The 130,396-nt window shown below is 51.5% G+C and overlaps 2 protein-coding genes across 4 annotated transcripts in view; one reads left to right on the top strand and one right to left on the bottom strand.

The window, feature by feature from the left end:
* Window positions 1–18,829: 18,829 nt before the first annotated feature.
* On the bottom strand, window positions 18,830–82,079 carry GABRA3 (gamma-aminobutyric acid type A receptor alpha3 subunit). 2 transcript variants are annotated; one of them, XM_027904910.1, is made up of 10 exons: window positions 81,958–82,079; window positions 72,168–72,278; window positions 68,295–68,416; window positions 44,472–44,539; window positions 40,636–40,856; window positions 33,470–33,552; window positions 30,169–30,312; window positions 28,710–28,862; window positions 25,774–25,985; window positions 18,830–19,406 (listed from the first exon to the last, which is right to left on the bottom strand). In XM_027904910.1, the coding sequence occupies exons 2-10, from the start codon at window positions 72,254–72,256 to the stop codon at window positions 19,077–19,079; spliced, it is 1,422 nt and encodes a 473-aa protein (XP_027760711.1). In that variant the 5' UTR covers window positions 72,257–72,278; window positions 81,958–82,079; the 3' UTR covers window positions 18,830–19,076. The 2 variants fall into 2 exon arrangements, with proteins under 2 accessions (XP_027760711.1, XP_027760712.1); XM_027904911.1 differs by lacking the exon at window positions 81,958–82,079 and adding an exon at window positions 81,501–81,598.
* Window positions 82,080–116,434: 34,355 nt separating this feature from the next.
* LOC114068636 (gamma-aminobutyric acid receptor subunit beta-4) overlaps window positions 116,435–130,396 on the top strand; it is a 68,926-nt gene continuing 54,964 nt past the window's right edge. The window contains exons 1-2 of one of the 2 annotated variants that reach the window (XM_027904919.1): window positions 116,435–117,449; window positions 121,127–121,215. In XM_027904919.1, coding sequence (XP_027760720.1) covers window positions 117,370–117,449; window positions 121,127–121,215 — 169 coding nt within the window. In that variant the 5' untranslated portion in view covers window positions 116,435–117,369. The remainder of the gene's footprint in view (window positions 117,450–121,126; window positions 121,216–130,396) is intronic. The other variant, XM_027904921.1, reaches the window with a different exon arrangement.

Below are 130,396 nucleotides of genomic sequence, written 5' to 3'. Positions count from 1 at the left end.
TTATTTTTTTTCAGCTGTTTCACTGCGTCAGAAACTTATTAAAAGAAAGAAGTCAACAAGACTTAGTCTAGGAGAGCCTGTGCAACTTTTCTCGTGGAGAGATTTTAGCTAGCTGCATTTAAATTATATTAAAAAAGAAAAATCACCAGGCAGGACAGTTCAGACTCCTCACAACCACCTTCCAAGGGTCTGTGAGGCTCTGAGGCAGTTGCCAGAGCCAGAGGAGGCCCTGAGTCAAACTGGATTTGTGTTTGCAGGGGGGGGAAAAAAAGCTGTTAATGCTCCTTGTGACTCCTGACCAGCAGGGAAAAGCCTTTCTGTGAGCGGCAATGATTAATTACTAATGATAATTAACCTACAACAACAGTGGCACTCAGAAACTAGAGCGAAGGCACACGTCCCATCATGTGCAGCTCTGAATGAAAACAGAGCCTCTGCCCCAAAGGGATTTCTTTTTAAAAATGCCTAGAAATGATGACTGACAGAACTGGAGCTTTTCCTCATCCGAGCGCTCCCCAGGGCGCTGCTCACAGCCCGTGTGTAGGTAGCACTCTCCCTTCCCATGCTGCTCATGGAGGGGCTCTGCTGCTTCCCTGGGCAGCTCCAAGGGCATTCCTGGGGTCTCCAGTGCCCCAAAGCCCCCTGTGCCCCAGGAACAGGCGATTCATCAGGGCCCTGCTGCCTCACCATCACCAATCTGGTGTCCATCGCTCACTGGCCTCATCACCACGCAGGAGCAACACTAACACTGCCCATCATGCTGCCACTGGGATCCACAGAAGAGTAGGGATATGGGGCTGGAGGTTGAAATCCCCCCCTCCTTTGGGCCATTAAAGCGATGCTAAGGGCCCCCTGAAGCTAGAGGGGAAAAAAAAAAAAAAAAAAAAAAAGCATCTGCCACATTCTTCATTTCATCTCGCAAGCTGTGAGATCCCACCCCTCTCACTGCCTATCCCCGCTGACAGCCCTGCTTCCTACAGAGCAAATGGGCTCGAAACTCTGTGATCAAAGTCATTTGCATTGACTCCCATGGCCTGGTTTCTCTCTGCCTGGATTCTTCTCCCCGTCCTTGTAGCCCCCCTGCCCCTCTGAAGCGGGAGCACCACTTTCTCTCCTCTTTGGGGTCTCGCTTCCCAGAGGTTCCCTGGTTCCTTCCCAGAGGAAGAGAAAAAGAAATGCTGGTGCTGGATGTCAGTGTTCACCTGCAGGTTTAGCAGCACACACACACTGAGCTGGATGGTTGGAGCCAGTCTGGTGGCAGAGGGGGATGTTTCCCTGCACACCCTTTCCAGGCTAGTTTTCCCCTCTTTGCTCCCCCATAGGTCGTGGTGGCAGCTCACCCCTCCTCAGGCTGTTTCCTACCAGACAGGCTCAATCAGCAGCCCCCTTGAAACATCTCAGGCAAAGAGCTCAACCCCCAGTGGGCTTTGCCACGGGGTCAGTTGCTCAAGTGGGTGGAAGCTGGTGGTCCCAGCCCAGTGGTTCCCAGAAGGGCTCCCTCTGCTCTCTGTCCTGCTCAGAAAAGGACTGGAGCAGCATCTCTCACTCCAGGAAAAAAGAAGGTCTCCATGGCAGCTAGGAACAGTGCTAGCACGACAGTAAGGCTGTGCAAGAAACTTGATCTTCTCCCCCCCCCCCCCCAACAGAAAAGGCTTCTATTTTTGACAAAAAGGCCTTTTTGAGGTACGAAACCTCATATGAAACTTCCCCCACATCAGTTGCTTTGCATAAACTGTTTTGCTGTGGTTGTGTTACTCGTTGCACACATCTTACACCAGCATGAACTGGTTCATCTCCGGGGAGTGGAAAGGGGAGGGTGGCTGCGGGGCCAGGACATGCCGGGTGTCACACCCTCGCCAGGTCACCTCGCCCGGGCGACAAGCAACGCCTCAGCCTGGTGTGGCTCCTCCAAGCAGGGGAGAAAAGGATCTCACAGTGCAGGAGGAGATTGCTAACAGGCCAGGAACCACACACAGGTGCACTCTGAGCCACAGCCTCTTCAAGGGTGAATGGCACTGACGTGTCCCAAAGAGCCCGTGGTGACAGTGGCCAGTGACACCCTCGTGAGATTCACAGGGTAAGGAGTCCCTTCATTGCATGGGGATCACGGACTTGTTTTTTTTTTTACCTCTGAGCCTGAGATGTCAGGGCTGATAGCAGATAGTTTGTCTCATGGTGAATGTACAGTGATAGGTCAGGGGAACAAGCGAAAATGCCACCTTTGAGGGGAATTAGATCATTAAAATGTCACAGTAGTATCTCAGGAAGCCAACTGGAGATTCCAGCTGCAGTTTCTCGCTCCCTCTGCTAGAAAAAATAAATAACACCTGCCAAGCGAGACCAGGCCTTTGTTTTCCAGAGATTACTATTTTTCATATCACCATTGTTTCACACTACTCTGCCAGCAAGAGAGTAATGATCTCATTTTCCATTGACACTAAGTCTGATTTTGGAGAAGTAAAAGCTTTCCTCCAAGCCTGGGCTACAGAATAAATGGAGTTCTCTGAGAACAGTAGCACAGAAGAGAAACCTTTAGACCACCCAGCTTTACCATCACATCTAACAAACCTTAAATTAGTGGCAGCAACTTGACTCTGCAGGTCTCTGTTCTCCCATCCCCACTGCTAATGCCTGCCATCCAGGTGCCCTAGGGTTTTCCAGGCTCTCATCCCATCATGAAAAGGAGCATTTTCCATTGAGAAATATCGTGGTCCAGGGCTGCTTGCAGCTCTGAACTGTCTTGATTGGAGCCTGCGGGGGATTTCTCGGTGCTCAGCTCCCCAGCCGAGTAATGGCAGAAATAATCCTTATCTTCAGCATGTGCCCTCAGCACTGAGGAGCACTGAGCTGCTCTCCCCAGCCACTGCCCTCCTTAGAAATTTCCTTCCAGAGTACAAATGGCAGATCTGCACAGTAGCAGCACATTTTAGAAGCAGTCACAGCTGGTAAAACCAAGTTCTCGCTGTGCCCCTTGTCCCATCTCGCTGTAGCTGCTCAGAGCAGATGCCAAGGGAAGGGGCAGGTATGTGGACATTTCCTCCCTTTCCAGGACCCTCCATGATTCAGCAAGTCATCCCGAATGAGTTATCCTTGTCCTGATGTCTTTTTGCTTTCCCAGGCTCTCTCTCCCGCCTCTCCCTTGGCAGGGCTGGGAATTGCTTCCCACACAAGCTCAGGGTGGAGAAGGGGAGCCAAAAAAGCCTTTGCTGTCAGGTTCCCTTATCTAGGCAGCCAGTCACAGGACAGCTGATGGCAGCAGCCAGCACCACTCCTGGCTTGCATGCATTCCTCTCCTGCTTCATCTCCAGAGGACCAGCTCCACCGGCAGCCAAAGCTTCCCAGAACTCGGAGCACTCCAGCCCTTGAAGCAGTGACCCCTCAGCTCTGCCCCTGCGCTGTGCCTAATTGTTCTAATAGTTCTTCAAGCACTTAATTCATCTTCTGCCATAAGTCAGGTCCCTGTTCCACGCTGTGGCACAGAGAGGGAATAAAGCAGAGCAAGGACAGTGAAAAAAGCAGGCACCGAGGTGACACATGGAAAACGAAAGCTGCGTGGGTTTTTGTTTGTCAACACCAATCTGGTGCAGGCGAGATAATAACCACAAATGCAGGGGGCTGGGGTGCACAGGACGGGGAGGGAGCAGCTATTGTGGCTGCCTGAATGGTTTGACTGCTGGCAAAGCAAAGCCTTTTGTCCACTGATTTTTGTTTTGGTTTTTTTTGTTTTTGTTTTTTTTTCCTTGCACATTTACTTTGCTGGTTACCTTTTGTGTTTCCCCCTCTCTCCCCCCAACATTCACATTTCTACATTTGGTGGATACTTCCAGAACTGCAGGCAAGGCCAGGAAAGTGCAATTCAAAGCAAGGGCTTTGCAGATCTGAACCCTCACTGCTAAAGGGGACGTGAACTCTGCATTGGGGTCTGGCTGGGTTAGCTGAATTCTCCCTGGCAAATTTTTAGCTCTTTGCCTGATACTTTTGATGAGCCATTTCCAGGCTGTCGGGCACAAATTAACCATCGGGTTCATCTGTCTGCAAAGTGATCTCTGTGCCACAGGGTGAGCCAGCAAAACCCCAGATAGACCTTTCCTGTCTTGGATTGAGATGATGGGATGATTTTTTTTTTTAATCAGAAGAATCACAGATGGCAAATAAATGAGAAGCTTCAAAAAAACCAAATTAGTATTTATTTATGCTAGAATTCACTGTCCCTTTGGTTTTCAGCATATTTGTGCATCAGGAGGGTTATTATTGTTTCGAATTTCCCTGACCAACTCTAGCCCTAAGCATAGGAAACAAGCTAGGAAGATTTGGAGTCATGCCACACAAGCAGGTTTGGGGCGTGGAGACACCTGAGAGCTGGAATATTTTCACAACTGAACCTTCGATTCTCTAATTGTCCCAGTGTTCACATGGAGGGAAGAGAGAGGGATTGTTTAACTTTGCAACTCCAAAATGGCCTCGGTGTCCACAAAGGTTTTAGAGAGTGCTTGCAACACGGCAGGAGCCAGAGATTAAGCTCTAAATCCATGTTTTGTCCCTGAAAAGCTGTGCTGATCACTAATAAAGTGAACTCCATGCTTTCAAGAAATATTTATCTACCTCCTCAGAACCCCCCTGCACGGGAGTTGGGCGTGACTGGTAGGAAGCAGCTGTGGACAGGACCATGGAAGTCCTTCAGCCTGAGCTTGGAGTGCCCCCACTGAGCCAAGCAAGGGCAAAGAGAGGGGTGGAGGAGCTCAGGGTGGCTGATGGGGACAGAGGTGCCTCATCAGAACCACGACAGCAGCAGCAGCAGTCCAGGCCAGCAGAGCAGGGAAGCTGGACAGTACCTCCAGGCACCACCACTGCCCCCACACACAGCTCTCATCTGTCCCCCACTTACATAAATCTCATTCACCTCAAATGCTGCCCTGTGAAATATCCTTTCAGCAGGCTCCTACAAAATACAGGAACTTTTCAAACTGGACTCTGATTTTCCATTGCTCATTCCAGGGGGTGAAAAGCAACAGACTCTGCAGCCTGTGAGACTCTACTTGGAGGAAACATCCCCAAAAGCACTCCCCAAACCCCCCTGAGTCAGGCACTGAGCAGCAGGCACACAGCTGAATATCCCTGGACTGGCAGGGCATCAACCCTGCCTCGCTGGGCACTGGCTGCACACACACCAGGCTGCAGCTCCCCAGCACCCAGGTTTTGCCCAGGAGCTGCTGTACTCAGAGGCACAGGCAGAAGGAGACGTGCTGTACCTTTATCTGCTGTGGTCAGCACAGCTTGCCTCAGCCACATCACTGGCTACGCAGAGCCCTTGGCTCCCTCAGGCCTCCTGACTGAGATAATTAAGATGGAACAGCACATGGTCTAGTGGAAGATGTCCCTGCCCCTGGCAGGGTGGTGGGAACTACATGGTCTTTCAGTTCCCTTTCAGCCCAAACCCTTCTGGGGTTCTGTAATATGGTGCATAAAATTATGAGGCAGAGGATGGGCAAGGATCAAGGGTTCACCTTCTCTTCTAATACAAGAGTGCAAGAAGACATCGAGTGGAAGGGGAAAACCACAGCCCCCAAACCTAAATTAAGAATGCTTTTATACTACAATTAAACCAGGAAGCTTTTTTTCTGCAGGATGTTGTGGACACAGATGATGGGAGTTCAAGGAGCAGCTGGACCAAATCACAGAACAACAACCCATCAAGAGTTATTATAATCAAATATTTTCAGCTGGAAGGGACCTACCACGATCACTTAGTCCAACTGCCTGACCTCTTCAGGGCTGACCAAAAGCACAGAGAGATTATTAAGGGCATTGCCCAAACAAATCTCAACACTGACAGGCTTTGGGCATCAACCAGCTCTCCAATAACTCTGTTCCAGTGTCTGACCAGTCTCTCTGAGAAGAAATGCTTCCTAACACCCAGTCTGAACGTCCCCTGGAACAGCCTCGAACCACTTCAACACATCCCATCCCTGGGTACCAGGGAGAAGAGCTCAGCACCTCCCTGCCAGCTCCCCCTCCTCAGCAAGCTGGAGAGGGCAGTGAGGCCACCCCTCAGCATCCAGAACAGAAAGATAACACAACACAATTAAACACAAGGATGTGGCTTTTACAGGCGAGTCCCTGAACCACAGATTGCTGGAGGCTGGGAGAGCACCCTGGTGAAGCTCTGCAGGATGCAGGAGAGGGAAAGAGAGCCTGAGATTACAGGGAAACATCTGCTGTTTGACTGCTATCAGAAATCAGACACTCTTTAGATAAGGCTTTGGGCTCTCCCAGTATAGCAGCTCTTCTGTCCCCCCAGCAAATACTTGCACTAACACTGGGTTCCTTTTAGGAACACCTGCCTTTCCTCCTTCACACATCAGGGCAGGGTGTTCTCAGCAAATAACTTCTGTCTTTAAATAAATAACATTTCTAGGCAGCTAAAGCAGCGCAAAAATTCAGTTCAAATTCCCTGAATTCTGCCACCGAAAGAAGCAACAAATGCTCTGAAGGGCTGAACAAATCACATGGAGAAGGGTTGGAGTCCCTTATCACTATTTCCAAAACGTTTCTATTTCAGGCACTTCATACACACACAGCAGGAATGGGCTCTGTGTGAGCCCAAGGAGCACAGACCTAGTTTGCTGCTCTCCCAAGGGATTGCGTCCCCCCAGAGCTCCCTCCTCCCCACCACATTCCATCCCACTCTGGGAACCTCTCTTACCTTGCCAGTGCGAGTCACAGGGACTGCTTTGGGCTGGGGCAGGATCCCAAACCAGCACGAAACCGTTCCAGCTTTGCACCAGCAGCAATCCCTTCCAGATCCTGGAGCCACGTCCTAAATAATCTCCATGTGGTGCCCCTGCTTCCTGCAGCAGCTGTGGGGCTCAACACGCTGATAGCTGGGCTGGGGAGTTCTGCAGACCCACCTGGGCCTCACAGAACCACAGAATGGTTTGGGTTGGAAGGGGACCCTAAAGATCATCTCGTTCCAACCCTCCTGCCATGGCCAGGGACACCTTCCACCACACCAGGTTGCTCCAAGACCAGTCCAAACTGGACTTGAACACCCTCGAAGAAAATGGCATTTTCTGTGCGAGATTTTAATTGCCAAGGGATTGTTTTAGCTTTGGAGGGAAGTTCCCCCAAATGGCCACCCAATTGCAAGCAAAGGAAAAGACTTCAAGGGCATAGAAGTTAGGCTGAAGAGGGTTTAGGATGAAGGCTGCAACCCAGATCCTGCTAACAGCAATGCACGTGGTTCTGCTTTCACACTGTGATCTGGCCAAACAGCTTCACCCACAGACCTTGGAAAACCCCTTGGAGAATGTTTAGGGGGGCTACAGAGATCCAACACCAGAGATGCCAAATGCTGACCATGGCACTTTGTGGTGTGCCTTCAGGTTCAGGCTGATTTTCCCTTGGAAAGGAAACCAGCACTGTACAGCTCTTGCTGGTTTTACACAGTGTCTCCCACCTGGGAATGTTTCCCCAGAAGCCCAGGGTTTCCCAGCTGGAAATGTCCCTCTCCAACCCTGGCTCAGACTGACTCGTATCCAGAGGGGTTCACATCACCCGGCTTTGGTTTCCAGAGAAGCCACAACCAACTCACAATCACATCTCTGAATAAGCATGTTGATATATCCAGCCTCTGAATGAATATCTGGGCTTCCAGAGTATTTTTGACTAATATAGTACACACTGACCCAAATTTTGGGAACAGAGAGGCTCATTGTTTCAGCCTGGGTAGAACACAGCTCGCTGGTGGGCGATACATTTGAAACTAATTAAAAATTGCTCCCAGCAGAACTGCTTCTGTCCTCCTCCCCCAGCACAGAGGTCTCCTGGACCAGCCCTGAGAGCCATTGGACTATCTCTCTTCACAGAGGAAAGGATGTGTTCTCTCCAGGGCTGAGTTTGGGGGAACAAAGCGGCATTAGCACATTCTGATTGTGTTTAACTCCCCTTATTTTGTAGACTGCTTCATGAAACCTGAATTTTTATTTTTTTTTTTCCCTAAAAGTATTTTCCACAACTAAATTTCACTCCGTTTCCTTCAGGCAATAAATGAATTTTGTTTACAAAGTACTTCAACAAGGCTTGAAAATTCATTTATGGAAAATGGGCCTCAGACGTCCCCAGCGTTTGAAACCACGCTGAAATACGGCAATTTCAAGCACTTACCTGTCTCCTTCCTGCAAGCCTCCAAATCAAAAGTTGCCATGACAACGAAGCCCACTCTCAGTCCAGCAGAATGAATCTCATGTGACGTCATTATTAGCCAGGACCCAACAAAATTACGCAAATGAGCTCCCCAGACAGCAGGGCTGCAGAAAGCCCAAACAAACAAGCAGTGTAAAAACTGCTCTCTAAACTCAGCCAAGGAAGGGAAATGTCACCCAGTGCCCCAGCAATAATTCTTTGATTAACATCCCAAAAGGGGCTGACCTGTGCTCTGTGCCCCTCCAGGGCTAAAGGAGGAGACCAGCTCTGCCCTGGCACAGCTGGGCTGGTTTTCCACCCTGGGAAGAGGCACAGTTTCCTGCACACACCAGCAGGCAGGCACTGGTGTTCCCAGTGGGAATGCTGACTTCCCAAGAAGCTGGTTTGTGTTGTGCTGTCTACATAAAAAATCCAAGTGGGAGAGGAGTTGTTGCCGTGGGTGAAACGCAGTTTCTCGCCACACTGAGCTCCCCATGGCCAGCTCTGAGCAACCTGGTCTGGTGGGAGGTGTCCCTACCAGTGGCAGGGGGTTGGAACAAAATGATCTTTAAGGTCCCTTCCAACCCAAACCATGTGATAACCGTGGTCAGGGGAACCCAACCCTCTCCTCCCAGTGAGGATGGGAGTGAGGTTCTCCAATCCCGGCTGATTGAGTGCTCACACTTAAAAAACAACTTTATTCTGGCAGCAGCTGTTCTCCAGAGGAGGGAGGGGGAGTCACTCAGCAATGAGTTGTTATAGATGGTTATTCAAGCATAATAAATCCTCCTTATCAGTCCTGTCTCACCACCCCTCATGATTTATGCTGGGTGTAATAAGGCAGTGTGAAGGCAAAGGCCAGTTTTACAGTCAAACTGGGGATTACAGCCTGGTGCAGATATTGAAAAATTCAAAGAGAAATGGGAAGAGGAGCCTGAGCAGCTTCTCTTGGATGCTGGGAGAGGGGCTGCTGAGTTATGGTCCCTTCCAGGACAGGCCTGGGCTGATGGATAGCTGAGCTGGGGTCAGATCAGAGACTTACTGCTCCCAGGCTCCTCGGACAAGTAAAACCTGCACATGCTGAGAAAATTGTGCATTGACTTTAGAGGAGCTTTCTGTCTATATTATATTGATTTCTTTTTTTTTTTTCTTTTTTTTTAAAATCCTTATCGCTGCCTGCCTTTCTTTCTTTTCTGAATAAGCTCAGCCATGCTATTTTGTCTCCTATTCTTCACAAAAACCCACGTACCTTTCCCCTTATAAACAACTTGCCACTCTGCTGGGAGCTGGGAGCCTTTGCCTTCTGATTGCCTCATTAACAGAGTTATCCCAGACCGGTTCTTCTCAGCCCTAAGACTCCACTTTATGGCACCACATCCGAAGGAGAGTTTATAGACCTGAAAGCTTGGCTTCTTTTCCCCAGCTGTGCTATCTGTGTAATAAACACACACTGCTTTTTCCTGCCAGCCTGTCCTCACTTACATCCTTAGACTATCATGGCTGCAGCTTCTCCTCTGCCAAAGCCGCTGCTGCAAATGCCTCCACTGCTATTTATGGGGGATCCCAAAGTGCTTTTACAAAGTACCTAATGCTCAGGGAGCTCCTGCAACTCCCCCCTTCTGAAGAAAGTCACCTGGTGCTGGTTTTCAGAGGTACTTTCTCTCTGCCTGCCCAACGCGTGGTCGGCACCCACCCCCCCTGCTCCAGGCACATCACCTGGTCCCTCCACAGCCCACTGCTTGCTGCTGCCTCAGGGGTGGAGGAGAAGAGGACATCCTCATCCCCGTGAAGGACACTGAGGGTTCCCAGAAGGAGCTGAGCACATCCCTGCTGGGAAGCAGCCCCTCTTGCTGCTCCGGCTGCTGTTCACACATCACCCATCTGATGAGAGTGGAAAGGGAAGGTGGTGGGGGCTTTTCCCACCTCTGATGGCAGTGAGTGTGTGCTGGTGAGGGGAAAGCACTGGGATCTCCCACAAAGCCACCACAGCCTGCCAGGAAGGGGAAGGGTCAGGGAGAACGAATCCCGGGAAGCCACAAACCTGCCAGGCGAGGGGGTTCTCCGTGCAGTGGGGCAACCACAAAGTCTCAAACCATGTTCCTTCTGACAAGCTGCTGATGGATGAGTTCATTCAGGAGGAATTTCAGAAGAAAGCACTGTTTGCTTACAAGGCAGCCAGCACAGCCTGGCAAAAGCCCTGCAAATGGCAGTGGTGCAGTGTTAGACTTGCTTGTCTTAGAGAGTGAAGGAAGCAGAGAAAAGAGTTCCTCCTGCAGGAGGAACCCTTCCTTGGTGCTGATTTTTTTGGTCATACTACCCCAAAACTGTGAGGGCCAGCTCAGGGCTGGCTTTGGGGCTTTCACCCCACCTCATGGTGGGGTTGTTTGCAGAGGAGGTTTCTGAAACAGCGACCCTTTGAAGGCAGAAGATGAACACTGTGCCCCAGGGGGCCCTTTCCTTCACGGGGCTGTGCCATCCCCACTGGCACAGGGAAGACATTATCTGCTCCCCAAGCCCTGGCACCTCAGGAGCCACATGGACAGTGCCGCCCTCCCCTCACCCCGAGTCCTGCTGTGTTATGAGCACCTCATAATAAACCCCAGCTATTGCATTCCTAAGACACCTGTCAGCCTGAGCACTAAGTGCTGGGGTAATAAATACTTGTTCAGTTCTGCCTCTTCTCTGCCAATTCTCCCGGCTCTGCCTGTTTTCATTACTATTTCTTTTCTGTGGACACTGCAATTACACTCTGTTCCTCTTCAGGGCCCCTTGTTCTAGGTTCAAATAGAGAAGTGATAATGCAAGGAAGCATTTCACATCGCTGTTTATTTTTGTCCTCTGAGTCAGGAAGATCTTTTCAGGCTGGGACCAACTCTGTGCAGTTTTGATTGAGCAAGGACTCAGGCGGGGTGTGGGGAGGAGTGGGGGGGAGTGGCGGGAGGGCTGGCGGGGAAAAGCGGTGACAACTTCAGGTTCCAGCTTTTAGGGTTTGAAACAGCGGTGGGCTCCTTCCTTCCCTGCCTGCTCCTGCCGAGGTCACAAGCTCTGCTCCTTCCCCAGGAAGGCATAAGTATGCAGCCTGTGCTGCTAAGACCCATGGTAACTCTCCATCTGCCACAGCAGCTGCGAGCCCCGGCGCTCCCGAGCCTCTTCTGTCATCCGAACCTCGGAGGAAGAGGGAGGATTCAGCTGAATGCAGCAAATTCAAACGCCTAACTTTTTTTTTTTCTTTTGGTCCAAGGTTGCAATATGTTTGGAGATATTGTCCCGCCAGCAAGTCCCTGGCGCAGCATACAGATGGTGCTCAGGGAATCCGGGGAAAAGGGGAGGGCTTTTCGTTCCTTCTTCAGGCGTGGAAAACAACTGATGCTGTCATTGGAGTTATTTTCTTCTCCTGCTATTTCCCAGTGGTAACTGGGGGGGAGGGGGGGAAGTCTCATTGAATATGTGGGATTTGGGTAAATCATCAGTATTTTTAAACTAAAAAGTAGCCAAAAATGCAGAAAAAGGCCCCGGGGGAGCAGCAAACGTTTCAAGCTTAACGCAGTAGGAAGAACTTCTGCGTTTCTCGCAGGTGATTTTTCTCCTGCTTTTGCATTTGAAGAGATTTACTTCACTTCAGGTCTTTCTACCCAGTGTCTAAATATAACTTCTCACGCCTCCAGGGAGATGCAGTGGAGTGTCCAAAGGAAGCCCCAACACCTTGAACTTCTTACCCAGCAGACCACCCACTGGACACACGTCACACTGAGGGACGTGTCGTGGATATGTCTGTGTGCCATTAAATCTCCAATTTATTGCCTACAGGGTAGCCCCAGTCAAAACTCCCTGCAGGAAAGGTCAACCCCAGTCATGCCTGCAAGATCTTTTGGTGGCCCAAAGTGACAGGGGGTGTCATTGTGGCACAGCAAGGGGGGGGGTTTGAAGGCCCACAGCCTTCCTTGGCACAAATTCCATTTACATATGGTTTAAGACATTTGGGCTGAGAGCCTGGTCCATGTCCTTCCCCACACCATCATTGGAGAAACATGGGGGGGGAAAAAATGACACAGAGGGTTGTTTTTTTTCTTTTAAAATATGAATTTTTATTTGTTTTGATTGGAGTTCGAGAGAGTGGGTAGAGTGGAAAAGCGGAGTGATTTAATTCAGTGAAGAGGTCTAGTCCCGCATTGTGTGTTAGATCAGGAGGTTAGTAGGTGTCAGAAGAGTCCTCCTCCTCCACTCAGCTTGCTGATCTTTGTCATGTAGTTCTTGTTTCTGATGTTTTTCTAATCTCTCTTCAGAACTTCACTGTGATTTTTTGAGGCATTTTTCTGTTGCTTTAACTTAGTGAAAAAGCTAAAAGCTGAAAAAAATGGCAGGACTCAAAATCCTGCCAATTAGAATGGGCAATTTTTATTTTATTTTTTTTTTCTTTCCAGCAAAGGTTGAAAAATACGATTCAAAAATACAAACAGGCATTGAACATTGCACCAAAAAGCATCTGAAACACAAATCTCAGAAAGAAAGAGAGAGAAATAGAGAGAAGAAAGGTCACAGTTTCCATGAGAAATCCCTTAAGAAAGTGGCTACCAGCTAGTCAATAATGAAAATTAAGTCAACAAAAAATTTTAAAAATGCCTTTTTTTTTTTTTTTTTTCCCCCTAGTTGTTAATTATTTACAGATGTAATAACAGGATTGTCATGCATTAAACTGCTGCCAGCTAGATCCTTTCTCGTAGTGGAGCAAAGAGAGTCTCACAAGATGGAAAACAAAGCAGAGGATGTTCTGGGGCACAGGCTGGACTGGGGGCGGTGGAAATGGGCGTGTTCTCTGTGAGTTGCTGGGGTGAGCTCCTTCCCAGGATGGGCTGCCCTAGCATGGTGCTAATGCCACTTCCCACACCCTGGGCACCAGGGCTGCAGCTACAGGAGTGGCTGGTGGCCTCACCTTCAGAGAGGACATTTGCCTGCAGCTACTACCCCCAAGTCAGTCGACAGTGAAAAAATCTAGCTGATGAAGGGATGCTTGTGGCCACCTGACTAGGTTTGGTGGGCTGAGAAACTCCCTCGTGGCAATGGGGAGGAGCCCTCCCACCCTAAATGCAACCTGGCAAAGGCAGTGTGGCAGCGACAAAGGTTTCCCAACTCTGCCCCTACTTTTTTGTGGTTGCCAAAATCAAGCGATCCGATGCACGATTGCTGTTCCATTTGCTGGGTGCCCTACAAAAAGACAGGAGGTATAGACAGACTTTTCAGGGGAAACAGAGCGCTGCTAGCAGTGTAACACGAGCCAATGGTCTCATCAAGCTGACAGGTCCTTCAAGCAACACTGAAGAGAAGAGCCAAGAGCCTTCAAAGACTGTGGGAGCATCCTGGCTCACGCAGCAAACCTGGGACCAGGCTTCCCTCTCTAGGCAGATGGGATTGCTGAAGTTTTGTGCAGAAGAGATCTGCGCTGGGACAGTGGGAATAGGACAGAGCAGCTAGAACATCATGTTTTGTCCTAAAGCTTCATGAGCGAAAACCAGCGTAAATGCTGGTTGGTGGGGAAGGATGATGGGTCCAATGCTGGGACTAATCCAAGCCCAAGGCTCTCTGCTGGATAAAGCAGCCCAGACTCCAGGGTGGGAGGCAGGCATGGACCCAGAGCGAGAAGAAGCTGTGGGTGGTTCCATCCTCCATTCTCCTGGCTGGGACACCACAAGGCACAGGCTGACCACGACAGCAGGGAGGGCAGAGAGGAGCCACCACTGCAACTGCAGCATCACTGTCCAATGTTTCCTCTAAGCCAGGGGTGGGTGACATGAAGGGAGCAGACAGTGGGTACCCCTGCCAGGGGCTGCTTGCTCACCATGGTCACACCTCTCAGGGACTGCCCAGCACCTGCCCGCGGCCCTGCTTGTGCTGAGATTAGGTACAGACACAGCAGAAGCAAAGGCCTGGGCTTCTGCTGACCCCTCCCACCATCAGCACACGGCCAGGCATCAGCCCATCCCACCTGGACGAGCAGCAAGCAGTGGCCAAGTGCCAGCACTTGCCTGTGCTCTGCAGAAGAGACGAAGTGCAGCCTCTACCTTTGGTGTTCCTCTGGCCAGGGACAGCTGGGGTGGATCCCATCAGGTTTTGTGCCCCCTCCTGAAGCAGGCTGAGGGTGGAGACCTCACACGTGTTCTCAGTGCTTGGCTGCACATTCCCTGATGGTGTTATGGGGTGAGCACTAACTGCTTGTAGCTGTTGAAAAGCCACCTTGGGAACATCCTGGTGTCCAGGGCAGGACAAGGCCTGTGTTGGAGCAGCTGTGACCTCAGGGACTAAGTTTTCCATGCAGGTGCTGGGCAGCACTGCCAGCAGTGCCCTTGGTCCAGGCAGCAGGCCTGTACTGAGCCCCCAGAGCAGGGAGAGGCTCTTCTCCCTTGCTCCCTTTGTTCTGCCTCCTGATGCACCTCATTCTGGAAGATTAATCAAAGGGAATGAGAAGGGAAGTAAAAAAATTGAAAGTGGCCATTTTATCTTTCAAAGACAAGGAGGTCTGATGTTTATATATAAAGAGTTTGGGAGCATAAATATACACACGCTCATATATATGTAAAAACCTTTGGCTGATGGAACAATAACAAGGTCAAACAGTGAATATTTATACCTGGAAGCCATCAATCTCATCTGTGCTGTGGCTTCTTGCCAGAAAGACCTTCAGAAGTAGTTTAGCTTGATGTGGAGAGAGGATTGGTTAATTGTTTGGGGTTTTTTTCTCCCTACTTTGATATTAAAAGAGCATTTACGTTTCCATGAAGGAGCTCTTCGCCCTGGTTAAGCCCCCCCCACCCCCAGCAGCACTCATGGAAATGTTGTTTCTCTCCAGTCTGCAAGATCCACACAGATATCTGATGGGGTGGGTTAAAGCCTTGAGTGCCACTGTCCTGCTGGGTGACATTCCAGAAGCTTCTGAGACGTTCTAGGGGGGTAACTTCATCAGCCCCGTAGAAGAATGGGTGGCACTGAGGGACCACCTTTTCCCCAGCCCTCTCAGGTCACCCTGCAGGAATGCTCTCCATGCTAACGCTGACACGGAGCTGGCAGCAACTCCTGCCCACTGAGGGGATCCCAGATGAAGTGCCCCCCACCTCCCTGGGGCTCTGAGTTCCTCACAGCCACACTGCTGTGCCCATGTGCAGCATCAGAGGAGGGAAGAGCTGCCAGTGCCAAAATGTCCCTCTGACATTTCCAGCAGGAATTCAACTGCAGGCTTGCACTGCCCCGTGTGTTTCCCAGGGGGTGCAGGTTGCAAAACAGGAGCCCAGACTGAACAGATCATTTTTATGACCCTCAAAGACTTCTAATTCCTGCCTGGGAGACTCTCATCGAGTCAGGGAAGCTTTGGGTCTTGCCAGAAGAAAAGAAATGCTGGAGTATTGAGGTTCACAGCAAAATGATGTGCCCACTCTGTGCGCAGCTGTGGTCATATACACATCTTTCTCTACAGGATCAACTATAAAAATGGAGCCCTTAGATGCTATCACAGCAAGCAGTAAACCCCAGTAAGTGATGCTAGATTAGCTCTGGCCTGGCAAGAACTGAGAAGAAGCCCCCATCAACAGCCTCGTGTTAACTGGGAAGGAAACGTCCCAATTTGAGTTGCTGACAGTTTTATAAAAAAAGAACATTATCTCCTCTGTGATGTCTGCTGGCAGGAGATGTTAAACCACTTATTTATAACTATCTTCCCGAAATGCTTTCCTGCTCGGAAGCCAAGCTAGAAATCCTGTTTGGTTTGTTGTCTTTAACCAAAGGATGCCGGTATTTCTGCTTCCAGCTGGCAGAGAGACTCGGAGCCCACGCCAGGCTTCGGCTGGGAACAGGCTTGGCTTTCAAGGCGTGCTCACACAGACACAGGAAGGCGGCCTTTTATCAGGCAGAGAGCACAGCTTTGGGAGTCAGGAAGAGCAAGGATGAGCCAGCAGACGGGTGTCAGGGGTAAGCCAAAGGGGTGAGCAGTGTCCTGGGGAGGGACACGAGTCTCGGCATCGCAGGGAAGGAAGAGACAGGCGGGAGAATCACCCTGACGGTACAGTGAGACCGATCAGATCACCCACAGCAAGGCAGGAGGCTCAGGTGCTGCCCCAGTTCTGTGTCCAGCACTGCCAGAAGACCCAGCCCTGACACCCTGAGCATCACCCCGTGGCACTGAGCCCACGTGGCCCTGGGCAGGCGGCAAAGGCAGCGCTGGGGGTGCTTGGGCTGCCGAGAAGCCGATGGTAAGACCTGACAATTTATGGAGAGCTCTACAAAGCAGGCACCAACAGACAGCGAGGCAACACGTGCTAGGATGTGTCTCTCGGGGTGGAAGGGATTTTTGGGATTGCCCAGGTCAGCAGAGAAGGTCACCTGTGCCCCAGGGCCAGCTGCAGTCAGTTAAGCCACCGGATCCCATATTTGATGTAATTCCATTAGTAAACACGACATACTTTTGGTGACCATGTTATTGTGTTTGCTTTGCTTTTTTGCAGCGTGAGGTTCCTGTTCTGTCCACTTAGGCCTGAGCGTGACAGCCCCACGGGTGTTTTACGAGGTACACCTCAGCTAGCCCACTTGAGAAAACATCCCCAAAACAACCAGCACAGCCCTTCCCTCTGGGGAGCAGAAGGGTGGCAGCAGTGGCAGAGGGGACTCTGCTGGTGGGGAGGGAGCACGAGGCACCCAGGGGTGAGGGGGGTGAGGCCACGGCCAGGCTGTGGCAGGGGGGTGGCTGCAGCCCCTGCCAGGAGGAACTGGGTGCCCCCAGTGCCAAAAAAGCCAGGATGTCCCTCCCTGCCTGGCACAAGGGCTGGGGACAGCGCACCCTCCCTCTGCTCCTCTCTGATGCTCTGTGCAAGCGGGGAGCCCTTGGGGGATGAAAGGCACTGTGGAAATGTCATGGCTTGGGGTGTGGATGCCGTGAGGGAGGATAGGGAGAGCTGGTTTCCTTAGCATTACCCTGGTGGGGGGGGGTGCTGATGCCCCTTGCCTGGTGCTGCTGGACGGCGTGGGGGTGCTTGTGGACCCACCGCACCGGGGGCTGGGCTAAAAGTCTCTGAGCTCCTCTCCAAATCACAGCTGTGGGCAGGGGGAGTGACTGCATTGCTGTTGAGCCAGTGGGATTGGTAAAGGACAGGCAGGACGTGCACCAATGCCACTCACACTGCAGGACAAAGCGCCCTGGCCTTCCTCGCTCCATCCTGCCGTCTCCATGGATATTCCAGGTGGGGCAAATCCTGTGCCTTGTGCTCAGCCCCGCTCCTGCACAGACAGGAGGGAAACTGAGGCCAGCACAGCGGCTCAAAGCAGCGCTGCAGGCATCACCCAGGGGGTGCTGGGGCTTTGGCCTGGCTGCATGTGCCCGACAGAGAGAGAAAAAGCCTCTCTCCAAGGCACTGGAGGGCTTTCCCTGCAGGAGTGTGCAGGTGTTGGAGCTGGGTCTTAGTGGCTTTGTGGGATGGCACCTGGCTCAGGTGGCTCTGAGGGACAGCAGCACCACCCTGCTCTTTCCAAGAGCCCCTTCTGCTGTTCTCCCAGGGTGCTGAGGCTCCTCAGGTGCACCAGCTCACAGGGGCAGGGAGACTCTTGGGGATCACCTGTCTCACCCCCACAGGTGGCAGGATGGCCCGTGGCAGGTCCCACAGGGCCCCTGCACCTGAGCAGGTGTGACCCAGCATCGCTGCCGTGCTGGTGCACTGGGGCAGGGCTGCACCACGAGCTGCCCTGCCCGAGGCTGTGCTCCCCCCCATCAGAGTGCCTTACCTGAGAGGCAGGGGCTTCTCTGCCTAAATCCACGTGTGAGCAGCGAGATACTTCTGAGGACTGCTGAACAGCCAAAGGAAGATGAATGGGAAGCTGGAAGAAGGAGCTGGGACAGAGAGGATGTGCCAAGAAGGACAAGTGGATGGGGCCAAGAGAAAGCGAGAAACCAGAAGGTGAACTCTGTGGTTTCCAGTCCTGATGCTGAACTCATGCAGCCTCACACCTACTATGGCCTCAGAGGCTTTGTAAAGCTCCTGTCTTGACTCACCCTGAGAAAAATTATTTCTCTGGTAGGAACCACACCACCTGCTAACCTGAATTACCCCAAGAGTGCAGGATGGCAGACAGATAAGACCTTTCTCACCACTTCTTGTCTGGAGAGACACGTGGAGGAAACCAGCAGCTGGGTCTGGTGATGACAGAGACAAAGAAGTCCTGTCCACCACCACCAAGATGCTGCCACCCTCTTCCACCCTTGCAATGGCTCCAGGGACCACAGCAGTCCTTAGGTTTGCCCTCAGCAGGCACTGGGCGACAAGCTGGTCCATGCCATGCCTCTCCCTCATGTCCCAGGGCTCCCCTGGTCCCACAGGTGCCCAGGTGTGTCAGCTGGCACAAAATGCCAGGCACTGAAAGGAGCCCAGCCCAGTGACTGACACATCCTGGAGCCCAGGCCACCAGGAGCATCCCCATGCTAGGGCAGTCCATGGCAGAAGAGGAGGGGTCTGGGGAGGCCCAGAGCAGCAGCCCCTGGGGACAGCAGTGAAGTGTGGAATGGCAGTGGCATGAAGACTGTGGGGACCACGGGAGGTGGCAGAGATGGAAGAACAGGGTGACTTGGTTCACGTGGGGGACAGCAGACTTACGATGTTAGAGGCACAACTTGTTATGATCCCTTTGTTTTCTGTTTTTTTTTTAAACTCTTATCACCAGAGGCAAAGTAAACCAACCTAAAGCATATAGGGATTAAATTAAAATCACAGTTTCGTTTACATTATAAAAGAGTGATGTAATAGGAATAATAATAATAACAATACGAAATGAACAATAATAATCAAAACAAAACAAGAAAAGAAGAAAGCCCTGGAGAATTCCTGCTTGGATGATGCTCACCGATGGGAGGTTTGTGTGACTGGTTTTTATTGTTTGGGGATCATTCCCTTGATAGCTGACTCCCGGTTTACGTAGGTGGCCCAGTAGACTAAGTTGAAAATGGCAAAGAGGACGGGAAAGACGATGCGGGACATCTTGTCTACCTTGCTGACGCTGTTGTACGTCTTCTTGCTCTCCGGGAGCTTCTCCTCCAGGCGGGGCATCTTGGGGGGCACGCTGGTGGCAGTAGCGGTGGCAGCAGCACTCTTGGAGATGGTGGGCAGGCCGGGGTCCTTGGCGATGTTGAGGGCGTAGGTGGTGCCAACGATGTTGTAGGTGTTGTTGGTTTTCTTGGCCAGCGCCACCGGCTCTTTTTTCTGGGGGAGGCGGAAAGGGGGGGGGAAAAAAAAAAAAAAAAAGGAAAAAACACAACATAATAAAGTGACCGAGAATTGCACGGAGAACACTCTGCCCTCTCAGTTTACCTGCTTGTCCAGGTGAGGAGATGGGAAAAGGTGTGAGGAGCAGGAGACCAGGAAGGCATTGTGGAAGGGAAGGAAGATGTGGTGAGAAGGTGGCCAGAACCCACAGCTTGGCTTGAGGGCTGCTGGAGCACAAGAATGTGCTGGCCCAAGGTGGACCAGCTATTCCATGTGAGCCTGGCATGCAGCACGTAGCACAGGGAGGTTGTGACCTGGCACCAAGGTCCTGCTGGAAGCCAAAGAACTGCAGCCACACAGCTGGGCTCGTGTCTCAGCAGCCCCTGGGATCAGAGCAGTGGTGGAACAAGGTGTGTGCCGCTGCACCTGAGCAGCAGCTGGCCCAGGCAGGTGCCTCCAAGCCTGGCTGAGAGCTGCAAGGGCAGTGTAAAGGAATGTGGGCTCAAACTGAGCAGAATCCTTGTTTTCCGTCTCAGCTTTCTTGGTTCAGCCATGGAACGTGCTCTTTAGAAAAGAATGACACCCTGCGTGGTCATCCTGGGGGAAGAACTGGATTTTCTGCTTGGCTGACCTGGCTTCCTGGGTCAGGTGAGAGGAGGAGACAGCACAGGCGATTACAGGTTGATTTTTTTTTTTTGCCCAGTGGCTTTAAGAATATGCATGACAGCACTGCAATATTTTTGCACCATTTCATACGCTGCCTCAGTGCCCTGAGTTCCTCACAGGAACACCTTGGAATTTAACACCAGGATGCTCAAAATGCTTCTGGAACTCTTTAGAGCACCTGGGTACGGCTTAGCCAGGTAAGATAGAGAACAGATGGAAGACATTTGCACAAGCCCTGGGTTTCAGGAATGCTCGACACAGCACTGTAGGGCAGAGGGAAGCCCTTCATCTTGCCTTCATACCTAAGGGTTGCTGCAAATCACAGAAGGATGATGAAAAGTGCTAGAGACAGTTTAGATGTAAATGAAGATGAATGGACAGGAGGACAGACCCAGGGAGTCATGATAGGTGTTGTCCCCACTCTGGGGTCCCTGTTGCTGTCAGGGACCTGAGACAGCTGCACTGCAGACCAAAATGGGTAAAGCAATTCAGATCTACAAGGAGAAGGCCACTGAATGAAATCTATTCATATTCAGGCATCAGGCACCCCACTCATCCCAGCATCATGCACTCCATGGGTGTCCACTGCAACTGCACCAAGAGCCAGCACTGGACACAGCGACGACTCTTGGGGGGACTCTGATGTCTAAACTCAGAACAAGGTGTGCCTTTGGATCTCATTTTCTATTCCAAAGCAATGAAAACTCAAGGTAGGGCTCATCCAGGCATTTTCCAGGGCTGCTTGGCAAGGTGTCTCATGTACCTGTGAGGGAAGCACGTCAGGAGAAGGGCAGTGTGTGCAGCCAGCAGGACCTGCCCATCTCCCCACCAGAGCCTGGGAACTGGTGGCAGCAGCATCTCTGGGAGCTGGAAAGGCCATATTCACCGAGCCTGCTCTACAGAGATACTCCCAGGACTTTAGTTTTCAGTGCTGCACTTCCATTTCAAGTGTGACTACAATCACCGTGGGTATTTCTGGTTACCTTCGGAAATGAATTTTCCACAGTGGTTTTCAGAGAGACACTAAAAGCAGATTCCTGTGCAATCTTTAAACCCCTCTCCAATAACACCACAGCCAGGCCTGCAGCCTTGTAGTAATGCCAGCAATTACAGAAATTAAATTGCTGCTAGGAGAAGGTCTAAATATCTTCAGGATCCAGATCAGACTGAACCACTGATCAGACCATATTCATGGTCCTTTATGGGGGAGGTTGTTGTGATCTCCAACAATTAAGGAGTGACTGATTCTCAGTCATTAGAGGCACGTTGACATGTACCCCCTGCACAGTGGGTGAACTTTTCCTGCTAAAGAGCTGACAAGAAGCAAATGAAGGGCTAAAGATGCTTCACCTTCTAAAACATTTAAATACGCTTAAGTATGATCACTTATTAACACAGCTAGAGGAGGTAATAAAATAATTAATAATCAGTAATGAAGTGAAAAACAGATTGTTGTTTGCAGAATGTAATTGCAAGCGCACTGTGATTATCTTCGTATTAATCAGCCATGTTATTCATTAGGGGAATAAGATGAATCCCAGTGACATGACATTTTCAACCTGGCCAGCTTTTCTGCCCTAGAGTGGATCCATCGTGCCTGGCTAAAGGGATCTGAAAACAGCTGGGTGAAACAGTGAAAGTCAGGCAAATCTGAATGCTGTGGGTGGTGACACTGTGCTATTGCTACTATTAGTGTGATCCAGAGCCCCTAAACATCCATTTGGGCTTTTCTGGACCTCAGATCAGGCAGTTCAGGTGGTGCAGGGGCTCGGGAACCTCCAGGCAGGGCCTGTGGAGAGTCTTCTGCCCTGGTGAGAGCTGGAAGAAGCAGCCTGAACACACACACTGCACCCAGGCACACGTGTGCTCTGGATGTGTTCTGCTCTCCTGACATGTCAGAAGAAATGGTTCAGGCTGATTGCTGGGCTGTGCTTTATAAATAAAGTGTTCCAGGCGAGATTTTGACAATCAAACAAAGCAAAACGTGCTTGTTGCTGTCAGCTGCAGAGTAGCCTCCAGCCTCCACCCTGCACCTTTTATCTGTGAGGAGTCTCTGAAACACAAGGAAGAGGTGGATAAACAGAAGGGAAACTCTACATTTGCTTTGAAAACTTGTCCCATTTGAAACATCTATTTTGCAAAGCAACTCCTGTATTTATGGCCCAGTTTAGGCACAGGGAGATTGAACTGCTGCACAGAGATGTCCCTGTGCTGCTCTCCTTAGGGAAGAGCTGTGAAAGGGGTCTAGAGATGAATCTGTTCCCTGGAGATTGCAGTCTGACAAGTTCTTCAATAACACACGTGCTGGAAAAAATTAGTATTTTTGCTAAATGTTCTTGTCTTCAAGCCTCTGTATTAAGGAACTAATGACTGAAGCCCTAAATTATGGGAACTACTGTCTACAGAAAAGTCACTTTAGTGACCTCAGAGCAGCTCTATTCTCTGACACACTTGTCTCCCACAATTCACAGCCCAACAAGAGCAGTTGCTGTTCCAGCAAACATGTCATTCCTTCCTCGCTCCAGCCAAAGTTCTGCCCTGCACAGACTTGCTCCTATCATGGAATAGCAGCCAAGTGTTTTACACCAAGAGCCCTGGACCCTGAGCAGAGTGAAAGGCTCTGAGCAACACAACCTTGCATGAACCAGCAGGCCAATGCCAAGTTACTGTCACAGCTGCTGGTGCAACTTTTGGCATCACTCATCCCTCCTGTATCTTCATTTAGATTATATGGGACTCAGCCCAAGGATCTTGTGCTCCCTGGATCACCAGAGAAAGACTCAGAGCTTGCATGGAGTTAATAATCAGCCCAACATGCCACGCAGTGTCGAGAGAAAGAGGATGAAATGCTGTTGAAGATTGATTCATGGACTGTAGTGAAGGTGCTGAGAACATAAATCACTTGCAGTGCTATCACACGACAAATTAGGTTGGAAAAGACCTCTGAGATCATCGTGGGAATCATGGAGGTGATTGCAAGTGCAGCAGAACAAAGGACACACAGGCTGCAGAGCGTGGCCAGCAAGGGAAAGTCCCAGCAAAAGCATATTTACCACAGTGAGGCAATAAAAAAAAGAGATGGGTCTGAAAGACTTCAAACTGGTTGAAAATGATGGCTTGTCAGGGTTGGTTCCAGTGGATCCAGATACCTTTCTCCAAATTTATCTGCACCTCTAGGTTGGTTGCAGCCAGTTTACCATACAAAAGAAAATAGATCCTTCATCTACAACTAGCAATTACTGGTTGGGTAAGTGAAAAATTAGTCAAATCTTATCAGAGTGCATGCTAAAGAGAGGTTATGGTGACATCTACAGTGATATTTGCCTGCTTTTCATTAGAGGAGAACTGCAGAGAACATGCAGAGTCCCAGCTAAAACCAGAGCCCAGCTGTGGCTACAGCCAGAACATCATCATGATTTTATGATGCAGAGACCACTGATTCACCAAGATCAGCCCACCATGTCAGATTACACCTGCAAAAAACCCGTGGTGTTCCCACCTAGACCAGTGGTTGGGCTGAAGGGGAGGAAGAAAAAGAATGGACCCAGCCCTGGGAGAATGAGCAGCCTGGGAGTGTCTGTCAGCAACCAGCAGCTTTTGCATGACAGTGATTTCTCTCAGATGGGATGGGAAGCACTACTGCTGCCTACATTGTTGGTTTGTTTGTGTTTTTTTTTTCGTGTTCATGCAAGGGAACAACCAAACCTGGAGTGAGGATCCTTGCCATCACATCAATAAAGAGCACAGCTTTTGGCTGGGGAGAAGGATCTCCAGAGACCAGCCTGGGCTTGTCACTGGTAGTTTCACCCCTGATGCAAACACTTTAAAATGCCAATAGTTGTTCTTCTCCCTCCTCTTTCTTTTGTGGCTTCAACCACCTGGCTTGTCAATTGTTTCAAGAAGAGCTAATTAAAGGCTGAATCTGAGCCAACGAGGCACCTCCACTGCGCAGCAAATTCACTGCTTGGAAATACTCATTGGAATAAAGATGAAAAACAAATAGGTTGACACATCATATTCCTAAGCTCCCTGGAAGCCCATCACTCTTCGGGGAGCTCTGTGAGCTGCAGAGACAGGGAGTGGGTTTGCCTTCTACAGCAGAGATTAGAGTTAGCTTGGAAAAGCATCCACAAATCTGGAGTCCTTACTGATTATCCAGGCTGATGCCGATTGCAGCGAGCTCACAAAGAGCATCCCCTCGGAAGCATTCCTGGTCCTGCTTTGTTTTCTTGTTTGATTACCGTGTGCACAAACACTCTGCATTCTCTTACCCTATTGTTTCAGCACTGTTAGTCTTGCAGTGCTGGGTCAATGAGTAAATTGATAAACACGCTTCTTTTAAGACAAACTGAACTTTTGAGCCTTTGCTGCTTTTTCCGCTGTGCCCGGTTCACATAATTGCCCAAGGCTCTTTGAATCCTGATTTTGTGCTGATTTGCCCCTCCCTGAAAGGGATACAGTTGCTTTCAGGACCTGTTCTGACTCTTCACTCATGCCAGTGACTCGGGAAAGGCTTCTCTCTTCTCTAGAGCCCAGGTTAGCATTATTGTTCATGATGGAAGTGGAAGACCATCACCTGGCCTCCCCTGGAGGCCTTCTGCCATGAGTCTGCTGCTCAGACCACAGCTGCAAAAGCAAACAGATAGAGAGTCCAAGAAAGACAAGAGAGAGGCATTCAACACCCAGGGATGGCTCTCTAGATGGCTCTCCATTCACCTTCTTTGACCTCCATGCCAGAGAGATGACTGACTGCTGTCTTCCTAAAAGTTACTGCAATTCTGTCAGGTATTTACAGACAGCCCCACAACAATTTCAAACAACACATCAAAATGCGAAGGAGAAAAATATAAAAGGCTCCAGAACCAAGAACAAGGACAAAGCTGATTTCCAAATTGATTCAATAAATATAAACAAGGAGCAGCATGCTACAGTAAGCGATTTCTCTGCACAGCCAAGATTAAATCAGTTCAGAGGGAGGGGGGGGCACGAGCAGGGGTAGCAGTGGCTGTCAGGAAGGAAGCTGCCAGAGAGGCTGATCCCGAGCGAGGAGGGAAAACGTGGGTGATGCCAGGCACTAATTTGCTGCCAGTTGCTGTTTGTGATTGCTTGCTTCCCACCCACCCTCTCTGCCCAAGCTCAGGAGGCAGCAGCTGCTGGCAGCTGTGGGCAACAGCACAAGCATCAGACCTGCCCACTGCTGCACCAGCCAGGGGGACACCGACAGGGGACACAGCGGATCGGGACCGTCCCCACCGGTGAGCCTGGTGTCCTGTGGCACACCTGGGGTCGTGTGGCATGCTAGCAACGAGGAACGGGCTTGGAGAGTTGGGCTGGGTTTGGTTTTGGGCTGGAGGGAGAAGCAAAGAGGGACAAGACCACCAGCAGAGCACGCCCAGAGCACGCACACATCCACGTTCCCACCGGCAAACGGCTGCGCAAGGGGACAGAGGGAAGAGCGAGCAGCCATGCCTGGGGGGTTCTGTCCAGCTAAGCACAGCTAAGCCCCCTGAGCCCCTCCCTCACCCAACCCTCAAGAAGCGCTGCAGTCAAGCCCTGGGCTGGGAAGGGCAGTGAGTAACATCCAGCCCCCCGAGTGCTGCGGGGCTGCACGTTACCCACTCCTGTCCCCGGCACAGCTCCCTCCTGCAGCGCTCCTTCACCGCCCCCTCCGCACCCCCGGCCTTGGCCACAGGCTGACCTTCATCTCTTGGGCCTCCAGCACCTTCTTGCCGTCCCAGGCCCAGCTGCGCTTGGTGAAGTAGTTGACGGTGGCGAATTCGATCAGCGCAGAAAACACAAAGGCATAACAGACGGCTATGAACCAGTCCATGGCCGTCGCGTACGCCACTTTGGGTAACGAGTTTCTTGCGCTGATGCTTAGTGTGGTCATGGTGAGCACGGTGGTGACACCTGTGGGAGCACAGCAGGAGACAGGGGACGGGGTGAGACCACATGCTCGTCCCACTTGCGCTCGGCTCCCGTGCTGATTTGACGCATCCCGTCAAACGAGGAGCCGCCTTCCAGGCTGTGTGACCCGCATTCCCCCTGGAATTAAGGGAGTCTTACCCACAACTAATCTGTGGTGTGATTCATAGAGTTAACAAACCAGTCCAGGCTGGCAGGAAGTCACTTTAGTAGAATTATACAGTCACAGAATGGTTTGGCTCGGAGGGACCTTAAAGATCACCCAGTTTCAACCCACCTGCCACGGGCAGGGACACCCTCCACTAGACCAGGGTGCTCAAAGCTCCCTCCAGCCTGGCCTTGAACACTTCCAGGGGTGGGGCAGCCACAGCTTCTCTGGGCAACAGTCAGTCCAAACCCTGCTCAAATCAGAGCCAACTTCAGGTTTCTCGAGGCTGTCTCTGTTTCGGTTTTTGGCACGATCAATGGCAAACATTTCAACAGGATGAGATGAACCTTTCCCAAGCTCCATTGTCTGGATCTCTGCTCACCACAGAAGAGTCTTAGCTCACAGGTAGGCACCTGCACTCAATTCCTTGCCTGCTGGTAGGGTAAGCTGCACGATCCTAGAGCCAGCTCCCCCATGCAGAATGCGCCATGGAGAAGCCTTTGGCTGCTTTTGCAATAAAACGAAAACAACAAACCATTGTTGTTATTGCTGGATGGTTGGGAACCTCACAGAGGATCAGAAACTGGCCACTCATCCAGTATGGCTCTGTCAGTGTTTTGGAAATGGTGTCTTGGGACCTGCATGGATGGACACCTGGGATCCTGGGTCCCACCAGCACAGCCAGCACCTGTCAGTGGCCCAAGCTGCCAGAATAAATGTCCCAATGGGTGACACTTATTAAAAGATGATCGGTTGCAAAATGCCTTTTAAAGCTTTTTTCATTAAGGCAAGCAACCATTGCTATCCATTTTCCCCAATAATGTGTTTTTCAATTAAAAATGCATTAAAAATGTTATAAAAATATTGACTAATTTTCAGTTCCTTTGAGCCATACTCCTGGTAATTTAAGAGTTTCAATTCAATACTGTTGACGATACTTTCTGAGGGGAAAAAAAAAAAAAGAAGAGGAATAAACAATTGCAGTTCTCATTATTTTCTTAATAGGAAAGCAAGGCAATTTGGGAGCAAAGGTAGGTTTTAATTTTTCAGTCAGCTCTTTGCTGCTCAATCTGAGCTGCTGCCTGAGGAAACCCACTGCACTGCAATTCTCAGGATAAGACAGGGGGGAATCAAGCCCCCCGTGTCATGAGTGCCCAGGTACTCCAGATGCTGATGGAAGAGCCCTCCTGGGACATGGGCAGACACAGGGGCCAGGTCTGGGGTTCAGCTGCGAACGATTCACAGAGGGATGGGTGAGGAAAGTCCATCAGTGATTGAAAGACCAGCCCTATATGCCTGAGCTGGTCCTATTTTCCACATGATTTCTGTCTGAGCTCCCCCTTTTCCACCCTGTTGGATGGAAACAGCAAACAGCATTTGCTGAGGGGTCAGGCCCCCTCTTCTTCACCATCATCACTGTTCAGTGAAGCTCTTGCAGTCTGGATCTTGCAAACCAGTTTGGCCATATCAGCCTAGGTTTGCCCTCCACCCTGGGGATCTCTGTGGGATCTGCCTTACTGGGCAAGGGAAGGTAACTCAGTGCTGATGGGGAGAAGTTGGAGTCACCTGTAAATATTAAAGCTTGTTCGTGACTTACATTTCACAATCCCCAGTGAACACAAAAAAACATTAATATTCCCTTCTAGTTCATTTAGGAGGGTGCAGAACCACCTGTGATCCCCCCTGCATCTCATTCCAGTCCACAGCAGGGGAACAAGGTCCAGTGGAGAGGCTCCAGACAGGAGGACATCAGCCTCGTTGGGTCTGTGGGAGTATTTCCATCACGACTTTTGCTACAGAGAAAACGCTTCACGATCTTTGAAATTATTTCTGTCTTGCTTAAAAAAAAAAACAAGCAGGTGGTACCATATGACCCCTCTCTGCTTGGGGACTTTTGTGCAATATAGTCTCTGCTAAGTGGAGTCTGCTGGGCAGTGTTACTTCCAAGAAACACAATCCTGCAGCACCACACCTGCTCTGGGCAGATCCCGAACTAAAGGTCTCAACAGGAAAGCACAAAGCAGCTCTGTTATTAAATGTTTGTAAAAGCTATTAATATACGTGCAGTGCCAGCCTGACACTTTGCCTTGGAGGGAGGATCTGAAGCCAGCTGAAGGAAATAATAACACTATATTCACCATGCAGTTATGCTGCCTCAGCCCAGGAACTTGCTCTGTGGAGCTTTGACCACATTAGCAATTTCAAAGGCAGAGCTTTAAATGCCTCCCCATGTACCCATGATCTCCTCAACTCAAAATCCAATACAGGTAAGCAGACACAGCCAAATGCATGTAATTAGATGATCAATACCTTGATTACTGTTAATATTTATGCCTTGGCTTCTAGCAGAAACAAGGACAGGAGTGTTTCTGCAGTGACTCGGGGAAAGCAGGGGCACTGGGAAGACACTGAAAGCTATCCTGGGGAATCAGCAGCAGCAGCAACAACGATGCCAGACAAGGCCTGGGGAAGACCAGCTCTGATTTAACTCTGTTTCCCTTCATTTGTGGTGCCTTTCTCCCCCCAACCTTGAGAGGATGCCCCTGTGCTCCCAGACTCACCGAAAACCGTCCGGGCAGGGACTGATTCCCTGTTAAGCCAGAAGGACACCTGGGACAGGATGACGGTCATAATGCAGGGCAGGTAGGTCTGGATCACAAAGTACCCAATCTTCCTCTTGAGGTGGAAGTGTGTGGTCATGACGACGTACTCCCCTGCAGAGACAGCCAGGCAGAGATGCTGAGCCCCCCGTGCCTTCCAGGATGGGCCCAGCTGCCCACCCCTCCAGCTCTGAGCCACCAGAGGTCTGCCCTGAACCAGCTTCCAAGCTCTTCAATGGAATCCTGTGCTTGCCCCTTCAGAACACTCCTCTGGGGACTTCTTTAATTCCCTGCAGAACGGCTGTGGGATAAAGGCAAATCAGTGCCCTCTCCTGACCCAGCTCCCACCCCTCTCCTGGGTCAGCCCAGGGAGCCACGCTGTGGGTAAGATCCCTCAAGCCTGGAGAGATCCTGACAGCGCTTCAGTAGGATTTAAGGACAAAGGATTTTGTTTTCTTCTCCAATCCTGAAAATGTTCCACCTTGCCACGCTTAAAGCATCTCAAAAATCAGGACAAATTCTGCTGTTAAAGGTCTGCCCTGTGAACCAAAGCAGCAGCTGTCCCTGTTTTCCCCTCAGTGTCCTATTCCTCCCCTCAGAGCTTTGGATATTTTGTTGGATTACTGTGCCTTTATGTTGTGTGCGCGGCTCTGCTAAATCATTACACACAGGAGCCTTTAGCAGCTTTCTTACCACTTCAGGTTATTCATCTGTACATTTTACTACAACTTAAGTAGAGAGATGGGCCAGATATTATGACATTTAGTTCCCTGGGCTCCCCACATTTCCCCAAGGGAGGTGAAATGAGTTGTTACAGACAGACACTATTAAAATCAAGTGCACCAGAGAGGAAATATCCTCAAATGAGAGAACTACTGGTGCATACAGAAGAAAAAAATAAAAGAAAAAAAAGAAATATGAGAGACACACATGAGATAACAGAAGCCATCAGTACCTGCATTCAGAGGGGAAGGGAGGAGCAGCAGATGGGAGAGAAAGATGATTAATATCGGTCATTAATCAGAGGAAACATTTGTTTGGGGTAATCTTCTATTAGCTATGATAATATTTGTGAAAATCACACTGAACATTATGTTGCTTTCGCCTCCCCTGCCTGCAGTGCTCTCCTGAGGGACTGCAAAGGGATCCAAGACAAATGAACCCACAGTAGCACGAACCAGCTGGACAATGCAGGGCAAATTTTCCACACAACAGATCCTATTTAGATGCTTCAGATCAGTTTTCCCGAAGACTACGGATGATGAGACTCCTTCAGTGGCAAACCCCTTAAAACTGAACTCTTTACTGCCTCTTGGTGACTGCTGTGGATGTCACCAGCCAGTTTCTCCACCAGCATGTGGCTTGGGAAGTGCTGTGGATCCTGATCTCAGGATGTGCTCAGCCCATGCACCACAAGTACCTGTGCTGGACCGAACCATCTCCGTGCCCACGACGTGGCCCAGCAGGTCGTACTGGTTCAGGCGGGACCCACCCTTGGCCACCTCCACTGATTTATCCTTCCCCAGCGTCCAGGTGTAGATCACCTCCGTCTTCGTGTAGGCATCTGCAAGAGTGGGGGAGAGGAAGAATGAGGTTTGTGCTTCTGCCTGACCTAAAATATACCAAAAATTAGCCCGTGGCCAAATTAATCTTCGCTGTGCACTTCTCGGAGCCACACGGCTGAGCGCAGCCAAGCACGGCCAGGGACCAAGGCAGATCAACAACTGTTAAATCAAATGAGCAGGAGGGAGCTGGGCTTTTCAGGAGGGAGCTGCAGAGGGGGCAGAGCACTGTCGTTGAGAGGCACGCTGTCCCCTTGACGTGCTGACTCTGCAAGGGCTGGCTCCAAGCAGGGCCAAGGCAGGGAGGCATCCAGAGCAGCAGACTGGGGCAGCAGGACAGCCACAGCCCTGCCACGCCAGGGACAGGGACAGGGAATGCCATGCTGGCAAGGAAGGCTAAATGCAAAGGGGGTTAAATTTTAGGCACAGGAGAAAAAGTTAAAAATCTCTACCCTCGCCCAGAAGCAAGTCTCTCTGTCAGCTTTGGAGGTGGTGTGCTCTCCCACCAAAATGCTTTTTCCCTGCCTGACCCTGTGTTTGTGACCAAACCCCTGCTCTGTCCCCATAGCCAGTCTCTCTCTCAGCAGTGCCCAGATGTTTTTGGCTTTGCCAGTCCCATGGATACCCAGAAACTGAGTCTGCCCAGACTCTGTTAGGGGCTCCTTCTCCCCATCATGCCCAAACTTCCTGTGCAGGAAGTTCCTGCCACTCTGCACCAGTTTTTAAAGCAAGAATATAGTTCACTAAACCAAGCTTTTAACTAATTTTTACCAACAGCTCCTCTTATTAATACATTAAGGATTTCTTGGACTGCAGACAGGTTGAGCAATGGGTCAGGTCTGCTCCAGAAATGCTCCTGCTTTGTGGAAGATTGTGTCCCGAGACAACCAGATTTCTCTGATCTCTTTAAAACAACCGCTGCTAGCCCTGCACTGCAGGGTTTGGCAAACCTGTCAGATATTAACCAGGAGCCTTGCAAAGTGGGGTGAGCGGTTCTGATGATCAGCCAATGATCCTCAGCATGCCAGTGTGCTGCCCAGGCACTTCTGATGCAGGCTGGCACCTCTCACTCCACGTGCAACATTCTGCTTTTCCAACCCTTCCTTCCAGCTCTCAACGTGCTTCTGGACAGCTCCATCCTCCTCCAGAGCTTTGCACGGCTCTGCCACTGCTCTTTCACCTGACAGGCAACACCTCCTGCTCTGGCAGTCACAGTTCACTTACTGCCACTCCCAGCCTGCAAAGGGAACCCACCCCCAGTTTCATTGCCACCGTTCCTAACAATTCAGGAATGTCTGTAAAAATTCCTGAAGTTCTGTCTAGAAAATTCAGTTGTCTGCACATCTGGTTGTGTGGGACAGAAGGGTATCTGGTGTCACGCCATGTAGGCATGGCATGGATGCTTGGAACACCTTTAATGCCACGTTTCAGTTTTGGTTCTGCCAATGCCTTGTTGGCAATGCTGTCCAATCCGATCCAAAACCAAGGACAGCTCTTGGACATTTAGTGGAGCTGGTAACTTCAGCAACATCTTCTGCTACCCTGGGCTCACACAGCTGCTGTACAAACGTCCTGGGATGGCTTAGGAACAGTTCTCTGTGGTGTACATTCATCTTCTAGGGAGCTCACAAATCTAACCCACTTCAGGCTTCTTGAAAACAAAGCTTCCAGCTGTTGGTGGCTTTTTAGTGAAAACACTGCTTTAATCCTCCTCCAACACAGGAGAGGTGAGCTCAGATGCCGTGCAGATGGTGCTTTAGAAAGGAGCCACACTAATGTTAACCAGGGGCAGCTTTCTGAGCTGCTTGTCTCCAAACTCTCATCATTCACAGGCCAAATCAGTTAAAAAAAAAAAAAAAAACAACAAACCCAAAGGCTGTTCCAGCAGAAATATACACATTAATCTCTTTTCCCCCACCAAGAAACATTATAAGCAATTAGACGTGGAGTAATCTGCCTCCCTGCAAGTCTTGTAATAATCCCAGAGTTTAGGCCTGAGGTAGGAGGTTTTATATCCCTCCTCACAAGGTCAATTAACATTAATAATTCATCCTTCTCTAAGGCTTGCTATTTTACTGGCCTCAGCGATGTCTTGTGGCAATGAGTTCTACATTTAATTAGGTGCTGACTACAAAATAGCCTTATTTTAGTAGTTTTGAATAATCCAGTTTCATGGGTTCAGTTTGTCATGAGGCAGAGGAGCAGATGCACATGATAAATATGATTTCTTCTGCTGTCAATCAAACTTTTTAACTTTGTCCTTAGTTAGCTCCCAAATGGCTACAGGGAGGGAGTGTCAGTTCAAGAAAGTTTGGATTTTTCTGGAGGTTACTGGTGTGGGCTCATTCTGTAGCTGGAGGTGGGTAACTCTTTCATCTAATGCAAACATAGACTGGGAGTGGTGCTCAGCTTGCTGGACCTGGAGAAGACTCCAGGAGAGCTGGAAAAGGAAATTTATTTGGATATTATGGTGAACCAGTGGCTTGGGGTTTGGCTCCCACTCACTTTAGGAACAAAACCAAATGAAATTTAACTCGTGTATGGAGACAAGAAGAAACTTGTTCCTGGGCAGGCTATGGGAATTCCAAGCAGCTGAGCAGCTGCAAGCCTGGGAAGCTGGGAGCAGCTTCCCACTCACCAGCAGCCTGCAAACCTTCCCTAAACCAGAACCCTCGGCTGTTGGGACTGAGCTTTCCAGGGTTTCCAAACCTTTTACTTGAGAGCCACCTGCCTGACAGACTGAAGGGGTTTGAAAGCTCCACTGGAGCATGGAGCCAGAGTAACCGAGTATTTCAGGGTCTCCCCAGACTGGCAGGAGGGATGTAGGGAAGCTGGACAGGACATCCAGCAGCGGGCACCACTGCTGTATTCCCAAATCTGGCTCCCCAGGACCACCTCGTGATGAAGGAAAAACATATCTCAGTTTTAGAATCACAGAATCAGTAAGGTTGGCAAAGACCTCTAAGATCATCGAGTCGACCCATCAACCCATCACTGCCAAGAGATGTCAAGAAAACATTTTTAGTCATTAATTAATGGTATTTTTCATTATCAATAATTAACAACACTGCTGCTAGAATACTAGGTGACACCAGCCACACGAAGGACTTCTCATTATCTCTGCACCAGCTCCTTGCAGAGGCTGACCAGGGTACTTACAGCTCCCAAATTTCAGCGGGCAAGCGTGCACGTCCATCGGGAAGTCCTCGAGGTGCATGGGGCACTCGGCGTGAATGGTGAGCCTGCAAGACAAAGCACAGGGCACTCAGAGACACCTCTGGCCCCTCTGCCACGGCCTGTGCCCTGCATCCAGCAGCAAAGACCTCGCCCTGCTCACCAACCTCTGGGTCTCCAGAGGCAGAAAGCTGTGGAGAGAACGGCAGGGAGATGGATCGGGAAACCTTTTCTGTCGTACAAACTCAAGCCTGTTGACCGAGTTCATCTTAACCTGCTCAGTGCAACTGGAAAATCTGCCAAAGGCCAGGATTCCTGTTGGTTTATGCACTGTGAACAGAGCTCCTTAATGCCTGGGGTCAGGGGACATCTCCTGGACAGCAGAGGGAATGGGCTGCCAGGGAACAGGCCTGTTCTCCAGGGTGGGCTGCAAAGAGCTCAGGGCTGGCAGATTGCTCTGTCAGGAAGCCACAGCGCTACTGGGCTGAGCAAAGTCAGTCAGACCCATGAAGTCACCAGGGTAAACACCTTCCTTTCTGTGTGGGGCACCTCATCCCCCCTCCCCAGACCCCTCCCTCACTGGGATGCTGCAGGTAGATGCAGAACTGCATGTCCTGGGGTTGCCTGGGGGTTGAGCAGGACAACTTGTGAGCTTCTCACATCCAAACCCCCGCAGGATACCTTGTCAGGAAGCAGTTTTGTGAGGGAGGCACAGCCATAAAAGCAGTGTGCTGCAGAATATGGGGCCAGGCATAAAAGGATCCATTATAAAAGGCTCTAAAAAAAGGTAGTTCTGAGCTCGTGTTCCTTCCTGAAGTACTGCAAAGTGTGCAGCCTAGGAGGGCGAGACAGAACAAACAGCTTCCCAGGAGATGTCTAATACAATCTTCTCTGAAGGAACCATTTGTGGAAAAAAAAAGGACTCACTTCTGATAGCTCAGCAAAACAGGAAACAAACCATGACAGCAGCAACATGTGGATGCAAAGGGCAAGAGCACAGACCTAAGGCTGATGGTGGTTGGTGGAAAACTCAGGCCAAGAAGCTTCTATTGAGATATTTTCCTTCCCCTGGAAAAATGTTCAGCCAAGTTATTCTTCACAGAAAATACTGAGGCTTAGGCAAATGCTGAATAAACCCTGAAAAAATAGAGGCTTTGGATTTTGTTTGCTAAAAGCAAAGAATGAAAAAAAAAAAAACAAAAATAAAGGTTATTTCTTTCCAGTGGACGAACCTTAAAGGGTTCCACAAAAGAGGACTGTTTTTTAAAACTCGGCATAATAAAATCCGGTGGACAAAACCAAACCCTTGGCAAACAGTCCTAAAAACAGCCTGTGGGGGAAACAAAGCAGGATGGCTGTGGCTGGGGGGCAGCAGGGGATGTCACAGACAGTGACCACTGGGTCCTGTGATCATCTAACAAAGAGATGATGATGACTGTTCATTGGCCAACCACAATGAACTTTCTGCTTCTCATTTTGTCACTCTCACTTGTGTCAAGGAAATATTGATGCATTTTCCCTGTCCTCCTCAGCAGTACACGTAAGACACTTCCTTTTCACCTTCCTATTTTCTTCATTGACATCATTAATTTCTTTATTATTTCAAAAGGCTCTTGGCTGGGAGTTCCCAAAGTTGGCTTATTCAAAGGACCTCTCCTTTGATCAGTGTTTCCCTTCTGATGGATCCTGAAATCACCCTAAAAAACCAGAAAGGTCTTTTCCATCCACTGTACTGTTTGCAAGTCTTGGCTGTGCCCAACAGCCACTGTGAATAAGGCTGAACGATTCCAAGGACTGCAGGACAAGCTGCCCTTGGTCATAACCCTCCTGCCCTCTCCAGGCCATGGCCAGGGAAAACATGTGTGTTGCCAAGGGAAGGAGACAACTTTATGTGGATGATGGATGGCTCCATATGTTTGTGGGAACGCAGCAGTTGCATTTTCGACCTAAAGCCTGTATTATTAGCTGAGCCAGTAAACAATGAAACAATCAATCCACCAACAAACCACCAAAAAAGCAACCTAATCTGCTACTTCTCCACCTACAACTGAGGGAGTTTTAAAATCTCCTGAAATAAAATAAAAAAGGAAAGAAAAAAATCACGTCGCTCCGGCGAGATGAGCCTGATTCAGCAGCTTCATCCAGGCCAGGAGTCAGCACATTCACAGATAACACACAAAGGGAGTCAGCCTCCCTGCTGAGGGGGGAAGCAATAAAGGCATTCCCCCTTCCCAGGTGTTCCCCCTGGGCTTTATCCCCACGTGTGTGGGGTGTGCTGACTCCTGGGATGTTCCCCCTACAGCCGGAGCACGTGTGCTGCTGCACCTTCCTGCCCACCCCATCCCTTGGCCACCTTCCCCTCTGCTCCTGCAGCCCTCTCTTGCACACACTCATCTTCCAGAGCCCCAATTAGCAGAGGTATTTTAGGTGAGCTGTGGAGAGTGCCCGCAATCCCCTCCTGCCTCCCCCCCACCTCCCGTCGCTGGGGAAGGGCTTCTCAGCACCGTATGCTTTGCTTAATGAAACATCAAAATGTCAAACGGCAAGGAATGTGCCTCGCTTCCCAGACAATTACCTCTGGCTCTGCAGCATTTAGGTAAAAGAGCTTATTGCAGAAATTGTCGTCTATGCCCCTTCCCCGCTGCAAGGGCGCTTACGGCCAGCCAGCCACTGGGTTTTGCTTCGGTGCTCTGATGGCCCATTCAGGCCCAGACATCTGAGCTCTGAAATGTCCTTAGAAAGCCTAAACAGCCCTAGCCAAGCTGCCAGCAATCACATCATCCAGCAGGTGTATCCTTTGCCTCATCTGTCCTAGGAACCAGCAACAACTTATGCAGAACTGCCTTGAAGTCAAACCCCCAAACTCCTCGTGTTTTCTCCTCACTTCGCTGGCACAATTGGCACCAAAAGGGGAACATCCAGGACAGAAACCGTGTTTTTCCTCTTTAAAGTAACGGGGAGTCCTTTGAACTGCGCAGCACAATGGCAAGGAGTGTGAATCAGGCTAAACATTACCTCTCCCCGGGCTGACGGGGATAACAAACCACTTCAGCTCCGTTCTCATGGTTACCGCGAGCTTAGCGGAGCCTTTGATGTGTCATTAGAGCCCCTGTCGCTACCTGCGTCGTGCTGCAGGATGAGCCAGAACCTCAGTCCAATTTCTGGGACGCAGATGTAATAATCCCTCGGTGTGTGAGCGGTACGAAAACACGACAGCGCCCCGCGCAGCAGAACCGGCTTTGTTTGTGCCGGGGATGCTGCTCGAGTTTTGTCCTGATTTCTTGTCCGGGAGATTCATTAATAACCACAGTCAGGCCGAGGAGTGTTTACAGTTTAGGCTGTGTGAGAATCTAGGTTAGGTTTAATTGCCGGGATTTGAGCTTGAAAGCCAAATTGCTCCTAGGATCCTCGTGCTGGATCTGAAAGCGCTGAATTCACTTTGCATCCTCCCCCAGCCCTTGGAGACTTCAGCCCATGATGGCAGAAATGCAGTGAGATAAGGTGTTCTCTGAAGATTTCTCCCTCCTGGGACAGCTGCCTTATAAAAGTCTGCCTGCACAAAGCCAAGCCTGGAAAACAGATCATTTCTGTCTTTGGATCCACTCTGGAAGCTGTAAGGCTGGGAAAAGCAAGAGCAAACCTCATCCAGTCTATTTGCCTGTGTTTATCAGTCGGTCTAGCTCTGGTCTGCTTGGATCTGTCTGTGCTGCTGCCTAGGATCAGCCCTGATGTGGGATGCAGCCAAACAGCTGCCAGTTCCATACTGGGATGTCCCAGCTGCTACTCTTGCAGAGAGGCTGCACCTCCATTGTGTGGAAGGGTGCTTCAAGCTCCAGCCTAGGGCGATCCCAAGTTGTCTGGGGGTTAAAAAGCCTCCTAGGCAGTAAAGACACCCCAAAGCCTTTGCTGAAAGAGACACTGCAAAGCTCTGTGCCTTCAAAAAGCAGCACAGGCAGCTCAACCCCCTGAACATACCCCTACAGGCAGAGGACTTGTTTCGTGGGGTTCAGCAGCCCCTGTGTGTCTGCAGGTGTTCTTTGCCTCCTGCTCTGCCTCTGACTCACCCCAGGGTTCCCTGACCCTCCTTCCTCAGTGCTCAAGCACTGCCACCAAGGACTTTGTGTTGTCTTCAGCAACACAGGCTCTCAAGGCAAGCTCTTTGGACATGCAGCTGAACGTCAGCCTGACAGGTAAAGAAAACATCCTCTAAGTGCCTAACTTGAACGTGTATTGTCTGGGAACCACTCTGACGATAACCACAAAGCCTCAACATGCCATTCTGACAGTCCCTGTTAAGAGCAGGAGAGCTTTTTTAAAGCCTGGATTCACAAAGCTGAATCCCATCAGCACAGCATTAAACTTTCACTATTTTCATATGCTTCAAGGCCAGGAGAAACCAGAACATTATCTACACGCCCCACACAATTCGAACCAGAGAGTACATCCAGAGACTGCAGCAGCAGCTCAGCTTTTGTCTCTACCTTATGTAAATCCATGCACAATTCCCAGTTTGTTGTGCTCAGGACTGACACCAGAGCTTTGAGACCTTGGGCTGGGCTTCTGTGAACTACTCACATCTTGTAGGAGCTCCACAAAAAAGACTGCAGAGGCAGGGCTACATCATAAAACTGTGCTCCCCGTGCCCTCTAAGGCAGCTGGAGCAGCAGGCAAGATGCAGAGGGATCAGCAACCCTGGGGAACAGAGGAATGCAGTTCTGTGCTGTGGTCACACAGGCCATACTGTCACCCAGGTGCCAGGGCCTGCCAGTGGTCAGATGTTTGCACTGTGATGTTGCACCAGTCCCTGAGGAGGCTGTGCCACGACTAAAGGAGATCTCAGGGTGCTCAGCTACAGCTGCTGTGTGGCTCCTCGAAGCTCAGGTCAGTGATAAAGAGGCTCTCTCCAGGAGCTATAAATATTGTCACACAGGTGTAATTCTGCTGGATGCATGTGACAGAGTTGCTTTTCCACCAGAGCAACTTCATCTATAACTGCAAGCCTTGACTAAGAGAAGTTGGCTTTCACAGCAGGATAAATGACAAGAGACAGGCCTTTAATTGCACATCAGCAGAACTGATGCCTCAAGGATATTGGCTGGTACAAGGCAAGGGAGCGGGATATTCTCAGGAGTAGATCTGGCATGGCAAGGTACCAGTGTAGACTGAGCCTGCAAGGGATCACCTGGGCAGTCCTGCCAGGCCAGTGGAAACCTGGGGAAAGTCCAAACTTGCTCCAAGGGTGATATGCTTGTCATGATTTTACAGAGGAATCAAGGTGTGAGTGCCCAGGAGTGGCAAAGCCAGGCAGCATTTGGTCTCTGAGCCTCAGGCATGGTCCTGGCCCATTCAGTCTTGCATCTTCCAGTCTGAGCATCTCTGAGTGGGCTCTTCACCTCTTACAAAGCATTAGAGCCATATTTAAGGTGCGCAGGAGCTTACAGAAAAGGAGGTCCTTCATTCCCCAGTTCTTCAGGATGCAGCTAAAATAAAGGATGTTTCTATTTTATTTAAAAAACCCCCATGGCTCTGTTTTCTTCCAGAAGCTCATTCCCAAGAGCCTCCTGATTCTGCCATCCTGGCACCTGCCCAGCCCTGAATGGAAACATAAATCCAATACTTTCTTAGTCACACCAAACTTGCTGCTGCAGCTAATGGCTCTTTGCTGCATAAAGAAGAAGTGAAATGATATAAAAGCTCTGAAATTGAGTCCTTTTTTTTTTTTTTTTTTTGGGCTGTTTATGCCAGCAGCTCCTGTGATACTTCACGGTCAGACAATGCTACGAACAGGGGGAGTGTTAAGTTGTCTACACTCAGGTCAGAGAGCTGGGAGCAGAATCGAGCCCTTGAGTCAAGCTGGGCTTCTCCCTTCATTTACCCCATCTGCCTTAATGTGAGATCACTGATGTGTGGAGACCTAAACCCCCAGGGCACTGGCAGGATTAGCTCATATTTGAGAACTGCTGCACAAAAGCAGAGCATTGTTTATCGATGTAGGCTGTAAAACTTGCTGACACCACGCAGATTCACAGCCAGTTGAAGGGATGAAATTCTGCCTGGTCCTCAAAAACAGAGGTGAAAGTGCATCATCTCAGCACACAGAGTCCACAGTGAAGCCTCTTACTCGTTAGGATTGGCTCGAAGATGGAGACAAACAATTTTTTTAAATAAAGATTTACACCTTCCCAGAACCAACTCAATACCTTCCTTGTGCAACTATGAGGAGCTTGTTGTTTCATTTATAAGCCCATTTACCTCGGAAGGCAAATTAGTACATCAGCCCCAGGGGGCAAATGTTATTGACGTGGGTGAACAGCTTACAAGTGTACAGAAACATCTGAATAGTTCTGCAATGAACATACAATTAACCCAAAGGCATTTTCTCTTCGTGCTCACAAACTGCTGTAGCTTAATGATAAATGTTACTATGTCCTTGAGATACCCAGACAGGACTGCTCAAGCACAGTTTCCCAACAGCAACTGGTGTTTCCAGAGGAAGGCCCCAGTTGCTGGAGCTCACAGTGGGGTTGTCCACCCCTAGAACCTGGCTTCTCCAAAGCACAGTTTTTAAGAAGATGTTGTTTGGGGTTTTTTTCCCCTAATGATGTGCATTGTTCACACAGATCTGGACTTCTGATTCCACAAAGAAAGAAAAAACAACCCCATCGTTCTCACAAGCAAGCTCAGTCTCATTAGATGTTTGAAATGGCTCTGCTGTAACATGCTGGACAAATTTAGGTCTGTTCTTAAGCTGCTGCAGAATAATAAATAATAAATTCTCCCATCCTACTGTTCCCCTAGCAGCCCTGATACCTGATTCATATCCCATCACCAGTCAGGAACAAAATTATGTCAGCTGGAGCATCAGCCTCACAAACTATAGATCCCACCACTTCTACCTCATCACATAAAGGAAAAAAAAAAAATCAACATGACCGCTGAGGGAAAAGGCTACCTGTAAAAATGAGCAGAAGTTGAGGATCAGGGATGATCCACAGGCAGGAAACAAGGGCAGCGGAGAAAGCAGCACTGCAAGACTCAAGTGTGATAACAGGTTTAGTGGAAGTCTGCACAAATCCTGCTGTAATGCACCCTGAGATCCCATCTTGGCCTGCAGGGACCTGGAATACCCTGGCCAGGAGACACACACCCACCTCATGGTGTACAGGAGGGTGCCGTTGTCCACCAGGCGCAGCAGCTTGTTGGGGGTGGTCATGTTGTGGGCCACAGATTTCTTCCCGTTGTGGAAGAAGGTGTCAGGGGTCCAGATCTTGCTGGCCAGCAGGTTGTTCAGGGGGAGTATTTTCATGGGGCCATCAAACTTCAGCCTTTCATCTCTCCAGGACTGCCGGAAAAAGACGTCGATGGTGTATTCCTTTGTGGAGAGAGGAGAGAAAAGTTAAGTCCTGCCTTGCTCAGCTGTTCTTTGCCAACAAGGGGATTCAGGAAGTGGTGAAGTGTCTCCAGCCATGGAGCAGACTGCATTCTGGCACTCCTTGGGTAGTGTGAAGTGTGGTACAACAAAAAGAAAGACTTAACAGCAGTGGGGGGATAAACGACTTACCTACGATGTCAAAATTTGCATTCCAGTGTTTCTGGCCGCTGCACACAAGCTGCAACCCAGACTACAATGGCCAGTTCTGGGGTAGCCCTCCTGCACCATCACCTCTATCCTGATGTTTCAGTGGAGGGAGTCCATTGTGTGCAGCCACGGGGACGTTTTAAAAGGCAAAAAGAAAGATCCTGCAGATGGAATTTGGCCAGGATGCTGGCAATTGTATCCCTGCTCATAAAAAAATACGATGAAATAAACTTCCATGACATTGTCTTAATGTTGTTTTGTTCCCCGGGCCACCTCTAGAAAAGCATTGAATCAAGGACTTCACAAACTTGCATTGCAAGATCCTGTGACTTTCTTTTGTCTTCTTGTTCCTTTTTTTTTCCCTCTCTATTTTTTTTTTTCTTCCTTCTTTCAGTTAGTGTAGAAACCCATTTCCTAGATCAACTTCTGGGGCAATCAGAAGTCATCTCTTTGGAGCACTGCAGCTTCTTGCTCGGTGCCTGCAGCCTCAGAAACCACCTGATCAAGCAGCAGAGTCACTGTGGCTCCGTGGCCACCCCGAGGCAAAATCAAACCAGTGCACCCAGTGGTCCCTGTGTCCTTTGAGGGTTCGTGTCACGTGAGGTTCGTGTCTTCAGCCCACCAGCGTGGGCTGCACCACTGCTCACCTCTACAGCATACACCTCTTGCTAATGAGGGCTTTCAGAAACAGAAGGGGCCTTCAGAAAGGAGAGCAGCCCCAACTGTTCCTCCCCTGCCGTTGCAGATCGTAGTCTTTATTTATGTGCCCCTGGAGGCCGCAGGACCAACTAAACTTATCATTGTGAGTGATTTCTTTCCTGCAGCACTTCTCAGCAGCATTTAAAAACTGCTGTGCATCAGTTTCCTACAGGACAGAGAAATTCCTACAGGTTTTTGCAGCAGATGGCAGCTGAATGAAAGCATCTCAGTAAACAAATTCATCCCTGCTCGCTGGCCATGGAGCCACCGCTGCTCAAGTATGAACCTTCTGCAGCCTGGCTGGGGAGAGGGAAGAGAAGACTGTACATTCCTACAGGCTCTGCTGTGTACTAGATATTCTGCCCCTTCATGGAAGTGATCTTCACTTTGTGGTTTTAAGCTCAGTAAAGGGAAAAAACCAAAGAAACGAGTCTGTGTCCCAGGAGGTTTGGGAAAAGTCCTTATCAGGAGAAGATCTCTCCTATTCAGAACCCCTGTTCCTATTAAACAGCAGCAAGCAAAGAGGCAAAACATTTTTATCAACTTTCCAGGCCTTGTTTTTCTCCTTTTATGCTAAGGAATCATTCCTGAAGAAAAGAGAAACCACTTTCAGAATCTCCCCCTCTCTTCTATATTTCTTTCCTTAAAAGCATCATTCCCAATCCACCCCTTCCAAAGAGCACACTATGTTATGCTTTCCTCCTACTTATAGAAGTGACTCAAAACATCAAGACCGAGTCTGTCTTCAGAGTCCATCCATGAAACAAAACACTCCCTTGAACTCTTTTTTTTTTTTTGCTTTCTATAATTTCCTGGGGACTTGAGGCAAAGTTGCAAGAGCTCAGTGCCGGAGATTCGGGAGCGCGTCAGGTCCTATCAGGCTCTGCTTTCCGAACCCAACTAAAAGCGAGACTTGGAAGTCCCTCGGAGCAGCTCAGTGGAAAGGTCTCTACACGTCCCCCTCCACGCTCTGCAGCCAGCTGCTCTCCTCCACCCTGCACAGCAGCTTTACCTGCCTCTCCTCCATCATCATAATTACGGGCTCTGTCTGTGTCAGGACGCGCCGGGGCCGCTCTGCGCGGCGGTGAGTAATGGCTGTGGGAGGGGTGGGAGCGGATCACCAGGCAGATGCCAGCGGGGAAGGAGGGACTTCCCCACTCCCGAGACAAAAGGAAGCACAGCAGAAGAGTAGGCTGTCCCCACGTGTCTCTCCCTCACGTTTCTGGGTGCATCCAGCGGCAGGAGAGCGGGCGAAAGCACGTTCGCCGTGCGTTTGTAAAATACGTGGAACGAAAGCACGCGAAGGGGAAATAATTTATTATTCCTTAACTGTCTTCCTAATTTTAAATTCATTTTGTCAAATCACATTGCAGAGAATACCTTCCTCCTTTTCAATACCTCATATTTCTTCTTCACAGTTCATTATACACACTCCCTTAATCAAATATGCTCCACCTTGGAAGTAATTATCAGATACTCCCCAAGGGCTACGATGGCTGAATATATTATGGGTCTCTGCTGTGGTAGGAAGGCAGGGAGAGAGGGAGGGGGAACTCAAATGAGGTTAATAGTCTCGACTAGGCTGACATCAAGTTAGCTTCTTACCCTGGAGGGAGTGGTCTTCCCAAAGCAACACGGGTTTGCAGGATTGAACAAGCACTCGGAACACAGAGGTTTTATTCTCCCTCAGCTCCTCTGCCTGCTAGCACAGGATTGTCTGTGGGACAGCTGAAGAGTTCAGGCCGTGTCAGCACAGAAGATTAAACCCTTCCAGCTCCAGAGGTGCCATGAGGGTCACAGGATGCTGCTCCAGCCTGGCCTAGGTGGTGAGAGTAAAGCTCACTCCTCCTCCCACTGCGGGCTCCCTCCACAGCAAGGACAGCCCCTGCTGGCCCGGGGCTGTGTCAGCACCAGGTCACCTCAGGTGCTGGATGTGCAGGAGGGTCTCAGTCCTGAATGCAGGACTGTCCTCACGTGGCATCCTTGAACTGTGGAGCAACCCATCCACAGCCAGCTCTCCTCCCCGCGCCCGGGCGCGTGTGGAACACGAGCTGCAAGAAACGCTGTTGAGAAACCTCACTATTAATTATGCTCCACAGTCCTGTTTTAATTAGAAGACAAACTGTTGTGGGAATACAAGCCTAAATTCAGACCTCAGGCCTTTTCATTAATAATTTTCCCTGAACATGTCAAAATACTGCAGTCAGTTCATGCTTTTTTCTTTTTTTCTCTTTTGCCTCCTTTCCGGTTCAAGCACTAAGGACAGTTTGATGGTGAATCATTCCCTTCTGTCATTGCCATCAATGATTCTGGCATCCTCTCCTCTTCCCACGGAGCACCTTCCTTCCTCCACACACAGACAGGTCAGGGAAAGGTGGCTGCAGCAAAGGTGCTTGTCGAGGCAGGTAATGGTGGGAACATGCAGACCCCACTTCACGAGGTTTGACTTGCAGGAAATAAAAGCACCCTAAAGCTTGCAGTGTGTCTTAGAGGTGCAAAGGCACTGACTCTCCAAGGGTGTGCTACCAAGTGGTTTCCAAAAACCCAAACACCCCTGAGAAACAATCCCCTTCTACCACTCCCATGGAGCCACCAGCAGCTGCTGCCGTTTGGGAAAACCCCATTTGTGTCCAGATATTCCCGGGATGAGGGTGGGCCCCATCCACAGTGGCTGTAGGAGAAGCCATCCCTCCCCTGTGAGGCACCTACCATGTCTGTGTCCGAGACGGGGCCGAAACTCGTCACGTAAATGTCTGTCTTGACTTCGGTTACACTGTCTGGGACAAAAAAAGAAAAAAAAAAAAAAAAAAAGAAGGGAAAAAAAAAAGGCAATTAAAGAACTGAATTTTCTTGTACAGGGAAGGGTTTGTGGTTTGTTCTGTGGTGTTTTCTCCTGCTCTGCTGAACCCTCCGCACCATGCTCTGTGCCCCGAACGACGGCTGATTTTATCACTCGTAACCGGGCAAATTCATCTCCAACACAGCTCTGCTGCTTCCCACACTTACACTGAGGATGGATACGTCCCACGTGGCCAGACACTGCGTATTTACAGAACCCACGTGGCTGCATGATCCACAGCTTGGTACAGATCCACACCTTTTCAAGACGGAGGTAAGCCCCGGTGCTTTGAAACTCCTTTTAATGTGAAATCCCCTTTGTGTCTCCCAACCTGATAAACAGCCTAGCAATGTTCCACCCGTTTTAGGAAAGCCTGGGTTTGCTACAGCTTCGGGCTTATCTGTATGTAGAGAGAATCAATATTCTGATTGCCTTTTACCGCCACCGTGCTTGCTGTTCCCTTAAGTGCCTCATTCCCGCCAAGCTGCTGCTCGCCCACCTCACGAGCTCCCCTGCCCCCAGGCTGTGCTGCCCTCGTGGATGCTGAACAGCAGCCTCACTGCCCCAGCAAAGGCACTCAGCCCCACATCCTGCCCCAGCTGTTAAAACCCAGGGGCCATCTCAACCACACGCCTTCAGATAAGGATGATCCGGAGGTGCTTTGCAGCAGACAGCCCATCAGCACGTGCTGGACAGCACACAGAGCTCCCCTCCCTGGCTTCATCTGATCTGGGCACGTCTCCTAGTTGACATCTCTGCTGCTGTCCCGTTTTGCAGGGAAATCAAGGCACGGTGATTTACCAGATTTACAGCCCTGTGCTCTGCCCACTGGGTTGCACTGAAAAAATGATGGATGAGGCGCCCCGAGTTGAGCACTCAGTTCATACCATAAATCCTCACCACTTTAGGGCTACATCACGCTATTGTATGGCATTAGCTGGCTCAGAGCTGCTCTCCTAATGAAAGAACCAATTTAAAGCCCCAAAGCAGAGTTCATGTTTTATGCACAGTACCCAATTTTGGCCACTGCAGCAGCTTTGCAAGTAGCCTGGATGGCCTATTGCTCAATTAAGTTATGGAAATCCTTCTGTCCCCTGACAGTTATTTTGCAGTACTATGAAGCTTAGTTTTGTGCTTCAAAATTTCACATCCCAAAATAAGATAATGCATTCTGGCAGGGTTTTCTCCTTAATGGCTAAAATATACATATACATGTCTTTAGTTATTATGGCTGGAAAGCTTCTGATGCAGCCTATGGCTGGTATTATTGTGCTATATAAGTAACCCTTGATCTTGTCTTGATGTGATAAAAAAAAAAGGTTAAAGAGAAATATGTATGCAGTACACCAGAAACCCCCAGAAGTCTAAACAAAATGAGTTACTTCTGCAACAAACACTCAGGGTATTGTCTGTCTCCCTCCAAACAAATCCTCAAATGAGATGCACGGCAGAGAACAGGCAGTGATGCCAGGCTCCTTCTGCCACCACATGCAGTGAGGGAAAAGTAATGGTGTTCCAGAGAAAACACAAACTCTCTCTCCCCGCTCCCCTCCTCGGCATTCACCTTTCGGCCATGGATATCAGACCAGGCCAGGGGACACAGTCCCTGGGAAGTGCAGAAGGAACAGGGGGTCCCTGTTCAGGTTTCAGGGACAGGGGGCCATGAAAGGGCCTTTCCAATGTGCTTTCCAATGTGCTCTGTTGGGTTCAAGCACAAGGGAAGGGATTCAGTAAGTAAAAGCTTTACGTGAGCCTTTATGTCCTTATCAAGCTGTAACTCGTGTGTCACAGAGCTCCAGGGACACCTTCTTGTTCCCTTCAATCTACTGGCAAATCCGATCAAAAATAGCGGCATTATCGTATTAAAATTAATAATTAATATTAATACCCAATTATGGCCCAGAGCTGAAGAGGATCCCCCATTTCCAGGCTGCAGATGTATTCTCCAGGCCAGGCCATGCAGTGCTTGGTGCAGGGACAAGCTGGGGCTTCACCACCGGCTCACTGATGTCCCTCAGCACACGGGAAAACAAGCCAGGCTGAACTTTCCCTGTTAATATGTGCTCCTAAGGGCAGGATTTGGCTGGGATCCGGAGGGATTTCTGAAATTAAATCATTGCCACACAAGCAGGGATTTCAGCAGGGCTGGGAAACCCAGAGATAAGTAAAACACCAGCAGAACAGAGCAAGCTCCAGCCTCAGAGATTCACTTCCTTCGTGATCCTGGAGCCCAAGAGCAACTGCACTGCTTGCAGCTCTGCCACAGCTCCCAGGCTCTGTGCTGTGAGACCTCCTCCTCCAGGGCAATCAGGAGCTACTCATCCAGCCTCCCTTCTCCTTGCCCTCACAGCTGTCCACCCAGAGCCTGGGCGAAGAGAAGAAACTGTGCCTACTTTTGCAGCAAGAGAAAGCCGAGAGAAGGGCATCTCCTGCCTCTTCTTAGAGACATGGCAGGGAAATCCTTATCTGGTCCTCAAACCACAGACAAGCTCACACTGCAGCTTCTCTGTCCTCACCAAAGATTTAATAATTAAGGACTGCATAGAGGGGTTAGGTGCTTTCACTAGATCTGTTGCAGAATGTTAAATTAACATTTTTCCTTTCCTAGCATCATTCTTCCCCGTCATTCAAAGGGGTTTGGATGCACAAGTTAAGCCTTCAAGCCTGCTGGGGTGGCAGGAGGATGCTGCTGGTCCTGTTCATAATCAGGGAAACGAGAAAGGAAAGACTTGGTTCAGGAGGGAAGCTGGAGCAGAGCACGGACCAGCCCTGGCTGCCCTAAGCAATGGCACAACAAACCCCTTTCAGCCACCCTGCTGAGCCTCACTGTGCACCCCAGCTCCTGTTGGGGACCAAGAAAGCAAAAAAAGACCCTGGAGCTGACAAGAAACTAGAAGAGCAAGAAATTTTCAGGTTCAACATTTGCACACGGGCAGAATTTAGAGACATCAGCAGCATGCCATGTTCCCAAACCTTGTATTTGAGGTTGGTTCCCCAGTCTGGGAGCTTTTCCCGTTCATTGGCTCAACTTATTCCCAACCTTCAGCACAATCACGTTTCTAAAACCACCTGGAGCAAGTGTGTGAGCAGCAACGAGGTGCTGCAGGTCACCCAAAGCTGCCCCTTCTCCCACCAGACAGAGCCTGCTCTCTGCCTGCCCAGCCCTGCTCTCGCCTGGAGAAACCCCCCACAGCTGGGCAGATCTGCAATGCAAATGCAAAACAAAACATCCCTTCTCACAGTGTTACCATGGCACTTCCTACACCTGCCTGCTCTTTAAAAGCCACCCCTCTCCTCCAGGAATCTGTTACCCCAGACCTGGCTGCCCGTATACACCACAGTCATCCCTCCCAACCCCGGGTGGAGGGGCCAGAGCTGGACCCCCAGCTCCAACACCAGCAGGGTCTGGTGCTTCCCCGGGGAGTGCAGAACGTGTAAAGCAGTAGCAGCTGCTGCTGAGGTGCTTCAGGCACTCCATTTACCCTCCTCCTCCCCTGTGCCCCCCTCCAACTCCCCGTTTTCCAGGCCCTGGCTCAAGGCAGACACCCCCCCTCCCTTCCTGCAATCCCCTCCTTAAGCGCTCGTGACTCCCCGGGCCTGCGAGGAGATAGCTGTTATTTACAAAATGACAGAGTGCTATTTTTACTCGCTTCTTGGAAGCACCGGGAGCAGCAGCAGGGCTGGAATACAAATTACGCCGCCTCGCTGCCTCTCCCCTCCCCTGGCCGTAGAGCTGAGCGATTCTGGGAGGTGGCAGGGGGGCACGGGGGGGGTCTGAGCAGCCTCTCATTAAACATCCCGCCGCGCCCATCAAGGGTTCTGTTTATCTCAGAATGTCAGCCCTAACGTGACCGGCTCGCCAGGTTGTGTTTCGGCTCCGCAGCTTTGGGGGCTGTGCCCGTTTTCCAGGCGGGGGTTCCCGGCGGCGCTGCTGTAAGCCAGCCGTGACGGTGTGCCCGCAGCCGCGATGGGGTGCCCGCAGCCGTGATGGGGTGCCCGCAGCCGTGATGGGGTGCCCGCAGCCGTGATGGGGTGCCCGCAGCCGAGCGCTGGGGGCTCCCAAACGGTGCGTGCCACGGAAACGGGGGCGATGCCGCTGCGGTTCCGTGCAGGGGATTCCGGGCGGGCGCGCTGACGTCAGGGAGGATGCACAGCGGGATGAGGAGGGGATGGGGGCTGCCCCGAGGCAGCGCTCCAGCTCTGCCCCCGGGGCTGTGCTGCCATCTGAGGGAGCCTGGAGGGGACAGCCCTCCCTGCCTGTGGTGGTGTCTCTGTGAAGGACAGTGCTGTTCAGGCTCCTCTGCCCCTGGGAGTTCAAACCATCAACCTGCTCCAGGCCAACTCTAGGGGGTAGATGTTTCTGCACTGGGCTCCCTATGAAGTGCTCCAGACTCCAGCTAGCCCAATACCCCATCTCCAACTGAGGAGAACAGTAACGAGCTGATAATGCCCCTTAACTCCCTCCTAGACAACTCTATTTACCCTCAGCTCAATGAGGTCTCCTTATTCGGTGTCCCCTCAAACACACAGAATCCTTTGGGAAGGATTCCCGCCAGCCTGTGGTGAGAGCAGTGTCACCTTGAAAAAAGGCATTCCTGTGTCCCTCTTTCCCACATCAAGTAACCCACACTGGACAGGACAATGCTTTCCAGCCAACCCAGCACCCCTGGGAAGGGAAACAGTTGGTTTGGACTCCCAACTTCCACTTCGTGCCTTTCTCCCAAATTCTTGCCACGATAATTAATAAGCAGCAGCAGGTAATTTTTGTAGCTGCACACAAAAGCTTTTTGTGGTTTCATTCTTCATTTTCTCAGCCTCTCACTGGTGGAATTTAATTTTCCTTCCACCTTTAGCCTCTGGAACAAAAGAGGCTTTTATGACCTGTGCTACAAAGCTTTATGAGCCCACTGGACCTGAGCTGCAGCACAGCCCCTGGCAGCCCTTAGAGAGGGCACACGACAGTCCCCAGCCACAAACTCCACCCTCGGGCCCCTCCTCGAGAACTTCAGTGCCATCACACCAGGGCTGCTGCCTTTCCCAGTCCCCACCTTGGTTTATCAGATGGCCTTTTAACCCGTGGTGCTGCCTTGTTTTGGGAAGCAGGAACAGAGTGGTGGCCCCTTGCAGGAAGAGATGCATGGAAAAGCAGTGGCACATCTACGGGTGATGTGGCACGTGGTCCCCTCTCTGTGACTTTGCCCTTGGGACTGCCAGGCCAGATCTGGGAGAGGACAGGAAAGCACAAGGAGGGGCAGCTGCCCAAGGGGAGAGGGACCTCTCCTCACAACCTCAAGCTGCAGGAATGGAGACACGACATCTACATCACCAACCACACACCAGAAACCCCTAACGTGACCTTCACTGATGCTCTCCTGCTGTGGGGCCACTCACACTCTCCCACACACATTAGACTTGCTTTTCTTTCAGTATTTTTTGCTGGGGAGCTCAGAAATAGCAGCAGAGAAGGAAACATTTCAGTGAACATCACTGCAGTGCTGTCGATGCCTCCTGGGCTTGTCCAGCCCAGCCAGGGGATAAAGCTGACTCCAAGGACATCGACAAAGTTCCTGCCACACAAAGGCCACAAGGCAACAGGAGCTATTGCCAATGTCAGGGCCACAAACACCCCTGCTGCACCTGGGATGCTTCCACACCAGCTATCCTGGGAACAGAGGCTTTACCTGGGTCAGATTCTGGGGAACAGAGATGGCAAAAACCCCTAAGAATGTACTGGCATTTCCTCCAACCTCTACAAGAGGGAGAGCAGAGCTGGAGCGCAGAGGTGTGGGCAGGTCTCAGCACCACCCCTTCTCTCTCCTCAGCTGTTTTTGCCTCAGGGATCTCAGACAACCCGTGGAAAAGTCACAGTCAACCCCTCCAAACTCCTAGGCCCAAAGAAAACATCCACATTTTCAGACGTGGCTTGGCTGTTGTAGTGCCTCAGCACCCTTGTACAGGAAATTACTTGCTCAGAAGCAAAAGCCAAATCTCCTGTCACAGACATTCACCCTGCTCTGACAAGCTCAGCCCGGGCATCTTTCCCACAAGTGGACAGCAGAGTGTACATGTTCTTCTTAGGAGAGGCAGCAAGAACATACACAGGGTGTCTTGGTCCTGTCAATGCCAAATGGCAGAGAACAGGGCCAAGAGTGTCACCAGGAGGGCTGGCAGCTGGCCCAGTCCTTCACAGGCCAGGCAGAGCTAACAGCAGCATCAGCTTTAATCCCCTGAACTACCTAAAATACCAGAGCATCTCCAGGAAAACTCACTTGGGCAGAAGCATCGAGACACAGCCGAGACCCCACTGGCCCCATCCTGTCTGTGGGGGGGAGGGAAATCCCATAGGCAGTTCAGCCCCCCCAGACCTCACTGCCTCTCTCTAATGAGCACAGAGATGAGGATGACCACGTTCCCCTGGAGGAAGGCTGGCCTTGGCCTCGTGCTCCCACCTGGGACAACGTGGTTAATGATGGGGGGGATGCTCATCCACTGCAAAGTGGGGTCGGCCGAGGACTGAGCGCTGGGAAATTTGTACTCTGCAAAATAAACCACATAGTAAGGGAAGAAACAACATAAATGCCTGAAACAAATGTCTCATCTCAGCAAAAGCAGGGGTGAGTAAGAGCCTGCAGGGGATTGCCAGCAAGACCTTTGGGTCGGATCCTTTTCTAGCTCTGCCGTGTCACGAACTATTTGTCTAATGCAGTTTTCCTTGGCTGTTTGCTTGAGTCCAGAATAACTGGGTCTGTGTAACAGATCTGACCCGCTCACTTACGCTCCCAGTGACTCCTGCAGGGCTGGGACCAAAAAGGCATCACATTTACGGGGGGAAACAAGGCTGTCTGCTGCTCTCCATGGGAGCAGCAAGCCTGTTCCCCCCATCCCGGGGTGCTGAGGTATCTTTCCACCCACTGCTGCTGCTCAAAACCCCTGGAACTGCCAGCATTTGCTGTACAGCCAGTTCCCAAGTTGCTGCTCTGTGAGCCATGGTGATTAATTACTACCTACTCTCTGGTGTGATGGCACATCAGTGTCTGTACAATTGCATGTCCTCCAGCCAGACTAGTGAGAAGTCATCCAATCTGTAAACACACACATGCATGTGGTGGCACTTCCAGCTGTGCTTCCCTCCTTTCTCCCCTCAACTTGGATACTCCAGCACGAGGAGTGGAAGCAGTTCAAAATAATTTCAGGGACTCTCTCAAGAGACAGCCAAAAAACAAAGCCACTCCCACGTGAAGGGAGAGATCAGCACGGTCTACAATTACATGTTCTTAATTCTTCAGGGAGATGATGTCTGTGAAAGGCTCAGAAAGACAGCCTGCTGTCCTGGCTCCCCTTTCTTAGCAGGGCCACAGAGAGCTGGAACAATGGAGAGATTTATTCCCTGTCTCACACAGAGTGCTGCAGATGCAGTGCTCTGAGATGACTGCATCCAATGTCCTCTGCAGGAACACCGTGAAGTGACCCAGTCACCACTGGAGAAGGGTTGTCTGGGATCTGTGGCACACTGTCATGTGCTGATGGATGTCTAATTCCTAGGCTCGAACTCCTGGGGTTACATGGGGAAGATCAGGGCAGTTCTTGGAGGAGAAATCCCTGAGGACTCTGCTGATGTGCTGTTGGTGCGCTCGTGGCTCTGACACAGGTCTGAGCTCTCCCCACACCTACACAGCACGTTGGTTACAGAGTTTGGATCATTGCTTAAAGCAGAGGAGTCAGACACACCTTGTTCCTCCTTGCTTCCAGCACACAAGGCATCTGCTTGTCCCTTTTGGGTGAGAAACTGCCCTCCCTCCCTCCCCAGCACTTCCAGGGGTAAACAGCCCAGGGTGGCCCAGTTTTCTTGCTGCCCTGAGCAGGCTGCACTGCCCCTTTGTCTGAAGCCAGGAGGGGTAAGGGGGCTCCAGACATACCTGGCCCTGTGGGTAAATCCATATGTTACTGGAGAAGGTGCTATAGGGTTTTCACACACACACCACTGGTGAAAGGCATTTTCTCACATTTGTCAAGAGTAGGGGGTGCAGGTTAGAGCTCTATCCAGCAGAACAGCCTAGGAGAGATGCTGTTTTACCAGCAGTGGAGCCAACAAACCCTGCTTCCTGCAGACCAGCCTTTCCTCCCTGTTTTTCTGATGCCTATCACCAGTTGATCCCACCTAGTTACCTCTCTCTACTTCGGGTCTTTTTCCACTCAGCTGCCTAATTCCACAAATCTTGCAGGGACTTAAAACATCTCTGAGATATCCACCCTTCTGTCAGCCAACAGGCTCTAAAGCTTAGAGAAGACAAAAGGCAGAGAGATGGATCTGACAAGCCTTACACCATCAGGATTTTAGCCAGGGCTCCTTTCACAAGGCTCAACAGAAGGATGCATTTGGCACGCGTAGTTTAATTTAGCCTTCCCTCGTTGCCCCGTGCAGGCACCCACATGCACATGCTCCTTCTTATCACCGCATTAAGTGACACAAAATCCACATCCAGAGGTTAGAAATCAGGATGTGGGGCGAGTTCTTGATCTCGAGTCCAGGCGGAATAGAAGAAAGAGTCAGAAGCAGCAAGTGCTGGAGGGTGTGCAGTCATGGAGGCTTTACACATACCCCTCATTCTCACACATCCAGACTACAAACACAGACTACAAATTAGCTGTGCTATTTTTGCTGCAGACAGAACTAAGACAGAACGAACAAAGCTGCTGTCGTTGCTATTTTAAGGACTCAGGACACCCTCAGATGCCAGAAAGACAGAGGAGGAATATGCATGTCTGAGCATGCTTTGAGAGGTTCCACTGTGCTTCGAGACCCTGTGGTAATGGAAGAGGGATGCTACATAAACATGTTTGTTATATATTATAAACACAATGAGAAAATGTGTGAATGTAAATTAGCATGCATAATTTACCATTATTCAGTAGTAAAGCCTGCCCTTGATGGCAAAGCCAGAGGCACTCAGGGAAGGGAATCCCTGTTGGTCCCTGTGGGCAGGGGAAGGGCATTCAGACAGCACTGTGTTGCCAGGTGGTACACACAGCTGTGGCCCTGAGAAAACCAAAGCCAGGAGAATTTTTCTGACCACAGGCCTGCAGGATGTCTGCATGGCTGCGTGCACTGGAGACACCAATGGGATCGGGGCAAAAACACCTCAGGATCAGGCAAACCTGCATGTTAACTGCAAACCTCCTGTCTTTTGGGTTGGGTTTGCCTTCCCTCCTCTTCAGGGGTCAATGAACAACATTCCTGTTGACTGTATCAAGGGGTCTTGGTGAACAGCAACCTCAGAGAAAGACTGCAGCAGGTTGTGTTTCCTGTGTAGAGGCTGAGGTTGCAAACACAGAAGAGATGAGGCCCCAGAACAAATCAGCCATGGGGCTCCTGCCTTTGCTACATCCCATCACGTGTGTGTGACTCAGCTGGGAGAGCCAGTCATTAGCCCAGGTTTATGCAGAGCCTGCCTGGACACAGTACATCCCTGAAGCTCCTTCCTCAGGGAGATTGCAAAAAAAAAAATAAAAAAAAATAAATAAATCACTGAACCTTTCGTTAACTCACTCTCAGTAAGTTTTTCTTTAACAGAAATCCCCTCCCAACAGGCCACAGTTGCTTTAAGAGGAGCTGCAAAAACTTCAGATCAGTGCCAGCAACGTCCTAAGCATTTATAAAGCAATTACTGAGCTCTGTAATTCATCAGAGCTCAAGGCAGATCCCCAGCAAGAAGATAAGCACAAAGGTGCAATACAGAGCTGCTACTGCCAGCCTGAGAACCGTTGATATGGAGAAAACAACTGCAAGGAAAAATCATAAAAGCATTCGGGTTGGGAAAGATCATCAAGTCCAGCTCTCAGTCCAGCACCACCACCAGTGTTCACCACTAAGTCATGTCCTCAGGTGCCACATCCACATATTTTCTGAACACTTTCAGGGTGGTGACTCTACCACTGCCCTGGAGGGGCCTGTTTCAAAGCCTGACCACCCTTCAAGTGATGAAATCTTCCCTAATACCCAATCTAAACCTCCCCTGGCACAACTTGAGGCCATTTACTCTCACCCTGGGAGAAGAGCCTGACCCCCACCTGACCACAACCCCCTGTCAGGGAGTTGTAGAGAGTGAAAAGGTCCCTCCTGAGCCTCCTTTTCTCCAGGCTGAGCCCCCCCCTCCACCTTCTCCTCATCAAACTTGTGCTCCAGACCCTTCCCCAGCTCCATTTCCTTCTCTGGACACTCTCCAGCCCCTCAGTACCTTTCCTGTCATCAGGGGCCCAAAACTGAACACAGTATCAATCAAATATCAGTCAAGTGAGAGAAACACTGCACTGCACTAATATTATGTCATTGCAGAGGGAGAGAGAACAAACAAGGTGTCTCAACCAAGTGCAGGAGATTTGCAGGCTGAGCTCTGAGCTCCAGCCCCACCACTGCTGCTCTCTGCACCGTGTGAGCATGCAGTGAATGCAGTTCTGCTGTGCCCAAGCTCCCCCATCTGCCTTTTAGCCCCAGCACTGCCTTCCCGTGCCTCTGACTACATCTTGTTCCAGGTTGCTTTGCAGGCTGAGGATTGCTGGGCCACATGATAGACTGTAGTGTGCAAGAAAAGGAAGGGGAAATAAAAAAAAAAAAAAAGGAAATAAAAAGAAAGTGACTCCTGGGGCTTGCTGTACAGCTCAGAGGAAGGGCCCATTTAATTTTCAAGCCTGTCCCCCGAGGCCAACGCCAGGTACTGAGAGGAAGATACAAGAATACAGAATACCATAGCAGGGAGCAACAGAGTAATTTGCACTCTGGATCCCTTATCCATTATCTCCTGGCTGGCATTTCCTTCAGCAGAGAACTTAATCAGCTCCTCAGACAGCGTGCCTCCAGTGATGCTTCTGGCATCCTTCACCTCCACTCCCAGGGTAAGGCAGACAGACACTCTCCCTTCCTCATGCACCCCAACGTGGTCTCTGCCTGTGGAGCTGCTGAGCTGTGCCAGAGCCCAGCTCTCCTCCCAGCTGTCTCTGCCCTGTCATGCACAGGTCACTGGCTGTGTGGTCAGCGCTCATTTACTCATCAGCAATGCCAATATCCAGCACAAATAAACTTCTCTCCTTCACACGGCCTCGCACCGGCCAATTTAGCATTTCCCCTGGTGCTGCAGGGCTGTCATGTGGCACAACGAGCTCTCCCCCTTCCTGGGCTCCCCCAGTGCCACCCCTGCTCCCAGGGCTGCCACACACCGGGAATGGCACTGGAAAAGGAAGAAAAGAACTGCAGTGGAAAAGAAAGGAATGCACGGACTGCCACGTGCGAATAACTCCTGCTGGGTTTGCTGTCCCAGACTGGCACAGATAAACTGAGGGTTTCTGAAGCACAAGATAAATCCCCAAACACACCCTGTGCCCCTCCATCCTATCCCCTCTCCCCTGCCTTCCCCCAGGCTGCCCAGGGAAGTCCCTGGCTGCCAAAGGGGGCCAGCAAACCCTGGGAGCAGTGGAGTCATCCCCCCAAGGCAAGATGAGCTCGGTCGTGCACTCAGGCTGTTGTTTTATCCCCAAGTGAGCGAAATCGTTTCAGAGGATATTCCTTTATGGCTCTAAATCTCCTCTTCCCCAACGAGCACTGTCTGTCCTGAGGACAGGAAGGCTTTTTCATCGCAGTTACTCACAAAAATTCAGCAACCAATCTGGAATTGTCAGTCCTGCCCACTACACGAACTACGATGTGCTGCATGATACTCTGATGCTCCCATCAGAGACAAGCAGAGGGCAGATGCCTCCAGATGTATGTAGTTTTTAATTTCCTTTGCTGGGGGAAAATGTTTTCTTGTTTTAGTGATGTGTGTTCAAAGCGTTCCAGTTGCCATGGCAACCCTGTGCTTCCACTGGAGATGTCATTTCTCATGCCATCCCTTCAGAATTCGACGTCTCCTAGCAGAAGTTTTGAAGAAACGTCTCTCTTAAATATATATTTATTAGAGACACTGCCTGCCAGTGTGTTTTATTGACACGTTTCTTAGGTGACTCAGCCTACAGAGGAGAAAGCTGTCTCCAGAAATATGCTGCCTGCCAATCTGCCTTTTCTCAGCTTCTGTTTTCAACCAGAAATCTCCTCTCTTTTTCTGCCACATACATATTAGCCAACACCTGCTCCTTTTTTTTTTTTTTTAATTCCTTTCTGTTCCCATCACTCTTGCCCTTGCCCAGCTCTCCAGTAGTGCAAGCACAGCAAGGGGATGTGCCCAACCAGCTCAGCACATGCCAAAAGTACCAGCACCCATCCCCTGCCTGCTGGCACAGGCCCCCTTCTCCTGTAGGCAGAGAGCTTCATTATACATTTGCATGCAGAGAAACCCCCAAAGCATTGCAAAACAGAGATCACTGTGAGAGCCTCTCTGTTCCCAGAGAGCAGCATCAGGAGCATCTGCACCGTCTCTGCCCCTGGATTTCCTCCCTGTGCCATCTGGCTGTAGCCCCTTGGCACCAGGAGCCCTCTGGGAGGGGGTGAGCACATCAGAGCTCTGATCCTGCTCCCCAGCACAGGATGGGGGAAGGATTTATGCCCCAGGTGATATCTGGTGTCATTTGGGCATCCTCATTTCAGTGGCTCCCAGCGTTGTGGTCCCTCCTCTCTGGGCTCCAGGAGCTGAGGGGTGCTGAGATGGAGCTGTGTCCCTGCCTAACCCCTGCCTTCCCTGCCACACAGCCCTTGCCTAACCATCCCAGCCCAGAAATCCCCTGCAGCAGGATGTAACATCCCACCCACAGCAGCTTCCAAAGGTTTTTAACAGGACCCCCGGGGGGAATTTCTATTTCAGGCTGCAGGCGTGGAGAGAACAGAGAGGCCCCTGCAGCCTGCAGGGATGTCCAGCAGGACTCCAGGTACCACAAAGCCCTCAACCCTCACTGGCAGCACTATCAGCACCTCCCAGCTCTGGACAGCTCCTCGGAAGGAGGAGGTACCAGCCCCAGCGAGGGTCCCGGCGGGAAACCACACCAGAGATCCATAACAGAGCTGTAACCTGACAGCTCCAAACTGCCTTCCTTCAGCAGACAAATCCGAGCAGGCAATTTGGGGGGAGCTGAGCAGATCCGGAGGCTGATGGAGCTAATCTCAGGCACGTTTAAATGCAAGGGCCCAGGGAGCCTCCCTCACACCCCACATGATCTCTGGAGCTCCCTGCTGTGCTTAATTCTGAGGTGCAGCCTGCTCGGGGGGGCGTGAAAAGCAGAGGAGAAGGCACAACACTGGGAGCAAACAACACGTGGCAGCTCCAAAGTCAGGACAATGGCCCTCAGCAAAGCCATGCACCAGCCAGACAGCAGCTCCTGTTCACCCCACGGCTTGGAAACCACACGGGTTAAACGTTGCTGGTGTCCCTCAGAGAAGTTTAGAGACATTTCCTTAGCCCAGCCTCCAGCAGGGACACACGGGCTCAGGGGACGCTTCTTGCTGACTCCAGACTTCACATGAATTGTACCGTCCCTCCAAGCCATTAATCAAACGTCTTCCACTTGCATTTTTATTGAAAATCAATTTAATAAAGTAGGTGGGAGTCCACACGCTTCCATAACATCAGATAAATATTCATGGGCGCTTACACTGCTTTAGCTAAATGAGTTTTTTTTTAAATTTAACCGGTGCAATTTCCTTTTTTCCTTAATATATATCTTGGCTCGCCCTTGTTCGGGGACAGAGGCGAGGTGGGACTCAGCCCTGTGCTGGCACAACAAGGAACACTCCTCTGCTGTCGAGCCAGCACCTTTGGGCAAGGATAATGTCATCCATAATTGGAAATACCAGCCTGCTGGGGTCAGCATCACCCGGAGCAAATCCCCAGACGGGAATTCAAAAAGCACCATTTGGAGTTGAAAATTCATTCCCGGCCGCCGAGAGCGTGGCCACCATTTTTACCTTGGCGCGTGTGTGCTGCTTGATTTCCGCTCCTCCCTCCCCGTTCGAGCAGCCTTTGTGCTCCAACAGCCACAGCTAATGAAAGCCCTCGGAAAATGCATCCCCCGGGGGCTCCTTGAAAGGGGGGTGGTGGTTAAAAGGCTTCCAGCTACCCAAGTACACAATACACCAGTGAAAGAACACCCACTCAAAACCTGTGAGCCCTCAGAGAAGGGACGAGCACACCGAGCTCGGCCTCGCTGAGACAACCTCACTCTGCAGCCCCGGGGAGGGCAGCCTGACCCCTCGCTCCCGGGGGGGGGGGAAACTGAGGAGCAACCCCAGCTGAGGCTCCTCACTGCTGTCCTCCTGCCCAAAGGCAGCTATCAGAGTCCAGACTGAAGCAGGGAAAGACCCGACACATTGATCAAATTTAGGAGAAGGGCGGGATCCAGACAGCCCCTATCACTGAGAGGTTTTATAGCATCTCCCAGCCCTTTGTTCACTGGAGCAGCGAGGAGCTGCGGCTCCCAAAAAGCAGCAATGCAGGGCAGTTCACCCAGCGCCAGGATTCCTGTCGTGTCATCCCAGTGATACCCTGGATCTCCAAAGGCAGAGCTACAGAAATCGAGCGCATCATCATCATCATCATCACTTTGCCTCTGTTATTAACGCAACCTGACTTGTTTTCATCGTTACAGCCCCGACCCGATTCCCCCCGCACGCGCTCTCCCCACAGCAGCTCGGATCTCTGGGCAGCCTTTGCTTCCCCTGTGCTTTAATGACATGAAGGTTGTGACTAGCCCTGCAGACAGGCACAGATAGCCCGAGAGCAGGGCACGAACAGCCCAGCCCTCCCTGCCCCGTGCGCTCCCGGGAGTCGCATTTCCCACGCCCCAGCCCCTGGGGGCGTGGGTGGTGTGAAGACTCATGGAATCCACCAAGTGTCACCAGGATAATTTTCTCCTTATCCCCAGAAGCTACTGATGCAGCAGAGGTGGGCAATCCCCGCTTCCTGATGTCATGAGATAGTCTAGTCACTCCTCTCCTCCCAAAACACAGCACTGACTGCTTCTCCTGCAAGCCTCCAAGCCTGCTGATTCCTCTGATTTCCCCCCCTGTTAAGACAGCAGCCGTCCTCCAGAGAGATCACCCTTGCTGGAGACAAACTGCCTGTCAGCAAAGAGCATTAAATACAGGGTATCATATTTGACAGATAATGGCACGCTTTTAGGTTTTTTTCTCTCTTGGATGCAGGTCACACCGCTAATGTCATCTCCAAAAGCTGAAATCCTACATGTGAAAAGGTAAAGCTTAATTGCCTTGAACAGCAACTCTTGTATTGACTCCAACATAAGGCCCATAAATATTAATACAGCTATATTTAGACCCTTTCAATTATACATACAAAATTGAACATCTTTCTGGGAACAAATCAGTCGGGATAGCGTTTGGATTTTTTTTTTCCTTTTCCCTTTTTAATGCATTCCGCATCAAAATAATAATTCCAACAGAGCTAAGGCTTTAAAAAAAAAAAAAAAAATTGAAATCACCACCACCAAAACCAGTGGATGGAGGCAGAGGCTTACAGATATTTTCAGCTGGCTCAACCAACTCGCTCTGGAGATATCCAGTGGCACTTTCATACTCCTAACCTCATCCCTGCCCCACGTGGTTCCCCTCTTACTTGTTAAATTCAGTCCCTTTTCTGGCTGGCAGTAAATGGGACCCACTAAAGGTGTGTGCACAGAAGGACACACACGGGGAACCAGCCCAGCCTGGGACCTGCAGGGGGGGATGCTCGAGAGGACAGAGGTCCCACCCCAGCATGGCCATGCCCACACAGTGCCTTCTGCTCTTAAAGACCTTCTCCTTTGTATAAAAATCACATCCACTTCACTGATTTGCAAATTAATTATACATCGCTTTCCTTGCCAAAGTGGACTTAATGGTATTAACATTACATGACAAAGAGAAGCAATCAGAGAGCTCCTCTCATAATGATGGCTAGATTGATCAAGAAAGAAGAAAGGAGATTTCGTGCTTTTGTTCTTGAACCCTTCCTCATGAAAGCAGACAAGACCCTTTTCCAGGAAAAGGCTCTTTCAAAACCTCAGGTGAGACCAGGTGCATCTCTCCAAAGGGAAGAGCTCTAATCTTCCATGCACAAAAGCCTGTCATTCAATTCCCACATGTGCACAGACACTTTGCAGAAAGCAAAATTTGTGGAAGAAAGATTTTGCACCTTCCTTTTTTTTTTTTTTTTTTTCTCTTTGCAAGACAGTGGCCTTAACTGGCCACAGTGACATCCACAGTTTTCGAGGGATATGCCTTCAGGTGAGTAAGCAGGACTGCAAGACACCTGAGCTGGCCTGGATGGATGCAAACAACTCCCTCAAGAAGAGCTCAGAAGGACGCAGAGAGCCTTGCACAGAGCCTCTGCTGCTGTACACACCAAATGGCTGTGGCTTGGGGGGCGTCATTTCGCTCCTCAGATCCTTCCCTCAGCCAAGTTCTTTGTGTCAGAACCAATCCTTCCAAACCAGGGCCGTCTGAAAGGCGTTTTGCGATGCCGGAACAGCATCTCGACTTTGGAGACGCAATTTACTCCACTCCAGTCGTGAATCGCTCCCTCCACTAATGCAGTCTGAGCTTTGTCATCAACAGGATTTTCCAGTAGATTTCAGGGAGGGGAAAAAAAAAAAAAAAAAAGGCACATGCTTCTCCTATGCCTGTTGTTCTCAACAGTTTGGTTTAAATTATGTTCTTCCTGAAGGTAAAGTGAACGGGGTGTCCTTTCCTCACAATGCAAATTGCAGATTAAACACTCTCTCTCTAGGCTATACTCTGTGCCTACAATTGCCAGTACTCAAGAAGCACTCTTTTTCTTTTCTTTTTTTTTTTTTAATAAATATTAGCTGTACATCACTCAGAGGCAGATTTTTTTTTAAAAAAAGCCACAGGTTAGGACACAAAGAAATCATTACATGAAACTCCTGCCCCGCCAGGTGAGAGTTTTGTCACTTACTGCAACAAGGTGAGTATTTCTCTCTGACTTTTAACAGCATTTGGTTAAGGGACCCTGCACAGTTTAGCCTCATAGTCTTGCAGCAGCTCCCTCCCCAAAGCCCCTGCACCTTCCAGAGCCTCAAGAATGCTCCAATATTTTTATGTAATCAAACAATAACCTTTAAACAAATGGAACAGCATTAACTAGCTAACAGGTCTGAATCAGCAGCATTAATCCCCCCCTCCACAGGGGCTCAGATAGATGTGATTGCTTCTTCCAGATGGATCAGGGCTGAAATTCAACACCAACACGATCAATGACTTTGCCTCATCAGACATAATCAGTGCCTCTGGATTACTACACAAACTGCTGAAGACATTTTATCCTCTAGCTCAAAGAATAAAATAACTGCTGTTTCCTCAATATTTGACCAGTTGTTTCACCATCAGCTTCCCAGAATAAACCAATTAAAGTTGTTTTCAAACTCTAAAACACCCAATAAAAAAAAAAATCTTATTTCACGATCCATATCAAAGACACATTATAAATCCTTTACATGAGACTAAACGAATGGAAACTCTAATAAAGGAGTAGCTGCCATAGTCCAACAGATCAATAAAGACATCCTCACAAGCAGTTTATAGCCATCTATAACATCATCTACTAATGTTCTTAAAACAATCTAACACATGTTCAACACGCCGAAACATCAGCTCTCCCCTTCCAAAGTCATTATAAACAAACATCAACACGCACCCACCAGCTTCCCCTCGGGCAGGATCAGCTGCCCAACATTTGCACTGGTTCACTGCAGGTGTCTGAGCAAGCGCTGAAGCTCTGAGGTGTTACTCCAGCAGAAATTACTGGGGCAAAAATTCCTCCAGATGGCTTCACTTCCCTGCAAGAATTTCTCACCCTTTGGGGAAAATCTTCTTGCCTACATGTGTGGCTGGTTCAGCAGCTGGGGGGGCTCCTCACTGGGAGCACACTCAGCAAATGAAGGCACCAGATTAAAAAAAAAAAAGCATCCAAGGGAGCGTGAGGAACACCTTCCCTTCACAACCCTGCAGCCTGGGGGCTTGCTTGGGCCTCTCTGGAGAGCCCAGGAGGGGCTCAAGGACAGCTCTTGGTGGACTTTGGCCACACAGCTGGCCCACGAGAGGGTGGCTGGGCAGGGTCCCACCATGGGGGTCCTCTCACAGCACTGTGGTGGCACAGACAGCACGAGGTGCCCCCGAGGGACCTGGCACCGACCTGAAGCCCAGGTGCTGCTTCCACACCCAAAGCCCTCCATCTCTCTTCACAGTGTGTTCCTGGCCCCTCTGGAGGGTTTGTGATATCCCTGAAGCTTTGATACAGGCTTGGTTGCCCCAAGCACACTCCTAACTTATTTAAGAGAAGACTTTTCCCCCTTAGGCACAGCTGTCAAAGCTCCTCGCTCGCCCTGCGACGTGTGCCAGCCTCTCCACACAGAGCTGCAACCACCAACACAACTGGGACTTCTGCACCACACAGGAGAGCACCAGGGCTGTGCAAATCCGTGCCAGAGCTGCCTTTGGAGAGCTGCCCCCGAGGGGAAGACAACCCTTTTTTTTTTTTTTTAATTCATTCACAGATTAACTTAACAAGTTCGACGAGACAGAGCGGGGTCCCTGTTGCCCAGAAAGGTAAATAGAAGAAAATGCTGCTCAGGCAATGCCTCAGCTCCAAATTAAAACTCATCATGGAATCTCAGACAAAGACAAAAATCTGAGATAAGACATGGATTTTTTATTTTTTTTTCCTAAGGATCAAATTCCTCCCTGGAGTAATCAGTAGAAGGCATGAAGTCAGATCAGAGAAAAGAGATGAGAAGTTGGGAGAAGTAGAACAATAAGACAGAAAAACAGATGAAACGCAGTCGTGAAACCCTAGAAATCATAACAAACCACAAAGGACCACTGGGTTTGTCATCTAATGTTTGTCTCACACAAACAGCAGATCCAGCCAATGTTTATGACAGACTGCAGGCAGCTTCATTGGGCACAGCTGAGAAAAATGAAGATCTCAAGATCCTCATTCAGTCCCAGCCCGAGGCAGGGACAGCTGAGGACCAGCTCTGTTCCAGCAGGGAGTGGGACAGGATTCTGCCACTGCCACTCAGGTGTCCCCACACCACAGGCAGTGCCTGATGCTTCTGCCCAGGGACCAGGAGCAGAGCTGCCTCCTCCCCTCTGCCCACCCTCGAGCACCAGAAGGCTGGGCAGCTGCAGGCTGCAGCTTCACATGAACCCAAAGGGCTTGTGAGGGTCCCTTCTCCTGAGATTTCCAACCTATCCACAGGGAAAAAAATGGGCAATTTCAACATTTCACCCGGATTTTAGGAAAGAAAATTTCTGTAAACTTCAATCTGGACAATTTAACAATTTCTACTACTGTTACAGGTTATTCTCACTGCAAACAGATTTCTCCTTTGACCTTGCCAGGCAGACAAAGCCTCGCTGTTTCATCTTGGAGAGCACTGTACTTTCAAGAGAAGCTTCTTGCACCAAGTGTACCTCAGGTGAATCCTCAGCCCTGGGAAGCAGGCAGTCTCTGGCTGAGCTGGAAAAAAACCCTACCCTGATTTTCTAACAGCTTTGGAAAGGTCCCACACACCTCCTCCCCAAGCTCCCTGTTAACTTTCAATTTGCAAAGATTAAAAGGATTCTTGAGGCTGTAAGGAAAGAAAAGCCTGGAAATGTCCCTTCTTAGACATTCAAAAATATCTCTGTTTCAGTTGCAGCACAATGGGCCCAAATTTCATCAGTTAGGAAATAAGGTACAGGGGGCAGAGCTGCACAGGGAGCATCACTGCCCCCTAAACCCTCAACCACCACATCCCTCCTCGTGTTCACTGTGCTGGACATCACACTGGCTGTGTAAGGATTGTAGCAGTTCCACCACTCCTGACAGCAGCAGGACACACAGGGTATTTCTGTTCATCACCAGCCAGTCTTGGAGGATCACTCGTGGTCTCATCACTTACATCCCACTCCTTGACCACCTCTTCCTTCTGGGTACAGGATGTCTCTCCCTTTGTCAGCCAGTTCTGCCTCTTTTTCCCGGCCACATCTCCTCTCTCCTACTCTCCAAGCAAGGCGAGCTCCAGGTGCACAGCTGAGGCCTCCCTGTGTGCCAGCTCTGCAGGGAGCCCCAGCAAGAAGAACCTGAGAGCTGTAAGTGGCTGGTTCCCCCTGCAGCCCCTCAGGGCTGGGCACAGGAGCCGTGTGCCTGCACAGCTCCAGCCCAGGAGCAGAGGCCAGTGCTGTCCCCAGCAGCTCTCTCCATGGAACAGTTTCTTACCCTACAGGGTTGGCCATGATGACAGATGTCTGCATCCCCTCAGGGTCCGTTTCTGTTCCTCTCCTGACTTAATAACCAATCTGCCCCCGTGTTTTCCCAGGGGAAACACAGGTTGTGTGCTGATAGTTCCTTCCTCTCCTCCCCCACTCTGAGTCTTGTAACATCATCACTTTATGCAGCTTCCCCTTCCCCAAGCCCAGACTGTCTGTCAGTGGTCATGAGGCCAAAGAAAAGGCTCAGCTCTGTTCCTTAGCTGGCAGAGACAGGGAGAAACCTTCTACCAGCCACAGAAGATTTCTCTGGGACACCAGTGGTTGTGTCCCCAGTTCTACAGGGTGCTACTGCAAAAAAAGAGTGGTCTGACAGTCACTTTCTCTCCCCTGGCCCCCCTTCTTTCCTCTTCTAAGCCAGCCTGGAGTGTGCTCATAAACCTCTGCTTGCCTCAAGACAGCGAGGACTCTGAGCTAGAGAGGATGCCCTGAGTCAGCTCCCAGAGGCAGGAACGGCAGCAGGGCCCAGGATTACCCTCACCTGGAGCCTGGCTCTGCAGCACTGGGAAGTCCCAAGCAGCCTCAGCACTGGTTTGCTTTAGTCTGTGTCTGCAGCATCCTGGTAGGAAGAGGAGCTCTGGCATGGGAGCTATTAGAGTGGGTGGCAGCAGATGGTGAAAACAGAGGGGATAAGAAAATAAATACAAAGAGGCTATCTTGAGGGGAGAAGTCACCACATTAACACTCTGTTGCTTACACAGTGTCTTTCCCCAAAGTCTAAACAAACACTGCTCTGTTCCCGGCACAGGCACCCAGCTCACAGCCCCGAGAGGAGCTGCAGCACACCCAGCCCTTCGTATCCCAGCTGTTTGCAGGGGGATCTGGCTCATCCAGAGCAGGGAACCCAGCCAAGGAGGGATGTTGTGTGTCCTGCTTTGGTCAGTTCATCTTTCCATCAGCCTGTGTGTGGTCACAGGGCCACCACACCTGCCCTTTCCAGGGACACCAGAGTGGGACTTTGGTGCTACCGATGGATGCTCTTCCCTGACGCCTTCAGAAAAGCAAGTGGATGATATTCCTTAGGGAAATGGGGAGAGCCAGTGCTGGGTCTGTCTGCAGGGACTGCCCAGTGCTGCCTCACAGGGAAGCTGATGTCCCCTGTCAGTCACCGAGCAGCACAGCTGCTCAGCTGAGGCAAAACCATCACTCTCACAGATCCCACACAGCCTTGGACAGCAGGAGCCCACCCCTTGCTGATTATCACCCCAGGCTCTTCCATCAACCCCTAAGTCTGGAGGCTGCAGCAGGACCATTTCTGCCACCAGCAGCATTGGGAAGGTCTTTCCCTTCCTGAGAGAACTCCAAAGGTTTGGCCTTGGGGAAAACAGGTCCAGCCAAAAGCGGGGAGAGCCTGGCTCACCAGGCTGCCCCACAAGCAAACACAACTCACTGCCAGCCCCCCCAAACTTTTAACCCTTGCCAAAACCTCCCATCTGGGTCCACAAGACTGCTCTGCCAGGGGAAACCAGAGGTGAAAGCAGTCTTTAAACATACAGTGGTTGGTTCAGGCAAAGGCAATTTATTATGTTAAGCACGTTGTTAAAGGATCTAAAGCAACAGAGAAAAGATGTTCCAAGAAAGGTTTTAACTTCCCCAGCAAGGGGCTCCTGGGAGTCCTCTTGTTAATGCTTTGCATGGGTTTGTCTGCAATTGAGCCTACGGTGAACATAAATGCCCCCTCAGTCCCCTTTCAGAACTCATTTCAGTTAAATCAATACAGCCATCGGGGAGACTCGAGGAAGCAAAGCTATTAGTGGGACCACAGTTAATTCTGGGGGAAAGAAACAAGCAACAAAAGCAATAAAACTGATGGATTGCTTATGCAGACACAGTAACTCTTTCCTGCCCGGCTCCTGCAGCATGTCAGAGACGAGGATGCTCGCTGCAGAAACCCTCCTTCCCCAGGTCTGGCATGGTCTCTGCTGGGGATCAAAGTTCTCCTGGACAGGTGCAGGGCAGAGGGCTGTGGCACAGAGGTGGGCATGGGGCTGGGAAGGGACATCAAAGCTGCTCTGAGCAAGGGAGGGTGCAATTCCAGGCTAGCACTCTAACACCAGAGCCCCCATCAGCATGCAAGAGCCCAGGAAAGGTTGTTCCCAAATTCTCTTGGCAGTGGGACCTTGAGAAAACAGGGGAGCACACGGTGACTCCAGCTTTGGGTGGAATTTGGGGTCCAGCAGCACACCTTTGCAGGCGAGCAGGAGAGCTCAGAGCAGGGCAGGGACGTCTCCTCAGAGGCCCCAGTGACACACCCCAGTTGTCAGCACCTGAGAAGGATCAACTCTGCCACAGCAACGCACCAAGAAACCACCCAGGCCTACATCTCCCTCATCTCAGCTCCCATCTGTCTTCCCCACTCACCTCCCCATTTTTTCTGCCTCCTTGTACCATGCTAACTGAAGCCATAAGCACTAGGTGGGAAGGTGGCTACTGTTGTTTTGCTTTCTAAAGCTCCTTAAACAACTGCAGGTGCTTGGAGAGAACCTCAGCAGAAGCAGCAGCAACAACAGCAGCAGAGTTAAACACAGCTCAGGAGGCAGCAAAGCCCGGGTGACTGCCCGGTGTTCAGAGCTTGCCAGGTGACAGCTACACGAAAAATAACTGAGAAGGTGTCAAGATAGAGGCTCTGTAGCAAAGCAAACTGACTAGAAAGCAAACCCAACAAGAGCTGAAGGTCCTGCAAACTGGTGGTATAGAATCATAGAATCAGGTTGGAAAAGACCTTTAGAGAATCAAGTCCAACTGGCAGCCCAGCACCACCATGTCCTCAAGTGCCACATCCAGATGTTTTTGAACGTTTCCAGGGATGGTGACTCTGCCATTTCCCTGGGCAGGCAGTTCTGGTGCTTTACAACCCTTTATGTGAAGAAATTTTTCCTAATATTCAATCTAAGCCTCCCCTGGTGCAACTTGAGGCCGTTTCCTCTTGTCCTGTCTGTTGTTACCTTGGAAAACAGACTGACCCACACCTGGCTGCAACCTCCTTTCAGGGAATTGTAGAGAGGGAGAAGGTCCTCTCTGAGCCTCCTTTTCTCCAGGCTGAGCCCCCCCCAGCTCCCTCTCATCAGATTTGTGCTCCAGACCCTTCACCAGCTCCACTGCCCTTCCTCTGGACAAGCTCCAGCCCCCCCACGCCTTTCTTTAATTTCTGAATGTATCAGCATTTCTGAAATGCTAATGCCTATAAAATAGTAGCAGTAAGTTTATTCATAGCTGCTCCATCTACAGGCCTGTCACTGTAATGTCACAGGGACTTGCACTTCCCATCCCACAAGATAAAAACCAACACACAGACTCCAAAGGGGGAAACCAGCCACAGACCGACTCTGGCATGGAACCAGCCTCTCCTCCTGACAGCACCAGACCTTTTAATAAGTCATCTGCACTGCCTCTCATTTCTAGAGCCACACAGCTGTGGGAAGCATCATCTCCCCACCCAACTGACCTCCAAGTCCAGGTCTCAGGCGGTTGTCGTATCCATCCAACAGCCTGTCCAGGATGCGGGTGAAAATGGTGATGTTATCTTTGCTGTCATCCACGACGTCCGAAACGTGCTTCTGAGAAAGCCTGGCACACGGGGAGGGGAAGAGAAGAAGGGAAAAACATCATCAGGAGAGAGACCTGCCTTCAGAGCGCGTGCTCTGAACAGCTACGGGGAAGGAAGGAAGGGAGGGATGATGGTTCCTGCTCCAGCCTGAACTGCAGGACGGGGCTCACTTGTTGACAGAGTGATGTGCTTGCAGGGCACCTCTGATCAGCTCCCCTCGGGCCTCTTGCCCCCGCAGACAGCTCAGCACTGAGGCATCCCCGCTGCCCACGCCCAGAGCCGGCAGCACCATGGACAGGGGTTTAGGAGCCCCGATTTAACAGGGAGCCTCCCCCTGCTCCAGCATCCCTGCCTGCCTGCCCCGAGGAAAGGCCATTTTATGAACAGAGGCTCTGGGGACCTCAGTTGTTCGAGTGCCAGTATCTCCCTGCTGGAGTGATACCAGTTATTTGCTGTACTGAGTTCTCTGCCCCTGGGAAAAGGGAAGGGAGATAGAAAAGAAGGAATTCCTTAAGGCAGGCTTGAAGCCTGAGTCCATCATTAAAACGCTTCACGAACCTTTTGCGCAGTTTTCTTGAACTTTCCCTATTTATAAAAGCAAATGATTTTTTCACCTTCCCAGATCTGCTCAACGCAAGAAGCCTGGAAGTCCCCAAACAAGACGATTTCCTCAGAACATATTCCGCCCCAGGTGGAATAAAACAAGTGGTAAATTCCTCAAACAAAGCTCATCTCGCTGAACAAAAACCCTTCAATGCAGTTTTGCAAACACAAGGGGCTCAAATAATACATTTGCGTTTTGTGTCTCCCTTTCAATCAACAGGAAAAGAGCCCGTGAATCCTTCTGAAACCACCTGCCTTTAAAAGAGATTTCAGACAACACAGAGCGCCGGTGCTGTGGATTCAAGTGCAGCTTTCCCCAGCAGAAACAGCTGTTAGGACCAGAACAAATGGAAAGGCAGAAGATTAAGTAACAGAAAACCAAAAGAAAAATCTATAGAGATGAAGAGATTGCAAGGAAGATGGAAGAGGAAATAAGAGAGAGACCACTGAGGTCAAAAAGAGATTAAGAGGCACAGAGAGGCAGCAGGATGGCTGAGGAAGCCCAGCCAGGCAGGGGAGAAAAGGCTGCAGGAGGGGAGGGAGCAGTGCCCTGCTCCCCACAGCTGGGGGAAGGCAAGCCCCTAAATCTTTGCTTTCTGAGAGTTTTGCCCCTTTCCTTCTCCACCCCAGCATTCTTTCCTTTTGCTCCAGTTGCTCTGTGCAGCCACTGGTTTAAGCATGCATGAAGAAGTAACTGGGGGAAAAAAACAAACAGAAAAAGGAATATAATTTCAGGAGTTCAAAGCTCAGTCCTGCTGTACCCTGTCTGGTTGGAGTAGTTCCCCCTGACAGTACTGGTCCATTTTTAAACACACTGTGTAGGATCAGTAGGGTGGGTGATAAATACCAGAGCTGGCTTGGAGTCTTCTATCAAAGTGCTCACCCAACAGAAAACCCAGATTCTGTGAGATAAAAGAGCAAAAAGTATTTTCTAGCAATAAAAAAAAAAGGAAGAATTGAGAGCAGGATATGGGTATTTTTAGAGCCAGGCTGAACCAATACTATTTACTATGCTGCAGTTAATAGAAATATTCCATTTGGGGCAATTCTCACACTGATTTTTGTTGCCTTCAATGACCAAACACTCAGGGAAACTGCATTTCAGGTGCTTGGGATTCACTTCTCCAGGGGCTGGATCCCACCTCTCACATGACTGTTCTTAGCAGAGCAATACCTGCTCTCATGGGAACGATGGGCAAGTGAGGAAGCTCAGCCCACAGGAGCCCAAAGAGGGTAAGAGAGCTCAAACTGCAGTTCCCATAGGATATGGTGGTGATGCATGGTCGGGGGAACTCTTGCACCAGCCCTAATGCAACCTGTCAGATCCAAAGCATCGAGACACCCCGACGTTACCAACTGCATCACAGCCTTCCAGACTTCCCATTTCCATCCCAATCAAAACACTGACTCAGGCTTTTCATCTGGACTTGAACTCCCTGCAGGTAGAGTAGAATGTTGAGAAATTTAACAAATGGCTGCTGTAATTAGTGGGGTTCCAGTTGTACCAGCTTTCAGTAGATGTCACGGCTAAAAGTAATCTGTACCAGTGTCTGCTGATGAGCATATAACCATCTATAACTTATGAACAGCCAGCATGCTCATGAAAGCTCATGCATTAATGTTTTATAAGCTATCTTTAAAAATTACCCATAACATAAAGAGCGAGAGGACGGATTTTGGCGAAGGAACTCCTGGCGGAGTCTCCGCGGCGATGGGAAAAGTGAGTTTACAAATTTCAAAGCTGTTTTACTTAGCCTGACATTTGAGGGTTCGACTTGGACGTGAGCAGCGCGGGATTCACTCGGGAGGCGCTGGGGGAAGAGCAGTGCAGGCAGGACGAGGGAGGAAGGTGCAGGCAGAGGAGAGCCAGCAGCATCTCTGCCTGCCACCTGCTCTGGGCTAATTCCCCTCTCCAGCCAAGGTCTGGGCTGGCTCAACCAGCCTTAATGTAAGGCTAAAGCTGCCCTTTAGCAAGGCATCAAAGAACTGCCAAGAGGGACGGGGATCAAGGTTTTAAAATAATTAAAAGCCTTTGGGCAGGGAGGGACAGAGGTTTACAGCAGATTTAATTAGGACAGGCTCGAGGAAAAGTCATTACCCTGCTACCTGTGCACGTGCTCTTTGGGGAGCTGTGCCACGTCATCACAGCAACCTCTGCACAAGGGTCCCTTCACACAGAGTTTAGGAAACAAATCCTCCTGTGGACCGAAATCCCGAGCAATCCCCGTGTGGCAGGTGGGGAGGGAGCAGTGGTTTCAGTGAATATGTGCTGGAGGAGCAGCAGCACTGATATCTCATGCATGAAGATCCCTGATCACTGCTGGACTTGTAACTCAGCAAACAGCACTTCAGTGTCCATACCTGGCACTCCAAGGGCTTCTCTAAATGTTTTATAGAAGTCATGTATTATTTGCACTTCTCTCCCTCTGTGCAGAGCTCCTCCCTCCCCACAGCTGGCAGGTTGTGCTGGTGGCATCTCTGTCTCCCTTTCTCAAAGGCCCCCCCGAGCTCACAAAGCAAAGGCTCTGGTGGGATGCAGAGCCTGTCACAGACTAACAGGATTTGTCTCCTGTCAGCTCCCAGAGGCTGGGAAGGTGAGGCTGGCAGCACCACTCCCTGTGCCAGGACGGCTGGAGCCTGCACACCCCCAAGCACTAACCCAGGCAGAGGGAGAGCAGCAAGCCCAGGAGAGCTGGCAGAGAACCCCAGTGCCCCAGCAGGTCAAGTGTGCTGCCCATGGGTCATTATATCCTAAGCAGCCAAACAGATGAAGCAGATTAGTTTTCTTTTCTTTAAAATAGTATTAAAAAGTGAAACTGGGGGGTGTGTGGGGGGAAAATGTCTCTTCCATGTTAAACTCATACAAGCCAAGTCCCTGCCCAGAATGAATTGTGCAGAGGCCAAATCTGAAAATAGGTTTTGTTGCAAAAAACGCTGACAACTGTCCTTAGTGAGAGTGCCTCAAATAGTGCTCATGTCAGCCACGAGGGACTGAAGAGTCCCTGGGTGAAAAGCTCAGGGACAGGGACAAGGGGAGGGTCAAACACAGCAGAGACCCTTTGTAGTGTTTTGCCCTGGACTACTCCATGCAGGTCCTGCCCCCGGCATATTTAGGATCAGCAAGAGAACTGCAGCCTTGACCAACAGCCTCAGCACTCACCACCTTACCCAGCATCAGCAGGGAGAGCCAAAACCAGGGCTAGGACTCCAAGGCTGAGGAGGGAGAAGGAGCCCGTTCCCGGGAGCCTCGGCGCCATGGTGTCAGTGAGCCTCCAAAACCTGCCAGGGGAGGAGAGAAAAGAGACTTTATTTACTAGGGAAAAGCAATCCTGGTAGTTCAGTTTTACACCTCAGTTCATTCATGTTAGCCAGCAGTTTTTCTGGAGTCCTGTTATTTGAAATCCCAGAGAAGCACCCCAGGGACGTAAGGCAGCAGCATCCCCAGGAGCACTGCCGGCCCTGGGGAAGTCGCAGCACGGGGTCGGAGCCAAGCGTGTAAATACACATCCAAACCCTCACCCCACCCTCACAGCAGATCCAGCAGCTCCCCAGGTGCATAGCTCCACTCCCAAAATGACCACACTGGCTCTCCTTCCAATCATTCCTTCCTCCACCTCACCCTATGGTCTCAGTCACCGCCTGCCCCTCGCAGCAGTTCCCATCTCCCCCGGTATCTGTGCTCCCCTGGGGACATCCACGCAGCAGAGACACTTGCAAAGTCTCAAGACCCATTTCTTCCCCCTCCCCCAAACATATTTTTCTAGTCAGTTAGGCCCTCATTTAATTCTGGTAACAACACTGCCAGAAATTATTATTAAGGCTGAGCACCGAGGCCCAAGGTGGTGGGAATGTTCGACTGTACTACACTTAGGGCACTCAGATTTTTCATTAATGCTCAGTTTTACTTTTATTGTGATGTTATTGCACATTTAACTGCCTTCCCCTTTTATGTGTGTCATTATGTTGATGCACCTTGGAGCAGCACTGCCAAGCAACAGCCTGCATAAACCCAGCTTGTCGTGACGTCTCCCCATCACGACACCTCACGTTGGCACAGGGGGGATTCAGCCCAGCTCTGTGCCAGGCGGGCACAAAGGGCCAGTGGGAGCCCCCAGAGCCATCAGTGGAGGCTCAGTTCAATCCCAGCATTCAGAAACCAGGGCAAGGTGCTGTTGGCCAGTCAAATGTGACCTCTGGATTTCGCCACTCAACAGGCACCAACGCTGCAGAGCCTCAGGCAGCTCCCTCCAGCACTGAAGGAGATGCTGGGTTGAAAGCCAGCCCCCAGCACGTGAATGGCAATTCTCAGCTGCTGGAGGGTGCCCCAGGATGCAGAGGGCAGGTGAACTATGTAAGTGCTACCGAGAAGCAGGGGTTTCTGCTCAGGGACAGGAGGGACAGGAGTTCTCAGCAGAAATCCCACGCAGAGGGTGTAAGGAGCTCAGCCAAGCAGGATGGAAATACCTGGAGGTCACAAATGTCATCTGTGTGCAGAAATGTGTGTGTGGCTACCCCTGCCACAGACAACTGGAAGGGGAGAAGGGTAACAAGGCCAGGCTGGACCATGTGGTATGCCACATTTCTACATTTAGAAGATCCTAAATCTCTGTCTCTGGTCACCCCACAGCATTTTGGCCCCCAAGTCTCCCTGGACCTTGCTTTTTAGCTCCAGGAGGACATGAGCTGCCAAGGCAGGCAGAAGGTAAGAGCCAGACACTACCAGTCCTTACCACCCACCTCAGCTTTTGTTCTGGCAAGATAACTCACAGACAGCAGGCACAGGGTGGGGGGAAAATAGCACTGGGTTCTCGTCACCTCTATCTTCCTCCCCACCACTCATTTAAAATCCTTGCAAATGCCAATGCAAGGATTAATTTAAGGTCCAGTGTGCTTGGGCCTTCTCCAATCAGCATGATACCTAGGGAAGCTCATCCTTCCCACCAAAGGAGGCTGCAGGAGCCTCTGGCACAGGCACAGCCACACGTCTGGTGAGAAAAGCCCTGATTTGGGATGGTTCCCCTGGCTCCCACCACTTTGCAGCTCAGAAGGGACACACAGTCTTGGAAATCAAAGTATTTGCTGATGAAGCACAAATTAACAGGCTGAACATCTGTTCTGTGGGAAATTCCAACATTTCGGGCAGGCTCGTTCCAAATCACAACAAGGACAGCTGAAATGTTGATGTTTCTTACAAGGCAAACCCAGAACTCCTTCAATAAGCAGCTCCTTAACAGATTTCCTTTCAACTTTTCCCTTTCATTTCCCTTCAACTTGCATATTATACAATAGGATTTAATTGATTTTTTTTCCTAAGGCAATTTCAAACACTAGCCAAAAGCAAAAAAAAAAAAAAAAAAAAAAAAAGAACCATTGCTGCCTTCCCTCCCCACACCACTGTGAAAAGTTTTCATTGGAGTCAACATTTTCCCCATCAACTGCTGATTTCAAGAAATGGCTTGTTTGGGCAGAATTTGCACTGCCAGCATGTTTTGACCAGGGATACCACACAAAGCATGAGGATGCTTTGGATTTGCAGCAGGTGCCTCTTGGCTCTGCAGGGCCTGTTCTGACTCCTCCAGAACATCTGGGACCATCTTTATGAGATTTGGTGAGACCATGGGTGGGGGATAATGTGCACCAAAGGTGGAACAGAGCTTCTACAGAAAAGAGTACCTGAAAAATGGAGCAACAAGGCAGTTCAGAGGGACAGGAACAGTGACAAAAGCCAGAAGCACTTTCACTTTCCACGTAGGTGCATTTAAGATGTACCTGTCTGTGCCAAGAAGCTCTAAACCACTGCATTTCCACCAAACTTTGCTCCTACAGTTTTCCTTCAATATTATAGAGAGATGAAGGGCTCATTTTCTACTTTGGGTAGTTCTGTTGAGGAAGGTGCTAGCCAAGGAGAACAGGGCTGCTTGAATAAAGTCAAATATGTGCTTAAGTTATTTTAAGCATCAGAACCTGTTCCATATAGCAGCACTGAGAGAAAAAAAATCTGTTTTCACTGCTTGCCCAAGTGAATATTTTGCCAGCCACGTCTCAGTTTGTTCACACTGAGAACGTCCCCAAATTGGGGTGTGATGGTTTGCAATGGCTGCACTCACAGACTCGGGAAGGACAGCACAGCTTGGAAAACAGCTTGGCACTGTTTTCTACCACTTTCCTTTGGTTCCTGCACTGCGTTTTTCCTGGGGGGCTGGACAGAAGAGGCTGTGTGGCATTTTCCTTGTTCTTTGGCTACTTTACACTCAGAGGTGGATTGAGAAGCAGACTCAGTCCTGAAGATGGTGGCTGACATTGCTGAAGAACACAAGGGCTTTAACTGCTGGTGATGAACCTTGGCAGCCTTGGGCCACTGAGCCAGGGCTGACCAGGCAGTGCTGGGGGAGCAGCAGAAAGAACAACCCCCTTCCAGGGCTGCTCATCATCTATTGACAAGCAGGAAACACGGAGAATCCAAGGAGGCTGTTGCAGAGGAGGAGGTTTCACCCTTCAGACAGTTTTAAGGGGTCTTCCAAAGCTCCCCACAGCAAGATCCTAGTGTGGTTCCCACGGCACAACAGCTCTCAGCACCGCTTCTCCCCTTTCCCAGGACTTTTGCTGGTCCAGGCCCAGCACCAACCACAGGCACACCCAAAATCCCAGCCAGTGCAGGTGCTTCACAAGCCCAAGAGCTACTGGCACAGCCTCTCCAGCAAAACCAGCTTGTAAAAATCAGCCCTGGTTTCAACAGCCCAGTAACTGAGCTCCTCAGATTTGGTACGGGAGAGATGCTCTCGGGGAGGAGGCTCTGGCAGAGCAGGAGAGGGGGTCCCTGGGTGCACAGGAAAGGGAAGGGAAGGGATGGGAACACCCACGAGTGTGCCTCGGGAAAAGTAACACTGGAGCTCCTCCAGCCCGCACTGGTGCTGCCCTTGCAGAAGGCTATTCAGCTGTCACTTCCCACTCAGGAAGGTGGTGGCAGCAGTGAAACAAGCCAACATCTCGATCTGAACACCTGCAGGGATCCCTGATCCTCGGGGAACAGTGGGGGAGGATGCGTTGCAACGAGCACTTCGGTGCACGTCACCAAGTGAGGGTTTAGGAATGTTAATTGAATATTAACAGCCTCAAAGAAGAAAAAAAAAAAAAAAAAGAAAAAAAACACCAAAATTTCATACTAGGACTTACTGAAAGGAAAACTGCACAGAATACCAAGATTCCTAAGCTCAGAAAAGTGGTGCAGCTCCTGAGACTGACCCCTCTTTCATGTAAGTTAAAGAACGTCAGCCCAGAGCTTCTGGTTCTGAGGTGTGCCTGTGCAAGATGGAGCCTATAGGGATGGAGTGTGTTGAGAGCAGCTCTGCATTTCTTTCCTCCATCTGTCCATTGCTCACTCCTTAATGGCACAGTTAGCAAACACATTCATCACTAACTGTGCAGTTGCTGGTAACCTCCACAGCTGAATCCAATGCAGATTTCCTGAGGAGCCCTGCTAACACTTTGCAGCTGGAATCCAGCAAGACTTGGAGTTTACGACACCAGGCACTCCGGAATTTGGCAGGTGTCTCGATAACCACACACCTAACGGCTTCATAAACATCCCCACTGCTCTCCAACACACACAGTCTGTCTGTCCAACCTCCAGAGCATCAGAACGCTCCAGAGAAGCACAGCCTTCCTGTTGGATGTGCTGTGAACAAGGAGTTGGAAAAGCTTCCTTCTCCTCATGACAGCAACACACACTCCAGCCCCTGCTCCCGCTGAAGTGGGTTTGGGAACCAAAAAAAGTGCTGGAACCTTCCAGATCAGCAAGGTACCCTGGTAACTATGCTAACATTGGGTATCTCCTGACTTGGCATACTAAGCTTGATCTTCCCAGAAATCCTTATTCTAGAAACCATTAAATATTCTGAAATGCCTTGCTAGGAAAGAGTGATTAGCACAGGCTTACTGCTGACAAGGGAAAGACAGACAGAGCTCTGGAGGTGGAGACTGAAAGGTAAAGCTTGCAAAAAAACCTGGGAGAACAGCCCAGAAAGGGGGATACTGCAAGCACCAGAAAGGCAATGAAGGCAGAAGAGGCCCCTAAACCCAACCAGGTACATTTGGGAGAGTCCCATCACTATGCCACCCAAATTAGTGCCTCCCAGAAACACACACAACCAAGGGAACAATCTGATTCACTTAGCAATAAGTCTCCCCACGCAGGCAGCTTTCACAAAGCAGCCCAAAGGACATGTTTGCCCCACCACTGCACCCAGAGATGCTGTCTACCTGCAATGTCATACGCTCAGCATTCCCACGTGCTGTGCACGGGCACCAGCAGCACCAGCTGAAGGAATGCTGAGCACCAACAGCTCCCACTCAGCCCCCAGGACCTGCAGCAGCTCCACACCTTTTGCCAAATCAGGTGTCTCAGGGAGGGGTGTGCAACGAGGAGCTGATGCTGGCAAGCCAGCTGGAAAACAGATTGGGAGGAAGAGGCAGCTTCAGTTCAAAAGCCCAAGTACAAGCACTTCCAGGCAGGGAGAAGAGGGTGATCCAGACCCTGGTGGTGTTCAAGCACTACCCACCCACCTGCACAGCAACACAGCCAAGCACAGTGCCACAGATGACCTCACAACACCTGCATGTTTACCCCCAAAAGTCAGGTGCCTTTGCACAGCTCAAGAAGCTCATTAAAGCCCTTCCTGGTTGCCCTGGAGCCTCTGCAAAACAAGTCCCAGGCAGCAGGAGAGATCCTTCAACACTTGCCGAGGATTGCAAAATCATCCATCCCGCATGGGCTGTGCTCTGCCCAACTGTCCCCGGCCCCGTGAGCACACCAGTCTCCTGGTGATGTCTGTTGTGCCTCTTCTCTGGGTAAAGCTCCAAGCTCTCTGTGCAGAGACAGCAGCCAGCAAGCACTCAGCGCAGCAGCAGCGAACGCAGGCGATGCACACGCTGCCCCGGGTCCCTGTTAGGGAGTTTTCCCTTCAGTTCTCAATCATTTCAGCTAAAAAGGAGGGTCCCTTGGAATAAAAGTATGTTTTTGTTTGAGGGCAGGGGCAGCAGTGGTTCCTCTGGAAGCCTTAGAAGTGATAAAATGAGAGACTGTGGTGTTTCAGAAGACCCTCGTCTCGCCTCCCTTTGCCTCCCAGGTTGTTTGCATCCCTTTGTTCTGAAACAAGCTCGCTGGGATGCACAGCACAGGCACAGACACCCAAGCCAGCACATACTGGAAGCAATCCAGCCCTGCCAGCATCGTGCTCTACCTGCACTAGCCAGCTCTGGGCCAGGCTGGGTTTGCTACCCCGGACCAAGGCGAGTGCTCTGCTTCCCTCACCTGAGGTAGCCCGGATTTCTCCAACTTGCCTCTAGTTTAGTCTTGAGCCATTGAGGTGCTGCTGAAGGCCAGAAGCTACTCCAGCGATTTATAGAAATCAGAGAAAAAGAACAGGCAGCAGAACCTCCGCCTACCTGAATCAAACTTGCTGTTTACCATCTACTTAGAGGAACAGCACCGGCTCGCAGCGAGGGGCGCGTGGCAGAGGAACCACACCGTCTCCATCTCCCAGGCATGAAAATGTTTGTGCTTACCTACCCAAGAGGCACACGTTGGCTCGTCCCTGCACACACACACACACTGCACGAGCCATAAACAACCCTCCCATGAATCTGCCACACACACACAGAAGGTACGAGGCACACGTGATGGTTACCAAATGTGTCGTCTGTGGCTCTGCAAGAGATGCCAGAGGAAGAGGACACTGGGAACCAGGGGAACACAGCAAAGAAATTAAAGGTTTAGACCAACACGTAAATCTTGAGAGCGAGCCTCAGAGCGGGTTTCTTCTGTAAGTGGATCTGCTGGTAACGAAGACAGAAGGTCTGTGCCCAACTCCCAACCCAGCTTTAATTTTTCAAAATGAGAAGCCGCTTGACAGCTTTTCCTCATCAAAACAAAATTAATCCCAGTATTGCATCTCACTACTAAAAAACACATCCAGAGGGACTGTAGAGTGATTCACACCCACAACTGCTATGGGAAACCGTTTGCACTCATAGTGTAACAAGCCAACACTGATTCACCCACATAATTACAGGCAGACACTGATTCACAGCTACTGCAACTGCAGACAGACTGACTCACAATCAAGGCAACTGCAGACAGACTGAGGCTCACAAGCACAACTGGAAATACAACCGCGCTGACAATACCCACAGTCCTCAATCATGTGCACACACAAACCTTTGGAAAACTGGCTGTCACCCTCACCAGCGCAAACACCGCGTGCCAAGCCCTGCGGTTTTTTTTGCTGGCGCTTTTGACCTTCACCCCACGGCCATTTTTCCTTCCCTGATGGAACAATATCCACACCTCAGCAGCTGTCCCTGCCCTGACAGCCCTCACGCTCGCCGAGCACAGCGGGCAGAGCCTGACCCCAGGAGCAGAGACACCGTCCCAACACACCGTGCACACAGGCACAGTAAGTGTATCGGTGCAAGACACCAGTGTACATCCACCCTGGTACCACACACGGCTGCGCCAACTGCGCTGACTTCTCCTTTCCAGAATATAAGTAAATGCAAGCCAAGTATAATACATTTAGCCCATGGGCAAAGGAGATGGCAAAAGACTCACTACTGGGCAAAAGCTTGAAAAGCTGGATTATTTACTACACTCTCTGGCTGGGTATGTAATTATGTCAGCGTTCAGCCTGGGTATTGTGCTACTTTTTGTAAACAGTTGGCAGGAATGCTCTGAACTGAGACGAGGGGCTGGGCTGCATCTCCAGTGCTGAGAGAAGCAGGCTGAAGAGGACGTGGTCTACTTAGACAAAAAAGAAACTGAGATGAAAGAACAGACTGAGCAGGAAAAGACGAACAAGAAGGTGAGAGCGAAGTGGGACAGGTAGCAGTGCACAGACAAAGAAGGAAGAGGAAAGGAGAAGGGACAGGAGGGGAAAAGCTCCCTGATGCAGACTCGCGATAAGAAGCTCCAGAGCGAGGAAAAGCAGCAGCCACCCAGTGCCGAGCGAGCCTCGCAGCGGTGCAGACAATGCATCTGTGCCTCCCCGCACGCTGGGCTCTGCTGCACGCTGCCAGCCAGGAGGAGATTCCAGAGGAAAGGACACAGCAGCCTCCAGGCAAACATGTGCCGAGGGTCGGGTGCAGCCACAACCCCTCCAGCTGCTCGGAGCTCTCTCGGAAAAGAACCAGAGGGTCAGGCTGTCACCCCTGTGCGTGTTTGTGTGTGAGTGTGTGTGCTACAGGGCACTCACACACCACAGGCACAGGCTGAAGGGCAGGCTGGCAGAACTCCACCAAAACAGCATCACCTCAAAACACCCCGAAATCCCTTATCCTCCAGGGCAAAGAGAAAGTTAAGAGATGCGCTACGGGAAGGACTCGCCTGAACCACAAGTAGCATCTTCTAGTTGTGGGCTGGTCCTGCCTCAGCACCTGCTGTTTTTCTCTCCTAAAAGAAGCTAAAAGGACCAAGGGCTGAGGGAGCAAACCTGCTCTGCTGCTGCCACTGTCAAAACAAGTCAGGTGAGCAGCCAGTCCAAGCTGCTCCCGTTGGCCCACGGCAGTGGGATTCCCACCAGAGGGTCCCAGCTCTCTCTTTCTGTCTGAGGATGTTGCTGCATTTGCAACCAGTCAGCAGCGGATTCGGGGGAGACACTACAGATGCAATTGGCCAGGGAAATGAACTATTTGTTCAGTTGTGCTTCTCTGGTCCAGGCGAGAATCACTCTGGCAGAAGGCAGAGCAAGGAACAATGGATAAGTGTTGCAGTGGGGACTGTCTACTGCTTAATTCCATTAGGCTACTCATTTTTAATGATCCATATCTCAGTCTCAGTAACTCCAGAAAAAGGAGAAAACATCTGTAGCTCTTTTGCCTCTCTCTCCTTCCATACCAGACTCAGTGACCAAAGCCCCCAACACTCCTTCCCCTCCCCACCCCGACACAGCATCTGTGCCCATTAGGCCTGGCCGCAGGATTCAGGGGGAAATTCGACTTTGCTTTACTACACCGGTCTCCCCGCTCAGCCTTGCCCCCGCATTCCCCGTCTGGGTCCAGGAAGGGGGCTCAGGATTACCCTCGCCCAGACATTTCTCAGCGCAGCCTCTCTCCCCTCTCTCCATCTGGCAGCGCCAGGCGGGTGGGCTGGATCCCCGGGGGTCCCCGACGGGGAGCACCCCCGGCACGGCTCCGGACCGACACGCGCCGGAGTTGCTGCGGGAGCGGAGATGCTCCGAGCCCGCGGCCGCCCGGCCGAGCCTCCCCCCGCCCGAGGGATGCGCTTAGGGCAGAGCCGCCCCCCTCCCCCGCCGCTCTGCCTATTGTTCCCCGGCCTCCACACAGTAGCCAGGGGCCGGCGCAGCCCCGCGGAGCCCCCTCCCCAAAGCCAGGTCCGCGTTCCCCGCCGCCCCAGCGCATCTCCGCGGGGGATGCGCGGAGCGGAGAGCCCCGGGGGGGGGAGCGGGGACACGACCCGGCACCGCGCCCCGCCCGCGCCACACTCACCACCGAGCCCGCTGCCCCGGCGGGGGGCTCGGGGGGCGGCCGGAGCCCGCTCCGCTCCGCAGCGCTCCGCGGGGCTGCGCGCCCCCAGCCCGCCGTGCCGGGGCTGCCAGAGCCGCCTGCGCGCTGCTCCGGCCGCGGCGAGCGAGGCTGAGAGGGAGGGAGGGAGGGGAGCAGCATCCCCCCGCCTTCCTCCTCCTCTCCTCCTCCTTTCTCCCCGCGCCCCGGAGGAGGGTTTACCCACCGGCTTTGTGCGGAGCCGCCCGCCCCGCCGCGTAGGCAGCGGGCACGGGGCGCCGCCGCTCTCGCTGCCCCGGCTTGGGGCCGCCTCCCTCCCCAAAAGCGCTTGGTGCCCCGGGGTTCTCCGGCAAGCCCCGGCCTCACAGCATCGCGGCGGCCCCCGCCATCCTTTCCGCGCAGGAGGACGAGCAGAGCCAGGCCGGCTGCTCCCAGCGTCTACCTGTTGAAGGGGGGAGCTCCCCGAGGCGCTGATGCTCCGGGAAGGAGGGGGGCAGGACCCCGAGGGGTGCGCTGCGCCCCGGCTCCTGCCGACCTGCCTTCCACACCGCACGGCCTGGCCGGATCCCTGCTCTGCCAGCGGGAGAGGGAAGTTTGGCCCCGCAAGTTGGAATCGCCGAGGTTTATATGTCACAATAAAACGATAACGCAGAGGAAAACAAATGCAGGGAAGGGGAGAGGAGGAAGAGAGGTTAAAACGCAGCAGGGAGTAGGCAGTGAAAGCAAGGGCAGAATCAGCGTGGAAGTGCGGGGATGCCAGAGGAAGGGCAACGCACGATGCGCTGGTCAGAGCTGGCGGGGCTTTGGAGGTTTTGCAGAGCCACGCGACAGCAGAGCTGGGAAGGCGAAGGTTGACAGTAAGGTGCACTCAAAATATATTGTCCCTGCAGAGCTCTCCTCGGTGAGCACGCAGTGCGAGGCTCAGCCGCAGCTGTGACTCCAAGGTACAGAACCCCTTCCTCCACCTCTGAGGATGCAGGGTGGGATAAAGGACCATAACCTGCAGGCATCACAGACCACCCCAAAACTCCTCTCAATTACTCTTGGTTCTGAGTGCTTAAAATGACATGAAAACATTCTTTAGGATAAGGGCCCTCAAGGCATGAGTGATTAAATCCAGTTTAACTGTCAGTTCTCTGCCTTTGGATATTAGAAAATGACCCAGTTCCTGCTTCCAGGAGAAAGGTGGGGGCAATCACTCTTCTACCTCACCCCTACAGACCACAGCCATCCTGCCTTTGGTGAGATAAGAGCACTCATCATGACATATGGCTGGACAGTAAGAGGAGAATACAGTCTCTCTTTCAAAGCAAAATTTCAGCTCTCTATGACCTGACCATGGTCTTAACTAATCCGTGCATCCAAATACATCTGCTAGCAGAGGTTCAAATGCCAGTTCTGCCTTGCTGTGCTGAGTAGGGTCCATAGGCAAGACCTGCTGAGCTCACAAGACCTGAAGACCAACATCTTGTGCAAATACTGAGCATAGTCCAACACAGTGCCCCCACAATCAAATCTGCCATCTTTTAGACCAGAGGAGGAAGAGTCCTCGGTGTTACTGCAACACTTGGCTCCTTTACAGGAACTCTGTGGCTTCCACAAACTGTGTGTAATCAAGATAAGTTTCTCCAGCCCTCAGCATTATATCCAACCCCAGGTGATGCAGATTAAATACTCACAGGACAATTCTGCAGCAGCAACAAGACCTTCAAGTTATTATTTTCTAATCTCTGCAAGATATTTTGACTGAGCAGCAGGGACCTTACTTTTGAGATCAAGTGGGGACAGCCAACATTTTAATTGTCCTCAGACTGCTCATATGTGAATGACAACAACACGTGGTGTGAGGCTATTCCCATTTCTTAAAACTCTGTTTCTGCATTGAATTTCTCCTGCCATACTATAAAGCATCACTCAGGAGGACAGCTGTGTGTGCATGCCAGCAGAGGAGCTTTTTTTTTTTGCTGGTCTCCAAAACCAGAAGAAATCATAGAAAAAATCATACTGGAAGAGATTTAAGGACACCAGCTAGTCCAACCTCCTACTGAGAGCATGACCAGCCAAGGAAGAGCCATGAAAGCCACACAATTTGGCCATACTGATTCACACAATTTCTGCCTTACATCTGAGTTTCCTCCAAGGCACATTTTCTCTTCCTTATTTACATGCTTTTGAGCAAAAGCATATTGGAAAGGGAACAGGGAAGAGCTCAGAGGGAGTCCCAAGGCACATCCATTCACTTGGCTAAAAGCCCCAAGGAGCTGGTCCACCACCTTCCCACTGGAAGGTGACACTCCCTTGGAGAATATCACTGAGATGACCACGCCCAGAGATGGGACCAGACTCAAGAACGCTGAGGCTTGAGGGTGAGAGCAGAATTGGTCCTAATACTTTCCCTTCTTCCTTTCCAAACTGATTCAGCTGCTGGCATGGACTGCCTTGGATATGAGAAGAGGCACGAAACAGAATCAGAGAGACAGGCACATCCGGAGACAGAAATGACTCAGGATTTTAAATGGCTCACATTGAAGAAGATTCCAAGATTTACAGATTTAAGTAGTGCTAACAATAATCACAGACAATGGAAACCAGGCTTCTCTTGAGGCCTGTTCATCCATGAGCAACAGCCATACAGACTTCCCCAGGAGCAACATATCTCACTCTGCCCTGAGATGCCTTCACTGCCTCCTCTGCTCAGAGACCTCCTCTGACACTGCCAGCAGCCTCAAACAGTCTTGGGCATAAAAGGCCCTTTATCATAAAGAATCTAAAAATCAAATTGATTTCCTCCCCTTGCAGCCACAGCACTGACCACGTTCTTACTAAGGTTGGGGAAGAGGCCTTGGTTGGGGTCAGACAGAAGAGAAAGCACAAGCTGTAGCCACATGAACAGTGAGCTGCTAAGAGCTACCTAAACCCCATCCTAAATTAGGAAGCCTGTGGACATGCCCTTTGCAACCCTTTCTGCCCCTCCAGATGTGCTGATCCACACCACATCAGCTCACACAAATCCTTGGCAGAGTGGGTACCCGTGCACCACAGCAAGGCCTGCCTCCAGCTGCCAACCCCCTGATCAAAATCTCCACCACTCAAAATCCTCCTGGCTTGGAGAGAGACTGCACCAGGCAGGTCCCAAAGCTCTTCAGGCTCCTTTATGGTTTTCCTGCCACAGGAAGGGCTGGGCTGGCTTATCCCACCATCTCACCCTGCAGGGACACGAAGGGAGGCCCTGTTAATGATGGAGGCAGGGGAAATCCTCTCTCGTCCCAGCCAGGGCCAAAAACCAACTGACCCATAAGGGAAGTGAGTATTCCTACCCTCATACCAGTGCATGATGACAGAATTAAGATATAAGGGTTATCCAGCAGCAGCACAGGGTGGGTTTGAACAACAGGGGATGCTGCTTGCAGCAGGGGAAGAGGTTTTGGCCAGGTAAGCAGGCATTAGCTAGCTTAAGAAGTCCAACTTCAGCCAACCTTTTCTTTGGGGGGTAAGGGTGGTATTATCAGTATCTGGCATTACTAGCTGTAATTGCCTTGATCTCTGCTCTGCTCAGAAGCAAAGGTAACCCTCCATTAAGAGCATCACTCTCTGTGGATACATCCATCAATTTAGGAGACATAAAAACATCTTGTGAAAACTGTAAGCAATTATCTTTTAATGCACCACTCCATCATGAGGCTTTTTATTTCTTTCTTAAACTATATACCCTCCCCTTCCCTGCTGGAACAGCTCTCTGAACTCTGGCACACTCCAGGGGCTCATGGCTTTGAGGCAAACCCTTCTTATGGTGGTCAGGGTCAAAATATGGCTGTCACCAAATTACTCAAAATGGAAGCAGAGCAGCCTGGGAATACCTTGCTAAGAATTAGCTAAGCCTTTCCCTCCCATCACCCTGCTCAACCAGCCAGAATTCAAGTGTGCTTGGTTTCAGGTCCGTGCTACAGTGCCCTTGAACTGAGTGGGACTGCAATAGCAAAGCAGGGGGGTGCATTCTGAAGGTGCAGGCTGGAGCCAGAGCTGAGGGATGTGCAGCACACACAGCTTTTTGGAGGCAAGTCCATGCTAGGACTGAGCCAGGGAGCACCTGACCTTCCCTGGGGCTGAAAGGCAGAAGGGCCAAGGGGGCAGGTCCTGGTAACACGGCGTTCCATGGGGCACTGGGCAGCACAGACCTGCTCCCAGGATGAAGGATCATCAGCACAAAGGGAGGACACTGCAGTTAGAAAGGTCTTGGCTGCTCCTGTGCAGGCACCTGCCTTGGCACAGAGTAGCTGATGTGTGGAGAAAACAGGACCCAGTGCTGAGCACAGCGGAGTCCTTCGTACCAGTCCTGTGTGAGGCAGCCCCTGCAAGCTGACATTGTCTTTGGAGCCCTCTCCTGCAGCCAGCCTGCAGACAGGTGGCTGATGCAGTCAGGAGATCAGAAGAAAAGATCCTCTCCCTGTACAGGGGTCCAGCCGCTTCCCTAAAAACTGCTGGCCCCACTCACTGCCCAGGAGCACCACGATGAACCCCTCTGCTTCCCAAGGAGCTGGGAGAAGGGGGCTCTTTCCTGCCATCATCCCTTCCATTCTCAAAGCACCCGGGGCCATCTCAACAGCCTTACAGACCAAACTCCTGTCCTGCTCTCCTGTCCTCCTCTCACTCCCCATCCCCACCTGGCCAGCTGCCCCTTCTCCCTCCCCCCGACCGCTCTTTGCAGCCGTAGCAGCGTCAGAGCCGGCTGCTGCCGGTGCTTTATTAGCCCATCTCCATGGCAACTCGCCTCCAGCTTCACTCGGAGAGACCCCCGTCTCCTTTTGGCCGTAAATCAGCCACCTGCCTGCGTCCTCGGGCAGACACGGGGTCACAGCTCACCCCGAGCATCACTGCCACCGTCCCTGCCTCCCTGCCAGGGCTGCACCGTGCCCTCAGCAGGCACAGCAGAGCTGCCATTCGCCCTGTGTGGCATCACATGGGCACCCCTCAAACAAACTCTAATATAATCTTCCCAGTACCCAAAAGCTGGTGGTTTGGAGCCACCCGTACAAACCAGCCATGAGCTGGTGCTCTGCTGCCCCCAGGGATGGAGCAGAGTCCTGGGTCAGCCCCCAGCAAACAGGAGTAGCACTGGGCTGAGGCAGAAAGGCAGCATTTCCTTCCCCCATGGGAAGGCAGCTCCCCCCTCCATGCGTGTGGAGCCTTGCTGGAGGGAACAAAGAGCCCCCTAAAATGCTGTGTTCTCCCTGCTGTCCAAAAACAGCTCAAGAGCAGCCTTTACCCTCACACAGTTCAAAGCAGGTGACTAGAATCTGCTGGTCCCCGCAAGAACTGACTTTTCCTACACACATTTTTTTCCTCGGGGCACTGGGAAGGGGCTGCAGAACGTGCCCCTTTCGCCCTCTCAAACACACAGCAAACACTGTGTTCTTGCTGCTGACATTATCCCCCTCCAAACCTCAGAAAACTGCAAAGCTTTTCCTTTGCATCCCACATGTTATGCAGTTTGTCGCTTCATCCATAAATTTCAAGCACCTGATAACGTTGGGGCTAAATCCTGGCAAGAAACTGCAAAGGTGGCTCCTGCCACCAGAATTTTAGTCAACAGAAGCCTGGCAAAGCAAGTGAGAAATAAAGTATCATATTCAGGAAGCTGCTGGAGCACTGCAGAGCTGTGTTGGTGGGAAGAAGAGGGTGATGGGCTAAGGCAGAGCCATCAAAGAACTCATCTGAGGTCACACACACAGTCCACGAGTAAGCAGACAGGTCAAATGTGCACTAGTGGAAAAGATGATCATTTTCCCCTCCCCTTTCCACATTCCCTGAGAGGGGCTGCTCTACCTATATGATCCCAAGGGATGCTTGCAGTGTTTCTATATGAGACCACATCAATCTTGTTGCCTTAGATAGGGGATCCAGCGTTCCTGGGGGTTTATCCACAGCTCAGACAGGCCCAGGGAAATCCAGCAGCGAGCACTGGCATAGCTGTGTATCTTCATTTCCCACAGATGCTCAACGTGCATCCCCACAGCACAACTCACAGAGCTAAAAAAACCCTTCTTGCAAAGACACTGCAGAGCTCGAGGTCTGTGGCTCAGCAGATCCTGGTAAAGCAGAGAGCTGGAGCCTTGTTTCTATGGCAAAACATGCCCACCCCAATCTCCAGAAGCCACGTCCAGGTACATGGAGAAGCACCAGAGCTTTCAGCAGGGATAGCTCTCTCAAATTCCAGAAGCTGTAATGCTGGCAGTGGAACAAATTCATAAAAGCTAATGGGCCTGAAAGACACTGTATTTGTCCTGCAGTCCCTTGGCAAGAGCAAAAATAAACCTGGAGAGACAGACCTGCTCACATACTCTTTCTTTTCTCTTCTACAGTTACAACAGCAGCATCAGTTCAAAAGTGCCCCTGTGGAGTCATAAGGTTTTTGATGGCTCAGCACTTCTATTTCTAACATTGCACATGCTTGTCAAGTCCAAATATTCTTAAACAATTTAGATAGCTAACTTTCACCTAAAGCAAGTGCTCAAGAAGGCTGGCTTGAAGAGTCCTGCTTGTTTGTTTTCCTGATCCGGGGTCCTTCTGAGTTTGTTTCTGCACTCACAAGAGCTGTGAAGTCATTTTTTATTCAGAAGGAATGAAGAGTGGCATGGAGCCAAAACCTGGAACTTGAAACAGGCCCAGATATGGGGAGGTTCACACCAAAAATTGCAGGGTTGACAGCACTTGCTGAAGTGTTTTGGAAAATGCCCTATGTTCATGTTACACGCAATATGTTATTCCAGGTCTTCTCTGCCCTCCAAATACACTCCCCAGCTTCCTTTGTCAACAGGTCTCATCACATTTGATAGGCTGAGCTCAGTTTTCAGCTGCCCACCAAACAGCAGCAAGCCCCCTGGCACAAAGGTGTTGCTGAGCTTCAGGTGCAAAGGCCACTAGGACAAAAAAATATCCCAAGGGAAGGGCCAAATCTGGTGCACTCAGAAACCTACCCCATCTGGGCACTGACGGTACTTCCATCAAAAAAGCAATTTTAGGATCCTGTCCATCAAACAGGATAGTCAGCCATGCAATATGGTTGCAGACAGAGCCTGTTAGCAGGAGAGAAGCTTCCCAAAGACCTCAGCTGAACCTGCTGCTTTAACAGAGCTCTAAATGTCACCACACTGCCTGTGCTGTGGCCCCTGAAAGGATTCATGTGCTGTCACGTTTGGGGACGTTTACAAGGAGCACAGGAAGCTAGGCCACCACCTAACACTGAGTGGATCTTACCAGCTCTAATTAGCTGAAATAAAGCAGCAGAGACCCAGGTAATAAGAGCTCTTGGTGGTATTAAGGTGGCTGCAAGAGACTGGCCACTCCAACGGGCTGCTGGAGCCACCCGGGTGGAAGCTGAGGCTGAGCCAGGAGCTCAGCAGTTAACGAAGGGAGGAGCTGCCCAGAAATGGTTTATGTGTTAGCCTTGTCCTGCCACGTGGTAGGGCACCAAAAAAAGGAGCAGCTCAAAGCCCAAGGGCTGTCTCCCCGCCACACAACTTCCCACGCACGCCCCACCTGCACAGCCGGTGCCACGAGTGGGTGGGTGCTGCAGGACTGGCTCAGCCACCACTCCAGCTCCCATCCATGCCTAACTTCATCAAGATTGATGGTGACCCCCACTCTCTGGAATACATTCAGGCACGTGCAGTGGAAACCACAGCCCCAGTTTCCTGCCAGAACTGGGCCAACACTTAGGCAGGCAGACATGAGGCCACAGGTCCCAGGGCAGGCAGCTGGAACTCCCTGCTGGCACAGAGCTTTGGAGAACCCAGCTGTAGTTGTGACTACAGATGTACAACTGATAGCCAGTGCTCTCCCAAGGCCTGTCTGCTTCAGGAGGGGTTTGGTTTTTTTTTTTTTATTCCAGTGTAAACAGGTCAAAGACAAAAAGCAAGAGGAGTCGTGCATTGGATGATAGGATAGCAAAGCAGTTCTGCACGGGAGGAAGAGCCACAGGGCACAGAGACAGGCAGATGTTCTGCTGCTATCAGCTGCCTGGCACTGGGACGTGGAGCCTCTGGAAACGCAGCCAGCCTCAGCCAAATAGGAAAACACAGACCCAGGGAATCAAAGGACACTCCAAATGAGAAAAGAGACGCTGTAACTGCCCCCAAACCAGCAATACTCCTGACAGGCCAAGCTGCATGATCCAGAACAGCCCTTTCACAGAGGGGAAGCCCTGAAGCTGGTTGGCCTGTGATGTTTCCCACTGGGCTCCACGCTCCCCAAAGCCTACCAACCTTCAATACCAGGAAATTTAAACCATCAGCTTTTCCTAAGTCTTCTCCCTCTCACACCATCTGAAAACAGTCAGAGCAAGGCAGTCCTACATGGGCTTGGTCAAACATCTGCCAGAAATTCGGGTTAGTTTTTTTTCCTTCATGTGCCCCTCAAGTCCCAGGTTCTGGACTACTCTGGTGACTCCAAAGCAGCAGCCAGTGTGAGTCAGGGTCTCAGGTCTGAGTGAGCCCCAGTGCTGACAGACTTGACCTGCAGGGCTGGACTTGGGCCCCAGAATGTAGAGGGCACCACCTGCAGCACCAAACTTTGCAGAATTCACCAGAGCAAGCTTTGCTTTGCTCCAGCTGATAGAAGGGGAGAGGATAATTGTGATCAGGATCCATTCTGCTTTTCCCAGTCCAGCCAGCCCCACCATCAGGGAGGAGAGCTCCTCCTGTGTGGGAGCCAATGCACACACCACCCTCTTGATTTGTAATTAGTGGAATAAGAATGCTCAGTCAGCTGGGAAATCTGCCTGAGTAAATGACATCCTCAAGTGCTTTCTAATCCGAGGAAGGCAGCCTCTCACTTCACTGAGCTAATGGGCTGCAGTGGGGAGCACCAAAATTTCTGCTGTGGACCCACATGCATCCAGGAACACTTCCTGAGCTGATTCTCTCCAGCATCCCTCCCAGCAGCCCCAGCTGGTCACCTGGGAGAACCTGCAAGGTCCTGCCAAGAGTCTGTGTCACTAATTAATCCACCTCAGTCTCACAGCACTTGCTCCCTCCTCAAGGCATATACAGCTTAAGGAACGGTCCAGGCAGAAAGGACTCTTGGGTCAAGGAACATGGAAGCTCCAGAAGGCCCAGGGGCAGGTTCAAGGACATCTGCAGCGCTGTTTCCACGGACAGGACTTCAGAAGGGAAAGAACAGAGGTTATGAGTCGAGACAAACTGCAGAGCATCTGCACAGCGCACTGGAATATTAACTAAAATAACCCTGTGCCTCATCTCTTTTAAATTCAGATGCACAGGGGAATCCATCAAGGTAATTTATGGTGTGGAGCTGCTGATATGCCAATCAAAGGCAGCCCAGAGTAACAAGTGTGTTAAAAGAAACCTCATTGATCGCTATCTCCACAAACACGGGCTTAATTCCTTCAATCCCAGTTAATCAGGCTACTTTGTTACATTTCTTACACAATAGATCAGTGGGCAGCATTAGGCATTAGAAATGCAACCCCCTGACAGCCTCCCTGGGCTGGGGAGGTGGAGCCCATCTCAAAGGTCCCCAGCCTGGAGCTTGTCAATAGGACGTTTATTTTTTCCTTCCCAAGCAGAAATTTCTCCACATACAAAACCACCAAGATTTTGATGGAAACCTGGCAATCTGCAGATGCAGAGATGATAATTAGGAAGGCAGAAAGGGAAGAATTGCAGGAGCCCACCATCCTCTTTCACAGAGGGAGCAGGCTCATGTTTTATCCCAGGACCTTGCTCCGTGGATTGCAGATCCGGAGCCGCCCAAAACGTCAGGAGCTGTGCCAGGAAAAAAAATACCTCTAGAGCAGCTTCTCTTTCCACCTTCTGCTTAACAACACAAGCTGAGGTCTGTTTTCCTAGGCCTGATATATTTTTCTGCTCTTTATTTGACAAGAAAGCTACTCTGACCTTTTTTTTTTGCGTGGACTGATGTGCTGCTGCATCACTGTGAGCTGGAACACCGAGGCAAACTGAAACATGGGGAGATAGCAGGAGGTAGGGCTCAGATCAGGACTAGATCTAGTGTTATTAAATACAATAATTACTGATCTGAAAGAGGGAATAAGCAGCACATTAATTAAGTTTGAAGAGTATCTGAAACAGAAGAGCTGCCAACAACAAAATTGAAAAAATTATATAAAGAGGAGGCAAAAAAAAAAAAAATCAGGTGGGAAGAAAGCAGAACCCATCAGCAGCTGAAAAGACACTGAAGAGAGGCTGTGGGGGAAGGAGGAGGTTTGGCCCTATCTCACCCCAGTAGACCCAGAAACCTTGCTCATCTTTATCAACTTCCACAAAGCCAAAGCAGCCCCTCAGGCAGAAAGGGCTTTGGCAGACCAAGGAAGGAAGACAAGCCCTCCCAAGGCTTTTACTTCAGCAGTATTAGCAAGGAATGGGGGAAGATTTGTCCCCAGATGAGGAACTTTTCCCCACTTTCACCAAAGGGCCGTTTTGGCAGCCTGCAAAGATTCATCCAAATCGGAGCCTCTTGCTGCAGGGCACGGCCACGAGGTCTTGGCAGCCTCGAGCACAGCCCAACACAACAACTCCAAGACTTCACCCCTCCCTGAGTTTGTTTTTGGGTGAGGGGGGGGTTTACTGAAGCACCCTTCAGGTGCCAAGGAGTGGCTTGCTGCAGGAAAGCTTTTGCTGAGCAGCGGGATAACTGGATAACTGATAACTCCTCCAGGGCAGAAACACAGAGAGTCCCAGGGAGAGCCACGGGCACACACTCCTCAACCAAATTGCAAACCAAAAGGGCAAACTCCCTCTCCCTGCCCTGGCAGCAGCAGCAATTCCAGCTTTGCAGTGGTTGTTGTGAAGCAACGACATCTTATGCACTTCTTTACCGCAGATTACTGTGTTGAGGATTGTATCTACACCCAAAGGTGATGTTTCAGCTGGCCTGCCCTGGAATTGCCAACAGAGTGACATCACCACTAATTAATCAGCCTCTGCACCGACATCTCTCAAATCCCCTGGATTCAAAGCACAGCAATTAGTCACGTCTTCCAGCAGGAGTTGCCACCTTCCTCCAGGATTAACAGAAGCAGAAATGCAAGGGACAAAGACACACATTTCCCACACTGCTGCAGAGAGCTGGGCTCCACTCAGCCCCAAAGCAACCTTCCAAGCCCCTGCTGACCATCCACAGCAGGAATGCATCTGTCCTGGGGAAACTACAGTCAGTGTGCAGATGTGGTGGGTTCCTGAGCACGGAGTTCACTCTTCCCTTGGGATTTTTTTCCTCCTGATGGCTTTTGCTCCTGAAGCTCAGCAATGCCTTTGTTCCAGGAGACTCCAGTGTAAGCTGAGAGCAGCTTATCAAGGTGGGGTGAGACCTGCAATAGCTATAAGGGACAAAAAGGTGTTCAGTGGCTGAGAGCTCTGCCTGCCAAGCCAGGGGTTTTGGGACTGGCTGGAGAGGCAGGAAGAGCTGAGACGAGGCCACACTGCTCAAATGCTGGGCTGAACACATGGGACCCTGGATCCTAAAAAGCAGCCAAAGCACATGGGGAGGGGACCAGAGTCCATAAACACTGCTGTGGCCACAAGATCTGCTGCCTACAGCCCATGAAGCAATACCCACAAAGGTTACAGAGTCAAGCATTCAAATCAGGAGTGCCAGAACTCAGAGCAGCCCTGCTGCCCTCACATACAAATAGAAAAGCAACAAATTATGATAGTGTTTAATTATGTAATCCTATTAGCTCACTACAGGACCTCCAGCTCTTCCAGCCAGCCAGATGCATCTATCCCAGACTGAATTAGCACAAGGAAGGAGCAGCAGTTCCTGTTTACAGGGAACTGCTATTCTGTTGCTGATAATGAGGGACAAACAACAGACAGCCACAAAGCTGCAGGAAGATGGAGGGTGCTCCTCTTGTGGGGCCACGCTGTGGGAGCAGGTGCTGCCTCTGGCTCTTCCAGAGCACTTACAGAACAACTCAAACCCAAGTTTCCACAGGGAGCCACTTGCTTTCATTCCCAGGGGTGTGAGATCTCCTGGGTCTGCCTTACAGATGTGCCAGGCACCCGACTGCTGTTACTGAGGAGCAGCTGCACTGCAGAGATCCCCTCTGGGGCCAAGCTTTCCAAAATCGTGACCCTGGATATCTCCAGCCTGACAGCCCAAAGCATCCACCGCTTTGCTGCTCCGAGCTCTGCATGTCAATTCTCACAAATTTTAAAGGGAGGATAAAAATAACCTGTCTTCCAGTAGGGGTGGTGTGAAATTAAATTCATTACCATGTGTGAAGCACTCTAATACAATAGTGATGAGTACTACTGAGCAAAGCAGTGGGTCCTACAATAGGCAAAAGAAGAAAAAACCCTAAAAGCCACATTGAATGCAAGCACTCAGTGAGGCAGAGGCTCTTGAGAGGAGATCCGTGGGGGTCAGGTAATTGGGCTGTACTGATGCATGTGCACAGCATGGGGTGGGGGAAGGTAAAAGAGGCAGGTTCCATCTTCATTTCCCAAATCTTGAGCATCGGGCTTCACTGCCTGAGCATCTCAGTAACATCAGCATCCATAGCAGCAAAAGCTCAGTAAAGAGCAGGAGGTTAAAAGCGAAGCTAGGGAAAAATAAACAACCAACCGACCCCCAAACAGCAACAGAACCCCCACGAAAACAAAGGCTACAAGAGAAAAATTTGGGCCAAAAAAAGACTAATAAAACCAAGGTAGAGAAATACCAGCTTTGCAAAAAAAGCTGCTTACAAGGAAGCACGACTTCTTGAAAAGGCTGATCTGAGATTCAGTACTTCATTTTCTCTGAAACCCATACCTCTAAAAGAAATTATATACAGAAAGCAGAGGTCAGGGGAGAGGGAAGGTGGGCAAACAGAAAAGTGGGAAGGGACGTGGGTGAGAGCAGGGCTATCAGAGTGAGTCCAGGCATCCTAGAAACCATGCAAAGCACACCCAGCCAGCACTGCTAACCCCTCCTGCCACTGCCACACCACTGAGGTCTCACCACTGACTCCAGGGAGCAATTTTCAGCCCTCTGATGCCTTTTCCTGGCTTAGAGTTGTGCAGCTGTGGCTTGAGCCTCCCAGATCAGCAGCCAGCTGTCCCTGGCCTCCAGCCCACAGCAAACACATCTGGAACAGCTGGGGATGGCCAACTGCTGTTGGCCAAGGAAGGACTCATCATGTGGATATAATTTACTGCCTTCCACGTGATATCTTTAATTGGGAGTGTAAAAGAGCCACACTTTTGGTCACCTGTACAAGCAGCTGGTTTGGCCTCTGCTCTGGACATGGCACTTCTGTGCCTGAACCACCTCAACAGGCTCCCTGGGCCACACACAGCCCTTGGCTCCTTCAGGAAATCTGGTCTTTCCCACCTGAGCCTCCTGCAGGCAGAGTCCCTGTTTGCCCTCCCCATCATCTGTCAGGTGGTTTGATCCAAGCTCAAGCTCCTCAGGTTTCCATCCCAGCTTCGCAGGGTCTCGCCCATGACACTCCCCTTTCTTTTCCGGGTATTTTGTCCCCTCTATCAGTTTCCAATTCTAAAATATTTTTGTTTGGTTTCTTTTGTGTTGTTTTATTTGTGTGTGTTTGTTTGGTGGGGTTTTTTTATTTGTTTGGTTGGTTTGGTTTTTTGTTTGTTTGTTTTAAGAAAAAAACCCCAACCCAGTAGTTTTTAAAGTAAAAATGTAAACTGAAACTTCTGAAAAACTGCATTTTTCTCCAAGGTCTTAAATTTCCAGTTTAACCTCTCTACCAGACAGAGGAACAGTAAAAAAAGATGAATTTTTCAGAGGAAACAGAACCATCTCTCAGTTCTTTTGTCCTTTTTACCCTTCTATTTTCACCTGAGTGACAAAGAAGTCAGAATATTTGAGCAAGTGGTTTCTGCCTTAGTCCCTCTCTTCACTCCCCTTTCACCAACCTGAAAAGCGATGAGGAACTTTCATCACTTGAGGAAGGTGGAAAGGCCTGATAATCTTCCCATTACAAGGTAAAAAATTACGCCAGAACAAAAAAAAAAAACAACTTTGTCGGGTAAAAATGGATGAGAACCCATCCGTCTGACCCAGGTCCAGCTCCTGTGGGGGTTTAGTACTTGCTCCTACAGATACTTTTTTTAACCTGTGAGGGTGGGCAGGCCCTGGCACAGGTTGAAGAGGAGAAGCTGTGGCTGCCCCATCCCTGGGAGTGTCCAAGGCGAGGTTGGACGGGGTTTGGAGCAACCTGGGCTGGTGAAAGGTGTCCCTGCCCATGGCAGGAGGTTGGAATGGGATGGTCTTTAAGGTCCCTTCCATTTTATGATCGGAACAGCAGCACATCTTCCTGCAATGCCAAGGGAAGGGAAACCACACCTGGGGAGGCACTGGGTTCTGCAGGTCAGGACCTCCTTCCAGAAGGGACTGCCATCCTTTGGCAGTGACTAGCACCAGAATCCCCTGGGTCAGGAGTCCTAGAAAGAGGCATCCATAACAGGGAGGCTACAGAGGGATTCCCTGAGCTACTCACACACTGAGATCCTTGGCAAGACTCTCACTCTGGAATCTGCAGCGATACAGATGCTGTGCAAGCTCCCTCTGGGCCTTTTAGGAAGTGTCTGACTCAAATGGAAATCAATGTAAACCTGGAGTCAACTGCTACAGAGGGAAAAAGCTCCATGCCCTGCCAAGCCCAGGCCAACCCTGAGCCCAGAGCTGCTGTCCCAGGAGGAGCCCACATTCCAGCCAGGCTGACCACAACAGGCACTGCCACCCCACAGCTCCGACCAGCACCACCACCCTATCAGGAAATGAGCATCTCACAGAGCACTCCTACTCAGAATGGATCCACCAGGAACAAAGTCCAGCTCCTGCACGGGACAGTCCCCAAAATTCCCACCGTGTGCCCGGGAGTATTGTCTGAGTGTCCCTGCAGCTCTGGCAGCCTTGGGGATGTGCCCACTGCCCTGGGGAGCCTGTTCAGTGCCAACCACCCTCTGGGGGAAGAACCTTTTCCTAATGCCCAGCCCAAACTTCCCCTGACGCAGCTTCATGCCCTGCCCTTGGGTCCTGTCGCCGGGGAGCAGAGATCAGTGCCTGCCCCTCGGGAAGATGCTGATGACAGCAGTGGGGTCTGCCCTCCATCTCCTCTTCTCCAGGCTGAACAAACCAAGCTGCTTCTCACACGGCTCCCATGCCAGACCCTTCACCATCCTCGTGGCCTGTTTTGGGTGCTCTCCAACACTTTAATGCCTTCTTTTTTTTTTTTTTTTTTTTTTTTTACATTGCGGTGCCCAAATCCACCCGCAGCGCTCCGGGTGACACCGCACCGGCGCGGAACGGAGCGGGAGGACAACCCCGCGCCCCCTGCGCGGGGCGGCGATGCCGTGCCCGGTGCCCTGAGGGTCCCCCCAGGGCACGATGAGACTCCTCCACAACATCCCAGCGGGTCGGGGATCGGGGCCGGCCGGGCTGTGCCGCCCGTTCCGCGGGTTCTGCCGCCCTCTGCCCGCCGCGGGAGGGAAGCGCCGCTGCCCCGGCCCCTCGCACGGCATCAGAGAACCGCCGAGGGTGGGAGACACCTCTGAGACAGATCATCGAGTCCAACCGGACCGCGGCACCAAGTCCGATCTTCCCTTAAACGCTTCTAGAGGTGCTGATTCCACCACCCCCTTGGGCAGGGCATTTCAATATCTAATCACCCCTTCTCTGAAGAAATTCCTCCTAATGTCCAACCTAAACATCCCCTGGCACAGTTTGAGGCTGTGTCCTCTTGTCCTATCACTGGTGGTCCAGAAGAGACCAATCCCCACCTGGTTACAGCCTCCTGTCAGGGAGCTGTAGAGAGCAAGAAGGTCCCCCCAGAGCCTCCTCTTCTCCAGGCTGAACAACCCCAGCTCCCTCAGCTGCTCCTCATAGGACTTACCCTCTAGACCCTTTCCCCTCTCTATTCCCTTCTCTGGACACAGTCCAGAACATCAATGTTCTTCTTGAATTGAGGGGCCCAGAACTGGACAGAGGAATTGAGGAGTGGCCTCAGCAGTGCCCAGCAGAGGGGACAGTCACTGCCCTGTCCTGCTGCCACTCTGGTGCTGGTACATTCCAGGTGCCCTTGGCCTCCTTGCCCCCCTGGGCACACACTGGCTCATGTTCAACTGCTCTCCACCAGCACCCCGAGTTTTTTTTTCTGCTGAGCCACTTTCCAACCCCTCTGCCCTCAGAGCAGAGTGCACTTGTGACATTATGTGGGGGTTTTGTCGACCCCCCACCCCCTGTGTAGTGACAGCAGTTTGAGGGGCAGAACCGGTGACCTGGGTGTGCAAAGACACAGCTGGTTTCTTTACACATATTCATACCCACAGAGAAGTGGTGGAACAGCAGGGAGGGAGCTCCCTGGTTCCTAAAGCAGGAGATTGATCCCAGAGCCATTCTCTGGACTCCAGCACAGTCCAAGCCCTCCAGTACAATGGACACAACCCTGTCTCCTCAGAGCAGCTCCCTCTTACACAGCACTTGTGGCAGCCCAGGATTCCCAGAGTCATCTTTGCAAGGCTCATTTGCTCACGTGGAGAACTGTAAAACAATAACAGTGTCACCTGCAGACACGTGCCACAGCTGTTCAGGTCACCCTGTGCGTTTCTGGTGAGTGGACACATCGATGGGAGATCTCTGCTTTCCCTTCCCAGAAGGACTTCCATTTAAACTGAAGCTTATTCAAGCATTTGCATCCCAGTGATGCATGAAAGTGTCCCTCTGCAGGTAAAGTGACTGTAAGATGGCATTTTTGTGTATCTGGGTGTTTTTTTTTTTCCCCAAGCTGAGCTATGGATAGCCCCTGGTTCAAGTTACTGCTTTTCAGACGAGTTAGAGCTACAAGCTCTGCTGCTCCAGAGAGGCCCCAGCCTGTAAAACCCACCCAGCAAGGTGAGGAGTGAAGACAGGGGGCTAAACCCCTACCCAGCAACTGCAGACCTGCACGAGTTCTCTGCCTACAGAGCTGCACATCTGAGAAATCCCTGGCTTTGTTTTTGAGTGATAGGGAAGATCAGCATCCCTGCACCCATGTTAACACCCCACAGAGAGTGCTGCCAGCACCTTCCAGCAGTGCTGGGGTGGGAGAAGGAGGTTCCTCCCGGACAGGCTTTATCCCTGCAGCTCTCAACCAGAGCCAGGCAACTCAGTAACTCAGCACAAAGCACTTGCTTCTGCTACCACAGGCACACCATGGACTCCCTGCAGCAAGCTCATCCCTCTCCTCCAACCTCACCCTGCCAAGAAGGCAGCAGGAAGGCAGCTCATGAAAGGGGGGGGGACAGTTCCCTGCCTTCAGGGCCTCCCCTCTACCAACTCTGGTCCTAACCCTGTGTTTGCACCCTCCATAAGCCATAAAGGCACAGAACCCCTCTGAAAGCACAGCCATGCACTGCTCTGAGCTCTGGCAAAGCCCTGTAAAACTATGGGATCTGCTTTTCTTTCCCATTAGAACCCCTTGGTTAACCACAGCTTTTGGGCAAGTGGGTTGAAAAGCCTTGGTCTCATCTCCAAAAGGAAGATAATTTTTTTTAAAGAACTGTTCAGACAAAGTGTGACATAACAGGGTATCTATTTCTTCAACAGATCTGCTTCCCTGCATTTGTTTGAAGTCTGACCTGATTATTCTTGCAATTGTATTTTTAATGCTCATCAGGTATCCTTAGAGAAAATGGAGAGTCACTTTTTTTAGATCATGCATATGTAATCAGACAAACAGAATACAGCTCACCTGCCCTGTTCTTCCCCTCCACAGCGAAAAGCACATCCTTAACCATCGCTCCAGCAACAGCAGCAGCTATTCAGATGGGACAGAGCACCAGTGTCTGATCAGCCCTGGGCACAAGCACCAGAAGTGCCATCTGTCTTCATTGCAGGGACAAATGCCACCCTCATACTGGAGAAAACCAAAGCAAGTCGTTTCTCCTGCTCCTGTTACACGTTCATTTCGACTTCCTTTCAGCTCCTGCCCCAGCACTGCCAGCACCCCTTCCCTGCCAGGCAGGGCTGGCACCAGGCTCAGCATGGCAGCTCCACACCCTCCTCCCAGCACCAGAGACCATGGAAATCCCCCTCCAGGCCCCAGTTGGAAGCAGAAAGTTGGAAACCCTGCAGAGTGCTGCCATAAGCAGAAACCAGGGGCACAGGCAGTCTCTGCACCTCGTAAATCAGCAGGAGGGGGCAAAGGGAACTCGCCACCATTTCATCAGTTAATTACAACTGTTAATCATATTTTCATTAACCCGAAATTGAAGCTGCCAGCATCCCCCCCCTATTTTCACCCCGTGCCCCAAGTCCCATTTCTCAGGGAGATGCTCTGTCGGGCAGGACACACACTGTCCTTCACAAAACACATCCGGCCACCTGCCCGTGGACAGCAATGTTCCAGACCCCAGATCTCAGCCCTTTTCCACATCTCCACCCCTTCCCAGGCCTCAGTAGGCACACATACAGCCTTTGCTACGCAGGCAACGTGTTTAGCCCTCCTCAAACTCTCCCAAGCTTGCTCCAGTTCGCCTCAATCTTGCTTAGGATGGGGGAAGCCTGCAAGGTCTCTGCTGTTGACTGTCAGACCTGCTGACGTCCTGATCGTGTTGCTATAATAACATGCCCCACTTTCCCCTATTTTAAAAAGGGACTGGTGCTATAAGGCTGCTCCTGTAAAGCATTTTTACCTCTCCGTGTGTCCTGTCTCCATATAACCTGTAAGCTGAGCTGTTGATGCTGATGGAACAGGAGAGACAGGGAAGCCTTCACCTTTCACAGGGCAAGAGGTGCCTGCAAAGGCTGTTCTGCACTCTGCCAGGCAGGGCAAGCAGAGTTAATAGCTCAGCACTGATCTTGCTGGGGATCAGGCCCTTCTGCCCCCAAGGAATGGAGACGTGGGCTGCAAAATCCCTGTCCCACACTGCTCAGTGCCCCTCCTGCAGCTCTGCACACTCCAGCCCTGCTCCTGCCCCCCCTGTCAGCCTCCTCTCCTGGCTCTCCACGAGGAGAAAGGGTGTTGATTAATGTTAATTGAAGACTTCGGATGCTACACCTTCCCCCGGGGTACAGAGAAATAATGAGCACTGTGACATTTGAGGTCCCCTTTGCCCGAGCTGTTACAGCACCGAGCCTCAGCCCTGCCCCGGGGGACAACTCACCTCTGGAGTGAGAAGGGATCCAGCATTCCCACGCATTATCTGCTCTGCCTTCCCTGCTCCAGGCCTAGAATACTCCCTCCTGCAGGGCTGAGGCATCACATCCCTCGTGTCCTTCTGTTCCTTGGGAAGCAGCTCCCCAGCTCTGCCAAGCACAGGGCACCACATCCACGGAACAGCACTCACCAGAGGGTGGGGCAGGGGAAGGACACCGGAGCAATGACAGATCTTGGAGCTCCCTGCCCAGCTTGCTCTGGTTCAGTCTTGGTCTATCAAGGACATGCCCGGTCTGAACTACTCATCTTCAAAGAGAGTGGTGATGACCCTGGTCAAACCCACGCCATCCAAGGGGCAGGGCAGCCCTTCCTCATCCTCCAGACCTCTAAGGTGGGGATGTTGCACCTCCTCCTCCATTTGCTTAATCTCTACACCCACGCCTAAAATTCAAGAGTTAACTCAACTCTCTGCTTGCCCCACCACCAGCAGGTCTGAAAGGATGTCACAGCCAGCCAGGGAGGGGAGGAGAGGCAGGACCACAGGCTCCAAGCTCTGCAGTTGCTTTTTGCCTCCCTCCCCTCTCCCCCACCGTCCAGGAGCCTCAGATGTGCTAAGCAGCCTGCAAAGGTGTTAATGGGGAACAGATCACCTCTGCCACAATTGTGAGGCAAGGTGGCACCCGGGACAGAAATGAGATATAAAGTATGTACTCACCCCCCCCCCCCAGTGTGAGAACTGCTGAGTTAAATATAACTGAGGCTGGCTGGCTCCAGGAAGCGTGGCTGATCTCTTCATTTGATGGCAGAGTGCTTGCTTTGCCAAACAGCCCTCAATCCCCACAGAGCCAGCAATTTCTCCCGCGTGAAATGTGTGTTTACTTTACCACGCGTGATAGAGGTACATAAGCTGCCTTCATTATATAGATTTCCTTGGAAAGGCTCACAACCCAGCACCTCACCAGCCAAGCCTGGCTTTTGGGTTTTTTTTGTCCAGTTAATTTTTTGGCTGGGTCCAAGTCACACTGGTGTCTGCAGATGCAGAGTTCAGTGAAGGGGGTGTGTTGCAAAGAGGGGGCAAGAAACCTTCGACTCCTCCCTGGCAGCCTCAAGCTGAGACACAGCAAACAAGACGTGGGATTGTTACTGGTCAGGATCTGTGTCTGTGGCAGCCTTGAGAGTTAACATCTGCCTTCCAGTTAGAGCTTGAGCCACGGATTTCCTCTCCCCTTTGTGCTTACCTGACCCATTAGGCCAGACAGAAGCTCGGGCTGAGGATAAGCTGCATTTCTAATACACCATCACACTGACAGCACAGACTACTTGGCATTCCCCCTAGGTGTTCCACGGGATCATTCCTAATCCCTTGGACTGGAGTCCTCACTGGTAGGTGATAAGGATGTCCAGTGCTGGAGAGCTTAAATGCCAAATAAACACTCCCACGAGCCACAGACCTGCTCTCCCAGCTAAGCAAATCTTGTACCCACGTTAGGAGACTGCAGGTGCTCACCATGGTTAAAAATGAAGCTTCAAACGCAAAGCCCTCTCAATCCAGCATGAAGCTGAGTTAGTCTGGCCATGGGGGACGAGGGGGAACGAAGGTGAGAAGCAAGACTTCCTTGCAGGACAAAGAAACACTTCTCTGTCAGAAGTGATCTTCCCAGTTCGAAGTTAGCCAAGGGGAAAAAGTCACTAACCAAACATTTTTAATGGCAGGGGTAATTAATTAAGCTTCACATCGCCTGCAACTGCAGTCCTTGCCTATCTGGTTGCACGGAAGCTTCTGTTTACAAGAGTTCTATAAATCAAAATACAAGCCTGCTAACGAGCTGGCCTTGCCAAACACCTCCTCTGCCTTCATCCAGCTGAGGTTACCAGGCCCATCAATGAGGAGTGGTAACCAGCTGAAAGCTTCAGCACACCCTAGATAGAAAAACTTACTCAAAACACCCCTTCTGCCTCTAACTCCAACAGCTCAAACCTTCTCTGAACCTTTATCAAAAGTTAAGGCACTATAAGCCATTTCTTGTTCCAGCCCAGCTAACTGCCAGGAACATAAGAACACACCACTCACCTCAAAAAAAGGCAGCATTAATATTTACTAACTGAATGCAGGCTGCATAACAGCTCTTATCTGTGCTGCTTAATTGTGCCAGCTTTAAGAGCAGCCCAATAAAGGCATGTCAGCAAGGCTTCTTTTTTTAAAAAAGGGTGCCAAGGGATCTTGTTGTAAGTGAAGATCTTCGAGAAAAGCGAGGAGATTCATTGCATTAAGTGCATGGTAGAAAACTGGGTTAGACAGAACTGCTCTCCCCCAGGAGCTGGCTTGGCCAATCACCTGGGGAGAAGTATCTTTTAGAGAAAAGCCAAACAACCCTCAGTACTACCCAAAGAATTTAAGATCGTGGCCATTTGCCAACCCAGTTTCCCTCCTGGTCTGGGAGCAGGGGGTGGGTGGATGGCACCCTCGACCCCCTGTGCCCACTGTCAGAGCTGGGTGAGGACATGCCACAGCAAAAGGCAGAAGGCTGCTGTTGAGGAAACTTTCCCATCTGACCACTCAGGTGCCACTCCTGGAGTCCCACTCGCACCACTGTCACTGCTGGGACCAAAGTCCTGTCACAGTGGCAGCTCCAGGGAGCCAGCAGGTGCCCTTCTTTACTCCCTACACCCCACACACATACTGCCACACGAGTTTTTCTTACTGGCCTGACTCCAGGTTTCCCCACAGCAGAGTCTCAGACATCTCATTCCTTCAAGTATTTCATTTGTGGCACGGTGACAGAACAGCTCGAGCCAGAGAGGGAACCCCAGCAAAGCAATCTCTGGGTTTTTATGCCTTTACAGTCTGTGCACCCGTTCCTCACACCCCTTGGTCCACTGGCACTGTGTGGTCTGGGCTCTCCTCACTGTCCACAGGGTTCCACAGAATCCCTGGGTGAGTGGCCATGCCCCTCCCTGGCCAGCTGGCCCTGCAAGGTGCATGTCCTTTGTCATGCAAATGCTCACTGCCAATTCCCAGCTCCTTGGCCGGGGGCTCCAGCCCTTTCCTGCCATCCAGGAGCTTACACATCGAGCTACCTGCACTAGCTGTGTTCCTCAGCAGGGCCCCCTCTCCTGACCCCCCTGCCCCAGCCCTCACCTTCAGGGCAACATCACCCACCTCTGCATGGGTGGAGCTAACCCAGCTCACCATCTACAGAAACCATGAAGGGCAGCCTCTGAAACACTCCAGCCCACTCTCAACGATAAAGACCATCCACAGGGCTCACCGGCTTGCTTACAGCCGTGGTATTTTTATATCCCTTCCTTTTATTACCTAGCACTGTGACACAGAGCTGGAACACCGTGCCCATCCTTGCAGCAGCATCTCAGAGCCTGCAGACTCGCTCACAGCAGAGCTGAGGAGCAACAGAGGCTTATTAGCCTTGTTTCTTCAGGCTGAAAGAAGTGCTTTGAAGATGCAGGCAACAAAGGGGAAAGTTTCGATTCACCTGAAGCATTCTTGCTAAAAATAGCTGCTCTGCCCCCATCACAGGCTTGCATTAGCCTGCTATAGTATTTTAAAAGGACGGTTATATATGCATTTTCCTACTCTTACCTCACTAAATTTCTGATCAGCAGCTGCAGAACACACACACACATATATATTACAGCTTGCACAGCACCCTGTCAAGCGTGTGCCCTCAGGGCTCACCAAGTGTGACGTCCAGCTCAGTAGGCAAAACCCGACCCATTTTCCACGGGGCAGTGATGGCTCAGGTCCCCCCAACACTTTGCAGAGGAATCACAAAACTCAGCAGTTCATTACAGAAGGAAGAAGCTACCTAATTGAAGCAGAGACCGAAAACCAGGCTCTGCAGTGCCTCTGTTTGCACTGCTGACCCTGGGTCCACCACCGAGGTCCAGAGAGGTCTTGCTGCCAGGATTAACCCAGCCCAACCTGCGAACCTCCCACAGAAACACAGCACCTCCCAATCAGTAAACACGCTGCTTGTCATCCGCAGGTGAGCAATTGCAGATGATTTCACTGCAGTGTGTGGGGTGGGTACAGAGACTCTCGACAGTATCACAGGTGGGCACGGGTTGCTGCTGAGGGCTGGCACTTTGCTGTGCCTGGAGAGGAGATGGATGCTGGCAGCAGCGCCAAGATTGCTACTCTCAGTCTCAGATTTTGTTCCTGCTGAGGCCGGGAGTGCCCTAGGTGAAGACAGAATTTCTCTAAGATGCTCTGCTTAGAATAAATCCTCAGCAAACCCCCCCACCTGGAGAGCAAAGTCTTCCTCTCTAATGCCCTGGTTTTGCAACAAGATGTTTTTGCAGAAGGGCTTTAAAGTCATCTCGTCTGCTACAGATCACTGGTGAGAGATGACGTTTGGGCTAATGCTCAGCTACATCTCTTAGGGCAAAGGCCAGGGAGAAATACTGCAGGAGAGCAGAGAGAGAGAGGAAGAGGAATTCCCTGAGCAGAAATTATTTTGAGCAGAGAAAGCCGCAGAGCGGTGTGGAGCGAGGCAGGAGGAATTCAGGAGAGGGAGGTGGCTCTGCTGGGGGAAACAAAAGAAAAGAGGAGAGTGGAAGCTCGAAACAGTCCCCTGGGGGATGGAGATGGGCTGCTGCTGACGGGGGCTCTGTGGGGGCTCCCTGTCAGGGGCTGGCTGGGCTCAGCAGTGCTTCCCCTGCAAAGGGATTCCCTCCGCCACCCGCTATTGGTCCTGGCGCAGTGACGAGCTGCTGGAGAGGATTTCTCTTCCCTGCATGTGTGGTGGAGGTACAGGAACACAGAGCAGCCCCATCCCCCCCTCTGCTCTCCCCTCCCGAGAATCGGGATTCCTTCCTCCGCCACCGCTCTGCACCAGGACCGAGCGCTCACGAAAACACAGCGCCTGCCTTCAAGGAAATCCACGGGGGTTTGTGCTCAGCCTGTCTGCGGGATTCAGGGGGAAGGTTGCTGTGCCAGCAGGGCTCTGAGGAAGGGATTCCAAAGCTCAGTCCCTGGTGAGAGCCAACACATGGGCTGCTGTCACCGAGACACCCCCACGGTTATGGGAGTGTCTGTCTGTCCACGTAGAGAGAAACCCCCAGACACCATCAGCCCTGCAAGGCAGTGGTGCTCCTGCAGCCCAGGAGATGTGGGACCTGGGCTGTGTGCTTCCCACTGACCAGTTGTCCCTTTTGCCTTTTCACCCTCAGGAAAAAGGCACATAACTGTGTATCCCCCTATTTAGGATCACACCCAACCCTGTCTGAGTGCAAAATATTAAAGCCTGAACTCCTTCCTAGAGTTCAAGTGGTATTTTAGTCACGAAATTCTGGTCTCTGGCACAGACCTCCTGGGTGACCTCGGGACATTGCTCTTTTCTTGTCCCTTTAGCCAAGGGAAAGATTATCTTTACTTTTACCCCAGTCACTGCTTAGGAGTGGGAACTGGCTCCTGTTCTGCCCAGCCCCATGGAAGGCTCTGCTCATCTGGGAAGCATTGCAAGAGAAATTACACTGTAGAGAACTGAAATGGTACCTTTTTTTTTCCAGGAGCAGCTCTGCTGTCTGCTTTCCTCCTTGGATTCAGGCTGCAGAAGAGTTATCAGAGAGCCATTCCTTCTTCTTGCTGGGGAAGATATAGAGGGACCTCCCATCCCCCAGGTGGGGCTGATTGGGGCAGGAGGAGCCTGGTGATGCACTCAGGGCCATTGCACAGCTGCAACATCGTCAGGCAAAGCTCTTCAGGGGTGGGGGGCCTGATGGTTAAGGGCTTTCAGGTGTCACAGGTGACTTTTCATGGAATCACACCTTGCACATAAAGCACTGGTGTGAAGTGCAAGGCCCACAGAACCAGAGCCTGGATGCTGCTCAGAGGCTGAGGGGGAACCTCAGTGGGCCCTTGCAAGACACCTGAAGTGCAAACTGGACCAACCAGCAGTCCTGGCCAGGGAGAAAACAGAGCCAGATTGAAACATCCCCTTGACATCATGCCCAGACAAAAGGCAGCAGAATGTTTAATTTGGAATTAGCCAAAACCGGGTGAAACTGGGGGGTGTGTCTCACTGTCCCAAACTACAGGCAGGAGGGTAACATGTGCCTGCCTGCTGTGGGTGGGGGACAAACCCCTTTGGGTTGGAACATTTCCTCCAGGGTGGGAACAGGGACCACTGTGATTGCAGACTGTTCAGGGATCCCTGGTGTTTTCTGTCTCCCAGAGATCCCATGTGAAAACAGTGAGGTTTTGGCCATGCAGACAGATCTGCTTTTTAACTCCTCTGTTTCTTCATTCCTCATTGTCCCTTAGGGAACACTCTGTGAATTCCAATAGGGAACAACAATGACCTAATGTTTGAAAAAGCCAGGATCTTGAACTCTTTTTTAAAAAAAATGTAATTCAGAGTCAGCCTCTCCATCCTGCAGTGGGGAGGGTAAAGTAGTCCAGAGTGGTGATGAGATACCTGGGATATCACAGCACAGAGCCTGTGTCTCCTGCTTACACCCCAGATCCCTGTCCACCTCCTGGCTTTGCCTCTCCAGAGGGAGATAGTGGGCAGAAAATGGGGGAATATCAAGAGCAAAAGTGGTTAAACCCTCTCTCCCCCCTCTCCCTGACAGCCGGGGTACAGATTATGCTGTTTTTCTCCCACCACAATAACATCGTTATTCAACTTGGCAGCACAAGGTGGAGTGAGTGAGTGAGTGAGTGAGTGAGGGAGGGAGGGAGTGACGGAGTGGAGGGAGAGAGGGGGAGTGCGTGCGGTTGTAATTTTTTAAAACCTATCAAACATTTCTCCGTTCTGCCGTTCGCAAACTCCCGCCCGGCCGTGCCCGCCGCAGCATCCCGCGTTGCCATGACAACAGCGCCCGTGTCGAGAGGGACCGCTGCGCTTCCCTGGGGCCCGCGGGGTGGGATGGCCACGTGCCCGGCTGATCCTGACCCCTGTCCCTTGGGCATTTTTGGGTAGTTAACCCCCCCTTCCCCCCCCAGCTTCCAGTGCCGGGAGATGATTTGCCCCTCATCAGCCCTTGTAAGACGTCATCATCACCGGTGCTTGACTTAATCAGGACATCTTGGCATGAGAAACGGCCCTTCTCCCGACCCCTGCACTTCCACTGCCGATTAGAGGTAGTAAAGCAAAGAGCCCTCCCAGTCCCTCCAATGCCTTGGGAGATGTGGATGTAAATGGGAGTGCCACCACCAGGACATCACAGCCCCCCACAGGGTGCTGGTTGACTCCAAGGACAGGGAAACAGTGGATCTGCTGTCTGGTTCCAAAGCTCACACCAGGCTGTCCTCCCTTCTGGGGGGCAAAAAAAGCATCAGCACAGCAACGTGGGGCTTGTGCTGGAGGAGAAAGCAAGAACGTGCCAACCAGCACTTACCTGAGCCTGGGAAAAGAAGAATCCTTGGATCAGGAGTGTCCCTTGCTTTGCCTGCTGCTTGCAAGACGAGGATGGATTGCAGTGTGAGGGGAGGTCAGACTGGAGCTCCAGTGTTCCTGTGATTGATGTCTGGCCATCAGCAAGTCGTTGGTTCAGTTTTCTCTGCAGAGCTGTGCTGCCGTTGCTGGGAGGATTATGTTGGTGGCCTGGAGAACAACTTCACAGCCAGAGGCTGGAGTGGTGGACTGGGAAGGAGGCTTGGAAGTGGTTTCTCCTGCTGGTTGGCTGCTGGCTGAGGCACCTGAGGTGCAGGTTCCCTGGGGACACAGGCATCCAGCTCTGTCTTTGCTCCTGGGCTGGCCTCTGGACACTGTCCCTTATGGTTGTGTCTTCAAAGTGCTTTGTCCTCTCCAGCTGTGGAAGAAAAGCATCCCCTGCTCTGGGTAGCAGAGACTGGAGCTAGAGGAGATGAGAAATACAGGTCACCTCACTTCACTGAGTGTGCTGTGTCCTCCTTTAAAAGGACCCAGGTAGATGCAAAGGTCTGGATTCAGCTTGAGCTGAGGGTTCTTTAGGCTTTGCAGCACACTTGCACTGGGGCCCCCAGGGAAGGCAGCAGTGGGATTTGCTTTTATTCAATTAAAGAAAGAAACAAAAGTGCATCAATGGTATCTGCAAGCCCAATATGGGCAGCTGCTGGCCTTGGAAAATCATGACCAGCCAAATGTGTTACCACACCATGCCTGCCTTTTAGCTTAGCCCCCCTGCTCATATCCTACATCCTCTTGGTTTTCAAATGAGAGCCAGGGACACAAAAGAAAGCAAAGAAAAATAAGATGTTTCCAGGAACTTGGGGGTCCAGGGTCAAATGGCAGCCTGAGGGACTGTGGCAGAGGTCAGTGAGACCCCAGGGTTGGGACCTGCCACTGACTCAGGCAGGGTTTGCTGCTCCCAGCCCAGAGGTCCTGCTCACCTGGGCTGCTGCCCCTCCCTGCACATCCCACAAGAAGGCTGAAAACTGTGGCCATTCCCATTTCCCATTCACAAAGGAAACTGCCTTTCCCTCCCTGAGGAGGTTTGTACCGAGCAGCGCTGCAGGAATGTTTTATGCTTCTCCTTCCAGTTGCTTTGTTCTCTTGCCTCCCCGCTGTTTCCTTGGAAAAGTTAATTTTCCCCATGGACTTTCTTTGGAGGGAAACATTTCCCCTCAGTGGATTTGGTGAGCACAGACAGCATCAGCTTCAAAACTGAAAGGAAACGATAAGAAGCACCTCGGTGAAGAAAAAGTGGGCACGCCCCGAGAAAGCTTGCACCCCTATATCCATGCCTGGCTTCTCAGTACATGGGGGATGTGGCCTGGATTTGGGGCAGTGGCTCTCCAAAAGCTCCTGTTCCAGCTTCAAAATCACTTTCTACCACCTTCTACAGCAGCTGGCAGCAGCAGAAAGCAAATGTAACATGCTGCTGAGGTGTTATGTCTCTTTATGCACTCACTTTAGGCTGGTGCTAGCTGCAGCAGGAGGTGTTGGCTGGTGGAAAATCAGATGTTTCAGCTATTGCTTCAATTATACATAGCTTTTCCTGAGGAAAGACTCCTCTGCCCGAGAAAGGGCAGTGGAGTGAGAGGGACAGCAGCCCAGAACGAGGACGGCTGGGAAAGGATTCACAGCTTGTCTCCACCCTGCCCATGCTGTTCCTCTCTGTCAAGTTTTTTTGGGTGCCATTCTTCAAAAAAAGAATTGATTTTGTTTAGGCTGAGGCTGTGGCAAGGACAGGCTTGGCCAGCAGTGCAGCTGACACAGGCAAAGTCAGAGTGGCCAGTGCACGTCCTGGGCCTGCAGCTGCTTCACCCAAGGAATGCCACATCCCCTGCTGCTCCCAGGTGTTGTGCTGAACCTTTAATTTTTAAAGGGAAAGCAATAGATTAATTTTCTCAGAAAACACGGTACACAGTGGAAATGTTCTGTGGAGCGAGACTGACTTTTTTCCTCAGGGCTCATGATAGGAAATTGTAATAGACTTTGTTCTGATAAGTGTTGCAGTACTTACCAGTGTAAATTTAGTATTGCCTCCTATCAGAAATGACAAGAAAGGTACAGTTAAAACAATACCTTATCCTGACATTTCAGAAGCAGCTGTACTTAGAAAAAGTATTTTTGCTCATCTTTCCAAATTGGGATCAATCAGCTGCCAGATTTGGGTTTTCCTGCCAGGCCAAAGTCCTGATACAACACTGTTTTCAGTTCAGACTGGGTGAAAAAGCATCAAGCACTGAGCTAAAAGGTTTATCTTAATTATTAAGAAACGCTACAGGTGTCAGAGGAAAACTGCATTTTCCTGCAGTTCTTCCCTCAAAGCTGTGACACACCTGAGGAGAGGCAGCAGCTGTCCCTTGGGAGGTGACAGCCACGAGCCCTTGCAGCTCAATGAGTGGCCAGATGTCTTCTCCAGGCTCCCCTTTCCTCCTTCCCCTCTCTGACTTCTCTCTTTCTCCCCACCCTCGGGGAGGCATTTATCTCCCTCTTGGTTCTGCTCCCCTGTTTTGTGCCCCTGCCTTTTGCTGCAGGACAAGTCCCTCCCTGCTGGAGCAACCCCCCCCTTCCTCTGCTCCGTGGAAACACATGCAGGCCCCGTGGCTGGAGATGCTCCTCTCTCCAGCAGGACCTGCCCCGTGCTCCATCACTCTCGGCCTGTTGCCAGGCAACACAGCATCACAAGGATTTCACTCCCAACCTCCAAAATAAACTGTAGGTTTAGGGGGGATTTTTCTCCTGCTCTTCAAAAAAAGGGACCTCACCTGCCTGACTGGCAGGTCTGAGAGGATGGGGGGGTCTCCAGCGGTCACTGTTGGCTGCTGCTCTGCCTGGAGCAGGGAAGGTGGGAGAGAGTGGGGTGATGAAGGCAGAGAGGGGACACCTGTGACTCCTGCTGGAACCAGCCATGGTTTCCTTGTCCCCCCTGGGTGGCTCATTCACGCTTGACGTGTCCCACCCACGCTGCAGCCACCAGGGATGGGCAGCAAGGCCTGCCAGCCTGCAGTACCAGCCTTGTGTTTTCTGTTGGCATCAACACAGCTCCCTGCCAGAGTCAGAGGGGGCACAGAGCGTGTCTCAGTCGTTTTCTCCTCCAGGACAGACCATACTCAACACACAACTCCTCCCTTTGCCTCCCCATCTGCCCGTTTTGCACCTGGGGAGTCACACACCGAGTTTTGGTTGAAGGCAGTGGCTCCTGCCGGGCACAGACCCACAGGCCAGGCATTTGGAGTGGCAGGAAACACTGGCAGGATCCTTGGCTCCCACAGGGATTTGTTTAACAGGTGCCCCACCTCCAGCCTGCGCAGGACTGGGAGTTTGTGGGCATTCATTTGATCCTATTGGTAATTACACAGAATTACACGGGAGTTTTGTTTTCACATCTGCACAGTAAATGCTAAAATGACTTCAGAAGTTGAGGCATGACCTGAGATTACTTGTTGTCAACGGGCTGATGGACTGTCAGATCTATTTCAGGAGCAAGACACATGTCTCACCATCTTCCAGGCTATAATGTACAAATTGCATTTCATGACAGCCATATAACACTCCTGAGAGCAAATTTTGGCACAATTATCGCCCTTTTCGGGTCATAAAAGTCACTCAGCGCTCAGCCACCTGTTTAGAGCTGTCAGCCAAAGCCCCCTGCAACCACTGCAGTGGTTGAACACCATGGGAAAGCACAGAGGAATAATATCTGACATGAAATGCTGAGCTAAGGAGGAGTACACGTCATGTTCCCAGTGAGAACATCCTGCAAACACCCTGTCCCAGGCAGGAGCACTCCTGGGGGGAGGAAGCACAGCTTCCCCAAAGCAGCACGTGCCTTTAGGAAGCACATTTCAGGTGTGTCCTCCTGCATTTCCACACTAAAGACTGGACTCACTCCACCACAGAAACCAGCCTGCTGGCTGGCTTGGGTGTCAAGTCAAAACTAAGGGAGACCAAACTTGGGAAGAAACCTCCCAGCTGGGAATAGGGAAGTTGCACTGCTAGTGGGGACCTCTCAATCCAGCACGTGGCTGAGGGGTCCTGATCTGCTCCAGGGAAGCCCCTGAGCAGCTTCCTGGCGTGGTGTGACACTGGGAAAACGTAGGGTGGCAGGTTGGTGGATCCTTTTGCATCCCTTGTTGGGAAGCTTCATGCTTGATTAGCTCTCCGAAATGCCTGTACACCAGCACACCCAGCATGGGGGACAAACAAGAAGATTCAGAGAACTCTGAGTGGTCCCAGAGCCCCCATCTCACCACAGGTACAGGAGAGGAGCTCGAGGACTGGAGGAAAGCCAAGGTCACTCCAGTCTGCAGAAAGGGCATGAAGGAGGACCCAGGGAACCACAGGCCAGTGAGTCTCAGCTCCATCCCTGGAAAGGTGATGGAACAGCTCATCCTGGATGTCATCTCTAAGCATGTGGAGGAAAAGGTTATCAGGAGTAATCAACGTGGGTTCAGCAAGGGGAAATCATGCTTGACCTATCTGATAGCCCTGAGGGATGGAATGACTAGCTGGGTAGGGGAGGAGGGGGTGGCACTCCAGCCACCAGGACATTGTCTGCAGAGTTCACACCACGGGCTTTGTCACGGGATAAAATACGGATGAGATCTTGCTCTCTCCTGCATGCCTGTGATGTAGGAGAGCTGGACTTGACCTCCCTGAGGCCAAGGAGACCAAGGCCATAGAGGAATGGAGTGCAGGTGTCCCTAGGAACCATCTCTTGTCACCCTTGCTGTGTCCCCTCAGCGCAGGTGGTGGATGCCGCAGGGATCTGGGGGGAGGCAGGAGTGGCACCTGCTCTGGGAACACACTGTCCCTGTGGCCAGGAGGGACCAGCAACTGGCTTTCTCAGCTCCTTGGTGATGGTGCTGACCCCTGACCCTTTTCAGAGCAGGAGACCTGCAGGGACAGAGGGACAAAGAGGAGATGAAACCATCCACGCCTCCATGTGGTGGTCAGAGGTGGAACTTTTTTACCCAGATCCTTGTAATCCACTCCACTGCTGCTTCCAGCACTTTAAGTTGGAGCTCCATGACCCAAACCAGGATCTTCAACTCAGAAGAGGACTTCTCTGCTGGCATAAATGGGAAGGAGCATCCCTAGGAATGAGAGGTGCTACACCCTCTGAAAGGGGAGTGCTAATGGGAGACATGGACCCAACAGACACGCTCTGTGTCAGAACAGATCTCCATCATTAACAATAATGAGCAGGGGAGGCATTTTTTGGCACTTCTCAACTGTCTGCAGGGGCCAAAGGGCCTTTTTCTTGCCTTGTGCCCTTCATACTGCCAGTCATAATATGATCAGAAATGCCAGTCCCAAAGGGCATCGCTGGTTCTCCTGAGCACCATCCTGGAAACCCACAGAGAAAATGACCTGGGGGCATTTTTACATGCTAAACTCAAACATGAGCAGGCTAAACTCAAATTTGAGCACAGAGAAGACACAGGGCTGCACGCAAAGCTCTGCTCACCAGTTCCTCCATTCACAGTGCCTAAGAATGGTCAACATTTCCACTTACTCTGGACAAGCCTGCGCTGCCTTGCAAAGTGATGAAGGAACAAAGATGTGAAACCCTGTGGATACACTGCCTTTGAGGTATTTCCTCAGGAATACATAATGTTAGCACACGGAGTGTCCAAGCAGGGGGGGTCCCGGGCTAATACATTAGGAGGGATTAGTGAATTAGAGGACACAGAGTTGCCAAAACAAGAGTCCCACCTGTCACTGCTGGGCTCTCACTGGAGATCAGACAGCCCCTGGCAGGAGCAGGAGACAGAGCATTTGGGATTGTGGGAGGGGCCCAAGGGTGCCCACCTTCCGCAGGGCGAGACACCTCAGCGAGCATCACCACGTGTCAGCGTGCATCAGCCTTAACGAGGCTCAGCAGAGAAGGGTGACTAAGTCCAAAGCAGCCCTTTATTCAAGAACATGGCTTCAGGTAGATCATTCAGGAGCACACAGCAGCTCCTTTGAACGCATTTGCCGCCAAGCAATCGGCTTTCCGGAGTGTCCCGTTGTGGCTGAGCGGTCAGATAATTCATGTGACACGGTCCCTGCTCCCCCACTGGGGGAACTTGCAAGCACAAATGTCACCGTTTGTGAGCATAATTTTTCCTCTTCATGTGTGCTGCCTCTGACATTTGCTTCCCACTTACCTTTTCTGCCAGCAACATGCAGTCACAGCCGGTGGGAGAGAGCAGTGCTGAGGGGCCCGAAAAGAAGGGACCCACGAGGGGCTAAACAGGGCTGCCGGTGCCAAGGGGGCAAATGCTTCTTCTCCTCTCTCCAAGAGCTCCTCCCTGGTACCCAGCAGCTTAATGCAGAATAAACACTTCAGAAACTCACTGCTGCCAGGAGAGGAGGTGAACGCTGTACCTGGACAACAGCAGGCACCTGAGAGGCATCAGCAGCTCATCCCAGGCTCAGGGGGAACCCTGTTGTTTTGTCCTGTCTCTCCACAGCTCTTTGGGCGAAGGGGAGCTCTTTAGGCTCTTTCAGCCACGGGAATCAGGGAACCACAGGAATGAGGGGGCCGTGAGGTTCTGGGGGGGGTTGACAAAGCACGCATCTCCTGTGACACGGGGCCTGCTGAAGCCAAGGAACGTCCTGAGGACACTGCTCAGCCAGCACGGACAGCCCAGACGGACAGGCAGCAGTTGCTCTGGGCTACGATGCAGTGAAATGTCACCAGCCACAGCTGGATGTCCTGCTGGAGCCTCTAACTGCAGCCTGGGAGGCCACAGGGAGTGGTCTGCAGTGCAAACTTCTCAGTAGTGTGCTGCATCCTGGCTCCACATGGGCAGACACATTCCCTGGCATGTGACAAGTGCCACTGACCTGCTTTGGTCTTTGAGAAAACGCTGGAGATCACTCTGGGGCTTTAGTCACACAAGCCTGGAGGAGCAGGGGTGGTCCAGGCTCTATACCAAGCAGAGAATACTTTCCCCCAGCCTCAGCAGCAGGTGAGAAGGTCTTTTCCCCTCCTGTTCTTGCACAGCATCACTGCAGGTGCAAAACCTTCCCCGAGCCTCCCTTTTCCCCACAAACCCCACGTGTTTGCTGCCCCCAGGACCTCCCTGCAGTGACACCAGGGCAGAACACCACACAGCCCAGCTCTTCCTTGGTTTGGTGTCCCTGCATTGCAACAGTTCAGTCTGGCCTGCGAGGGGGAAGCTCTTCAAAAGGGTCACTCTGCGCTCCTCTGTTTGGGAGAGGGAGATTGGGAGCGTGTGATCTGTGGTGTGACTCTGATGAGGAAACCGTGTAGAGCCAAGCCAAGCGTGAGGAAAAGGAGCATTAGGAACCCCAGAGCCAAGGACTCTTCCAGCTGGGAATGGGGTCCATCTCCCGATGGAGAAAGGCAGGACAGAGGTGCTGCCCAGTGGCCTCTTCAGGGGCATTTGGGACCTTGTCCTGTCCAGCTGCAGTGACACACCTGCTCTGCCCTCTGAGCCCAGAGGGCTTTGGACACCATCCACACCCCAGGTGTAACCAGGGAAGGGGAGACTTACCTGCTCAGAGGGTCTGCTCTGAGCTGCTGGGCACGAAATGGCATCCAGGACAGTCCTGGAATGAGAGCTCAGATGGTTCCTCTTTGAGCTATGGCTTCTGCATTCAAAGTGCTGCTGGATCTCTTTTTCCTAGGAAAAAAAAAATCCTTCGTGGTAACACTTTCCTGCATGCCCCATGTAGGGTTCTGTAATTATATTACTTTTTTAAAGCCCAGATCAGAAGCTGATGCACAGGAGACTGTGACAACCTCAGTGGCTGTTTCCATTTCAGCAGTCAAAGACACAGCACCAGGAGCTGATCCTCAACAGCGTTTCTGGAAGTTCAAGCTCCTGTTTCCCACAAACTCTATTGTATGCATAACACAGCATCCTTCAGGGAGAGCTGAGCATCTGTGATGAACTGGGCTTCCCTGGCCTGGGGAAGTCTTCTGCTCCACCACAGTCTTCAGATCTTCCCCAGGAGGAGGCCCCAGGCCATTCTGCCCCATGGCATGGAGACAGTCTCAGTAAATCCCCTCATTTTTCTTCTCCGTGGCTGAAGGAGGGAGCTCAGCCTTTGCTGATCACACTGTTTCAGGCAACCACAGCACCCATCAGCACTTACAGCCCAGCCACTCTTGTCCAGGTGCATCCCCCTGTTTGCCAAAATGCCATCACCTCTCCCACCATCTTCCCTGCTCCCACCTCCCCGGGGGGAAAAAAAAATGAGAGCAAAACACCAAAGCGCAACCAAAAACCCTCACCCATCCCCTCTGCAAGCCAGCAGGGGTTAAATGTTGTCAGCCATGACGTCAGGATCCCAATTTGTCCGGAGAGTCCCCCTCCCCAACCACAAACTCTCTCTCTCTCCTCCCCTCCTCTTGTGACTTTGCAATGAGCAGCAAAACTCCACAGGAGCTGCGGCAACAGCACTAGGGAGACATCCAGCCCTCCCTCGGAGAGCAGCACTTTCCACAGACAGGGATTTATTTATTTTTTGCACATGCATATATGCATTTATTTATTTTCTGGGTTGCATTTGCTTTCCCTTTTTTTTTTTTTTTTCCTTTTTAACCCTTTCACAAAAGCCCCCCCAAACCTCTCGAGTGACGAGCCTGAGGTTCCCCTAAAATAAAATCACGGCACGGTGGGGCTGGGTGGCTTCCCCTTCCCCCCTCGGAAAATAGCAGAGGAAGGGGGAGCAAATAGGTAAAATCCAGAATCAAACCATCTCGCCAGAAAACTCACACGTCCTCCCTCACACACACACACACACACACACACACACACACACACGCTCTTTCTCCTCCTCCTCCTCTCTGAAGGTGGGTAGCAGGAGCCATGCAACATCTGCAGAACCGAATGGCAAAAGAGCAGGAGGAAAAATAATCCAAGTGGAGTGCTCAGGGGACACTGAGTTGTGGTGGGTTTTTTTTTTTTTTCTTTTTTCTTTTTTTTTTTTCATTTTATTTTTTCTTCCTCTTTTTCTTCTGCGTACCTGTGAGATTCGATTCCACGTTTTGCTGAGCCCATTTTGGGGCATTTTATTTTGCTTTCTCTTGGGATTTTCTCCATTGCCAGAGGATGTCTCTTATTGAGAGGATGCTGAAAGGAAGAAGAAACGAATTCTTTGACTGGCATTGAAGGAGGGGGGGGATATTTTTCCCCCACATTTTTTATTTTTTTTTTCATTATTCTTTTTCTCTAGGAAATCATTAACTGGGGGGGGGGTCGGTTTCTTTTTTCCCTCCCCCCCTTTTTTTTTGGAGGGGGATTTCAGAAGATCCATCTTTCTTTCCCCTCCCCTCCAAAGATTTTTTTTTTCATCCTTCGTCTTTGTGGAAATGTGGACATTTCAGGCAGACAGATTGAGTGGAATTGTCTCTGCTTTAGCAGCTCTTTGTCTCGCCTGCTGTGCGCAAAGGTAAGGATTGCGATCCCAGGCTGCGGGGACAGGGGGGCTGACACAGGATTTGTTTGTGCTGCTCGGGGTTTTCTCCATCGAGCTGTACGTGGGGAAGGGGTTCTCTCCCCGGATTGCTTCCCCTGCTGCCCGCTATTGTTATTTGCCAGTCCATGTCGTTTTCGGGGGAGGAGGAGGGATGCTCATCCATGAGATGCGGAGCACACTCTGCAGACGGAGCCCACCTCGCAGCCCACTCGCAGCTCTCTCCTGTGTGTGTGTGTATGTGTGTGTGTGTGTGTGTGTGTGTTTCCCCCCTTCCCCCCGTGCTCAACCCGGGGGGGAAAATGGCCAAAACGAAGCGTTTTTCCTGGGAACATGGTGTCCGTGGGAGCGGCGGCAGCGCCGGGCACGGGGCTGGCTCGGCACACACGCAGCGCACACGCAGCCCCCACTCACGGCCGTGCCGGGCCGTGCCGGGCCGTGCCACAGCCCCGGCTCTGCGGTGCTCCGCAGGCGATGCCCACGGCCGCGGATTTACGGCATGCAGCCGCCCGCTCTGTGGGTGCCATCCCTGCCCGCCCATCCCCGCGTGTGCGCGTTCATCCGCGCCCCCTTCGGGGGGCACACGCGTGTGTGTCACTGCGCAGGGCACGGCCACGCTCTACCCGCTCTGCGTGGCCCCCTAAAACCCTGGCACCGAGCGCCCTGCGTGTGCTCCAGCTGCGGCTGTTCCCGCCGAGCGCCGGGAGCGCCGCGAGTGGTGCAGGCAGCCGGAGGGGCAGGCAACCCATCCAGCCTGGACACGCTGTACAGAGCGCACCTGTTTGCTCCCACACGGTGCTTATCCACTGCCTTCACACACACGAGTAGCGCTGCCTCCTCCTCCTCCTCGCCCTCCCTCCTCGCACGGGCGGGCAGGTGGGTTTGTACTTCGGCGCTGACGCCGGGCGTGCAGCGAGACTGCTGAGGAGCTGGGGATGGGGAGGTTACCGTGGCATTTCCTCGCCCGGCCCTGCGCCCGGAGCAGCGCGTTCCCGAGGCGCACACCGCAGGTCCCCGCACAGCCTTTGCAGGGGCTGTGGATGCCCAGATTTGGGTTCCCATAGTTATAAACACGCACATGCGCAGGGGAGCGCCCACCTTGCCCACACCATTCACGATGCGTGGTCCCAACTGTGTGTGGAGACTGCCCTAGGGAATGTGTGCCGAGTGATGCCCACAGCAAACCCCTTTGCCCGTGTGTGTGCGTGTTCAGACCCGCTCGTGTCCGGGGCTGACGGTCACCCGCATCATCTGCCCGTCTGGCCGTGCACAGCCCGGACACAAAACACTCTCCCGTGTGTGCACATGCCTTCAGCTACTCCCACACACCCCAGCCAGCAGCACGGGGCGCGTGGACGTGGATGCCTGGCTGCGAGTGTACGGGTATCTGCGCGAAGCACATGCCCACCCCCACGGAATCAGGGACACGGCACTCCGGAATTCAGTTCACGGGCGGGATGTGCGCGCTCCCCGAGCGGATGCAGACCCACATTTGCCAGGAATAGCTCTGACATGCAGCTGCTCGCCCACAGCTGGGCAAACGCACGACTTGCCAGTTCAGCAGGAGGAAGGGGGCTTCTCGGATCAAAAGGAGCGCTGACAGGAAAAAGACCTTGCCCTTAATCATGATGCCAGTTTATTCCCTCACTAGGCCAACTTGTGGTTGGCGAGGAGGAAAAAGACATCCCCCCCCCCCCCCCCCCCATATCCCTCTTTCCACTCTGCAGGGCCCCTGGCACACTGGTTACTGTCTCTGCCTCAATTTCCCTGCCTGTATTAAAGGGGTGATGCTGCTTCCTGAGTTTATGTCCTGTAGGAAGCTAAACAGAAGTGTCTAAATCCCTTGAGGAACACATAGTGTCCACATTATGAATATGGAAATCTATGAATATGGAAATCCATGTACCTGTAGGAATGGCTTCCAGAGATGAACAAATGCTGGTGCACGCTGTCAGTAACACACAGTGACAGTACATAAGCACGCTGCAAATCCTCACATACTGCAGGGAAATCCACAGGTGCAAGTGGACCTTGCAAGCCTAGACACAGTGTTGTGACAACGCTCACCTGTGTGCACCTCCCTGGCCTTTCCACAGTGATTAAAACAATGCAGTGAAGAGCTGTACCACACTCAGGTGCGTGCTCAGAAACAGAGCTCAGACACAGCACAAGTGCTCAGTGGTCTGTCCACGCAGCAGAGCTGGGCCTGGGAAGTGTGTGTGCTGTCTGACATTTGCACATACCTGTCCGGTTGAGAAATCCCCGCACACACACACACACTCCCAGACTGACGCCCCAGTGATCCTACATGCCTCCACCCACACCTCTGTGGAGAGCCTGGGCACCTGGGAACGCAGGCTCAGGCACCCACGAATGCCCACTTCTGTGCTTCTGCATAAATTGTGTGCACAGCCCAGTGTCTCATCACATCCCAGCGGAGCAAGGGCTGCACCCACTGTCACCTCCAGTCAGTCACCTCCAGTCACCGACTGGGATGTGCTCACACACACAGGTCTGTGCACTTTCCTCAACTGCGCCCCTGAGCTCCAGTGCTTCCATGTGCCTGCATGTCCATGTGCACAGGCAGGGGGTCCGTACACCCCCCATGAAGCGGGGACAGCACATCTGTCTGTCTGTCTGTCTGTCTGTCTGTGTGTGCAGACACACGGACAGGTCAAGCCTAACCCCAGTGCCCAGCGAGGCACGAGGCTGGCTGGCAGAGGCAGTGCTTATGGTGCAGCTTTCCAGCCTGACTGGGATGGATGTGGGAGGCGGTGTTGACAGGGAGACATGCTGTTGTGGTGGGTGACTGCAAAGAGCAGCGGTTGTCACCGGCAGGGTCTCTATTCTCATGCAAAGCAGGGGACGAGGGTGGCACAGAGGCTGGGTATTCAGGCAGAAAAACCTATTTTACCCCGCAGCACTGAATAGGTTCAATATTTTTAGCATCCCCTGCTTTCTGGTCTCCCACCTTCGGTTTCGGTTTGGCTCTTGGGCTGGTTTTAGAGAGAGCTCCCTTCCTGCTGTAATGGCTGGATTGGGGTAAGGGAGGATGCCTGCCCCCCCTGCGTGCAACTTGAAGGGTTGGGAGGGAAAGGATTGCTGCTCTGGCACACAGAGGGAAAGATGGACTCTCCCTCCCTGTCTCTGCCTCTTGATCTGCGTTGCTAAGAAGTCACGGTGATGCTGAGTGACAGAAAGATCAGCTGTATGTTGAGGCTGTATGAAAAAGAAGGAGTGTTGTTTTCTCCTTTACTTCAATAACATGAAGAAACACCTGCACGCAGTGAGAAGCAGAGGTTGCACTGGGGGGTGTGATGGTGCAGGGGGCGCTTGTGTAGTGGGGACCTTGTGCAGTGAGGACCTCAGGGCAAGACAAGTCCATGCTGTGCAGTGTGAGACCAGGAGCAAGAACCCAGCACAGCCAGGGCTTGTGTGCAGGCTGGGGGCTGAGACCTGTGCCAAGGACAGAAAACACGAGTGGGAAAGAAAACAGGGAGGCTGTGCCCGTGGCTGGGGTGTCTGTAGCACGCAGGGGTGTTGTGGTGCCCCGGGGTGTGAAGGATGCTGCGGCGCTGCTGCCTGGCCAGGACCCCTGCCCAAGCGGCCAGTGGCTCGTGGGATGACAGAAACTCTCTTCTCTTGTCTTTCAGCCCATCCACTGGAAATATTTCTGTGGTGAAAGAGATTGTGGACAAACTGCTGAAGGGCTATGATGTCCGCCTCAGGCCTGACTTTGGAGGTATGGTGACGCTGCTTGCTGGGGGCAGAGCACGGGGGCTGTGGTGTGCCGGTGCTGCCAGCCTAGCTGCACACACCGACCTCATGGAATGCTCCAACCCTGTCCTGTTTGCTTGCCCTCATGCCCTTCTTCCCTTCTCCCTCACATTTCTTTCTCACCTCCTGGTTTCCCTTCTCCTCTCGCTGGCCCTTGTCCCTCCACCGTCACCGTTTCTGCAGACAGGTGGGTTGTCCGTGGTGTGATCCTCCTGGGGTTATTTTGCTGGGACAGATACACCCAGCTTTTCCTCTGCTCCAAACTTTCCTCCATCACAGACAAGTCATCCCTCCTCCACCTCTGTTCCCCATGCCAGATATTTTGGCTCTTTTCCCCGTGGAGGGCTGGGGTGGTTGCTGGCAGGGCTGTTGCATGGTCTGCGAGGCTGCCTCCTCGGCAACAATATGGGATAAAATATTCCCTGGGGAGCTGGTGGCTATTCAGTAGAAGGTGCAAGGATCTGCAATTCCTCTCTTGTGTCCTATGATCGAAAAGGACGATGGTAGGTGCTTAGTAGAGATGAAACATGGAAAATTATTGGGTACCGTTGTGCTCCTGGGTACAGCTGAGAACCAGTTGAGGTTCATTTCTTGGAGAGGAGCAGGCAGTGGAGAAGCACAGCTGACTGCACAGGGAGGGGGATTTGGAGGACTTCAGCCTGCCAAGATTGGCTGTTTTGTGTCTTTTCTTGGCCATGTTATTTCCTCCTCACGAGGAGTTGTGTGGGGTTGGGGATGTTCAGCCCGCAGGAGGACAGGTACAGATCGAGATGTCTCTCTCCAGATGACTGATGGGAAACAGATTCATGATTGTGTTCTCCAGGGGAAGAGAGACCAGGGCCAATTATATGGTGATTCAAGGGAAGAGTGTTCTCCCAAAAGGCCTGATCCATAGTTCCTTGGGGATGGGAGCCGAGGAGTTTCCTCACTGATTTCATCAGGTTTTGAAGTCACCCCAGTGTACTGCAGTTTCCCATGACTGCATGACAGAACCCGTCTCACCCTGAAACCTCTGGTGTCCCTGCCCTTCACCCAAACCTTCCCCCACTCACTCACCACCCCTTTACCCCCACATCCACTGTCCCCACTGCCCTTGCCTCCTTGTTCTATCCTGGGGTGGGACAGGGGCTTTCAGGTGGCCCCACTGGGTGCTGCTCGACCCTGGCCTCAGGGAGGGCTGCGGGCTGGGGGAGATGCTCATCCCTCCAGAGTGCTCAGAAGCATCTGGGAGGTCACCTCAGTGCAGTGGGGAGTCTCTTTGGAGGGGCTTGCAGCATTCTGCAAGGAAACAGGAGTTCCCCCGCTCCCCTCTCTCCTTCGAGCGTGGGGTATGGACGGATTTGATTTAAAAGCTCTGCCTGGGAAACATGAAGTGTGTCCCTGTTACCTGACCGGCCCTGATCACAGAAATTGGTGCAGTCACATTTTATGAGGGGGAGAACTGCGGAGATGACACAAAACTGGAAGAAACCCATCTTTGTAAGGCGCGGAGACGATGATGATACAGTAAAACAGTAGGTGATCCGGCTCCGCAGAGGCACAGAGCAGAGGGGGAGCAGGGGCAGCTGTGGGGATGGAGGTCCAGCAGCCCAGGCCCGTTTCAGATCCTGCCTGACCTGATGCCAGGTCCCCAGGGCATCCAGCTGCCCCCCAGGACATGGGCCAGCCCCTCCTTCAGCCTGGCCAGGGCTGTGGCGGCTCTACTGACCCTGCCAGAGCCAGCTCAGCCTGGGCTCGGCAGCCACTGCGTCCTTCTGGACTCCAGAATGGATGGGCTTGGGCAACCACCGCGTTTTATTTGATTTTACCCTGAATTCCCGAGGTACAAATTGCATTTCCCCTCGCTCGAGCAAAGAAATAGAAATATGACAATAACCCTCTTTCCTGTCATCACCTCGCTGCTGCCCTTCACCCTTTCTTGTCCTTCCCCTTGCTCATGAGTGCAGAGTCCTGGTGGGGAGCACCAGTGACTGTGCCTTTGGTGCTCGGTGTGCAGGAATGCCCAAGCTGTCGGCATGTCTGCTCCCCCTCCCCCTGAGGACAAGCTTACCTGGAGAAAATTGCCCCTGCAGTGTTTACAGCTGGGCTGAGGAATGAGCCTGGAAGCTGGAGATCATTTGCACTACAAGCCCAGGGAAAAGGGGTGCACGTTTCCTGGTACCACTGCTGTCCCCAGGGCTCACCACTTCCCCGAGATTTTGCACCAAACCCGCTGCCAGGAGAAATCCAGTGGGATCGTGTCAGGATGTGTCTGACTCTGTGTGGCTTCCAGTTCACCCACGGTCCTACTGTGGACAGGGGGAAATTCCCCCCAGTAAGTTGTGTGCAGCTGGAACAGCGATAGGACCTAAAGGAACAGCATGAATCTGAGTCAGGGCGGGTTTGGGGTGGATATTAAGGAAAGGTTTTTTTCCCCCAGAGGGTGGTTGGGCACTGAACAGACTCCCCAGGGTTTGGGCACAGCCCCAAGGCTGCCAGAGCTCCAGGAGCATTTGGACAACACTTTTGGGTGCATGGTGGGATTCTTGGGTTGTCCTGTGTGGGGTCAGGAGTTGGTCTCAATGATCCTTGTGTGTCCCATCCAACTCAGGATATTCTATGACTCCATGGAAAAGGCCCACTTTAGGTAAAGCCCTGGAACCTGTGTGTTTCTGCAGCCCTCCTACCTCTCAGGGACGTGTGGAACTGGGCTGAACTCCAGTTCCACAATGAGGACTGGGCTGTTCTCCAGGACTCTGCCCTGTAGCCCACCTTGTGCTCCACCTGGACTGTCCTGCCTCCCCTCCTCTGCCTTCCAGCTGGGCAAAATGGGTACAAGCCACCTCTGCTGGGGCAGATGATCCCTCCACCCACTCGTGTTCCTCTCCTGGGAAAACCCGCCAAGGTGAGCTGTGAATGGCCAAGACAGCATCTCAGAGGGGTGGCAGGTCCTGCTTGGAGCCATGGATGTCCCAGAGCTGTCTCAGGGCTGGCCCAGCAGTGACAGGGGACTGGACAGGCAGCTGCCTGTGGGAGTGGAGTGGGGCAAAGCAGCTGCCACTGAGCTGCCTGTGAGCCAGGCTAAGCTGCTCCAGAGAGCACCTCCACAAGGCAGAGCCTTCAGCCCTCTGAGGCTCAAGGATGAGGGCACTGGGGGCAGGAAGGTCAGAGCAGCCAGTGCTGGGCACCCCAGAGTTGTGGGCACAGAAAAGTCCTTCCCAGACAGATTCCCACTGGAGAAATGCCACCCACACAGAAGCAATAAACCAGGCTGCCCTCCCTTCCTCCCTTCTCCGCTCTTTCCCTGCTTGCTTTTCCCATGTTTTCCTCCTCCAGCAGCGTTGTTTCCTTCCTGCCATCCTCCCCAGTGGCAATCACCCTGCACTGTCCCTGTGGGCAGGGTGCCACCTCCACATCCTGGGGTGTGTCCTCTGCACAACCGTGTAGAGCAGGAGGGACCTTTGGCGAAGAACCTGTTCCCATGTACCATTTGCACTCCCTGCACCTCAAGGGTGAGCTGGCATCTCACAGCCTGTCTACAAGAGCCAGTGCTCCCACGGCACAGCAGCCCCAAGGCTGTCTGTCTTGTCCCAGCACCCCCAAGGATGTGGTGCTTCCACATCTCCAAATGCATCTCCCGGCTCCCCAGTCCTCTTTTTTTTTTTTTTTTTTTTTTTTGAGAGAGAGAGAGAGAGAGAGAGAAAGAGAACTCCAACTAATGCCAAAAGGAGGACAGGCCTGCTGGGGATTGCAGTTCACTTTTTAATTTTGAGATGCCTCGTTAGCTCTGGGCCGAGCTGAGTGGCTGAGAAGCGTCAGCCACTCGCTCTCCTCCCTCTCCCCCACCCCCCTGGAAACCCATTAGGCCCACGAGCAGGTCGGCTCTCAGGGGTAGTGCCATGGCAGTGAGTGCTCTGTGCTCACCTGGGGAGCTGGGCTGAACAGGGGGGACACAAAGGGGGAAAGCAGGAACTGTCCAGGGCCGATTGAAAAATCTGGGAGTAACTCCTCTGGAAAGCCATCCTGGCACGGTGGAGGCAGCCCGAGGGTGAGTGAAGTGGAGGGGCTGGTGTTGAAGGGTCTCCAGGTACATCAGCTCTTGGGGAACAGGTGATAAACCTCCCATCCTGGGCAGCCCTGGGCAGATCCCTCTCATGTCTCAGCCACAGTCCCTAATCCCCAGAGCAGCACGTTGGAGAGGTGTGGGACAGCGTCAGGGTGGGACATGGAGGGAGCACAGAGCCCGGTTCTCATGGGCTGAGCACGGAGATGAAGCACTGAGCACTGGGAATAAAAGGGCAAAGCAGGTCTAAGGGGTCTGGCCAGGATGGTGACAGGGATCTGGAACTGCTTTGATGAGAGATTTGCAGGACAGGAGCAAGATCAGGCCAGGGCTCCAAGAGGGAAATCTCTGCCCTGCTACTGCAGGATCAGCAACAACGCAGAAAAAATGGCCTTTGGAACAGGACAAGGTATCTCACAGGGAGATCAAATCACAGGTGGGTGCCATCCAGCTGGCCCTGGCTTGAGGTATGGACGGTACAGGGGCAATTTGTACATCACAATAATTACACCACAGTAAGACAAGCAGGATGCTCACGATTTAGGACTGGATGGGGAAGGGAATGCTGCAGATAATGTTTAGGAAGCATTGCAGGGCGGTGGGAAGGGGAGAGAGGGAGCTTTCAGAGCAGCAAACCCTGTGATTTCGTACCTGTGGATCCAGCAGCTTTCCTTGCCCCATTTTGAATTCAAACTTCCTTAAGGAGAGTTAGCATTTAAGGGGTCTTGGATTGAAATGGGCCTGTGTGCTGCTCCTCACCTGCTCTGTGACAAGGACCTGGCTTCCCAGCTCTCCTCACCCTCGCTCAGTCTCACCACTCTCCCTGACCATTCCAACCCCTCCTTAGCTGCAATGTCTTGGCCTTCCTCCTTTCTGGCCCCTGCCCCTGCTGCTCTCAGCTCCTCTCTGCTCCATCACACCTCCACCCTGTGGGGGACCCACCCTGCCCCCACGTTCTGTTTGTTCCCCAGCATCTCCTCTTGAAAGGCCACTCCAAATTCAGCGGACATGGGGCTGAAATCCTCAGCCTCTCCCTGCGCAACAGCATCCCTTGGAACCCAGAACTGTAAAAATAAATGATTGCTGATGCATAAAGTGTTGCAGTGAGGCATCGTCAGTGGTTCAGGGGCTGGCAGGCGGAGTGGCCACGCCGGCTGGTACGGGGGCAGCAGGACACGGGGAGGGAGGGGCCCCAAAACCTGCCCCACCAGCCCTGTGTGCCTGGGAAACAGCTGGGCTTTATGGCCCTGTACTGGCAGGAATGGGAGTTTGGTTTCTTACCTAGGGAAGGCTGATGGTATTGCACGTTGTCAAGGCTTCCCCAGAATGTCCCTGTTTCCCACTGCGTGCAAGGCTGTGCCTCTGCTGTGCAGCTCCCTTGCCTAGACTTTTGATGGGGAGGGGGGCAAGTTTTATGAAAAATGATTCAGAAATTTCTGAGATCAAGCCAAGGCATGTACATGATGGGGTGGTGTGGTTTTTTTTCTCTCCTAAAATGCTGGGGGATGAATCTGGGGGCACTCACGGCAGGGCTGGCCCATGTGCAGGTGCACCCAGGGCCACCAACAAGCTGGCTGTGGCACAACCTGGCACAAGGGCTGTGGCCCCACTGCCCCCAGTGCTGGGGCAGCATCCCAGAGCAGTGATGCTGCTGCAGGAGGACCAGGGTGTGGGGCTGGAAGATGGCAGTGGCTGCTGGTCCTGGGCTGCCTGTCCTGGGAACCACAGGAGCTGCAAACCTGCCTTTCTAGGGTTTAATTCTCAGCTCTCCAGCTCTCTTCCCCTCCTCTTCTGTGGCAAAAACGTTCAAATCTCAGAGCAGCCAGATTCAATTTTCCCTTTGCTTCTGAGATGCCTTGAGCCAACTCTTTTGGGGCAGGGAATTGAGACTTAGCAGGAAAGCTCTCATCCCACCAGGGATGGCCCTTTCCCTGCCTGCAGGAGGAATTGCCCAGAGCTGGACACACAGTTAAACCTGAAATGCTGCACTTCACAGAGCCTGACTCGAGTGGGAAATATCACCCTTCCACCCTTGTGCCATGGCTGGGCAGAAGAGCAGCTCTGGATTTGGAAGCAGAGGGGCAATTATGGATCAGACTGGGGAAAGGAGTTAATTGAGGAAGGAGAGGCAGGAGCTGTCTTGAAAGTCTGTAAACCTCACTGTCACTCAAGGCCAAAGGAAAGGTGGATATGCCACCAGGGCTGCCAGTAGTCCCACTTCACTTCCTGAAAAAAGAGTATTAAGAGAAGGACGTTCTTGGTCAGCCAAAGTGGCTGCAGCTGTGCAGCCCTCACTTCCCCCCAATTTCTGTGACTCCTGGCTCCAGACCATGGGTCACATCCTCTCTAGGGCTAATCCAGAAGGAAGATGACAACCTCCTGCTGTTGTGTCTTACTTCATTAACCGAAGTGGCAGGAAATGAAAGGATCCAGTCCTTCTTGGGACATATGTGGATGTTAACACATTGCCACATGATGGAATTTCTATTTTTTTTCCACTTTGCTCTTTTTATAGGAAATACATGCTGTGAAAAGGACTTTGAGGCTGTAAAGTCAGACAGGCAGGACTTCATGAAAGCCAGAATTAGGGTTTCTCCACGGATCTATATTTGGTGCCCTTGTGAGGGTTCATCGGGGGGCAAGGTCTGAGAGTCACTTCCACCTGAGCACCCTCACAGAGCACACCAGAGATGCCATTTACACACGGAGCTGACCTTCCCCACTCCCTTCAGTCAAGAAGGGGACAGGCTGGGGCACGGGGACCAAGGTCATGGCAGGTGACTGGGGCAGGCTGAGCCAGACTGGAGTGAGGTGGCTGTCTGATGCAAAGCCTGGGATTGGACTCGTGTTTTCTCCACAGCACTGTGTTCAGACCTGCTCACAGCACAGACCCAGTTGTTTTTATAACTGTTTCAAGCACACCAGTACAGCATGGACATGTTCACACCTCCCCTCCAAGAGGTCAAAGGTTTTCCCCCGCTGAGGGGTGCCCAGTCCAAATGTGATTCTCCAGGATAGTGGGTAGCACTGTAGCCAGGCACTGCAGGTTTGGAGCACAGCTTCTATTGCTTTCAGCCACAGCTGTGAGTGTTCAGCCCCTGTGCCCCAAGAGAGAGACACACAGAGGCCACAGCTATCTGGGAGGTTTGGGTGGCTTGCACAGGAACCCCCATACACGTCCAGTCCTGCAGAGCAGAGCTCAGCCACATAAACACCTTTCCTTCCCTGCAGGCTTCCCCCTCCCTCACTGCATGGCCCCCAGGCACCCCCCTGTCAGCACTGCCCTCCTGCCCCATCCCCAGAGCAAATCCATCCTCTGTCAAACAAGGAAAACTTTCATCCATTTTGTTTACTCATGACTTTTTTTTCTTTTCTTTTTTTTTTTGGAGTGCAATAATATTTTAGAATATTAGACCTTCCTCCAGTGTGACTGAGCTTGTGAACCTCTGGCTGCATGTTGCACATATTTGTACATTCATGTGTGGCCCCACTCATTCTCCTCCTTCAGAGACAGGACTCTCTGATAGAGCATGGGAGGGACTTTGGTGTTTTGCAGACAGAGTGGAGTTCCCCTGAGCCTCAGATGAGAGTCCAGCTGGTTTTGGGTTCCTGAGCAATCCCTGTGCCCGCCCTAGAGCTGTGCCTGGAAGTGACAGGCACTGTTTGTGGGATTTGGTATCCTTTCCCTGGAACACCAGAGGTGTCTCCTCCCCGTGCTGGTGCCAAAGCCTGTGTCACAGAATCGCATCTGCTTGCCCTTCTCCTTCCTCCTCCCCCTTGGCTGGTGCAGCCTCTGCCTGCAGCTCTGCTCAGGCCCTGACACAGCTGCTTTCCAACACTGCTGCCCTGGTCCTTGGCAGGGCACTGTGGCCAGCAAAGGGCTCTCAGATCTGTCTCTTCAAGGGGAGATGTCATCATCACTTTCACAAAGCGTTTATTCCGTTCATTTTGCCTCTACTCTTCTTAGGGGGAGGTTTTTTTTACAACAAAATGCAATGCACTCGAGTTCCTGATTAGTAGAATAATTCCAATACGTCTTAATTAATTAACTACCTAAAAGCAGATGGTTGTTTATAGCGAGTCTGGAGGATGTTTGCCACCTCACCTGGACCCATCTTCCTCCTGGACTAACATCTACATAACACTCACCATTTCTGAGATTATTCCTGCTGGCAAAGTTGCCTTCGAGGGACTGTCACTGAAAGCAAAATAGAAAAAAGAGTGTAAAATGCATTAGTAGAAGTCCTCCTGATTACTCAAAATACATTCCAGAACCCTAGAGCTGTTCATCAGAGCAGCTTTACACACCTGCATTGTTCATTTCTTAAGACTCCCAGTACCCCAGCAAGGCAGAAAAAGTATTTTTAACCCATACAACACAAAATATGAAAGCCAAGGAATATGCTGTAGTTTTACTGCCCCATGAAGGAGACTCTCTGCATTCATGTCACATTTCTTACCTAAATCTGGTTGAAAGAAAAAACAATTTGGAGGCTACTGCTGCATCAGGCTGAAGGGATGTAAGATGGTTCTTTGGTCTGTAAGATCCATTCTTGCAGGGAGCCCTTGGCGGAGGTTTTCAAGTGTCTCTTTATGTCTGGATATTCCATGCACTTGGGTAGAGCATTACTAGAATAATGGAGAAGGCAAAGGATGTGCTTAATGATGGCATAAGGTTCATTAAAGGGATTGATATCACATAAGTGAGAAACAGAGATGTTGGACGGTGGAGCTCCACAGCATGAACAGATTGGTCAGATAAACAGGTATTGTGAGGATCCAGGGATGGATCCAGGGATGGATCCAGGGATGGGTGCTGTTCCCACTAAATGGAAGGCAGCAGAGCTCTTCTCAGCCAGCCCTTCCTCCCAGGGTGTGGGAGCGCTGCTGTTTGCTCTGAGCAGGGTATGAATTTCAGGCTGGTTTGGGAAACACTGATCACGCAGTTCCTATAGGCTGTTTTTCTGGTTTTGGCATTTCTCCTTGGTTCTGTGTCAGAGCGAAAAACTCTTTTTCTTCTCTGATATTTCCCCCCCCCCCCCCCCCCCTGTGCTTTGCAGTCCTGCAGGAATTGTGCTGTTAAGTAATTGTGCTCTTATAGATG

Source organism: Empidonax traillii, unplaced genomic scaffold (assembly GCF_003031625.1).
Source record: "Empidonax traillii isolate 1590-97213 ecotype Southwest subspecies unplaced genomic scaffold, ASM303162v1 scaffold1103:size489020, whole genome shotgun sequence".
Lineage (NCBI taxonomy): Eukaryota > Metazoa > Chordata > Aves > Passeriformes > Tyrannidae > Empidonax > Empidonax traillii.
This window is presented reverse-complemented; position numbering and strand designations above follow the sequence as displayed.

Bases quoted from the DNA above. Each gene is read 5' to 3' on its own strand.
- GABRA3 (XM_027904910.1), bottom strand. From the start codon at position 72,256: ATGGCGCCGAGGCTCCCGGGAACGGGCTCCTTCTCCCTCCTCAGCCTT. The intron at 40,857-44,471 runs GTAGGTGCCTCA...CTCTCCACAAAG, and splicing joins CCGTCTCGGACACAGACATG to GAATACACCATCGACGTCTT. The intron at 28,863-30,168 runs GTACTTGTGGTG...CTGTCTCTGCAG, and splicing joins GATGGTTCGGTCCAGCACAG to GGGAGTACGTCGTCATGACC.